Source organism: Cajanus cajan, chromosome 3, assembly GCF_000230855.2.
Source record: "Cajanus cajan strain Asha chromosome 3, NIPB_CcT2T_4, whole genome shotgun sequence".
NCBI classification, from domain to species: Eukaryota; Viridiplantae; Streptophyta; class Magnoliopsida; order Fabales; family Fabaceae; genus Cajanus; species Cajanus cajan.
Window position 1 is genome coordinate 25,780,447 of NC_138519.1, and position 144,179 is coordinate 25,924,625.

Genomic DNA, 144,179 nt, shown 5'->3' on the forward strand with positions numbered 1-144,179 from the left:
TTATTTGATAAGATAATAATGTGTTTTATGAACATATTTGTGATTGGTCTATTTTATAATTATTCTTTATAAAAGTGTGATTATTACAAGTTAATTTGTACGTGTTTACATTAAATTTTAATACTTTTTTATAATCAAAACAATTATGGAGTTAAACACTTCACATGTCATCCATTTTGTTCTTACCATAAGTTCGCTGTCATCGTTAGGGTCACCACATCTGAGGTATTGTCCGCTTTGGCGCTTGTTGGGCCGTCATGGTTTTGTCCTTGAAAAGGCGTCTCGGTGGGTTAAGGAGGAAGGGTGTTTATAAACTACCCTTAGCATCGACTCCTAAGCGATGTGGGATTTTTAAGTATACCGGAACAAGCCCCCCAGTTGATGCTAAGGGGCAAGAGTGGCCTGGGCCCTCCTTCTAGCGCCAATGTTCCTACCGTAAGTCCGTTATCATCGTTAGGGTCACTACATCCGAGGTATTGTCCGCTTTGGTGCTCGTTGGGTCGTCACGGTTTTGTCCTTAAAAAGACACCTCGGTGGATTAAGGAGGAAGGATGTTTATAAACTACCCTTAGCATCGACTCCTAAGCGATGTGGGATTTTTAGGTATGAATCCTTTCTATTATTCCCTCCCCTTTTACGTACATTCGCCTCTGTTCCCTTAAGCTTTTCCCCTTTCACCTTTTTCATCTGTCTCACTCCTTTTTACCCCGATCACAAAATAAAAAGAAAATTCGAAAGTGGAATGGAATACCTGTTGATTTCTCGCTCTTGCTCTGTGATAAACCTTTCCGGTTTTGACCAACGCTGCTCGCTAACAAAATTGTAGTAAAAGCTCTTCTCACAACCCACTTGCTTGCATATATATAGGAAATGACACCCTTTCGTTTCTTGCCCAAGCGCCGCGGCTCATTAGTGTAACCCTTGCTATGACTATAGCTAGGGCATATTAATTGTTCCAAGCGCAGAACCCAATCGTAATGATTGAGCGCCGCACCCATTCACGTTTCCCAGTTCCCAAAACTGAGGCTCTTAGTTCATAACGTTATCTGTGAGGCCCCAGATTTTTATTTTTTTTCTCTTTCTTTCTTCCCCTGGACCCTCACCACTCTCACTTGTTTTCTCTTTTGGGCACATAGTGGTTGATCTTTCTTTTCTCTCAATTCTTAACCTTATTCAAATCTCTTTTTCTAGCTAAATCCGTGAGTGATTTTGAAGACCCTTCTTTGCAAGCTGGAAGCTAAGGGTAGCATACCGTGTGCGGAGTTCTCTTCCTCTTCTTCCCTTCCATACTCGTCTTCCTGGAGCTTGGAGTTTTTGAGCCAAGGTAAGGGAAGTTAGTTGTTTATGCTGATTGTTTAGAAGTGAGTTAGAAACTCACTTGATGGCTGATTTTTGTGGATTGATGGTGGTGCTTGATGAAAATTTGGGGTTTTTGATGATTGATGCATGTATATTGTAATTGTTGATGTTTTTGGATTGTATGTGGTTGGTAGATCATGTTTTGAGGGTAAACATTGATGGATTTTAGCTGAAAAATAAAAAGGGAAGCCATGGAAGTGTAGAATTTCTGCACTTGGTGCTGAAACGAAAAAGGAAGCCCAGGAGAAAATGAGCTGGCAGAGAGTTACAGCTAAAGCGCTGGATTGAGCGCTGCAGCGGTGGGCCTAGATGACCGAATTTGGTCTTGAGGTCTTCATGAAAGTTGTAGCCCTGGATGTTAGCTTTCCAATAGCGTTGGAATCACCCAAAAAGGAGGTCTAGAACTCTAGATATGGCAGTTTTAGTGAAGAGAGGTCAGGCTGCCAGCATTGGTTATAACTGTTTCGGTTTTTATAATTTTTCACAAGGTAGATGAAATAATTTGGACTCGGTGTCTTCATGAGAGTTGTAGAACATCTTCTTATCTTTCATATGAGATAAGGATGAGTATGATAGGAGTGCTATAACGCCATATATGTCTGTTTTAGTGAAGAGGGGTCAAGCTGCCAGTATTCCTTATAGCTGTTGCGGTTTTTATCATTTTTTTTAACATGGTAGATGAAGGAATTAGGATTTGGTGTCTTCATAAGAGTTATAGGAAATCTTCTTATCTTTAATATGAGATAAGGATGAGCCTGATAGGAGCATTATAACTCCAGATATTCTATGATTAGTAATGGTTGTCACTTCACAATGAGTGATTAAGATATGTTGAAGGTTGTTTTGGATGTGTTATTTCATGAATATGTTGACTAATATTGATTAACGTTGTTGAGACGAGTTGAGTTGTATCAGTTGTACATTATTGTAAGTTGCTATGTTGAGCGGTACGGTTGTGTTGTGTTGTGTGTTGATATTGGTTGTTGTAGGCCGCAAGGCTGAGTTGTTGTAGGCCGAAAGGCTGAGTTGTTGTACGCCGCAAGGCTGAGTTGTTGTAGGTCGAAAGGCTGAGTTGTTGTATGAGATCTCCGAGTTGATATGTATGACGACGCATTACATGAATATTGATGACCAAGTTGAAAAATCAATGGGATGTATGTTGATGAAGTGTTGATAGTTGTGGTTATTTATATTTCTTAAATTTTCTATATGTTATTTCTTTTATACTAGCTTACCCTTTTGTTGTTTCCATGTGGTTGGACTGCAATGATCATACTATGTATGGGAGCAGAGCAGGGATAGGTGGTGTATCTATAGCTGGAAGGTGGAGCTGAATCCTTTAGGATGCTTTGTTTGTTTTTCAGTCACTTGGCATAGTGACTTTTGATGAAATGTTTGTATTGTACGCCCTAACTCTAGTTGGATTGGAACATTCGTATATATTTATATTCTAGATCCTATATTTATATACTCGTTCTATTCTACCTAGTGTTTCCGGTGTGCTGTGGTTGTGAGTGTAGTGGCCTGTCGGGTCGTTACATTATCACTTTTAATGCTTCACACGTGGAGTCGTCAGACCCGTAACGTCACTACCCCTCACAATGTCTTTTCATATTTGAAGTTAGCCGAGATGTTCTTTGCGTTTCTCAGTTCTTTCACTCTTCCATCATCATTCAGAGCTTGGGGGGCTTATGTACCAACTTGACTCAAAGTCGAGTTTAACCGAGCTCATAGCACGGCTTGACCGAGATCACAGCTTGGGCAAGTTGATGATAATACATGCCGAGCTGAGTTGACATAAAAGATTATACGTGTTACACTAGGCATAAAGAAGGGCAATACATCTCAATATGTTGACGACATTGAATACATCATTTATGATAATTGGCTCAACTGTCAAGAAGGAAATAACTGCGTAAGCAGTTATGCAGTTACTTGAGGAATAACCACAGAGAATAGGTAAGGATATAATGAAAAACATGAGGGATATTCATATAACTAACTTGATTGTCGGAGTCCTTTTTGCGGGTACATCCAAGGTGCATGAGGAGAAGATCAACCGAGAAGACTAATCTTAGAGACCAACTTTATTCAATCCCTTACAAGAGCAAGACCGAGATGAAGAAGAAGGATGTAATTCTACCGAGCTAAGAACTAACCTAAGTCTTGTAAGAACACATTTCAACATTGTTTATTTGATAAGACAATAATGTGTGTTATGAACATATTTGTGATTTGTTTTCCTTAAAAACACTTCAATCCTTTTATTGTGTTTCCTTACATTCTATAGTCACTTCCTCGTCTCCTTAATTAAAAAATTTTAACTTTCCCTCTCATTTATCCTTAAAAAGTGTATTTTACAAAAAAGTGTATTTTACAAATATTTTTCGCAACTAACAACAAAGTATCTCATTCAATAATCACAAACTAGTATTCCTTTTATTTTCAATTGTATACTTGTTTTTAAACCACATATTGATTTAAACTTTTTAAAAAAAATCTTATATCACAATTTAAACCATTCTTTCTCTCCCCCATCTCTAAATAAATTCAAACATATATTGAGTGAAAGCTTATTATTATTATTATTATTATTATTATTATTATTATTATTATTATTATTATTATTATTATTATTATTATTATTATTATTATTATTTTAGTTTTCTTCAATACAAGCACTTTCTATGAACTTTTTCTTTAGCAAGAACATCTTAATTTTTTTTTTAAATTATTTAACATTTTATATCTTTCAATTTATTATTTTTCATCTTTATTTCCAAATTGAACTTCAAGATTGTTTTAAGAAAAAAATTATCAATAGTTAAAATAACCTTGAATCATAAAATAAACTACTTGCAATAAATTTAAAATATAACTTATATTTTAAAAATACTTAATTGCAATGAATTTTAAAGTTATATCAAATAAACATTTATCTTAGGTGTTACATATAGACTAAAATACTAGTTTGTCATAAAACTAAAATATAACATATTTTTAAATATTTATTTATTATGAATTATAATTTTATTAAAAAAAAGTATTCTTATATGTAATACTCAAATTAAAATGGTAATTTATCATAATCAAACATATAACTTATATATTTAAAAATATTATTTATTATGACCTATAATTATATTAGAAACCTATTAATTATTCTATTAAAAATATTGACTAAGATACTGGTAATTTTTATTTATTTTAAGAAAAACAAGTGATTGTTTAATCCCCACAAACAAAAATACCAATTTTCTAACATGTGCTGATTTAAACCTATCAATTTATTTGAAAAACTCCTTGTAATAAAAAAAAGTAATTTTTATTTTTTTCAGAAATTTCGCACAGGTGCGTGCTATTTATCTCTTCAAACTTTGTCTAGTTCCTGACCCAGTATTTCCGAAACAAGTAGCCACCGTTACACTCGTTCAGTCAGTCTCATAGAGCTAGTAAGATGAGTCTCCTTCCACTTCAACCTCAATCCTCTCTTCACAACCAAAACCTCTCTCTCTCCTCTTCCCTCTGCTATTCCCCCTCGCTCCCCTTCCACCACTCTCTCGCCGCGGCTCGCACGTGCTGCTTCCCTCGTCTCTCGGTCACGTGCTCGATCTCCAAGATCCACAGCTACGGCACGGTGGACTACGAGCGCAGGCCCATCGTGCGCTGGAACGACGTGTACCGCAGGGTGTCGCTCAACAACGACCCCGATGTGGGCTCCGCCACCGTGCTCAATCAGTGGGAGAACCAAGGCAGGCACCTCACCAAGTGGGAGCTTTCTAGAGTTGTCAAGGAGTTGAGGAAGTACAGGAAGTATCATAGAGCCCTTGAGGTCAATACTCATTCTTCTAAATTGGCTGCTTTTGTCTCTATCGATGTGTGCTTTTACTTTTTAGTGAAGAAATCGTCAATTTCATTGCTTTCTTCTAATTAGACTGATGTGTAAGTAATTGGTCTGAGTTCTGGTAGAATTGAGCTTAAGGGAATGTTTGGATGAGTTTCTACGAAGCACTTTAAGCAGAGGAAATTAGGAAGGGAAGTCAAAATAAACTTTTTCATTGTTAGAGTCGGTTTAGACTTTAGACACAAGTTTAGGAGCCCTTTTGAGAGTTTTGAGAGTTTCTATGCCAAAAAATACTCTTATTTTATAGTAGATAAATTCTCAAAAACCCTTTTAAGCTTGTATCTAAACAGAGTTTAAAGCTAACTTTTGAAGCTTATTTATTGGAAATGAAGAGCTTTTTCTAGTATATAAGCTCTCCTAAACTCTTTTAAGCTTGTGTCCAAATAGGCTTCTAGTAATTATGAATTGTTGTTGGGGTTATCAAGCTACTTTCAATTGGGTTCTGTTGGATTACGGGCAGGTGTTTAGTCATGCAAACTTTACACCTGGGATATCTGGTCTTTGGTGTGAGGGATTGGAGATCCCACATTGACTATAGGTAAGGTCATAATAGTAAGTGTGAAACAATTCTTATTTTACAAGTGGGTTTTGTAAGGTTGAGGTAGATTCTGATTAATAGTTTCATAAATGTTATTTCTTTACTATTTATTTAGGGTACTTGGTTTTATGGGATAAATAAACATATACGATAACATAATTTGTGACTGTAACATCATTGTTAATTGTAAATTCCAAATATGCAAACACTGCTAGTAAAAGAAACTAATGGCATGCTTCCTTTGGAATGTACTGAATTATGAAATCACTTACTGTTTCTGATTATGCTTACTAATTTGCTTCGGATGCCGTAATATGAGCCATGTACAATTTTTTGAAATCAATGAGCAATTGTTGCAGGTATATGATTGGATGAACAATAGACCAGAGCGGTTTAGAGTTTCTGCGAGTGATGCAGCAATTCAGTTAGATCTAATTGCCAAAGTTCGTGGAGTTTCTAGTGCAGAAGTATTCTTTCTGAGTCTGGAAGAGAAGTTAAAAGAGAAGAGGACTTATGGTGCCCTTTTGAATGTATACGTGCATTCTAGATCGAAGGAAAAGGCAGAATCTTTACTTGACACAATGAGGAGTAAAGGGTATGTAATACATCCACTGCCATTTAATGTAATGATGACTCTGTACATGAACCTTGAGGAATATGATAAAGTTGATATGTTGGTTTCTGAAATGATGGAAAAAAACATAGAGCTAGATATCTATACATATAATATCTGGTTATCTTCTTGTGGATCTCAAGGATCAATAGAAAAGATGGAACAAGTGTTTGAACAGATGGAAAAGGATCCTACCATTGTCCCCAACTGGTCAACATTCAGCACAATGGCTTCAATGTACATTAGGATGGATCAGAATGAAAAAGCAGTAGAGTGCTTAAGAAAGGTTGAGGGTATAATTAAAGGTCGAGATAGAATACCTTTTCATTATCTCCTGAGTTTATATGGACTTGTTGGAGAGAAAGATGAACTGTATCGTGTGTGGAATACTTACAAATCAATTTTTCCAAGTATACCAAACTTGGGATACCATGCTATTATTTCTTCTCTTGTAAAATTGGATGAAATTGAAGGTGCAGAAAAACTTTATGAGGAATGGGTTTCAGTAAAGGCAACATATGATCCTAGAATCGGAAACCTTCTTCTTGGCTGGTATGTTAAGAAAGGCAATACAGATAAGGCTTTGAGTTTCTTTGAGCAGATGAAGAAGGATGGTGGCATTCCAAATTCAAATACATGGGAGGTTCTTTATGAGGGCCACATTGCAGAAAAGAGGATTTCTGATGCCCTGTTTTGCTTGAAAGAAGCTTTTATGGCTGCTGGGGGTTCAAAGAGTTGGAAACCAAAACTCTTAAACTTATCTGCATTCCTTGAGCTTTGTCAAGAGCAAGATGACATGGAAAGTGCTGAGGTTTTAATTGGATTGTTGAGGAAGTCAAAATTTAGTAAAATTAAAGTTTATGCTTCACTCATTGGCTCATCTGATGGTACCATTGACAAAGGTGAATTGTCAAGCAAGATTGATACAGAAGATAGAAGTGATGATATCGTTGACAGTGAAAACATGGATGATGGTGACTCTCAAATGTTGCTCAACCAACTAGAGTAACTTTTGATTCTTTTTATCGTATTTTTTTGAGTAGTGGAAAATGGGTTGCTAGAACATACAGGGAAATTTTTTGTCAAGTATGATCTCATTCAAGTTTCATGGCTTTTATGCCTCGTCATAATAGTTAGATAGTGTAACTGCTTTCAGAATCTTTATGCTACAATGTTATGTAATGTTTTGCATTTCATACGAATTAATGTTGATATATGTGATCTGAGGTCATCCTTGTGTAAGATTTTGTGAGTTTTGCCCTTTTAAATCTGATTTTATGTTTGAACTATAGTAGTTTAGGTTCAATATCTTTTGGACCATTGACTCTATTTGAAAGGAAAATGAGTAAATCCCTTTAGATTGTAAGATGGTCATTTAAATTCCTGACTTTAAAGTCTGCTTTCGCACCAAACGTTGCAAAAAAAGTCATTCATTTTAGTATTTTTTCACTTCATTTTCTACTTTCATTTTGTACCACAAAAGAGTAATCTAAATGTCATTTTATAAAGCTATGATCTAATATATATATATATATATATATATATATATATATATATATATATATATATATATATATATATAAAGTTAGGGATTAAAGTGATGGATGGTTATAATTTTGGTGATGTCTCTGATAGGGAAGTTTCACAAGTGGTGCATAGGTGGTGATCAATAATGACCATAGATATAATATAAAAAATAATGAATGGTTGAGATTAGTGATAGTATATTATACACCTTCACACACAGGATCAAAAATTTCGAATTTTTTACTGAAATATGTTTTTTTTTTCAACTACCCAAAAACAAACACGTGTTATGACGTACAGACGTAGCTGATTTTCAGTTCCGGAACGGGCCGTTCTGAAATCAGAACGGGTCGTTCCATATGAAAAATATACACATGAATATTGGATCAGAATGGGACGTTTCGGATGAAAAACAAACACATGACCAAAAGGACCGGAACGGCCCGTTCCGAAATCAGAACAGCCCGTTCCAAATTCAAAAATAACACAAATAATTAAACCAGAACGGACCGTTCTAAGCTCGGAACGGGCCGTTCTAACTACAAATTTGTCATACGAATTTTTTTAAGCAAAATAATATTTTTTTTTCATTCTACTAAATTACATCTAAACCCTAAACCCTAAATCCAAAAAGTCTTATACTAAGGCCCATAATATAAGACCAAACAATATAAACTCCTATACTACCAAAAATATGAGAAAGGTGCTCATCCATATAAAACTCAAGTAAAGAGAATCCTAGGCCCACCAAACCCATTGGGCTCACTGAGCTCAGAAGTAATCACAAGCCTAAAGGCCCATAAATTTCAAAACTAGGCCCAATAAACTTAAAACCCAAAAAGTCTTATATTAAGGCCCATAATAAAAGACCAAACAATATAAATTCCTATACTACCAAATATATGAAAAAGATGGCCATCCATGTAAAGCCCAAGTAAAGAGAACCCTAGGCCCACCAAACCCATTAAGCTCACTAAGCTTTGAAGCATTCAAAAGCCTAAAGGCCCATGATGCCCAAAACTAGGCCCAATAAACTTAAAAACCAAAAAGTCTTATACTAAGACCCATAATACAAGACCAAACAATATAAATTACTATACTACCAAAAATATGAGAAAGATGGTCATCCATGTAAAGCCCAAGTTAAGAGAACCCTAAGCCCACCAAACTCATTGGGCTCACTGAGCTCAGAAGTAATCAAAAGCCTAAAGGCCTATGAAGCCCAAAACTAGGCCCAATAAGCTTAAAACCCAAAAAGTCTTATACTAAGGCCCATAATACAAGACCAAACAATATACACTCCTATACTACCAAATATATGAGAAAGGTGGTCATCCATGTAAAGCCCAAGTAAAGAGAACCCTAGGCCCACCAAACCCATTAGGCTCACTAAGCTTTGAAGCAATCAAAAGCCTAAAGGCCCATGAAGCCCAAAACTAGGCCCAATAAGCTTAAAACTCAAAAAGTCTTATACTAAGGCCCATAATATGAGACCAAACAATATAAACTCCTATACTACCAAATATATGAGAAAGGTGGTCATCTATGTAAAGCTCAAATAAAGAGAACCTTAGGCCCATCAAATCCATTGGGCTCACTAAGCTTAGAAGTAATCAAAAGCCCAAAGGCCTATGAAGCCCAAAACTAGGCCCAATAAGCTTAAAACCCAAAAAGTCTTATACTAAGGCCCATAATACAAGACCAAACAATATAAACTCCTATACTACCAAATATATGAGAAAGGTGGTCATCCATGTAAAGCCCAAGTAAAGAGAACCCTAGGCCCACCAAACCCATTAGGCTCACTAAGCTTTGAAGCAATCAAAAGCCTAAAGGCCCATGAAGCCCAAAACTAGGCCCAATAAGCTTAAAACCCAAAAAGTCTTATACTAAGGCCCATAATACAAGACCAAACAATATAAAGTCCTATACTACCAAATATATGAGAAAGGTGGTCATCTATGTAAAGCTCAAGTAAAGAGAACCTTAGGCCCATCAAACCCATTAGGTTCACTAAGCTCAGAAGTAAACAAAAGCCCAAAGGCCCATGAAGCCCAAAACTAGGCCCAATAAGCTTAAAACCCAAAAAGTCATATACTAAGGCCCATAATACAAGACCAAACAATATAAACTCCTATACTACCAAATATATGAGAAAGGTGGTCATCTATATAAAACCCAAGTAAAGAGAACCTTAGGCCCATCAAACCCATTGGGCTCACTAAGCTCAGAAGCAATCAAAAGCCCAAAGGCCCATGAAGCCCAAAACTAGGCCCAATAAGCTTAAAACCCAAAATGTCTTATACTAAGGCCCATAATACAAGACCAAACAATATAAACTCCTATACTACCAAATATATGAGAAAGGTGGTCATCTATATAACACATCCATGTCAGTCTTCAAGGAAGCAATCTCCTCCTCCCTGCTAGTGAGAAGTACCTCATCACACAAATGCTTCTCGGCAGCCTCCCCCAACTCGGCCTTCAATGCCAAATTCTCTTCCTCCAGCGAGCAAGCTTGGCCCCGAGCACCTTCGGCCACCCCCTACAAGACTTGGAAACCTCTTGCAGGTCACCAACTTGGGCGGCATACGCCTCATTGGCCTTCAAGGAAACTTCCAAAGACTTCTTAGTCTTTGAAAAATCCCTTCTTAAGGCTTCAAGCTCGGCCTCACCCTTCTTCGCTTTCTCAAGCTCGCCCTAAAGTTTTGACCACTTATGCTTCCAGTGGTCCACTATGGCAATGGACCTCTGCATGAATACCTCCGCAGAATCCAAGCCCTCAACCAGACTAACCTTTTCGATCATCGCCTTGTCAGCAATAAAGGCCAGATCCTCCTTGTAAAACCCCCAACGATCATGCTCGAACTCCACAATGATGTTACGTCCGGCGACACGCTCACATGGTCCAATCTCGCCAAGGGACGACTTACATCAAAGCGCTGCACGATACACTTCCCCCTCGGAACACATGGAGGAGGAGGAGGAGGAGGTGCAGCGGCAGGACGAACCGAGGTCGGCACCTCAAAACTCAGACCTTCCCCGCGAGCTTCGGCGGAGGAAGGCATCGAAGCCGCCTACAAAGTATTCAAAGTAAACTTCTAAGTCACAAAATAGAAATAGCACACGACACGAGGAGAACATCACAAGGCAAAGTAAAAACCTGTTTCTCCGGAGCAACCTCCACCACGGGCCTCCTCGGCGACCCCTCAGGTTGAGGACTGCTGGTCAAGTAGATAGGGTCGACATCGGCGGCCCTTGATGTCACTTCCTCAAAAACGGGAGGGGCCGAGGTCCCACCGACCTCCTTTGTCGCCCTCTTTCTCTTACGACGAGTCTCCAGAGGAGTAACCTCCTCCTCGCCGGGCTCGGGCACTTCGAGCTCCTCTGTATTAAAACGCGCCTTAAGTTCACGCCACTTGCTTTTCCCATCAGACCTGCAAACATAAAATAGCATAGCACATAAAGAACATCGCAAAAAAAAACAACAGGAAATGCAAACGGAAAATAGTGAAGTACTCACTCTCCAAACCCCTCTCCTTATTCATCAAATTGGCAAGGGACAAGACGAGTTTGTTGTCCAATGGGCATGGGAGCTCGACCAAGTTAGCGATGGCGTCCCTGTCAGAATCCGGTAACTGAAGACATCTCGACCCATTAAATTTGACTAGGCTTCACTGCCAAAAGAAAGGGAACCTCAGCTCCCCCTCACTGTGGAAAACCACCTCTTCCCTTGGGTCGGCAACCATAGGTCGGATCAAGAAAAATTCCTTTTTGAAATTTTTATATGATTAGGAGTAAAGCTGGAACAACCCTCCAGCCTCACTCCCACTGAGAGACACCCAACCTAGGGGAGGCTCGCCCAACTTAAGTTCGTAGAAATGCAAGAAGACAGACAAAGACACACCCATTCCTAGGGCTGAACACAAAACCTGAAACGCCCTTAAGAAACCCTAACTATTGGGGTGAAACTGGTAGGGGGCCACATTGACAAACCGAAGAAAGGCGCACTCGAACTCGGTGAATGGCAAGCAAACACCGAGATCCCTGAAAAAACACTCGTACATATAAAAAAAATGGGGTATTTGGAGTAACCGCCATATAAACACGCTCACCGGGCTAGCAAGGCTCAACCCGGATGAGCTTGGAAATTTTTGAACTACAAATCTTCAATTTTTTCCACATGGCATTGACATCCAAAAAAGCCCTAAATCGACTTTCAAACTCCCCAACATCGCCCCTGACCCATTCATACCCCGGGACGGAAATGGTGGGGTGAGAATCCTTCGGATTGTTCCCACCCCTTTTCTTTTCAGCAGTGACCATTTCCCCGGCCGTCGCCTTCCCACGCGCCTTAGCCTTGCCCTTAGAAGGTGCAGGGGGAACAAAACCTTGCTGCCCCTCACCGGCAATTGTTCGAAAAACAAACGCGAAAAGGAGAAATGGGAAGAAGGGAGAATGAGAACGAGTACCTGACACTCCTAGGACCCAAACTCGCGAACGTCAAACGACGAGTGAAGTAAGCACTACCACAGGGAACAATTGAGGCAACAGGGAGCGCAAGCAAAGAAACGGAGAGACAAAGGTAACGAAGAAGCAGTAATGGAGAAGTAAGGAGGGAAGCAAATGTTTAAAGTAAAAAATGACACAATAGCAAAGGCATTAAATACGCCTCATAATAATGGGGCACGCCCCATCATTACAAGCCGTCACCCTTTATGACAGGCCGCCTCAGTTCGCGAAACAAGGTGACACCTAGAGGACACGTGGCACTTGACCCAGAAGATCAAAATGAAAAGTCATGACCCTTCATATGAACTCGGCACTAACTCCTCGGCTTAAAGCGCTCGGAGCTCGGGAGGCTAGTGTACCGCCCAAATCAATCTTAACTCCTCAGCTAATAGCCCTCAGAGCTCAGGGGGCTAATGTACTACCCACATCGGTACCAGGGCCCACCTCAGCACCTTGGAGGTTGGGGCCACATCGGATTGTCAAATCAGACCGCTCCCTAACTAATAAGATAAACTGATAAGATCATAATCTTATCAAATCCTAACCAACTCAATTATCAACAGGGTAAAACCCTAAATTATATCAAGGTACGTGCATTATATATATGAGACCCATACACCCACAAAAACTAACTTAAGCATTGGAGTCTCTTTTGCAGGTACGAACCCCATCTCGGAGCAGCAGACGTACCAAGCAGAGGAGGCTCACCGATCTTACTCAGAGATCGTCTCACCCACCAATCTCAGGTAAGAACAAATTTTATTGTTTTGAGACTGTTTTGTGGAATTTTGTGATGTGCTTTCAATATAAATATTTTATTTTCTCACTATACGTTTGTGATTGTTTTTAGGTGAGGAAGATGTGAATATGAGTAGCATTCAAGGTGTCAATAATTGAGTCATGGGAGTACTCTAATAGTGTGATATCGGGGCAAAGGTCTTTTAGGACTTTAATTTTTATTGTAATTAGAGTTTTTACATTTCTTTTGAAATTATTTATGAACTTATTTTCTTTCCAAACTTTATTTTAATTTGATCGAATATTGGAAATGTATTTTCTTTTGGATATGTGAACCATTTTACTTATGTTAAATTCTTATTTTTTGAATCTTACTTTATTGTGTATATTGGGATAGAATGGGTGTCACACTATAACTTATCACTCATGTTATAAGAATTTCTTATTAAAATTTTAAAAAAATTAATCTTATTTTTTAAAATTCACATTCACATTTATATATTATAAAGAAAAAAGTTAAAAACTTTTATTTTTTTATTTGGGTTATTTATGTCTGTTAGAGCATATCAAAGTGTTATCCAAGAGTTATCAAACTGTATTAATGTATTACCTCTCTGTCGGTCCTTGGTTTTGCTAGATTTTCGTTTGTACCATTAAAGATTAGTTTTCCGTGATTCAGTATCACTAGTCACTATAAATAATTATTTAATGATACAAGTTTTTTTTAACTATTGTTAATTTTTTCTTAAAAAAAATATTGAAGTTCAATTTGAAAATAAAGATCAAAAAGATAAATTGAAAGGTATAAGATGTTGTAGAATATTTTCTTAAAATTTTATTTTTAAAAAAATTTGTAAAAGTGTTTGCATTGAAGAAAACTATTAAAAAAAATCATTTAATATAGTGTTTTAATCTATTTAGAGAGAGATAATGATTTAAATTGTGATATAAGGTTCATTTTCTTCTTGGGCTGAGTCCCCTTCTGTATGCCTTAATTTTTATTAAGTGATTTTGTTGGTGATTATTGCTATCTGGGTGTGTGATTCCGACTTAGTTGCGGTAATGCTTTTGACAATGCTGATTGGTTTCACTTTGTAGTTGATAGTCTTTTTTTGGATTGCTAGTTTGGTTGTTCCACCTATTAGTGCAAGGTCTTTTATTGTATGATGTTTGCAAATTGATTTTAGGAGGTATGTAGTTATTGTGTTGTTTTCATTAAACACCTCCTAATGTTAGATGTGCACTACTTACTTTGGTTATGTTGTGTATATGGGTTGGAGTACCCCTTGTATTCCTCTTATTTAATTTAATTTTGCTTAGAAAAAAAAAATGTGATATAAGGTTATTTTTACATTTAAACCAATATGCAATTTAAAAAATAAGTATGCAGAAAAAAAAAAAAAAAAGGAATTGCTTGTTTGTGATTATTGAAATGGATACATTTTTGTTTGTTGCAAAGAATGTATGTGAAATGCACTTCTCAAGAAAAAAATTAGAGGGGTTAAAAAATTTTAACCAAGGAGCTTAGGAAGTGACCGTTGTAACATCCTAATATGTAATTTGTTTACTAATAATCTGTTATCTTTATTTCTTTTCTATTGAAGTGAGTTACTTCACTTATAACTTATATGAGACAAATTGAAATTTCATAAGTTATTTATATTCAGTAGTTGGTATCTCTCTTAGGGGTATTAGGGGTAGACGGATGTTACAACCATAAAATATAAAAAACACAATAAAAGAATTGATTAGTATTTTTAAGAGAAAAAAAATCACAAATATGCTCATAAAACACTTATCAAATAGACAATATTAAAATTTAATATAAGTAAAAATCAATTTGTAACAATTACACTTTAATAAAGGAATGATTATAGGGTGGACCACTATCACATCTGATCTATATACATCATTATATATGACCTTCACGACACAACCTTAGCATGTGTCTTCCTTTTTTTGAGTCCAATTTTGTCACCTAAAATTTGAAGACTTGTATTATATCGATAACAATAATAGCACCATGAAGTTGGATGAAAAATGATAAGATGGAGTAACAAAGTGCGATACAATGGAGTGACAAAGCATAGAGTAATAGTGAAGTGTAATGCGACAAAACATGACATAACAATGAAGTGGTAGAGTGAAGTAGCAGTAGAGTAAGACACGATAGAGTAAAATGCATCGACAAAGAGAAGTAGTAGTGCTATTTCCTAAATATAATGACAAATGGACAAAATAATAAATAACATAATGATAATATCTGACAACTTTTATTCTCCTAATATAGAAGATATGATACTCTCCTAATATAAAAGATATGATATCTCCTAAATATAATGACTAAAGAATAAAATAATAAATAGCCAAAATGTAATAACGGACAAAATGTAATTTGTGTACCCTCAAATATATTGTTTGGGCATTTTACATTGTGTTACGCATCGTCTTTAAACGATGAAATGCCTAGTGTTGAGGTGGGCTTAATTGAAATATCAGTCTTTTTGATTGTGAGTGGAGGAGTCATTGTCATTTTGTTGTTTATTGGTTTCCTAGTCATAGGAATTTTCATAGTCATGGGAAATAAATTGATTATGAAAATTTCTATTTTATTACAGAATGTCTATAAATTATATTATTTATAGTAAAATTTTTGAGCCAGCACCGGTTGAAAATATTTGGAAAAAAAAAACTTATTTATGAAGAATTTTGTTCGTTATCATGAACAACATTTTAAATGTCATGGTCGTTCAGCCATTACATTTTTGTGTACCTTCAAATATATTTTTTGGGCTTTTTACATTGTATTACATATCGTCTTTAAATGATAAAATGCCTAGACTTAATGTTGATGTGTGTTCAATAGAAACATCAGTCTTTTTGATTGTGGGTGGAGGAGTCATTGTCATTTTGTTGTTTATTGGTTTCATAGTCATAGGAATTTTCATAGTCATGGGAATTAAGTTAATTATGAAAATTTCTATTTTATAACATAATGTCCGTAAATTATATTATTTATTTTAACTTTTTTGGGCCAGCACCTGTTTAAAATTTACGGAAAAAAAAAACTTATTTTTGAAAAATTTTGTTCGTTATCATGAATAACGTTTTAAATATCATAGTTGTTTAGCCATTAAGTTTTTGTTTACCCTCAAATATATTGTTTATGCTTTTTACATTGTGTTACATATCGTCTTTAAATAATGAAATGCCTAGACTAAGTGTTGAGGTGGGTTCAATTGAAATATAAGTCTTTTTATTATGGGTGGAGGAGTCATTCTCATTTTGTTGTTTATTGGTTTCATAGTCATAGGAATTTCTATAATCATGAGAATTAAGTTGATTAAGAAAATTTTTATTTTATTACAGAATGTCCGTAAATTATAATATTTATTTTAAACTTTTAGGGCTAGCACCTGTTGAAAATTTTTGGAAAAAAAAACTTATTTTTGAAGAATTTTGTTCGTTATCAGGAATAACATTTTAAATGTCATAGTCGTTCAACCATTGCATTTTTGTGTATCCTCTAATATATTGTTTTGGTTTTTCACATTGTGTTACATATCGTCTTTAAATGATGAAATTCCTAGACTTAGTGTTGAGGTGGGTTCAATTGAAATATCAGTCTTTTTGATTGTGGATGGAGGAGTTATTGTCATTTTGTTGTTTATTGGTTTCATAATCATAAGAATTTTCATAGTCATGGGAATTAAGTTGATTATAAAAATTTCTATTTTATTACAGAATGTCCATAAATTATATTATTTATTGTAAAATTTTTGACCTAGCACCGGTTGAAAATTTTTGGAAAAAAAAAATTTATTTATGAAGAATTTTGTTCGCTATCATGAACAACATTTTAAATGTCATGGTCGTTCAGCCATTACAATTTTGTGTACCTTCAAATATATTTTTTGGGCTTTTTACATTGTATTACATATCGTCTTTAAATGATAAAATGCCTAGACTTAACGTTGATGTGGGTTCAATTGAAATATCAGTCTTTTTGATTGTGGGTGGAGGAGTCATTGTCATTTTATTGTTTATTGGTTTCATAGTCATAGGAATTTTCATAGTCATGGTAATTATGTTGATTATGAAAATTTCTATTTTATTACAGAATGTCCATAAATTATATTATTTATTTTAAACTTTTTGAGCCAGCACCTGTTGAAAATTTTTGAAAAAAAAAACTTATTTTTGAAAAATTTTGTTCGTTATCATGAAAAACATTTTAAATGTCATAGTCGTTCAGCCATTGCGTTTTTGTGTACCCTCAAATATATTGTTTGGGCTTTTTACATTGTGTTACATATCGTCTTTAAATGATGAAATGCCTAGACTTAGTATTGAGGTGGGTTCAATTGAAATATCAGTCTTTTTAATTGTAAGTGGAGGAGTCATTATCATTTTGTTGTTTATTGGTTTCATACTCATAGGAATTTTCATAGTCATGGGAATTAAGTTGATTATGAAAATTTCTATTTTATTATAGAATGTCCGTAAATTATATTATTTATTTGGCTAAAAACCTAATTTGGTCCCTTATAATAATTTTTTGTTTCAATTTAGTCCCATTTTTATTTTTGGTTTCAATTTGGTCCCAAACTAATTAATTGGTTTCAATTTAGTCCCTAATAAATTAACTGGTTTCAATGTGGTCCTTCTGTCAAAATTTCTTAAACGGAATTAACTTTTTTCCACGTGGATGCCACGTAGATGCATACGTGGATGCCGCGTGTGGATGACAATTTTTTTTAAAGCACCTGGAACTAGAACGGCCCGTTCGGAAACCGGAACGGGCCGTTCCAGACTCAAAAATTAACACACCACCAGTGCAGCCGAACGGGCCGTTCTTCAGAACCGGCCGTTCTGAATCCAGAACGGGCTGTTCTAAAACTAGAACGGACCGTTCTGAAACCAGAACTGTCCGTTCTGGATTCAGAACAGTCCGTTCCAAAACTGAAAATAGAATATTCTTACTTAATTGTATTTTTGATCGCTCAAGTATTATAATTATGAAATTTTGATCCCTAAGATTTTAATTGAGTAATTTCAGTCCTTAAAAGATTACAGTTGTGTAATTTTAGTCTCAGAATTTTTAATTGAACAATTTTAATCTCTCAAATATCATAATTGTACAATTTTAGTCTTTCTCATTAAAAATTTAATAATTTTAAAATTTTAATATATATATATATATAATGTTTTAAATGATATATATATTTATTATTACTAAATAACGTATATTTATTATTTACTTATTTAAATTAACGTATATTATAATTTTTTTAATGTATCAAATGATATATATATTTATTATTACTAAATAAATAAAATTTATCTATTATTAGTATTTTAATATTATTGATAAATTAATATCAATAATATTTTTACTATATTTATAAAACAACTAATAATTTGATAAATATAACTTAATATATATTAATATACTTTTACAAAAAATATAAATATATAAGATTAGATATATATTTCTAATTAATATACTTATATTTTTGTAAAAGTATATTAATATATAACAAGTTATATTTATCAAATTATTACTTTATCTATAAATATATTAATAATATTATTGATATAATATCAAAAATTATAATATACGTTAATTTGAATAGATAAATAGTTGTTTAATTTTAACACATTATATATATATATATATATATATATATATATTAAAATTATTAATTTTTAATGGGAGAAACTAAAATCGTACTATTATGATATTCAAGGAATTAAAATTGTTCAATTAAAAATTGAAGGACCAAAATCGCGCAATTACAAATCTTTAAGAACTAAAATTACCCAATTAAAATCTTGGGGATCAAAACTGCACAATTGTAATACTTAAGGGATAAAAAATGCAATTAAACAAATATTCTTTATTTATTTTATTAAAAAATATAATAATTTTGAAAAATATTTTTTTATGGTAAAAATGTTAAAATTACTTATTTTTATAAAATACAATTATCTTATAAATAGAGTAATAATTTTTTTCTTTTTCTCTTTCTGTTTGAAGAAATATTTAAATATCACTTTATAATTTTTTGCAACTTATTTAAAATTAGAGGAATAAAATAATAAAAATTAATAAGATAAACATTGTGTTACATATTGTCTTTAAATGATGAAATGTCTGGACTTAGTGTTGAGGTGGGTTCAATTGAAATATCAGTCTTTTTGATTGTGGATGGAGGAGTTATTGTCATTTTGTTGTTTATTGGTTTCATAATCATAAGAATTTTCATAGTCATGGGAATTAAGTTGATTATGAAAATTTCTATTTTATTACAGAATGTCCATAAATTATATTATTTATTGTAAAATTTTTGAGCCAACACCGGTTGAAAATTTTTGGAAAAAAAACTTATTTATGAAGAATTTTGTTCGTTATCATGAACAACATTTTAAATGTCATGGTCGTTCAGCCATTACGTTTTTGTGTACCTTCAAATATATTTTTTGGGCTTTTTACATTGTATTACATATCGTCTTTAAATGATAAAATGCCTAGACTTAATGTTGATGTGGGTTCAATTGAAATATCAGTCTTTTTGATTGTGGGTGGAGGAGTCATTGTCATTTTGTTGTTTATTGGTTTCATAGTCATAGGAATCTTCATAGTCATGGGAATTAATTTGATTATGAAAATTTCTATTTTATTACATAATGTCCATAAATTATATTATTTATTTTAAACTTTTTGAGCCAGCACCTGTTGAAAATTTTTAAAAAAACTTATTTTTAAAAAATTTTGTTCATTATCATGAAAAACATTTTAAATGTCATAGTCGTTCAGCCATTGCGTTTTTGTGTACCCTCAAATATATTGTTTGGGCTTTTTACATTGTGTTACATATCGTCTTTAAATGATGAAATGCCTAGACTTAGGGGGGTGTATTGGTTTAGGATTTCGTAGGATTTTAAAAGACTTTTTTTGAGTAAAAAAATCCATTGGTATTCAATTAGGATTTTATGTCACTTAAAAACAATCCAGTGGTATTCAATCTGGATTTTCAAGATTTTTTAAAGAGTCCATTAAAATCCACTGGTATTCATTTGAGATTTTTTACAACTTAAAAACAATCCATTGGTATTCAAAAATATAAGGATTTTAAAGGATTGTTGTGTGAGAGGGATTTTGAAGGACTTTCTAGTGTTATCTATAAATACCAGATTCATAAAACAATCCCATCCAAACCCAACGGATTTTGAAGGATTGTTTGAAGTGATTTTTCTATTGTTCATTGCTCATACATAATATTGTAGTACTGTTCTCATCCCATTCTCCTATTTTGTGAAACTCTGATATGTAAATGATAGTGTCATTGACTTGCTCTATTTTTCTGTTCGTTCTCTTTAATTGACTTGCTTTATTTTATTCTATGTAGTTGAATTTGTTTCTTTATATAACAAAAAAAAATGCTTGAAATTTCAAGTTTTAAGTGGTAATTTTTTTTATAAAACACGTCAAGAAAAGAAAAAGGTGAAAGATGAAATTGATATCATATTCTCTAAATATATATATATATATATATATATATATATATAAGATGAATTTGTTAGGATTTCTGTGAGTATAATGAGATGAAAATAGATCTTAGTTGGGGGAAGAACCCTCTCAGCATAAAAACTGCGAACTCTCTCATTCCCTTGAATTTGTTACACTTATCCCTCCTTTTATGACTCAAAAATTATTTTATTTTTTTTACTATGAATTTTTCTTTTTATTTTTAAATTGTGAAATTAATATTTTTTTTATATTTTTAAAAAAGAAAATTAACATAAGACATTGCAGTATCTAATTTTTTAGGGTTTAGGATTTATGCCTTCATTAGCTTATTTTTTAAAAAATGAAATATTGTTAAAATATTTGTTAGAATAATTTACATTTATAAATATCGTTAAAAATTATCATATAATATATAACTAAAATTAAAAAAAAAAAAATATATATATATATATATATATATATATATTCTCTATATCTAAATACTTCCGTTTATATAAAAAGATTATAATCTAAATATTTTCTCAGTATCGAATATATTAATTTTTTTATATAAAAAATTATCTTTTGTTTCTATATTTTCGTTTTTACATTTTTTTTATAATGATTGAGATATTTGATCCATTTGGATAGCCAAGATATATTCGATCTTGTATAATTGGTGTGCTTCTAAAAATAATAATATAATTTTATTGATTTTGTCTCTTATCCATAATTATTTATATAACTAGTTTTCAACATATATTGTTTTAGTAATTCAAATGGGAGATTCACATAGAAATAATAAAGAAAAAGGAAAAGAGAAAGAAAACTATGAAGCTTGGACCAAGGAGGATTCCAATGAATTGTTACAATTGATAGTGGATGCTATAAAAAGTTGATAGAATATTATGGAGAATTATTATTATTATTTATCTAGACATTATTGTTTTTTTAATTATTTTTATCTTTGACTCTTTTTAAATTTGAATGTATGAATTTTTTTTAAATCTTATCAAATTTCAAAACTCCATAAAATCTCACAAAATCCATTAAAATCTTGATTTAAAAGTCTTATAGAATCCATTAAAATCCTGATTTTAAATCTTGTAGAATCTTGCAAAATCTTAAAAGTCTTGAAAATCCTGCAAAGTCTTTTAAAATCTACAGGATTTTTTTTTACTAAAAAATTCCTTTAAAATCCTAATCCAATACACCCCCCTTAGTGTTGAGGTGGGTTCAATTGAAATATCAGTCTTTTTCATTGTGGGTGGAGGAGTCATTGTCATTTTGTTGTTTATTGGTTTCATAGTCATAGGAATTTTCATAATCATGGGAATTAAGTTGATTATGAAAATTTCTATTTTATTAGAGAATGTCCGTAAATTATATTATTTATTTTAAACTTTTTGGGCCAGCACCTATTAAAAATTTTTGAAAAAAAACTTATTTTTGAAAAACTTTGTTCGTTATCATGAATAACGTTTTAAATATCATAGTTGTTTAGCCATTGCGCTTTTGTTTACCCTCAAATATATTGTTTAGGCTTTTTACATTGTGTTACATATTGTCTTTAAATGATGAGATGCCTAGACTTAGTGTTGAGGTGGACTTAATTGAAATATCAGTCTTTTTGATTGTGGGTGGATCAGTTATTATGAAAAAGCTTTTCAAGCGTTATTTTTATTATCACAGAGAATGATTTTGTATACAGTAATAGCAGAGAGGATATATCTCTGAAACACAATCAAATCCCTATAATTAAGCTAATTCATATAATTAAGACAATCCCTGAAAACTAGCTAATGCAACAAATCAATCTATATTTGATTACTATATAGTGAATCAATAAGAAATCTCAATACTTCCCCTCAAGTTGGTGCGTAAATGTCTGTCAAGCCCAACTTGCTAAAAAACTGGAGAACACTGGTTTTGAGACTGCTTTCATGAGGATATCTGCCAACTGATCTTCTGTTATGATTTTAGGCAACTCTAAAATCCTTTTATCCAACTTTTCCTTGATGAAAAATCTGTCCACTTCAATATGCTTTGTACGATCATGTTGTACCGGATTATGAGCAATATCACATGCAGCTTTGTTGTCGCAATACAACTAGATTGGTTGCTTAGTCGAGTATCCCAAATCTTCCAGTAGTAGCTTCAACCATAATGCTTCACAAAGGCCAAGTGCCATAGCTCTAAATTCAGCTTCTGCACTCGAGCAGGCAACCACACTTTGTTTTTTACTTCTCCAAGTTACAAGATTTCCACCTACAAATGTGAAATAACCTGAGGTAGACCTCTTGTCATCTATGGATCCAGCCCAATCTGCATCTGTATATACATTTATGCCTTGATCATTAGTGTGTTTAGTGAATAGAATACCCCTTCCAGGTGCAGATTTCAAATATCTTAAGATGTTCATGACAGAATTCATATGTTTTTCTCCTGGGTTATGCATGTATTGGCTAACAACACTTAATGCATAAGTAAGATCTTGTCTGGTATGAGCCAAATACATTAATCTTCCTACAAGCCTTTGATACCTCCCTTTGTCAACCAGTACCTGATTTGGCTCGAGACACAATTTCAATCCTTCTTCAATAGGAGTAGTAGCAGGATAACAACCTTCCATGCTTGTTTCTCGTAAAAGATCTAGAATATATTTTCTTTGGGAAAGAAATAGTCCTGTTTTTGATCTAGAAACTTCTATCCCAAGAAAATATTTCTAAGGGCCAAGATCTTTCATTTCAAATTTTCTAGATAAATAGTTTTATAGGGTTTTCCTCTCCTCATGGCCATTTCCAGTAACCATCATATCATCTACATATATAATAAGAGCAGTGATTTTACCATGTTGTTTTTTAAAAAAAACGTGTGATCTGAATTGCTTTGATGATAGCCAAAAGCAATCTTTGCCTCTGTAAATCTTCCAAACCATGCCCTTGGGGATTGCTTCAAGCCATATAATGATTTCTTTAATATGCACACCTTTTGGCTATGCCTTTTTGGAACCATACATCCTAGTGGAAGTTGCATATAGACTTCTTCAGATAATTCTCCATGGAGGAAGGAGTTCTTTACATCAAATTGTTGTAATGGCCAATCAAAGTTCACCGCTAAAGATAACAACACTCTAACAGTATTAAGTTTAGCCACAAGAGCAAATGTCTCTGTATAGTCTACCCCATAAGTTTGAGTGTATCCCTTTGCCACTAGCCTTGCTTTAAACCTTTCAATTGTGCCATCTGCTTTGTGCTTCACAGTATAAATCCATCGACATCCAACTAGTTTTTCCCTAGTGGGCAGTCAACAAGTTCCCATGTTTCATTTTGTTGCAAGGCCTTCATTTCCTCATTCATCGCATTTTTCCATCGTGGATCAACCAAGGCTTCCTGTACATTGTTAGGAATAGCTATAGTAGATAATTGATTTGCAAATGACTTATTTGATTCAGACAAACGATGGTAGGAAACAAAATTATTCATGGGATATCTAACCTTACTAGAAAGAGTAGGTTCATAAGTGGTTTTAGGAATACCTCTAGTGTGACATTCAGGTAGTTGTTTTTTTGTTGGCTCAGACACAAGATTAGGAGCATTTATGATAGCAGACGATTGGTTTGGTGTGTCATCAAGAAGCTCATTCAAAGATATAGGGGAGGTCATACCAAGTTCGGTCACCACTTCATCATTTGAAGTCCTATTTATTTCATTTTCCTCTTCATCAATACAACTTGATTGCAAGTTATCTCCATAAGAATTATCACTGCTGCAATTTGCTTCTAAGTGGTCTCTAACCTGGGAATCAATTGTTGTAGAAGTATTTTTTTCAAAGCAATCAGAATCTTTAATGGACTCACCTTTCTCAAGATATGCATATTCTTTGTCATCATAGTCTAAAATCTGCAGTTCTTGATAGTTTTCCCCCTGAAGTGCAGATTCTGAAAAGAAATACATTATTTTTTCATGAAAAACAACATCCATGCTGATAAAAATTTGTTTAGTTGGAGGATGGTAACATCTATACCCCTTTTAGTGCATAGCATATCCAAGAAACACACATCGTAAAGCTCGAGGTGCCAATTTATTTTGGTTCTTTTGTATATGGACAAATTCTACACAACCAAAAACACGAAAAGGCAAATCTGCACTACCAATGCTAACCACTTTGTTAGTGAGACTCTGTAGTGGCGTTTGACATTCATTAGAGCTAGAAGGAATTCGGTTTAATATATATGCTGCCATAGTAAGAGCTTCTCCCCAATAAGACAAAGGCATATGGGCTTCTAATAATAAAGAACGTACTACCTCCAATAAGTGTCAATTTTTCTACTCAGCAACGCCATTCTACTGCGGAGTATTAGGGCAAGTCGTTTGATGAATAATCCCATGTGCTTCCAAGTACCTCTTGAGGTCTAGACTTTGGTATTCACCACCATTGTCACTACGAAGAACTTGAACCTTTGTATTATATTGGGTTTTAATCATTTTGTGAAATTTTTTGAAATATCAAATTCACTTCTCCTTTGGATTTCATTAACCATAACCAAGTCATCCTTGTACAATCATATATGAAAGTAACAAACCAACGTGATCCCCTTAAAGTGGAAATTTTAGAAGGACCCCAAACATCCGAGTGTATAAGCACAAAAGGAACAAGACTTTTATTCAAACTGAGTGGGAAAGGTACACGATGACTTTTTGCTTGTTCACATACATCACAATGAAAAACAGAGACATCAAACTTTGCAAATAATAAAGGAAACATTTTTTTTAAATAACCAAATGAAGCATGTCCCAGGCGACGATGCCATAGCCACATTTCAGCTTCCTCCTTTTGATTGGCAGCACTATTCACCATCAAAGCACTTTCTAACTTCCTAAAATCTTTTGACCCCAAGTCCAAGTAGTATAATGTTCCTCGTTTAACACCATAACCAATCGCCTGTTTGGTTTGAATGTCCTTAAACATACAAAAATTAGGCCAAAATATAACAATACAATTTAAGGCTGTAGTGATTTGAGAAACAGACAAAAGGTTATATTCAAGGGATGGAACAACTAAAATAGAATCCAAAGTCAAATTATTAGTAAGAGTTAAGGATCCTTTTCCAATAATAGAGGTTGTGTTACCATTAGCAGTGGAAATCAATTCTTTTGAGGATGGTTTCATGGATGAAATTTGTCTAGAATCAAAATTTATATGATCGGTGGCACCTGAATCAATTATCCATGTGCTATTAGTAATAGGTATAGAAAACTGATCACCATTATTACCTCTAGCCGCCATCAATGCACTGGACTCCTTAGAGGCGTCATATATGATCTTTGCCTCAACAACAACTGTGGTTGGATTCTTTCTTCGTTGATCCCGACTGTGATCCCACCACTCTGGATAACCATTAAGTTCAAAACAACGACTCTTAGTGTGTCCTTGTTGATTGCAGTGTGTGCATTTAAACTTTGAGTTGGCTTTAGAGTGATTTCCTTTTGTTTGACCTTGCCAATTTTGGTTACGAGCTATCATGGCTGTGCTATCAGAACTTTCAGATTCGCCTTTCCAACTTGTTTGACGCATTGCCTCTCAACGAATCAATGCATAAGAGTTCTCTAACTCTGGGACAGGTTCTTTACGTAAGATCTCTTCACGAATTTGTTCAAACTCACTATCTAATCCAGCAAGGAATATATGCACCCTTAGCCGTCCAATTGATTTCTTGTAAGTTGTGACATCTTCAGGATCTTTCATGACAACCTTATCACGATGATCCAATTCCTGGAAAATTTCTACCAGTTCTCCATAATACTCCGAGAGAGGCCTACCACTTTGTTTGGCAGTAAAGGCTTTTTGATTTAAATTATAAACTTGTAACTCATCACTTCCATCATAGAATGCATTAGATAATGCCTTCCAAATTTCACGCGTAGTGGCTAAGCGTAAATAACGCTTCATGATTTCTGGGCTCATGGATAATAACAACCACCTCTTCACCTTTTGATTCTCTGCATACCATTTTTCATAATCAGGATCTTGCACTGCAAGTTCTTTCTCCTTGTCTCGAATATATGAGAGTTTCTCCCTCTCTACAATATGCATTTCCATGATTTGCGACCATATGTCGTTATTTGTTTCGGTAAGAATGATGCCAGCATTGAAGGCACTTTCAGATTGAATAATGACGGGAGTCGATGTAGACCCAGATGATTTGGGTGTAGACATCTTATAGGTGTACAGGGTATTAAAAAAAGGTTAAGAAAATGATGGATCAAGCCCGAAAAAAAAAAACAAAAAAAGAGGCTTGTGATACCATATTATGAAAAAGGTTTTCAAGCTTTATTTTTATTATCACAGAGAATGATGTTATATACAGTAATAGCAGAGAGGATATATCTCTGAAACACAATCAAATCCCTATAATTAAGCTAATTCATATGACTAAGACAATCCCTAAAAACTAGCTAATGCAGCAAATCAATCTATATTTGATTATGATACAGTGAATCAATAAGAAATCTCAACAAGAGGCATTGTCATTTTGTTGTTTATTAGTTTCATAGTCATAGGATCAAAGAGTTGTGTTTGCAATAAAGAATAATATCTAAACCCAATATCCACAATTTATATTTGTCACCCCTTTTATAGACAGGATACTTAAAAGATTGTGTTCAAGATTTATATTTCGTGTCTACAATAAAGTGGATTTTTTTTATATCTTGTTATTTTATCCGTTTAATTTATGTAATTATAATTAAGAACCTTTAAAAAAAGACTTCAAACATTTTGTCTTTTACAATTGAAATATATGTGAACCAAGGAAGTCCCAACAATATGTTCAATTTTATTTTAAGTAAAGAATCATTTTTTTAAAAAACTTAAACAACTTATCTCATGGTTATGAAGCCAATAAGGAGCTATAAGTGAATGGCTCCTTCACACAATTAAAAGGGATGATATTTTCACTTAGTCAATTTTATTATAAAAGAGGATATTTAAGATAACGTAGAAATTTCAAGAATTATGTTCAGAGGCACACAAATACACAATGATCGGACAATCATAACATTTTCAATAATTATCTTAATTGTTTAATAATACTAACTGCAAACATTTTGTATTTATTGTTTAGTTACTTTTATTAGTGACAAAATTATCTTAATTTTTTATGAGGAAAAAATTCATTTAACTAAAAGTCTTGATAAATTTATTCTATTCAATAATTAATGTTTCACATCAAATTTTTAAATTAAAAATTTTTAATGTATAGATTAATTTTAAAAAATAATTTTAAAAAAATTGAAAATTATATGATATTTCGTTAGATAGATTCAAAATAACATATAATATATTTTTTTATAATTATTCATCAATTTAAATTAATCAAATAAAGTATCAAATAATTTTAAATTTTTTAAAATTTTATAAATTTTATTTATACATTAAAGACTTTTAATTGAATTGTTTAATTAGAACATGAATTATTGAGTCACAAAAAACTATAAAGTAACACTTATATATAATCTCAAACAAAAAAAGAAAAAGAAAAAATTATCATTCTATTTATTAGACAATTGTAATTTATAAAAATAAGATATTTTAATTTTTTTATCATAAAAATATATTTTTCAAAAAATTATTTTAGTAAAAATGATTTAAAATATTTTATTATCCTCACTTAACAATTTTTCTAAATCCGTCACTACCTACAATAAAAAGGATTTTTCTTGTGTCTCATTATTTTGTCCGTTCAATTTATGTGATTGTAGTTAAGAACCCTTCAATAAAAAAATTCAGACATTCTGTCTTTTAAGATTAATATGTAAGCGAGTGTAGTTAAGTCCCAACAATGTGTTCAATTTTATTTCGAGCAAAGAATCATTTTTTGAAAAAATTTAAACAACTTTTTGCAATGATGGTTTTAACAATCTTTCAACGAAGCTAATCATGAAGTAAAGGAAGTTAAAAGGTAGGAAAATTTGTTGAAATATGTATTTGGTTTTCTTAAGTGATTTGGTGTTAGGATTTATTTTATTTGTTGAAAAGCAAAAGACTAACAGAAAGTGAAAGTCTGGAAAAGTTAAAAAGTGTTGTATTTTGGTTCAAGTGTTTTTTTAATAATTGTGTAAATGTGTAATCTTCATGATGTGTCCCAATATTTGATGAAGATGAAGTATATTTGATTTTTCTTCTTAGTGTGCTTTACATAATATTTGTTTATACACAACATTAATTTATGTACCAAAATCAGAAGTAGTGGAGTGGTTTGAAATTTTTAAATTGAGAAAATTGTTAGTTATTACATAAATAACAATGGTTCATTTTTTTAAAAATCAAGAAAATAGTAGCAAGATAGTTTAGAATTTTAAAATTAAATGCTTTGACTTAATTGAACAACTAGATTAATCCTAATTTGTTTTTCAAATCGAAACAATACTCTTAGATTCTTTTATATATATATATAATGCTATGAAATTAAGGACCTCTACATTGTTCTTTTATGGATTTATCTAACCTTTTAATTTTGAAAGATTTGTAGCTCATTTGGTACTTTTCTTAAAGAGATTAATAGTGAAAATATAACTCTAGTTTGATTTTTTTATTAAATTACGTTCATTCAATTTTGGTCGGCTTTGATCTCTAATTGTTAGTAATGCTTATCAGATTGTTGCATAAATAGAAGATAAATAAATAAAGACAAAATTAAAGAAAGATTAAATTAATTTTTAAGTCTCTATAGTTTTATACAAATTCATATAGTTAAAACTACTTCAAGAAAGTCCATACAATTTAAAAATTTTGGTATGCTAATGCAGCGTATAGGTATTCGAAAATGAAAAGAGAAGTGAAATTAAACCTTGGCCCTCGAGTCTATCAACAATACTAATTAAAACTACTAGGCTAAAAATTTTATTTGATATAAAAATGAAAGTTATACTATATATATATATATAACTTGAATGGAAAACTAAAATTACGCATATATTTATTATTATTAAATTAAACCATATGAACTTTATATAAACTAATAATGATAAAATTGATATTGATAAATATAAGTTAATTTAGTAGTAGGAGATTTAAGTAAATATTGTAGCAAATCTAAATTTTTATCTTCATTGTTACCATTATACACTTAAAGAAAAAGAAAAGAAAAAAAAAGTTGTTCTTCTTGAATCTTATAATCTTGGCCTAGAGTTGCAATGACGTTAATTATGTTTTCGGCTCCTTATTTTTGTTAATATTTGATTTTAGTTTTTCAAAAGAATTTGAGCGATCATATTCATAGTCTTCCATTATGTCTTTAGACTTTGCCATTAATTTGGACAGTTGAATAATAAATATAATGTGGCATCCAGTTTTAATTTTGGTTCTTAAGCATTTACATTTACATTGTATCTTCCTTCTTATTGTTAATGAATTGAGCTAAGGCTCAATTCTTCAAAAGAAAGTTTTAATTTTGGTTTTTTATAAATTTTTTTTTATTCTTATAAAATTTTTAAACTTGTTCTTTATACTTATAAATTATTTTTAGTTGTTGTAAAATAAGTAAATTGTGTTTTATCTTATTAAAAATATTTTTTATTTTATTTTTCTAAAATTTTAAATTTTTATTTTTATTATTAACGATGAATTTAAGATATATAAATAACATTTATTTTAAGAATTTATGAAAAATTTTAAAAATATCATCCATTAATATAATATCACTAACCGTTGTAGGTAATATATAAGATTGTCACTTAACTTTTTTAATAAACAATCAAGTAGTTAAAAATCATAATATAATAATGGAAATTAAAAATAATAGTTTTAAATTTTAAAAAATTACGATAATCAAAATTAAAATTTATTTATTTTGTAAGGATTAAAATCATATTTAAATATATTATTTTATAATTTGACAAGTTTTTTCCTTATAATTTATATTAGCTAACTTATAGTTTATCAATTAATTATAACTAAAAAGCTTATCATTGTAATTATAATACCTTTTCATCCTTATGCTACAATAATTCAAGATATTTAGGATCTCTTATATATCAAAAGGTTAGCAATCTAATTATATCATAATTAATAACAACTAAATCATTTTTCTTAATAAGTACTATAAGTAATTAACATTATTAATTCTCAAATTAAATATTTATCCTACTTACTTTAATGGTTCAAGGAAATTTTAATTAAGGTGTAAAAAAAATGAAATTTCAATTAACTTACCAATAATCAAAGAATTAAATAAGATTAGTAATATTTACTTTTTTTTTCTTCCAAATTATTGGTTGCAAGTAATATTCACTTTGATTCTAATTGGCATATAAACATATAGTAGTACACATTATCACACAACATTTTCACTATAGATACAATAATTATTGGTAAAATTCCAAGTCTCACACCTATTAGAAATAAAACAATTAAACAGTATATAAGTGGAGGATAACCTTCACCTTATAAACAAGTTTTATTAGATTGAGTTAGATCTAAATAGCTAAACACACTTTTTAAAATGATATCATATATATGTATATAGATTCATTCTAAAAAAATCACACACCAAGCTCAATAACACTAAGTATGAAGGAATTTATAAGTTAAAACTCAAATCTCACATCAACTAGAGATAAAATAATTATAAAATATATAATGAAAAATAATTATCATCTTATAAATTAATTTTATAGGGTTGAATACACTTTATTAAAACACGTGTCATAAATTATTCACACACGCTATATCTCAATTGAAGTCATCTGGGCTTGCCCAGTCCATGTTTGATATGACCCATACTACGTTCGCTCGGACTAAAAGAATGTCTACATTTATTCGGAATCAAATTTTAGGGTCCAACTCTTACATTTTATAGGGTTGTTTGGGCTAGTTAGTTAGTCAAATCTTACACATTTTATCATCTTTATATCTTATACTAATTGCTTGACTTGGTTATTGCCTATTTTTAAGGTTTTTGTCTGGTTAAAATAAAATTGAAGAAAAAAAATACTTGTTTGATTGATTAAATGTAAAATAATAATAGAAATAATTATTAAGTATAATATTATAAGTTATCATGAGAGACTATAAATGGAAAATAAATTTAAGGACAAAAGCTGGACAAACTTTTTGTTTTGAAGGTCTAAGAATATATCACGATTAAATTAGAGATCATTTTCATAAATTACTTTTTCTGACTATTGTAAACTGCCATAAAAATTATATCAATTCAACAAAAAAAAATTCTCACCACTATTAGTAGTACATGTGCAAGTCATATAGTGTCAATGTGTATATTAGTATGAGTTGAAAAGGTAAAGGGCGTCACACATATTACATAATCACTTAATATTTTAAGTTAGCGTTATTAACAACTAAATACATGGACAAAAAATTTATAAAAAAGTATGATTTGTCAATTTTTTTAAAATACTAGAGATAAAAATCCACATAATTCAACCAAAACTAAGATGAAAAAGAAAAAAATAAAGTGATATGAACTTTCAATTTAACAGTTAAATTTACAAAATTCACATTTAATATAAAGTTATTGAGCAGTGTAATACTTAGTAAAAGTTATATCGGTATTATTATAACCCTCCTCGTGTGTGTATATATATATATATATATATATTTCATTACTTTGCTAGAGGTTGTTGAATCTTGTTCACCCTCATCCCGGGAATCTGTTATTGGTTCTATATGATATAAAATAATGTTGGTTGGTTCATGTGTGCACATCCAATACCAAGATAACCATGATTCACCTGCTGTTGAAATTAATCACGTACTCAACTAAATAGCTAGCTTAAATATACTATTATATATAAGATCTCATGATGATATAATTTTACAAAACATTAAATTTTAATAGCTTTTACCCGAAGACATGCTTTCTCCCAAGTTTGAACTAGGGCTACACTTACTTTCTTCATTAGCAAGCATCGAATTCCATGCAATAGTTTCTTCGCAGGTTAATCAAGTGTCGTTGCTAAGATAGTTATACCTAATTAGACATTAATGTGCGTGACACTGGGTCAGAAATCTTGCACTGCTTTGCTTTCATGGCACGTTTAGATTGGATCCAAATATAAAGGTGTCACGTTACAAAAGGTTCGTGTCTCTATTTTCTATTTGCAATATTACAGCCAATAGTCACAACTGGGTTTTGTTTCTAACTACTTAGGGCAAAAACACATCTCATTCTAGCTGTTGTTGTTTCTTTGTGCAAAGATATAAAAGCTTGTGTTATTAACTAATCTAAAATTAATATAAATTGTTATTGTTATGGCTTTTAATATAGCTACTACATAGATTAATAAACTTAACATACGGTAATGTGTTTTGGATGTAAAAAAAAAAAAAATCACATTGTTTAAAAGTTGAGAACGGGTAGTTTATAAATATCTTTCTAGAGTTAAATATTTTTTAAAAAATAAAATTTTAATAACTCAATAAACACGAATATTTATATATTTATATATATATGCATGCGTGTGCGTTGATAATGATTATGTTGAAATAATATGTATCGGATAATAAAACAGTTGATATATAATTGGATAATAGAATAAACAATTTTTAAATTGATAATTTATATTGGATTTAGGACAAAATCATTGGTGCTCCTTTTGCATGTTATCTCAAAAGCAGGGATGGATGCCATGTAACGATCAACATATTAATATAACAAGAATACGTTTTTATTTATTATTATATGTTTCATGTGCTCTATTTAATTTAAAAAGAAAAAAAAACCCAACTTCCTTGAATTTTAAACACATTAATGAACCATTTAATTCATTGACAAATGCAAGATCTTAGGTTGATGGGTTCAAAAATAATAAAAATTAATAATTATCATCATATATAACAAAAAAAAAAGCATAAATGTAAAAAAAAAAAAACAATGGGTTCAATATATAAAATTAAAAAATATAAAAATAATACTTTTAGACATACACTAATAATTCAATTAAAGTGAAAGAGTGCATGTATCTCCTCTTACTATAATATAAGTCCTTAACCAATTTAATTTAATCTTTTAGAGACAAAATCTATAAATTTAATCAAAGTTGAAGCCTCCCAAAATCTTAAATAACATTATAGTAAAAAAGAACGCCATTATTCAAACTTTAGAATTCATTTGGGTCACATGAAGCAATCTTGAACAAAAAGCAGCACATCTATGGTGTGTGTTTTTTTATGTGTATGCAAGGAAGTATATATGAACAAAAGCAGAGTATAGTAATGCTGTGGACCAACATAGCAAATCCATGTTATGTCACCCACTTGTACAAGAATCAAAACACATGCTAGGGTCTCCAAATAGTGGGGCCCTTACACTAGAGTCTCAAATTCCCCCACATGTAACCACATGAAGGGAATGGAATGCCATCTCCACGGTCACAAATAAATCACAACTAAAAAAATAAACACTAATTAATTTGGAGAAAGGGACATTAATCCACGATAAACGCACCACTCCTTCCCTCTTTTACAAGTCAAGTTTTGAAATTAAAGAGGAAATCAAAATGATTACCCAACTCAAACCCCAAAACTTTTATAGCCCAAAAAGGACACTCACCACCACTTATGTGCCAACTTGCATGTCATTATTTAAATTACTTGGGCCATTTTGCATCAACAAAAGTACCCACCCTTAACGACCTCTCTCTTTCTCATTCTCTCTCACTTTCCACATTTATAATATTTGGTAACAAACTTGATAAATTTCTATTTTTAATAACTTTTATAGATGATTAATTTTATTAGTCAAACAGTCAAATTTGAAAATTAAAAAAAAACAATTATTAGAAGTGTCATTTAAATATTTAATATTAAATTTGACCCCTATTTCAATTGATCTTGTTTTTATACGTGTATGTGTGGGGATTTTTCCCTCATATGCACAAAATACATTGGTTAAGAGGATAAAAAAATATACATATTACAAAATGATTCATATACCCTATGAGTTTAATTTACATACTTTAACAGCGTAAAAACTATTAATCAATCAAAAATTTAGGTATATCTATAAAATTGTTATAGTAAAAATTAATAAGCTTACTCTATATCACTATTTGTGATAAGATGTAAGTAAAAAAATTGTTAACATTTTATGAATAATCATTTTATTAGTATAAAATATTTATTAATTTTATTTATTACTAATTTTTGCTTCTAAATTTGGTTAGATGTCTTTAGTAGAATTTTTTTTTAACTATATTTTTTTTTGCTAACAATACTTGAATCTAACACTTTATTTAAAAAAAATCAAGTCTAATTTCACTCAAATTAATGATTTGTTGATAAATTCTTTTACAAACATTGTTATTGCATACAATGTTTGTTGACTTTGTTCTATGATATGAAATTTTTTTTATAAAAACTACTTGATAATTAGTTGTTAAAATAATTTAAAACATTTAATATAATATATATAATCTCCAACCTATGTTGTTGGTGCATAGGGTAGAAAAGTGGCATATATAAACATAAATCCCTCATCATGATAACTTGAAACATTGTTGTTGCATCAAACTTTGGTGAGTGTCGATGGCAGAGGGGGAGAGTCCAAGTGTGATGCCAAAAGTGATCACTTTCCTCTCCTCTCTACTTGAGAGAGTAGCTGAGTCAAATGATCACAACCAAGAACAGCATCAGCAGAAGATCTCAGTGTTCCATGGCTTGACACGACCCAACATCTCAATTCATAGCTACCTTGAGAGAATCTTCAAGTACGCTAATTGCAGCCCCTCATGCTTCATTGTTGCCTATGTCTACCTCGACCGTTTCACTCACAAACAACCCTCCTTTCCCATCAACTCATTCAATGTGCATCGCTTGTTGATCACAAGCGTCATGGTTGCTGCCAAATTCATGGACGACATGTAAGTGTTAATTAGTATACACAAAATCTTAAATTCGAACTTTGTTGATGTTGTTGTAATTTCTACTGATTAAAAAAAAGGAAGAAAGAAAAAGTTAGTAGCTTTGACAAACTATCAAGTTCTGTGTTTTCTTAATTGTAGAAGAGTGGAAGCTTGATATGTAGTAATTAAGTTAACCTATGATGATGAATCATGACAAACTTTCAAATTCTGGGTTTTCTTAATTATGGAAGACTTAAAGTTTGATATATATATATATAGTAAAGTTAACCTATGATGATGAATCATGGGTGGTTTAGAGGCTTGGAAAGTTAGAATTGATATCATGTTTTCATTTTTATATTTGAGATGACAATATTCAGGGTCTCTTGATTTCCTTTGTATTGTTTTATTTTAGAAAACATTTTCTAGAATAATTTCATCATGTTCGATAATAATTTTTCATCCAAAATCTATTAAATTTTGAAAATTGCTTCCAAACTAGAGTGTGGATCATCTGCATTTGGAATAGTGTTGCGTGTTGTGAGGCATGAGTTTAGTGTAGGTACGTGTCTATTTTTTTTTTCTTCTTACTTTTAAATTAAAATTTGTTTCTGGAAATAGAAATCAAACTCACTATAACTCTCTTGGAATCCTTAACAAACTTTCAAATTCTGCCTTTTCTAAATTCTGAAACTTTGATATAAAGTATATTTGAATACAAGTCAATAAGTGCTTTTTAAAGTTTTTTTTTTATTGAGAATTAAGAGTTATTTTCAGTAAAAAAAAATTATAAAAGTATTTCTAATTTGTATATAAACAGGTTAACCAGTGATTAACTATTAATCTTTTGTTTGAACTCTTTTCTTTAGTAATTAAAATGATGATTCAGTTGCTCTGCATTTCCTCTGTTTGGGATCTATGATTGTTCCCATGAATTTTTCTTGTTCTGGATTTTGAAGTATTCCAGTACTAGGATGTAATTCAAATGTCTTTAATTTTTTTTTTTCCTTTAGGGGTGTTTTCTTTTCTTCTATAATAATTCTCTGACGTCACATTTTGTGTTTATAATATAACAATATTTCTTTAAAGAATATAATCTTGCTTGTGAAAATACCATGTCCAGGCTGGCTTTCCAACGAGAAGAGACAATCTACCCATGTGATCCCATGAGTTTACTGCACATATCCAGCAAATATCTTTTAATTAATTATATGGATATAGATTGATAGATAAATATAATTGTCAATGAAAATTTAAAGAGAAAATTTATTTTTTGATTGTGTAATTATAAAGTATCTAATGATCATCATTCATTTAGTATTAGAACTTCGTGGTTAAGATTAACCTTCTGAAGATAGTATACACTTACAGAAGAGAATAATTAATTTTTGATTGTATAATATTATATAAATAGTCCACATTTGTTTTACTTAAATCTAGTTATCACCATGCATTTAGTATTATAATTACGCGTTTAAGATTAAACCCTTTGAAGATAATATACACTTACTGTATAGAAAAATGAAAGTGACATACTTTCTTGTTAATACTTCTATTGTTAATTGAAAATTGGTAGGTCCTACTATCAAATTAGTATTAAAAAAAAAAACTCAATTAGGTACAAGATTTATAAAATTTATGATTTTTATTATATTTTAGTCAATAAAAAAAAAGAGTGTTAAAAAAATATTAAAAATAGTGTTACTAACATTTCTCTACTTTTATCTATCTATAATTTGGAACATTGAATTACAAAGGTAAAACAAATGCCAAGTACCGTTGACGTTTGACTTGCTAATTTTCCATCAAAACATGTTACATGATATTCACCTAATGTTCTCTTCTTGCTGCATGTGATTTGATATTTTCAGGTACTACAACAATGCTTACTATGCAAAAGTTGGAGGAATCACCAAAATAGAGATGAATTTTCTTGAGTTGGATTTCTTGTTTGGTCTGGGATTCCATTTAAATGTAACCCCAGGAACCTTCCAAGCCTACTATGTCCATCTCCAAAGAGAAATGCTGCTGATGCAACCTATAAATTTTGCAGATTCAACCCTAACTTTAGGAAAATCACTAAAGGCCCACTTGTGCTTCAATGAGGATGAATCTTCTCATCAAAAGCAACAACAACAACTAGCTGTTTGATTCCTTTGCATTTTCTCAATGCATGTAGTGTGTATGGTTGACTAGTTGTAATTAAATCTAGTGAATCTTTTACAGTCTGGCAAGTAAACTACTTTTCCTTGTGCTATTCTAATTCTTTCTACTTTTTTTTTATACTTTTTTTCTCCTATTTTCAGTTTCTTAATTTTGGTTATATTATTTGGTAGTGTAGACAATATTGTCTCAATTCGGTCTAACAAGTAAAGTATGGTATTTTCTTTTTTCAATTTTAATTTAATTTGTTATAAGGAAAGCCTATGATCTAGTGGAGAAGATGGAAAAGATAGAATAAATTGAAGGAAACCCATCTTCCTTGTCATTGGATCAAGCAATCATAAAAGCAACATTTGAAATTTGAAATTTGTTTCTTAAATTATTTTTGTCATTAATCAAATATCACATAATAGGAAAGGATCTATGCTTTCACAAACTTTTTATTCTTTTTAATATAATATATGTATAATTATAAATTGTCTCCATAATTTAAAATATAATAAAAAAAAGTCAAACCATAATATACGAGTATTGCCTTCACAAATTTATATATATGTACAATCTTTACAATTTAAATTTTTTATTTGTCCTTGTCACCGAAGGCATTGCTCCAAGAGTCTAAGACTGACCCTCAGGTTGGGATGGTAGTTAAGTAAAATGTTTCTCAGATTCTCGACTCAAAAAATCGAGTTAATTAATTTTTTATATTTCTTTTTTTTTATATATATAAATTGACATTCTCATTCTTATCCACATTTAGATGCTAGCAACATATTCTATTGTCATTTTTTTTATATGTATTCTCTTTTAAAAACAGTTATGTTTAAGATTGATTCGATATTAGGATTTAAGTATATCAAGAAAGTTCAATTTAAAAGATTAGTGCATTAAATGGAAGAACTTCAAAGCTTAAATATCATATTCAATTTGATATTCTATTCGATATGAGGCGGTATTAAATGTGATTAGTCAATTTCATTGTATTCAAACCAATAGTTTTTCTATTGTGATTTATGAGAAAGAAAAATAGGAGAGAGAAGTTATTTAACTAAAAGAAGAAGAAAAAATATTACAAATGCAAATGAAAGTTGTGAGATTATGGACTACAGCTAACAGCCTTCTACAGCTTGTTATAGAACTCTAAAGGATCTTGATCCGTAATGAATTGTGACAATAGAGCCAGTTTGGCATTGGGGTATAGGAGAAAAGAATGAACTATTGTGAGGTGGTTGATAATTTGCAAGAGAGACAGTATTTGCTAGTTGTGCTAATTCTTAAAATGTGAACAAGGAACATGTGCAATAATTAATTGGACAACAATAGCAAGTTGGTTGAAGAAGAGAGAGAACTGGTTATGTATCATGTATGAGTGTGCTATAGAAGTTCAATAGTAAATTTGTATTAGCACCACCTCAAAAATATAAGGGACACTAGTTTGTTTAATGTAGGACATAGGGTTTACAAGGATTGTGGATCACAAATTTCTAATCGGTTAAGCCACCTTTGGTCAACATAGACATCCATGTCTCACTCATGTGCCCCATATTTTTAAGTGACAAGTGAGTAGCATCTAAATCAAAAGAACATGGCAGAATACTGATCTAGCCCTACTAATCGTGCTAAACACCACAAAGTATAATGAGGAATTTAGAATTTTAAATTGTAATTAAGGGTAATATTTTATGCATATAAATTTTTAAGATAATATTTATATCATAAAATGATTTTTCTTGTTATATTTTAAATTATAGAGGTAATTTGTAATTATACATATTAAAAAATAATATATATGTATATATATATATATATATATATATATATATATATATATATATATATATATATAAACTTGTAGAGACTATAACCTTCACAAAACTTAATGTAGTTTCATTACTATTCTAGTAAATAAAAAAAACATGTTTAAAACCACGCAACTTGTATATTCATGTTAACACAAAAGTAAGATAAAATAGCATTAGGTGGATCTACAGTTTTTCATGAATAGATATTAGACTAAACAAATTATATTTAGAGTAAACAAATTATTATTGTAATAATAATAATAATAATAATAATAATAATAATAATAATAATAATAATAGGTGATAACAAGGATAGAACTTGGGTCTTAATTAATGCAATCTATTCACCTCCGTAAATGTTTTAGTATAAAATATATTGTTAAAATTATTTGAATATGTATTTCAATCACGTTTAACAACGTAAAACTAATTCCATCAAAATCAATCTTATTAAATTCTAAAAATAAAAAAAAAATTGGAACACCAACTCATTAACGTTTTACTAAACACACTATCCATTCTATCTTCGATCGAATTTAGTGTACTTTTGGAGAGTTTTATATCTACACCTTTAATAAAATACAAAGAGGTATGACAATTTTTATGTCTAGTATGTGAAAATAAGACAAATTTCTGACCATTCCGTTGTGCATCTCGATCTTTTGAATTGTTCCAATACGACAGTGGAGGAAGTACTATTTCTCATAAGAAGTTAAGAATACCACCGACATTAATGGACAATAAATTTGAAAACCAATCCCAACTTGACACGTGGTTGGAGTTGCCTGAATTTCATAATCCAACTATCACATATAATTAATTGATTGTCTGCAAAAGATGAATATAATGGAAGCCGTGAACTAAGTTTATATTGATGCAAGAGAATATTTAATACAGTTACTAACTCTTCTCAAGTGCGGAATTCTTGTTTAGTATGTTATTTTTTAACAAAAATTGACAAAAGATAATTACAGTAAAATTTAAATTTTATAACTGTCATAGTAATTCTGATAAATAAAAAAAATAATGCAATTATTATCCACTCTTTTATATGGTTTATGCGAGAACCAATTGTTCAATCTCTAATTCATCAGCGTGACTAAGATTAGTACTAAATAACATTTCTATCAAGAAATCTTGTACAAAAATCTGTGGGAAGTCAATTACAATGCCAATTACCTTTATCTATCCTTCCTCATGCATCGTAATGCAACAAATTTTGTTGGTCGGTTTTGAATTCGTCAAATTCTATACCAAACAATTCATACTTAATAGTTGATAGAATTTTTCTTCTCCATAAGAAAATCTTGTTTAATGTGAAACTTTTTATAGCAAAATTTGACCAAGTTACGAGACGATTTTTTCTCTTTTCTTTCACTCGAATGCTTATGAGAAAACTTCATTTCATGTTCAAATTTCATAACATGCATCACTTAGACCCGTGATTAAGTGAACAAATAAAAACTATATATAAAACAACTGCATCCAGCATTAGAATACACAATAGTCTCAGATGGGATATCCTGACTGAAGTTATAATTAATCACAGAAATTAAAAACAATTACATCTAAAAAAGTAAATATGTAAGCTATACAAAATCGAATCTAACATGTTTATACTCTGATTTGACAAACTCCCCTTGAAATACTTTTTGAAGAAAAATAATACGAATAAAATTCAAATAAACTTTTTCATTAGCTAAAACTAACTTTTACATCTTTTAAAAACAAGATTTAAAAAAATTAAATATAAGAACTACAAATTAATTTATACATAAATTAAATTTAACTTGTAAATATTTATTTCAATTTTTCTTGTTTTTTTCTTAAAATACCGAAACAGGCCCTATATATGAAGATACTTTTAAGTCTTATATACTCGTGATAACTTAAACATTTTATAATACGAAAATCCGCAACGGTGAACTTTCCCAGTTCTTGATAGGAATTAGTACTTAATCAGTTAGTATCATTGCGATAGTTTCTATACAAAAATCGAGTCATGTAGAAGTATCGGTGCTTAAGTTTTCATTGTGGGCCCATGCCCTTCAAATGTCACTGTAGAATTATTTTAATTACTTCGGGAAGGAAACACAACTCCAACCCAATTATGTTTCATTGGGTTGAATCCTAAATTAAATCAAATCCAACCCATTTACATTCCTAAAGCCGATGTTGCTAAACAAATTAAATTCCCAAAACCTTATTTTATGTAGTTATACAATATGTTGTCAGCATACATGCACAATATAAGCGAAAAATAAAATTTGTGCAACACGTTATTTTGCCCAGTGTTTACAATGTCATGCATGAAACAACCTACAAAACATTGATTTACTAAAACAACAACTAAATTGACAGCTGCCAACTAAATAAAAGCAAGATGTAAAAAATAAGTAAATTCCCATATAAAGGGAAGTTACCAAACAAGGCCTGTGGAGAGCTTATACCCTGCATCGAAAAAAAACAAGAGAGGAAACTGGAAACTAGAACTTAAGTTAGTATCAGTATAACCCTCACCGATGTGAGAACAATGAAACTCAACTTGGCACCTAACTACAGTAAGCTTAACAATTTGAAAAGCCTAAGAAACGTGTGAATATTCATGCATCAATAATCTGAAATCCGTGTATATGCATGAGCAAAATTATATGAAAAAATATCTAAGAAGCTTTGTAGTCTTAAAGGAGCCCATCAATAAGCCATACTTAGTAAATACCCCATTCCATGGGCAATAGCCTCCAGTGCCTTGAGAAACTAACAAAAATAGTAATGAATTTGAAACTTAGTACCCACTTAAACATAAAATCAAAACCAAATCCACACGAGCATAAACTTAGGCAACCTTTGCCTTCGGGATAGGGTTGGTTTTGCTATATTAAGCAGGAAGGGTGGGGTAGGTGCATAAAGAACCAACTTAAATAATTAGTTCCAATTCAGAAACTCAATAACAAATGATACTCAATCCTTTTCTGCTACTTTATAATGACTTGATTGTTGCATTTCCCAAAAGATGTTGCAAAGGCAAATGATCTTCTAAGGTCCATGCCAGTGGTGGTGTGTACAAATGATTGAATGGCAAAAAGGAAATCTATGCAGTTAGCTAGCTAAGGAAAGATATCAATGCATCTATAGCATTGTCTTGTAGTCCCCCTCAGCAGAAAAATCTCAAAAGTATCACAAATCATTCCAGCAACAAACATTACCAGTGCATTATGCTTTTTACTTCTTAGGATCACACCAAGTCAAATAAATCCCAAAAAACTAATCATTTGACTTTATTACTTGCTCAACAAAGTGCTAATTAGTTCACTTCTGTTCTGGTCATATCACTGTAAAAAAAAAGTAATCCAAAGTAACTAAACACCTCTTTAGAGATTCAAAACAAAGAACCAACTTATTGATAAATTCAGCAGGTAAAAATCCATGAAGCCTTAACCAAACAAGTAGCATCTATAGCCTGGTCTTTGTCCAAATGAAAAGGAAGATGGAGCAGTGGGGAAATCTTTCACATTATCTGTCCAAGTAATGTATCATAAATCAGGGTTTAATTACACATCACTGCTCACTACTTTTTCCATCTCTAATAAACTTGAGCCCATACAGCACAAATTTACTGATAATACATCCCATCCAGAGAAGATCCAAGATAGCTTGAATTGACATGACCTAGTTTGTGACAAATTCCGAAAAAAGGCTATACATAGCAATGTTCCTTTGTCTCCAAATTGTAGGCATCATAACATGCATAAGCTTCAATGGTCATCCTACAGCAGCCACTTTATTATATCAGATCTGTTCATAGACAAATTCACTGGTGACAACAGTGTGCAACCTTCACCAGCCCTTGCGAAAAAATTAGAGTTGCTATTTCGAGGATAGACAAATCTCTAAGAAAAATATATTCACTTATATTGGATGCATGCTAACGTATTCCAAAATGCAATCACAAGAAGACGACTTACCTCAATAATAAGATCCTGATCCACCACCACCCATATAACTGCTACCACCACCCACACCCCTACCAGAATACACAGATGAATATGAGCTGCCACCAACCTACAGCACAGGAACAACAATAAATAAGAACATAACTAAAATATATATCACACTACTTCCAATAAAGATCAAGCCAAAGATCATTACATCACTTCCACGAGAAATGTAATCACCACCATAACTTGATGAGTACATGCCACCAACATCACTGCCACTAAAAGAACCTGACATGCAACACATCAAAAAATTGTAAGAAGCAAAGATTCTGAAGTTGGCAATAATAAATCAGACATTTTATAATAAAATCTACCTCCTCCATAACTTGGGCCTTGTCGACTACTATACATCCCATGTGAATCTTGGCTAGAAATAGAACTTCTACTGCCCCCACCATATCCCAGACTAGATCTTCCAAGTCTACAAATCAAAAGTATGAAATCAATCACATGATAATAATTTAGGGAGAAGTAATTCACAAAGCCTTAAATTTTAGACAAAACTAACCTATCACCATAAGCATCACCATACTGTGAAGCACCGCCACTATACTCATAGTCTAATCGAGCTCTTGATTGGCGAGCATTGGTATCCGTATATCGTGGAGGAACATCATCCTGATTAAAAATAAAGTGAATAATTTCATTTACCGTGTTCTTGGAGAGAAAAAAATTGGGTTTCAAAAACAAAGCAATTATAACAAATGTGCAGAAATAATACTAACAATAGCAGCATAAGAACGTTTTGAGCCAGACACAGCATCATAATCTCGGGGACGTCCTTCACGGTAACTTAGATGAGGAGGAGGAGGAGGAGGAGGAGGCCTCTCAAATCTTTGGCTATATCCATCATCCACATAGCCTCTCCTTGGTGCAGCACGAGATGTACTTCTTGGGAGCTCAGCATAGCCAGGACCACGGGCAGGATAATCCCTGTAAGACGGTCGTCTTTCAGAAGCCACCCTTGAGCCATAATCTGTAGCAACTCTACTTCTTGGAGGTGGTATATCCTCACGCCGGCCATAATCTCTCTTCATGCTACTTTTTGGATATGCAGATGCTGAAAAGATAATACAAAATGATAGTTTAAAATGTTATAAATAAAGAATGGTGGGAAATAGTAACAACTAACAATCAATAAGTCTGTTGGTAAGAAAATTGTATACTACATACCAACTGGTCTCCTATCATAAGATCTAGATGGAGGAGGCACTGGCCTACTTCTTGCTGATACAGATATGATAGGGCGTCTATCTCTCACACTAACTGGTCTGACTGGTGGAGCACGACTTCCAATTCCTCTTACACCACGCGGAGGAAAACTACGAGGTGGAGGTCGACTCCATGATGGCCTCGACATCATTCCAGAACCGCGACCAGAACGGTAGTCCCCACGACTAATGTGTTTTCCACGGCCTCTCTGAAGTGGTCTTGACAACCTTGCTCTAACTTTTGCCTGAAAGAAGCAAAAGCATTATAAAATATTAAAATGCACCAATTAACTGTTGAACACAAGTATTTTTAATATCCAAGACCAACCTTCTTGTCACCTTCACCCAACTCTGTGCCTGTAATGCATTCAGCACATTTTACAGCAGCATCATGGGTGCCGAATGTAACAAACCCATAGTCCTTCCTACGGGCAGCTGGCATGTTCCTGGCAAGCTCAACCTTTTCAATCTCTCCATATTTCTTGAGAAGATCCCGGACATAATCTTCATCCCATGAAGGAGGCAATGCATCAATAAACACAGTTTTAACCTGCAACTTAAAACACACTTTATCAGCAAATTTGAGGTATGCAAACATGTCCACTCATGATAAACTACTGAAGTGTCATTCCGATTATCCTTAAAAAGTAAATTCAATAAAATTTGCAGAATTTAGTAATTTAATGATTAACTGTAAAGGTAACCCAGGTGGTTTCTTTTTAGAAATAATAATGTTTAGTTTTAAATTGAGGTTGCTATATAGCAAACACATTGTAATGACCATAAATGCAGAAAATTATGGGAAAACCCTTGCAGATGTAACCACAATTTATAACCAAATCAAGTAAAATAACAATACAATATCCAAATATAGACAACCAAAAAATTATCCACTATTGGTGTTGGAATCCAGCAATAATGTTTACCCAAATGCTTCAACAAGGGCAGAGAACCATACTACGCTAGTTTCATTCAAAAGCCCCTGGTTAAGCCAAGGAAATGGATTTAGGAAATACCTGGGACATAATTTCATCACCGGGGTCAATAAAAGAATCTGCAAAAGAAATTTTTGCAGGCTTATCAACTCCAAATACAACATCCCTCTTCTGCAGTCGCTTAAATGCATCCATAGCATCTGAACGAGAGGAAAATTCCAAAAATGCAAATCCACGGTTCTTTCCTTCATCATTAGTATCTTCTACCAAAGTCAAATCCTCAACATTTGTAACTCCATAATGTTTCAACTTCTCTTTTAACTGGCACCAGAAGTTTATTTTTTTTAGTCAGAAACTCAGTTGACTTGAAAAAAGAGAAACTAATTAAAACACAACTCAGCTGTTGGAGGTCAGAAGGTGCTAAAATACGACCCAGAAAAAAAATTTAAACTTACAGCTTCCTTTGTCCATGTCTTGCATATGTTTCCCAAATAAAGGGTATCACTGTCCTGACTAGGAGTAACACCACATTGTTTGCCATTGATCTGAAATTGTGGTGATGAAAAACGTGATTTAATACAGCAGCAATTTTAAGTATACTCTAACATTGAGAAGATCAAAAAATTACCACTGGATTTTTTAGCTCTGCCACAGCTCGCTTTGCTTGTTCCACAGTTTCAAAACGCAAGAATGCAAATCCCTTGTTCTTTTTAGTCTGAGGATTCATCATCAACCTAACTTCTGTAACCACCCCAACTTCACCAAAAACCTTCCTCAGATCACTCTCGTTAGCATCCTTGTCCAGGCCCCCTACAAAAACTTCAAATTCTTTCCTCTTTCGCCTCTCCTTCACAACTTCTCGGTGTTCCTCTTCCTCCACATCAGCAAAGTCTGGATGCTCATGCTCCTCACCAGCACGCTTATGCTCCTCTTCAGCCTCAATTTCATCATGAATATCTTCAACTTCTTCCTCACCTGTATCACCCTCTTCACCTACATTATCTTCAGCCTCTTCTTCCTCTAATTCATTTCCCACCTCATGACCCTCATCTTGTTCAATTTCCTTCTCATCATAATCAACTCCACCATACTCCTCAGCTTCATACTCAGGATCATTATCCTCCAAATCCAACCGTTCATCTTTCTCATATTCATCTATGGACTCCTTAACCTCGTCTTCATCATCTGTCAAAAAGTAAAAATTTCACATGATCCCGGTCAGTTTTGACCGAACTTTTCCAACATACACCGTTCATTAAATTAGGGTAGTCCATAATACTCCATAATAAATGTCATCTTCCCTAGTTGAAACTATTCCCACTACAGTACACTAACAGACAGATAAACTCAAAAAGAACTTGAACCAAAACAAATAAAAACAAACACCTTCACAGCACAGGCGACCCATTCAATAGCTCAACTCAATTTCCAACAGCTACATCAAAGTAAAGAATGAATACTACCACTTAACACACCCTAAAAGAAACACTTCCTGCAATAGCTTTCTTCCAATTAGCTAGTACAATTCCTTCGTACAAACAAACATAATCACAAGGCTTAGATACACAGCAAACACACATAGGACAGACACATCTATCAAACATCGTACCTTCACTAACATTTTCCAGAAAAAAAAAAAATCAGATCAGTATATCCTCAAGATAATTAATCAGTGTAAAATTTCACTAGAACCCCAAAACATAATTATGATCTAGGTTGTTTTAAGACCGCGGTTTCAGTTGCAACATCAAGGGTTTTCAGCTGTTCAACAGCATTGGCCGCATTTGTCCCAATTTCCCGCAACATCAAGGATCACGAGGAAACTGCAACCGCGAGTGACCCCACCACCCACATTCAAATATCAAGGATTGTAACAAAATTGCAACTGTGAGCAACCCCAATCACCACATTTGTCCCAATTTCCCCCGCAATAGCAACATCGAGAACCGCAACAAAAAAATTGCAACAGCCACCACAACTTAAAACCTTGATTACTCCCGAATTTAAACTCAGCTCAATAACCCAACAAAAAAAATCCAAACTAAAGCAAACCCTTAAAATCTTAATCACTAAAAACAAGCAAAAAAAAAAAAACTTACTTTTCGCCATAGGCAACCCATTAGCCGCTTCCTCCACAGCCTCAGGAGCCATTTGGTTCACATCAATAGACTTATCCTCAACCACTACGACAGACTCCTTCTCCTCAACCACAAGCTGTTTCACCTCAACAGCAGGGCTCTCTTCTTCCACCACCATCTTGTGCTCCTCCTCCTCAGCAACAACACCAACAACAACGGGCTCTTTCTCTTCGACCTTAAGCGTCTCCTCCGGCTCGTGATGATGCTGGTTCTGCGCACCCTTCGCGGCTCCCCTGCCTCCTCTGCCGCCCCTCCTCGAGGCGGAAGACGCCGACCCTCGCTTCGCCGTTCTTGGAGGCATTCTCGAAGGAAACCCTAGATTGAAGGGAACGGTGAATTGAACCTTTGGTTTGGGGGATCCGAGAAATGCAGAACGAGGATGTCGAAATAGGAGATGAAAGGGAAGCAGCGAGTGTTGGAATCAAAGGGGGAATTGGGGATCGATTGGGATGAGAAAACCCTAGAGAGGGAGAATGAAAGCAAAACCCTAGGATAGAGGGAAAGGGAAATTTGTAAGAGCGAGAAGATAGAATTCCCACACGAACGAAATTTATTGATGTGATATATATGGTGAAATTGTGAAAGGTTAAAGGTATATATATATGGCATGGCATTGCGCAATTGAATATTGATAGCGTTTTACTGAGGTTTTTTTTTTTTTTTTTTTTTTTTATTTCAATTGTCGGTTTTCATTTAAATTTTTTTTTTTTTTTTTGCAAAGTGTATTTTGTGGCGATTAGTCAATTACTAGTATGTAAAACCAGTGAATATCATCCTACATTTCTTGTCTCGCCATTAAAAATAAAATTAAATTAAAAAATGTGCAGTTAATTTTAAAATAATTAAATAAATTAATTAAGAGATATAAAGATAATTAATCAAATAAGTTAAGAAGTAAAAAGATAAAAATAAATAAATAAATAATGTAGATATTAAAATACTTTATCCTTTTTATTAATTAAAAATATTATCCATAAACATAATTCACGCGTTATCTCAAAGAAATTATCTAATGAATTATTATTTAAATAAATATATTTAAAATATATAATTAATGTAATTAACAATTAAAATATGATCTTATAATGAGACAAACAAAAACAATGAAAAGAGATCTTATATAAGGAAGGAGATAAACAAAAACAATGAAAAGATCTTATATAAGGAAGGAGATGATATATATTATAATTTTAAATATTATTTTTATGCCTTATTTTTATATTTAATTTAATATTTTTTTTTCTAATTCTTTTAAATATCTTATTTTTATTTTTTAATATTTTTAAACTAAATTATATTTTTTATTTTTTTCATATTTGTTAGATTTATTTAGATTGTTTATATGTTAAAATGTTTATTTTGCTTATTTATCTTTTATATGTGAATCAATTTGTTTCTTTTAAAATAATGATCATTTTTAATTTTATAATATGATTTTGAATTATTTTTTTTATTAATTTAATATATGAAATTTGTAATATTTGATTCACATATATAAAAATAATGAAATATATTGACATTCAAAACTAAAAAAGTTATAAAAATAATGAAAATTATGTGAAAATTTATCTTGTGAACAACTAAAAAAAATAACTACTTTTTTAGCTTGTATTTCAAAAACTAATTATTTATTATATATAACTAAATTTTATAAATAAAAATAGTATATGTACAAATAAATACTATAATAAATATATAAATTATATTTTAAATTTGTATATAAAGATATTTTTAAATATTGATATTATATTTATATTTCATATAAATAATTTATATTGTGATATAAGATTATTTTTAATAATTGATAATTTATTTTAAAAAAATAAAAATTTAAATAATAAATAAAAAAATGAATAAAGGAGAAGTTTATATTGAAGTGAAACACTGGCTAGCATTCAGGTGAAAATTTCTCTACATGGCATATGCAGAGAACCACCTCCTAAACCACCAGATGGGCCAAGAGTAGGTTTTGAACACACGACAATGTTTAAGGGCAAAGTGATGGGTAAAATAACACAAAAAGAAAAGTGTTTGAAACCTCTTAAAGGAAAGGAGATGAGCACCAAATGGAAAGAAGGTATAGACTACTCCTGAAGTTTACGATCAAAGATGTCACTTTAAAATAGTTGTGTCAATAAGAGTGTTAAGTGGTGAAACTTCTAAGCAACCACCTGGGGTTTTTTATGTTACGTGAAAAATTAAAAGGCTTATGGAAACTTGTTGGCGGGTTTGAAATCATGGACATGAACAATGGCTATTTTCTGGTGAGCTTTAACCTAGAAGAAGATAAATATAAGGCGATCAATAGGGATCATGGATAATTTTTTTTATCATTATCTTAAGGTTGGGCCCTGATCACCGGATTTTTCGTAACGGAGGATACTATTGATAAAATGCTTGTATGGATCAATTTTCCAAACTTGAATATGATGTATTATGATGAAAGTGTATTGTTGACCATAATATCAACAATAGGGAAGCCATTAAAAGTGGACCTTAATACAGTTAATATGATTAGAGGTTGCTTCACAAAGGTATGTGTTTCTGCGTAGAAACACTCTTCTTGTTCCTCTTGTCGCTCTTTCTCTTTCTTGGTCTTCTAAGTCTTCGGTGCCGACCGAATACCGTCTCCGAGGGGTGGGGAGGGTACCTGCAAAGGCACTCCAACGATCAAGTAAGTATTCGGTATAGAGCAATAAGTGCTTTTTTATTGGATAATAGCGTACCTCATTTATGTCCCATCACCTGTGTATTTATAGTGACATGTTTGGGCCTGGTGGGCCTTCTGTGTTGGGAGATGGGTAATGATCTTAATTAACGTTAATCTCTGTTGATTAGAACTAACAAACGTTGCTTATTGGGTACCTTAATCTACCTTGCTAATAACATGAACTGTCCTTCTGAAGTGTCCTCGACCAGGTTCAAGGCCTAAGGGGTATTCGGCCAAAACCAAAGCCGAAAGGGTATTCGGCCAAAACCGAGGCCGAAGAGGTATTCGGCCAAAACCAAAGTCGAAGAGGTCTTCGGCTGGGCCTACGACCGAGGTACTTGGTTGTTCCTTCCTTCGGTCAAGCTTGAAGTCGAAGGGTTATTCGGTCGAGCTCGAAGCCGATGGGTATTTTGGAAGTCTTATTCAATCTTCCTGTAGCTAGTTCCTCTTTGGGGTTGGGTGGATATTGGGTCATGATTGTAGCTGAAAAGATATTCGGCCTAGCCTAGAGCCGAATGGGTGCTCGGCCCAGCCTAGAGCCGAATGGGTGCTCGGCCCAGCCTAGAGCCGAATGGGTGTTCGTCCTTGCCCAAAGCTGAGTGGGTGTTTATTCATCTTCACTTGTCGAGGTGAGCCTTGGGCTACTCCTTTGGTGTATTCGGCCAAGTCCCAAACCGAAGGGGTGTCATGATGTGTGCTTTGTCGGTTCGAGCGGCCTATTCGGCCTATATTCTGACCGAGAGGGTGTATACTAGTACACTACCCCCCAAGCCCGACGATGAAGGACGAAGGGGTTTGTAGGTGTTGAGACGGTTCGGGGTTTTTTAGGGTTTTTTAGTTGGAGACGCACTTTTTGGGAAATGTGTTGTGTTGATAGTGACCGTTGCATGCTGTGGCCGCCTTTGGGTTTCGCGCCCTGGGGTTACATCTTTTCGCATTCGAGGGCATTAATTACGAGACTCTTGGATTGCCTTGGGTTGCCTATATAAAGTGTGGGGGTGTGGCACCGTTCTTCACACCTTTTCTGTAGTTAAATCTGCCCCGAAATTCTTTCTTATGAGCCGAATACCCCTAAAGGTGAGTTTTTGTGTTTTCGGTGAAAAATTTTGTTTTTATTGCGATAATGGCCACCGAAGGTGTGACATTGTCCTCGGGGTCGTCGACTAGTGGTAATGTATCGGCGCGAGATGCCGAGGCCGAGATGCTGGCTTTTAATGCCGAAGTGGAAGTGCTCGGGGGTCCTAGTGGGTCGGAGCCCAACCGGAGTGGGGAGTCGGGAAGTTCTTCATCCGGGTCGGAATTGCCTGACGTCGAGATGAGCCCTGGGGATTATAGGCAGAAGTATCCTCCATGTGAGATCCCCAGGTACGATTGGGTTGACGGCGAGGTGGCGGCGTACTTTTCTCGTTTTCATGAGAGGGCGACCGTGATACGGCTCCTCGGTCTTTGTACGTTAGGCCGATGGGAGGGTTGGGATCCGTATCCCATCATGCTGCGTCGGTGTCGGGCCGAAGGGCCGGGGGGGCTTGACCTGGTTTTTCTTGCAAAGTAGGAGGGTTAGGGAGACTATTTCTACATGTATGAGTGCTTCTTCAGAGAGCTCGGCATGTCGCTCCCATTCGACGACTTTCAAATGGGGGTCCTTTGTGTCCTGAATGTAGCCCCGACGCAGTTGCACCCGAACACGTGGGCTTACATGCAAGCGTTTAGAGTGCTTTGTAAATATCATTACATAGATCCGACCGTAGGTCTATTTTTACATTTTTTCTGTACCCATCCGTCTAATAAGACCGTCAAGTGGCTTTCGTTGATTCGGCACGCGGACCGACCGTTGCTAAAGCCCTTTACGTCATCCTTTAAGGGTTTTAAGTCGAGGTTTGTGAAGGTAATCATAGACCCCGTTGCCAGCCGAAATTATTTTTATGATGCCGAGCAAAAACCCCTTTTTCCTTTTTACTGGACCCGGCAGCCTCGGAAATACGACGATTTTCCGGAGGACATGATGACCGATAGTGAGTTGTCGGCTTTAAGTGTCCTGAAAGGACTGCCGAGGTGTATACCGACCCGGTTTCTAGTGCTGCTTCCCAAGTCATCTCGGCCTCGTTTTGATTTAGAGGGTATGTTTTAATATTTTCGATTGGTCGTTCTTGTTAAGTTGATGTGTGATTGTTTCAATTTTGCAGGCTGGATGGTGCAACAGGGTCAAGGACTCTCTTATCGGCAACTCATGAGGGGTCGGGCTCCGGTTGGGACTTCTGCCGAGGACCATTGCAGTGTCGCGATTGATCGTCAATCGAGTGCCATGGATGCTCCTCGGCCGACACCTCCGGTCATCACCATTCCGGATCCTTCAACGAGAAAAAAGAAGGATAAAGGGAAGAGGAAAGTCGATGCCGCTGCTGCTGAAACCACTCGGCCGAAGCAACGCCGGGTTAAGGGTTCTTCGACTGATTTGGCTGTTCCTTTGGCCATTGTGGCCAAATATTTTCTCTCGAAGGAGATTCGGCCGGCTCGGATGATGTCGTCCGACTTATTGTCGTCTCAAGGGCATCGTATGCTGGATTCTGCTACTCCCTCGGCCCAGTGGGCTATGGCCTGTGAACTTCATATGAGGGCCACAACAATATTCCGAAAGATGGCTTTAGAGCCTATGGCCGATGTACATAACCTGAAGCAGAGTCTGGACGAGACGAAGTTGGCCCTTCAGCAGGCCGTCGAGGCGCATGAAGTCACTTCAAGTGAGAAGTTGACGTTGGAGGCCGAAGTGGCTCGACTGAAGGAGGCTTATGGAGAAATGGAGGGCCGAGCCCTCGCGGCGGAAGACGCGGAACGGATGAGGGTCCAGGAAGTACAAGAGCTGACGGCCCGGGAGAAGAAGGCTAAAGATGAAGCTGATGCCGCTATGGCGTCCTTCCGCGCCGAAGTGGAGAGCAAGATCGTGAAGGAGCATGAGGAAGGGTTTTGGCATGCCGTTCGGCAGGCCACTCATTTCGGCACCTTTCCCCCCGACTTCTCCTTTGAGCTGAGCAAGGACTTTTTTCAAGGGGCGTATATGGACTTTGTTGATGCCCCCTTGGACGTTGAGCCGGATGCGGCAACTCCACCCAAATCGGCTCCCCCGGAAGACCCAGGAGCAACTGTGAATGAAGATGAGGAGACCGAGGACACTCATGCCGATTGATGGATGTTGGTGTTTCACTTTTTGCTTGTACATCTGTTTTGACCAAGATGTATAGATATAGGGTATACTTTTTGCTTCTGCATTTTTGTTTAGTTGTCGGCCATTCGTGCCATATCGCCATTGTACCCTTCGGCCAATAGCGCCGTTTTCGGCCTTAGAGCCTATTAATGAATTGTTTCTTATGCATTCCATCGTGATTTTGTGATGCCTCTGTATATTCGGCATTGTTTCAATTTTGAGTAATCCATGTCGTACGAACCGGCTCGAATTTGTTTTGAGGGTTGGGATATTTGCTAAGTGCTTTATTGGCCGAGGGTTGGGGCCTCTTTGTTGGTGGGTTCTAAGCCGCGGTCCCCCTTGGACGAGTGGTTTTACTCGGGAGGGGATCGATTTTAACCTTGGTCGAACGAATGTGCTCGGTGGGGAATTGTTTTAACCTCGGCCAAACGATTGTGTTCGGTGGGGAATTCTTTTAACTTTAGCCGAGTGAGGTACTCGGGAAGTGATATTTTCAACCTTGGCCGAGTGAAGGACTCGGGAGGGATTTAAATACTCATCCTTGGCCGAGCAAGTGTGCTCGGGAGGGAATCCTTTCAACCTTGGCCGAGCGTGGTACTTGGGAGGGATTTAAATACTCATCCTTGGCCGGGCGAGAATGCTCGGGAGGGATTTAAATATTCATCCTTGGCCGAGCGAGTGTACTCGGGAGGGAATTCTTTCAACCTCGGCCGAGTGAGGTACTCGGGAGGGATTCAAATACTCATCCTTGGCCGAGCGAGTGTGCTCAGGAGGGAATTCTTTCAACCTCGACCGAGTGAGGAACTCGGGAGGGATTCAAATACTCATCCTTGGCCGAGCGAGTGTGCTTGGGAGGGATTTAAGTACTCATCCTTGGCCGAGCGAGTGTGCCCGGGAGGGAATTCTTTCAACCTCGGCCGAGTGAGGTACTCGGGAGGGATTCAAATACTCATCCTTGGCCGAGCGAGTGTGCTCGGGAGGGATTTAAGTACTCATCCTTGGCCGAACGAGTGTGCTCGGGAGGGAATCCTTTCAACCTTGGCCGAGCGAGGTTGCTCGGGAGGGAAGTGTATTTCATCTTTGGCCGAGTAGTAGGCACTCGGGAGGGATTAAGTGATTCGATATGATTAAATTGTTGCCAAGTAATTTCTGAAAAAGGAGTTGGTTTCATTGATATGGAGCCTCATTAAAAACCTTTGTCAGTAAAACCTTTTTCACATTCTTATAGGAGGAAAAAACCTGACAAAGGAAAAGAGTGCTCCGAAACAATTTACATAAGAGTTTACTAGCTATAGTAATGCTTTAAGTGAGTTGCATTCCATGTCCGAGGGATGTGGCTTTCCTTGTGAGTTCTTCTAACTTGTATGCTCCATTTTGCAAGTTGTGCATTATACGATAGGGGCCATCCCAGTTGGGTGCCAACTTTCCTTAGGTCTTGTCCTTACGTGCTTCGCCTGTAACCCGCCAAACTAAGTCCCCGGGCTGAAATCCTCTTGGCTTGACCTTCGTCCGATACTTCCTGCTTATCCTGGTTCGACAAGCCTCCATATTGATGAGTGCTAGATCACGAGCTTCGTCGACTAAGTCCAGCTCTATGTTGAGTGCTTGGCCATTGGCTTCTTCGTCAAACTGTGTCCGTCTCAAGGAGGGTTCTCCGACTTCCACTAGGATCATGGCATCTGTGCCATAAGTCAACCGGAAAGGGGTCTCTCTAGTTGAGGTTTGCGGGGTGCAACGGTATGCCCACAAGATTTCTGGTAGGAAATCGGGCCATGTCCCCTTGGCCTGGCCGAGTCGTCGCTTTAGCTCTTTAAGTACGACCTTATTTGCCGCTTCTGCCTGCCCATTCGATTGGGGGTGCTCTACTGAAGTCATCTTATGCTTAATCCCCAACCCAGAAAGAAAGTCATTAAAGCGGCGATCGGTAAATTGTAGGCCATTATCTGTGATCAGAGCGTATGGGATTCCGAAGCGAGTTATAACATTTTTCCAGAAAAACTTCTGCATATTATTGGCCGTGATGGTTGCCACTGCCTCCGCCTCGATCCATTTAGTGAAATGATCAATGGCCACAATGAGAAACTTCACTTGGCCCTTCGCGGGTGGGAATGGTCCTAAGATATCCATGCCCCAGGTAGAGAATGGCCAAGGGGTGATAATGGAGTGCAACTCTTCTGGTGGTTGATGTGTCAAAGGCCCATGCTGCTGACAGGGTTTACACTGCTGTACAAACTTGGCGTAGTCTGCTACCAGTGTTGGCCAATAGTATCCGGCTCGGATGACCTTTGTTGCAAGAGTGCGGCTTCCCGAGTGAGTTCCACATATGCCTTCGTGGATTTCTCAAATCACGTAGTGCGCTTGTTCGGGTGGCAAGCATTTCAACAAAGGTGACGAGATTCCTCTCTTATATAAATCTCCAGCGATGAGGGTGTATCGGGCCGTCGCGATTCTCATCCTCTTTGCCTCCAAGGGGTCCGTCGGCAATGACCCAGTTTCAAGGTATTCGACAATTCCGGTCATCCAAGTGTCTTCCCCCTGCTGGAGCTGTAAACACTCAGCCTCCCCTATACTAGGTGCCTGTAGTTCTTGCTGTATGATGCTGCGCAAGTGGCTTGTCTTTTTGCTGCTTGCCAATCTGGCCAGTTGGTCCGCTCTCACATTCAGTTCTCGAGGCATGTGTTCAACTTGGACTTCTTGGAAGTTGTCTTTCAACTTTTTGGAACTTATGGAAGTATAAAAGCAAAGTTGGCTCTTTGATTTGGAAAGTGTCGTTGACTTGTCCCGTTACAACTTGTGAGTCACTCCAACATTTGATCCTACCGACACCTAAGTCGCTTGCCAATCGCAGGCCGGCTAGGAGGGCTTCATACTCGGCTTGGTTATTGGAGGTCTTAAAGCTAAACCGTAATGACTGTTCAATTACTACTTTACCAGGGCCCTCGAGTATGATTCCAGCCCCACTACCCTGCAGATTCGATGACCCATCCACATGCAATGTCCAGACGTGCGGTTCAGGCAGTGCCTCAGGGGCGAATTCGTTTATGAAGTCGGCCATACTTTGTGCCTTGATGGGACCTCTTGGTTCAAAACGAATGTCGAATTGCGACAATTCTACCGACCAAGAAACCATTCGCCCTGCTAGTTCGGGCTTTCGCAAGACCTTGACGATGGGGCAGTCCGTCCTGACAACTACTTTGTGGCTTTGGAAGTAGTGCCGAAGACGACGGGCCGTGTGTACGAGAGCTAGGACTGTCTTCTCAAGATGCTGATATCGGGTCTCTGCTTCTTGTAGAACTCGGCTGATGAAATATATCGGTATTTGTTCCGTTTGCTCTTGTACTAGGACCGTGCTGATAGCTTTGTCCGACACGGAGATATAGACGATCATCTCTAGAAGGGGGTTTGGTTTGGCTAGTAGGGGCGGGGCCGCCAACCTTTTCTTGAAGTCTTGGAACGAAGACTCACACTCCTCCGTCCATTGGAATTTTCTTGCCTTTTTTAACAAAGACATTATCGGCCTCGACCTTTCCGCCATGCACGGCAAGAAACGAGCCAGGGAGGCGATACGGCCAGCCAGCCGTTGGACTTCCTTTACGTTGCGGGGGCTTCTCATGCTGATGATTGCCTGACACTTGTCGGGATTCGCCTCTATGCCTCTCTTGGATAGCATGAAACCTAAGAACTTTCCCCCGGCGACTCCAAAGGTGCATTTGGCCGGGTTCAATCGCATACGATGTCGCCTTACTTCGTCAAAAATGTCGGTAAGGTCTCTCAAGTGGTCATCTGGAGATGCCGACTTAATCACCATATCATCAACATATACTTCCATACAAGTTCCGATCTTTCGACGGAAGATCTTGTCCATGAGACGCTGGTAGGTTGCTCCAACGTTTCGCAAGCCGAATGGCCTAGAGCCGAATGGGTGCTCGGCCCAGCCTAGAGCCGAATGGGTGTTCGTCCTTGCCCAAAGTTGAGTGGGTGTTTATTCATCTTCACTTGTCGAGGTGAGCCTTGGGCTACTCCTTTGGTGTATTCGGCCAAGTCCCAAACCGAAGGGGTGTCATGATGTGTGCTTTGTCGGTTCGGGCGGCCTATTCGGCCTATATTCTGACCGAGAGGGTGTATACTAGTACAATATGTATTAAAATTGATTTGCATACTCCAATAATGGGTAAGTTCAGTTTGAATGAGAAATGGTACAATGTTGAGTATAAGGGCCTTCACATGCTATGTGGTAATTGTGGTTGTTATGGCCACATAACACAAAATCCCCACATGTTGAGCATAAGACATTTCTCTAATGAAAATGTGTAAGTTTGTTAGCATTAATAAAACTAATACCATTAGGGATCCAAAATTGTCTTTTGATCTAACATTCACAATACGTATCTCATACTCAATTGTTACACACATATACCATATAAATTCCCAATCAATCATGTCATTCCATTACACATGTCATTACATCAATCCATTCACATTCCTCACCATACTCTACTATATACACCGCACTAAATTAAACAATTATAAAACAAAGACTCCCATCATGCATGCTCCATATACAAGACTCTATACAAAACTTTATCTCATGGATTTAACTCATATTCATCTCATTTGCTTAACACATTTTAACTTGAATACGATGCATACACATTATCATCTTGTAAATATCATGCATACACATTATCATCGTGTAAATCTCATGCATACATATCTTCATTGTTTCATTCTCATGTCACATCATCATTACACATCATCTTTATCATCAACACGTGATAGAGCTGTCAAAATGGGCTCGGCCTAGTGAGCCAACCCGGCCCACCAAGGGTTTGAGCTAGGTTGGGTTGAAAAAAATTAAAAATTTCAGTACGGGTCAATTTTGAACCCGGCTCACCCCGAGTTGAACCCGTGGTGAGCCGGGCTGTCCCACCAACCCGTGAATAAAAAAAATAAAATAAAATACAATAATTATTGGGCCATGGTGCAGCCCAACATGAGACAATAATGATTTAATGTTGGATTGTGATTTTTAATTTTTATGATTTTGGATTGTATTTAAAGTTTAAGATGATTTTGGATTATATTTGAAGTTTAAGATGATTTTAGATTATATTTATCTTTTTAAGATTATTTAGATATGATTTGATTGTATTTAAAATTATCATTTAATGTTCGGGATGAATGATTCATTTATGGATGTCTTAATTAAGAATATCATATTTTTAAAATAGGTTTGAATTTTTTGGGCTTTAGTTGTATATTAAGAAAAAAAGATGAAAAAAATTTAATTTTTTTAAGGTGAGCCAACCCGTTTAACCCACCAACACGTGGTAGGCTGGGCCGGGCTTTATTTTTTTTAGCTCACTTATAAATGAGTCGGGTTGGGTTGGCCCACCAAATGGTCAACTCGTGGTGGGTTGGGCCAAGCCGGGCTGGGCCGGGTGGCCCGTTTTGACAACTCTAACACTTGAGAACATTGCACACAACATTTTCAAGTCAAACATCAACATATCATCACATTACACATAACCATCTCATATCACATCATGTATAATCATCTACTATCAAATATAAATTTCTCATGCTATACATAAATATTTCATATCATGCACATCATAGAGAAACATCTCAAATTGCATATAGACACAAAGCCTCAAGCATTAGGTAACATGAACATAATCTTGTATCTTCATCATAACTCATTCACAATTATTCTCTCTCATTCTTTCTCTTTATTAATCATTGATATAAGTTTCTCAAACCATCTCTAAGAATAAACATTTAAAGGGTAAAACAAGTCAAACATTAACATATCACATTATGCATAACCATCTCATATCACATCACCTATAATAGTCTACTATAAAATATAAATGTCTCATGCTACACATAAACATTTGATATCATGTACATTACATAAAAAACATCTCATATTACATACAAGCATAAAGCTTCAAGCATTAGGTAACACAAACATAATATTGTATCTTCATCATAACTCATTCACAATTACCCTCTTTCATTCTCTTTCTTTATTAATCATTGATATAAGTTTTTAAAACCATCTCCAAGATTAAACACTTAAAGGATAAAGCAAGTCAAACATCAACATATCATCACATTAAGCATAACCATTTCATATCACATCATGTATAATCATTTGTTATCAAATATAAATTTCTCATGCTACGCATAAGCATTTCATATCATGTACATCACATTGAAACATCTCATATTGCATACAAACACAAAGTCTCAAGCATTAGGTAATACAAACATAATGTTGTACTTTCATCATAACTTATTCACAATTATCCTCTCTCATTCTTTCTTTTTATTAATCAATGATATGAGTTTCTCAAATCATCTCCAAGATTAAACACTTAAAAGATAAAACAAGTCAAACATCAACATATTATCATATTATGTATAACCATTTCATATCATATCGTGTATAATCATCTACTATCAAATATAAATTTCTCATGCTACGCTTTAACATTTCATACCATGCACATCACGTTGAAACATCTCATATTGCATACAAGCACAAAACCTCAAGCATTAGGTAACACAAACATAATCTTATATCTTCATCATAACTCATTCATAATTATCCTTTCTCATTTTTTCTCTTTATTAATTATTGATATAAGTTTCTCAAACTATCTCCAAGATTAAACACTTTAAGGGTAAAACAGCTAACCATTACAACTCTTAAATTATCTCTCTTTATCTTAAGCTCCTATGACATTGTGGGTCTAAATGTGATATATTAGGTTATACTTATGATATATAGTTGATCTTTTTTTTAAAGATAATACAAATATCTACAACTTATATGTTGACCTCAAGAGCTTATTTTACCACATATCATGCTTAAAAATTACAAAACCACAAATTTTCAATTCAAAATTAATAGCTTGACCTTCAATCCTTCATTCATTAATTTGATTATAACTTGAGTTCTAAAATTCCTTTTTGAGTGATTCCAATGTCATTGGAAAGCTAACATTCAAGCTACAACATTCTTACGAAGACATTAAAAGTTAATTCGATCATTTAGAATGTTTACATAAGCATGCAAGTGGGTGCACTATCGTGCCATTTGTTGTCTTGGGGAAAACATCACTTTGTAGACACTTGATGAAGGATGAAGATCTTTGAGGTATGCTCTTACATTCTTCTCTTCCCATTTTTTAGTTCAAAGCAATGATAAGCATAAGCATAAAAATCAAAACATAATCACTAACTCTTTTAAAACAATAACCCTTAATCCCAAGTAACTTCTTTGATTAACATTTTAAACTCTAGTTACAAAAATTTACCTTCGCATCTTCATTAAAATCATTTACAAATAAAATACTTATATATTAAAACACTTTTATTTTTAACCTAATTTCCTTTTTCTTAATAAAATACCATAATAAATAAAACACACACTTTTCTAATACTCATATACAAATAATTTTACAACCTTTATTTAATTAAAAACAATTGTAATTATATAAAAACCTTTAATTATTTACAAAATCCCAATTAATTAATTTAAATGTTTTTATTAATTTTATAAAACTTAGGGTATTACATTGATATAGGCTGATAAGTCAAACTTGTAACACCATTTTTTTTAGAAAATAATATTTTTATTAATATTATATTATTTCTTATATTTTGAAGTTAGAAATATTTGATTATTATTATTAAAGGAAAAAAATTTTGTATTATTATTTATATTTATTTTATTAAATTATTTTGAGAAAAAGGAGAAGCAGGTTGGGAAGGGTAATGAGATGGGTTGACCTGGTCCGAGGGAATGTAAAGAAGGGGTTAGCACATTAACCCTTATTAGTCTCATTTGGCATTTTTTGAAGGAGTAAGAAAAAGAAAAGGGAAAAACAAGAGCTTTGAGGAGGAATGCCCAGAAAAAAGATCAGGAGCAACTTCTACTACATCAAGTGTATTTTGATTAACACAACCAGGTACGGGAGAAAAAAGGATTTTTATATGCGAAGTCACATAAGGGAATGGGTAGAGGGAAAGTTCCATAGGATTTTTGGTAATTTTATATTCGTTTCTATTTGGATGCTTAATGATTCTGATAATTTCTATGTGGAATTGTGAGTGTATTTCTGGCATTATATGTTGAAATCGATGCTTTGAGAGAGAGATTGAGTTGTTCAAAATGTTCCTATGAGTTAGGGTTCATGAGGGATTAAGGTTTTGGTAATTGGTAGGTTATTTTGTGAAATTGATGATTCAATTGGGTTTCATATTAATTTATTAATGTAGTTGTCATATTATTGGGTAAAATTGATGATCTAGAAGATGATTGAATTTAGTAGGATGTGCTCTATAAGTTAGGAATTTTGTAGATTGATGAGCACCCTTAATTATATGAATTGATGAGTAATTCAGAGATTTTACTTATGGATGTACCTTAGTATTTTTGTAATATCTTTCTATGTGATTAACCAAATAAATTTTCGTTTGTTGGGTTAGAAAGCATACACTTGGGGCTTAATTTAGACTCTAGAATCGTGTAAAAATGTTATGAATTGATTGAGTTATGTGAGTTATAAGTTCAATCTCCATTCTAGTGCTCAAGATATTAAGTTTTGTGTTATTAGCCATGCGAGGTGATCTTAACGACATTTTTAGGCTTTGTGTTCTTCACAAACGTTATAGCTTTAGGTGTTATATTTCTAATGGATTTGGAACCACTAAAAAATGATATCTAAAACTCTAGATATGGTTGTTTTAGTGAACAGGGGTCAAGTTGTCAGCGTGGATTATATTTGTTTCGGATTTTTCAATTTTTAGCTAAGTAGATGATATTTTTAGAATTTTATGTATTCATAAGAGTTGTAGATTATTATCTTATATTTCTTTTGAGATAGGTTTGAGCTTATTTGGATGAGTATAACTCTCTACGTGTTATTTTCTTTGACGATTGTCGAAGGAAGATGCATATTGTTTTGATGTTCTAAGGTGTTATCATATGTATTGAAAAGTGGTTTAAAGTTGTATGATATTATGTTGTAGATTTAGTTCATATATGTATCATGATGTGATGTGAATTCATGGTGAATTGCGTGAGCAGTATGTGAACCATTATTTTGTGTGGATTTATCTATATTGTGCAAGTGATGTGGAATTGAAATGTGAACTGTGATGTGATGATTGGGCACAATCGTATGCGTGACACTTGGCCGTAAAATCGTGCACATGATACAATGCTATTTATATGTTTTTGGGAGCATGGTTGTATGCGTGATATGGTACTAGACGTGTGATGCGTCAATAGGGGCATGTACGTGATCTGGTGTTGGATGTGTGACATGGTGTATATGTGCAATTTGTGTTAGAAATTCATAGTAATAACTCAGATAATGAACAATGTATGATACAATATTATAAAAATAATTGCGTACCCATAATCAACAAGGGATCCATTCTTATCGGTCTTGAACAACGTGAGAAAAAAATTGCTCTCTTCCTGGTAAGAGGTGAAAGGCAGAAGATAGAAAATGTTTTTCTTCCTATAAACTGACTAACGGGGTATCAATTTTATATCTTTACTAGTAGAGATCAGGGATCTCTCAACGGGCTATTAAATAGTTCAACCCATCACATACCATTCATCAAAAGGTCAATATGTATTGCCCATATATTAATAATAATGCACAATATAATTTATATTAACGTATAAATCTAATTTATTAATTAATATTAATTCATAATAATAATAATAATAAAATAGAGAATAATTATATAAATAAATATATAAATATAACAATTTGTTTATATGTACATATGTGAATTGTGATGAAATGATGAAATATGTGGATTGTGATGAGATGATGAAATCTGCGTGTTTATGGATTATATTGCTTTGAGATTGTTTGTGGAATGTCATGATGTCTTTTCTATATAAATATATTTTTTCTCACCGTGCATTTGTAGCTGTTTTTAGGTGAGTAAGATGTGGACATGGGTGACATTCAAGGTGCCAATAGTTGAGTTATGAGATTGCTCTAATAGTGTGACATCGAGAAAAAAGATTTTAGATTATTCATTTTATTGTATTTAGATTTTATATTTCCTTGTTAGTTAAATTTATGAACTTATATTTTATAAATATTTGTTTTAAATTATTTGGATATTGGAAGTATTTTAATTGTGAACCATTTTACTTGAGTTGGGGAACTATTTCTTTACATTTTAATATTAAATGTGTTGGGGTAGAATGAGTGTCACAAAACTTGCATTGTATGACTTAGAGAAGAAATGTTTTTTTTTTTAATGTTGTTGGTTAGATAAGATTTTTTTTTTGAAGTAGGTTAGATAAGATTAAGTCACTTAAACTTCTCACTTGTTATTGAAGATCTTTTAAGTTAAAATGCATAACGACACATAAGGATATTGTCTTGCTTATTGTATTGATAAGATGTTTTTTGTGATGATGAGATGTATGATTGTGTTGTTGAGATGGTTATTGTGTTGTTTATCTTATATTAAATTGTTATTGAGTTGAATAGCTATGTTGTGCGTTGACATGTTTCTATAAGGTTTAGCAAAGAGTGATGTTACGTTTATATAATTAGTTTTTTTACTTTCTATTTATATGATATTTCTTTGTTATGGGAGCAGAAGATAGAGTTCGTGATGAATTTGTTCTAATACAACTTGTGTTCATAGTGCTTCACAAGTACCTAGACTTGTTTTTAGTTTCTTTGATTTTAGATATTTACCACCTGTATATGTATATTTAAGATGACTATATCTCCTTAAGGGGCTTTATGTTTTCAATATATGGGTAGATTTTGTTTTATGTTTTCTTGCACTAAAATATATAAAATTGTTGCATGAATATTTAGGAATTTTTTCATGATAACCTTATGTTAGTTGATGTTTATGTTTTTTGTTGCATATTAACATAGTTATATCAAGTGTAATGATTTGTTAAGTTGTTACAAGTTAGACCCATGCCTATAAAAAATTGACTTAAACATATGTGATAATTAATTAACTATAATATTTATCATTGAGTAATCAAATAAAATAATTTTTATTTAAGTAAATATTTGGCTTAATTGCATTTTTTGGTTCTTTTATTTTTGTCAATATGTAATTTTAGTCCTTTAGCCAATTTAATATCCATTGATGGTTAAATATTAATGTTGACTAGTGACTTGCCACTATTTTAAGTGACCAAGAAAACATTTTTAAAACTAAATAAATAAATAATTAAAATAAAACAACAATTGACCTAATTTTTTTATGCATTTCTAAAGCGGTAAAGAAAAGAACAATTTCTTATTGACTGAATATATACTCTGTTTGTGAAAAAAACATTATACCTGAGGTTGGGCTGGATATGAATATATATAAGGGCAGCCAGCAAAATTGAAAGGAGAAAAATACAACACAAACAGATTAATTAACTTAATTAATTTTTCTAATTGTAGAATTGTGCTCTAATACCCCCCTGCAAGTTGGAGAGTATATGTTGATGACTCCCATCTTGGAAAACAAATATTGAAAAGGTGAAGGATCAAGCGGTTTGGTAAGTATGTCAGCTAATTGGTGAGAAGAAGCAATAGGTAGTAAGTGAAATAAGCCAGCTTGAAGCTTCTCACGAACAAGGTGGCAATCAATCTCAATGTGTTTGGTTCGTTCATGGAAAACAACATTAAATGCTATGTGTCTAGCAGACTGGTTATCACAATAAAGGAGGGCTGGAGTAGTAAAGGGAACTGAGAAGTCTTGAAGCAAGTAAGTTAACCATTGAATTTCACAAGCTGTGGCAGCAAGAGCACGATATTCTGCTTTGGAAGAAGATCTTGAAATGGTGGACTATTTTTTGCACTTCCAAGAGATGAGGGAATTTCCTAGGAAAACAGAATAGCCTGAGAGAGACCTTTTAGTATCTGAACAAGAGGCCCAGTCTGAATCACTAAAAGCTTTGAGTTGAAGAAGGGAATCTGCTGGATAAAACAAGCCTTGTCCAGGATTTCCCTTGAGGTATATAAGTACCCTGATGGCAGCTTGATAATGAGACCGTTGAGGGCAGGATAAAAACTGACTTAGTTGCTGGACAAAATAGCTGATATCGGGTCTAGTTGTGGTGAGATACAAAAGTTTGCCAATGAGCCTTCTATTCCCAGCTGGATCTTCATAAGGGGAATCAGTGGTGTGGCTGAGTCTTGTGGATTTAATTATGGGAGTAAGAACTGGTTTACCTGCAAGAAAACCAGTTTCATCAAGTAAGTCTAATGTGTATTTTCGTTGAGAAAGGGAAATGCCAAGATGAGACCTAGCAATTTCCAAACCAAGAAAATATCTTAAAGGACCAAGATCTTTAATTTTGAATTTGACATCTAAAGATTGTTTAATGTGATTGATTTCTTCAGAATCTGTTCCAGCAATGATAAGATCATCTACATAGATTAAAATCACAGTAAAACGAGTGCCATGACGTTTAGTGAAGAGAGATGGTCATGCTGAGATTGATTGTAATGTAAGGATAGTAAAAATGAAGAAAGTTTAGCAAACCATTGTCTACTAGCTTGCTTCAAACCATAAAGGAATTTGTTGAGTTTACAAACATGATTAGGTTTATCAATGTTGAGACCTTGGGGTATCTCCATGTAAACTTCCTCAAGCAAATCCCCATGAAGAAAAGCATTATTAATATCAAGTTGATGAAGTTCCCAATGTTGACAGGAAGCAATAGCAAGTAACATTCTAACAATGCTTAACTTTTGCAACCGGGGTAAAAGTATCAAAATAGTCTAAACCTTGGATCTGAGTGTACCCTTTTACAACCAACCGAGCCTTATACCTTTCAATTGAGCCATCAGATTTGTACTTAATTTTATATACCCATTTGGAACCAATGAGTGTCTTTCTAGGAGGTAAAGGCATAATAGTCCAAGTTTTATTGTGTTCAAGTGCATCAAGTTCAGCTTGCATGGCTTTAACCCACATCTTATTTTTAACAGCTTGATTAAAAGTATGAGGTTCAACATGGGTAGTGATTGAGAAAGCATACCTGGAATATGAAACTGAAAGGGAATCATATGACAGAACAGAATTAAGAGGGTACCTGATGTGTTTATCTTCTGGTGGTGGCACACCAATCAGCAAGTTACAATGATAGTCCTTGAGATAAGCAGGGGGACATTTATGTCTAGTAGATTTCCTTAGTTGTGAAGGAGATGATGTTTTAGAGGGGTGAGCAGATTCATCAATGTCATTGAGATCATTTTCATAATGAACAGAATCAATATTAAGGAGAGAAGAATTATCAACAGTAGTGACCGGATGAGATGATGAATCAGGGTATAGGAAATCAAAGCAAGCATCATTTTGTTGTTGTGAATTAGTGGTAACAGTAGAACCTTTTTCAAAAAAGGGAAATATATGTTCATAAAAGACAACATTTCTAGAAACAAAAATGCTTCTAGTTAAGAGATCAAGGACCAAAAAACCCTTAGTGCCATGTTTGGCACCAAGATAGACTCCTTTAGTGGCTTTAGGATCCAATTTGGATCTGCCTTGAATCAAAGTGCTAGCATAACATAAGCTACCAAACACCCTTAAGTCTAATAATGTAGGTGGTTTATCATACAAAATTTGATAAGGTGAAGAATCATTTAAAACGGGTGAGGGAAGTCTATTTATCAAGTGAATAGCATGACTAACAGCATAGCACCAAAAAGATTTAGGAACATTAGAATGGAAAAGAAGAGTTCTAGTTATGTTTAGAATGTGTCTATGTTTTCTTTCCACAACAAAATTTTGTTGTGGAGTTTCAACACAAGAGGTTTGATGAATAATCTCATAGGTAGCATGTAACACCCCAGTTTTTATTTCACTTTTTATTTATTTTAATTGAGGGTATTTTGGTAATTTTATAAAGGTATAGGGGTGATTTAGTAGCTTGGAACGGGCTGTTCCAGAATTGAAACGGGTCGTTCCAAACTACCAAAATGTATGTGATTTAGTAGCTTGGAACGAGCTGTTCCAAACTACCAAATTGTATGGGAGTTAATAGCCCAGAACGGGCCGTTCTCAAGTTGGAACGGGCCGTTCTGGACTATTAAAAGCTACCTTAAACTTTAAGTGGGAACGAGCTTGGAACGAGCTATGGTAGTTGAGTAATAAATACACACCAGAACGGGCCGTTCTGGTTTGGGAACGGGCCGTTCTTTTTACCCATGATTTTGGGGTCCAGAACGGGCCGTTCTGAAATTGGAACGGGCCGTTCTGGCGAAGTCTGAGGCCTATAAATTGAGCTTTCTGCCACTCTGAAAAAGCACACCTCTCATTTTCTGATTTCTTTTCTTTTGCTCTCTCTTCTTTTCTCTCTCTACTTTTTGCTTTAGACCGAGGGGAACCTAGCGAGGGAGACCAACCAAATCTTGTGTAGGTTCAGCTTCTACATATCCAGGTACGAGAGAAAATGGAATTATTTATATGTAGAGTTACATGAGGGAATTGGGTAGAGGAAGAATCCCTTAGGATTCTGAGCAATTTTATAATTATTTCTGTTTGGAGAATTATTGGTCTTATTTGATTCTGTATGAATTTAGGATTATGAATATATGATTTATTTGTAAAAATGATGCTCTGGGAGAGAGAACGAAATTATAGAAAAGTGCCTGTAGGCTAGGTTTTGGAAAAATTGAAATATTTCTGTTTGAGAAATTGATGATCCCATTAGATTCTGTATGTGTTGAGGATTAGAAATACATATTTAATTTGTAAGAATAATGATCTGAGAGGGAGAACGAAACTGTAGAAAAGTGCCTGTGAGTTAGGTTTTGGAATAATTGGGGGTTTTACTGTTTATGTTAAAATTATATTAAATTGATAATTCTATTGATTATTATATTAATTTATGAATGTTATTACTATATTACTTGATAAAATTGATGACTTAGATATGAATTGCTTGAGATGTATGAAACCCATTATTTTGGACTTATCTGATGCGTGTATGGAATTGAACTATGAGATGTTGTGTGGAATGTGAATGAGATGTGATTGTGGTTCTTCATACCTATGACCAGGGGTGAGCACGGCCCGAGATTGTGATGTGGGTATCGTGACCTTGGTTAACATGTCAGGGGTGAGCACGACCCTAGGTTAGGGGTAACGTGACCTTGACACAGTGTTATATCAGGGGTGAGCACGACCTTAGATTGTTATGTGGGTATCGTGACCTTGAATAACATGTCAGGGGTGAGCACGACCTTGGGCTAGATATGCTACAGGGGAATCGTGACCTTGGCACAATGTTATATCAGGGGTGAGCACGGCCTTGAATTGTTAAATGGGTAGCGTGACCTTGGCATAGTGTGAAGTGCAAATTGGTGTGATTGAGAATTATGACGCGATGACGATGCATGGTTGATTGAATTACGTTATGTTAAAATATTTATGAATATTAAGTTAATATGTTGTGTTTTCTCATGTGCTATATATATAAATGTTTTCTTTTCTCACCGTACGATTTGTGGATGTTTTAGGTGAGGAAGATCCGGCTTGAGTGGCATCTAGGATGCCAACAGTTGAATTGTGGGTGTGCTATGATATTGTGACATTGGGGCAGAGAATTCTAGGATATAGATTTTATATGTATTTTGAGTTATACCTTGTCTTTTGAAAACAATTTGTTATTTTGGATATTGAAGAAAGAACAGTTATGAAGTTTTTTTTGTGAACCCTTTTACCAACGTTGATAATTTTATTCTTTAGTTTATTTACATGATTAATATTTATATATGAGTTGGGGTAGTAAGGGTGTCACATAGCATAAAGTTGATCCATTGCAAATTCAACACCATTATCGGATCTTATTACCTTAATGTGTTTAGTAAATTGAGTTTGCACATAAGAAATGAAGTTTTGAATCAGATTTCTGGTTTCACCTTTTGATTTCATGAAATAAATCCAAGTATGCCTAGAATAGTCATCTACTGTTGAAGATTGAAGAATCTACATCTGGAAGATGTTCCCTAGAAGTTTTAGTTTTGATGTTTTGCTCATGTTGCTTTTTATTTTAAGCCTATGTCAAAAGGATAATGTATTGATTGTTTAAAAGATTAGGCTTGTATGTGTTTGTTTGTTATGTGTTAAAAATTAGTAATTAACATGAAGGTGAAAATATCATAATACTCATTTTTCTTATTTCATTCATTGTTGAGAACATGAAGTATTAATTTACTGAGTGTTTGAGACTTTAAATGAAAACTTGAAAACATCAGAAATTTTCTGAGTTAAGGAATAGATTACCTGAACTGGTAATAGATTACCTGACTCATGTTGAAAAACTGATTGATACTGGAATAATCGATTACCATGTGTGGTAATAGATTACCAAACTGATTCTGATGATTTCAAGAGGAAAAAGGATCGTGTTAATCGATTACCTCTTTAAAGTAATCGATTACCTCTGTTCCAAATGTGAGTTTTGTGTTATTTTGGCATCGTGTTAATCGATTACCATGTTAGGTAATAGATTAAAACAGGAGCTGAAACAATTAGTTCAGTTATTCTAACTCGTGGTAATAGATTACCATCACAGGTAATAGATTATCTCCGTTATGAATATAACTGAAATAACTGTTTCCTTGCACATGAAAATTATCTTTAAATAAGATTAAAACTGAAGCTTTTAAAAGAGAATTTTCACACACGGAAAGAAGAGAAATACTTACACGAACAAGAGAGACTTTTTTTTAGAATACACATTACTGCAAAAGAGAAAAAGATTTTCTGAAAAAGAAAGAAAGAACATATCTGCTGAAAATCAACTTTTGGAAAAAGAAGTGTGCAAGATCAATTCAAGAAGATGAAGTTCATATAGAAAATTCATTCTAAACTGGTTTACATTGTTGAAGATCATATCTACACGAACAGGTGTACTCGTTTCTGATCTTTTGTTATTGTTTGAATGGTTTTAACTCTTGAGATTAGAGAATCTCTGGAAGAGTTGTGTAAAGAGAAATCTTGAGATAGGTTTTTCTCAAGTAGGATATTGTGGGATCAATATTCTTGGGTTATATGTTTCTTGTGGAGTCAAGAAATGGTTTGTTAATCTTGTAGGTGTCAAGATTTGCTTGTTAAATTCATTGATTGGATATTGCTTGTGCAGGGTGCATGTAAAGAATATCAATAGTGGATTTGACTGGATTTAGAGGTGTATCTAAATCTGAAACTGGATGTAGGCCTTTGGATGGCTGAACCAGTATATATCTTGGTGCATGATTTTCTTAACTCTTACACTCTTTACATTCTGTATAAGTTTCATGATTAATGTTGTATGAAGAAAAACATTATCTGCAGAAACTGAACTTTAAAGATTCTTGGTAATTGATAAATTCAATCTTTACATATCTTGTTATTCAAATCTTGTTGGATAAGCTGTGCATTTATAACTCTGAATTACCTTTTTTGTTTAAAGGTTTGTTTTAAATCAAGATTTGTTTGGTAAAGATTTAGAAAGCAAAGAAGAAAAGGAAAAATAACATAGAATCTATTCAACCCCCCCTTCTAGATTCTAACCGTAGGGACCAACAATCTACAATAGTAAGAAAATACTTATGACCATGTATAGTGGGAATAGCAAGGGGGCCCCAAATATCCATGTGAACAAGATCAAAGCAAGATAGACTTTTACTAGTACTAGTAGGAAAAGGTAATCTAGCTTGCTTGCCAAAATGACAGTAATCACAAGTAATATTTTTATTGTAAGTCACATAAGGAAAATTTCTTTTCACAGTTTGTAAAACAACATGAGAAGGGTGACCAAGCCTATAATGCCAAAGATCAAAGGAAGAAGTAGTGGCCTTTGGTTGAGCATTCAAAACAGAATTAGATTTACAAGCTGAGATAGAATTATCCTTGGAAGGACGTTGCAGAATGTTAAGGTGATTTTTGACCTCAGCAAGCCCAATCGTCTTCTTGGAAGTGAGGTCCTGTATGGTGCAAGAATTCTTGTTAAATATGAGTTCATAATCTAAAGATGCAGCAATCCTTTGCACAGATATGATGTTGAGATGAAAGTTGGGTATGTAAAGAACATCATTAAGGAAAAACTTTTCAGAGAAAATAATGGTTCCAGAAAACTGAGCAGTGGAGGTATTTCCATTAGGCAATTTAACATGAACAGGATCTATAGGATGATATTTAGTAAAAAAAATATAACGAATTACAGACATGGTCAGTAGCTCTAGTGTCAAGAATCCAATCAGTGTGTTCCAAAGGGTTACCTGGTTGATTTTGCTGCGAGTTGGAGGAACTTACTAATTCAGCAGTGGTTTGATGGACAAGTTGATTAATGATATGTTCTGGTGATTGCAATTTAGCTCGTTTTAGCATGTCAATGAGGTGATCATAATCTTCATGGGTAAAATTTGAGGTGGACTCTTTGTTTTGCTTTCCTGAAGTCTCACTAGCTTGGGTACTGGGAGCCTTACTGCTGATAGTGTTTATGGAAGTAGAGTTCCCTTTGTTCTTGAATTTAAAATTGGGAGGGAATCCATGTTTGAAGTAGCAAGAGTCTATGGTATGATTTTCCTTACCACAGAAGGTGCAAACCTTCCCCTGCATTGGTGAAAGATCCTCGACCACCTGTTCTTCCTCTTCCTCTTGAGCTTCCTCCTCTACCATTGGAAGGAGATCTCCAATTCCCCCCAGATTGTGTGTTGAGGCTAAAGATTCTTGAATCTGCAAGATTGGGTGTGTTTTGCTTTCTTTCTTGCTGCAATACTAAAGAAAAAACTTTGTTGATCACAGGCAAAGGATCCATAATAAGAATTTGACTCTTGACAGTGTTGTATTGATCATTAAGACCCTTGAGGAAGCATATGACATATTCGGTGTCGTTGTAGTCTTTTACTTTGGTGGAAAGGTCACATGAGCATCTAACATCACATGTACAAGTTGGTGTTGGCCTTAATGACTCTAATTCTACCCATAGGATTTTTAGCTCAGTAAAATAGCTTGATATAGTGCGGTTTGCTTGCTTGATGGAATGAATTTCTTGCAGTAAGTCTGAAAACCTAAAGTAATCCCCTTTTGAAAATCTTTCCTTCAAATCCTCCCAAAGCCTTTGAGCATTGTTGATGTAGATGACACTCTGTGCTATTTGTTCAGAAACAAATTTTGTTATCCAAGAAAGAATCATGGTATTGCATCTTACCCAAGCATCATGAAGTTGATCGGATTTTTGTGGTTCTTGAATGGACCCGTCAAAAAATTTGAATTTGTTTTTTGATAGCAGAGCCCTCATCATGCTTCTGCTCCAAGAATGGTAATTTGACTCATCAAGAATTGGGCTAGCAAGAACAACGCCTGGGTTTTCTCCTGGGTGGAGGTAATAGGGGCTTGCAGGGTTTTGGGGATCTTCATCTTTTCCTTTGCTGGTGATGGTTTCTTTTTCAGCCATAGTCGCGGACAGCAGGATCGGCGGATCGGCGTATGGAAGCAGTGGCGGAGCTCTCACATTGAGAGGTTCATGATACCATAAAGCGGTAAAGAAAGGAATAATTTCTTATTGACTGAATGTATACTCTGTTTGTGAAAAAAACATTACACCTGAGGCTGGGCTGGATATGAATATATATAAGGGCAGCCAGCAAAACTGATAGGAGAAAAATACAACACAAACAGATTAATTAACTTAATTAATTTTACTAATTGTAGAATTGTGGTCTAACAATTACATTTCATCTCCCCTAATTAGAAAGCATATGAATATTTTTTCATATCTTTATAAACTTGTCACTTTTGTAATTTGTCTCTCCTTGTAAATGCGTGAGGGTTACTCATTTTTTCTTTGAACAACATGTGAAGTTGGTAGTGTTATAAAATACCAAACAATTGAGGCATTGGGTCGTAGAATCATTGAATCTATTGGATGGAAGTGTTCCAAAGGCAAAGTTCACCTATCTTTTTACAAAAGCAAATACTGTGAGCCAAAATATTGGTCCAAGTAAAATTTTATTTTGTCTTGGTGGAATATTTTGGTAGTTTTAGACTAAAGGTTAAAATTCTTTTTTAGTCTATATAATTTTTACTTATTTTAACTTTTAGTCCCTATAGTATAAAATAGACTTTTTTAGTCTCTATATTTATTTTGTTTTTCAATCTTTTTTGATTTTTATAGTTTAAGATAATTTATTTTAGTTTCGAGACCTACAATTTTTCAATTCGTTTAGTCATTATCGTTAATTTTTTGTATTAATTTTTTATATTATTTTCTTTTTTACATTGATGTGATAAAGATATTAATTCAACTTTGTGTTTAATGTCAGTTTTCTTTTGTAGTTACTCTAAATTAGGTGTCGAATTTATTTTGTATCTTTTGTACTGTCACAAAATTGAATACCTCAACTACATTAGTACAAAATAGATAATGTTATAAAAAAAATTAATGATATTGACTAAAAGGATAAAAAAAAACTTCAAATATATGAACTAAAAAGATCTATCTTAACTTATAGGAACTAAAAATGATTAAAAAAATAAGTACAAAAACTAAAAAAGTTTATTTTAAACTATAAAGATTAAAAGGCAAAATAAATGAAATTATGAAGTTTAAAAAAGTATTTTGACCTAGACTAAACAAAACATTTTAGTTTTAGAAGCCTTCATGATATAGCTAGGCCTTAGCAATAGTCAGTTTCGAACGAGTTTAGACCCAAAATTCTAAAATCAATGAAATGTGAGTTGTTTCTTCTTTCAATCTGTAGCTGACCGGTTATTACATTGGGGTAGTCAGGTGGTGGTTCTTGGATTAATTGAGTTTAGCAGACAGGTATTTTTGGTTAGTGTAGAAGGTTTATTAGTTTGTGAGAATGAAATTTAAGACACACTTAGATAGGATAGAGCGGAGTAGCAGAGGCACGAAACAAAATAGCAGAAAGGGTGGACGAAGTGGATAAGGAGGGGTAAAACATAATAGAGCGAGAATGAATGGATTAGAGCAGAGATGAACGGAGGGAGGCTCTTTCGTAGAATCTTTGAGACGTGGAAAATCTATTGTATAGTAATCCAAATATGGACTTTGATGAGGTGATAATAGAAAAATACAATTACAACATTTCATATAAATAATTGTATTCTTGTATCTTTTAATATCATCTAAATGTGAAAGCCTCTACTCTCACTTTCTTGCATTCTCTACATCTATTTAGTGAGTGTATATGTTCTTCATATGTTTAATTAGTCCTAATAGTTTGGTATCTAGAGCTTGTGTGTGAATGACCTATGAGAGTGAGAGAACACCATTGATAGTGAGTTGAAGCATTGTTGCGGGTGTGCTTCCATGGTTATTACGAGTGTTATACCCAGGAACCTTCCTATATTTGATGGGAAAGGCTATGACAATTGGTGCGTGAAGATGAATGCCATTCTTGGGCTTCAAGAAATTAATGAACTTGTGAAAATTGGGATTCAAGAACCTCTCGAGAATGCCTCAAAAGAACAAAAGGAAGTGTATAAGGAGAACAAGAGATTGGATTGCAAGCCTTGAGTTTTATTGCATTAGTGTTTTTTCATGATCGTTTTCTAGAAAATTTCCAAAGCCACAACATCAAAACAAGCATGGGATATTCTAAAACAAGCGTATGGAAATTATGGGAAAATGAAGAAAGTGAAAATACAATCTCTTCGAAGGTAGTCTGAATTGCTATCCATGACTTAGCAAGAGACCATCATGAAGTATTTAAACAAAATTCAAAGTGTGGCTAATTCGATGAAAGCTTGCAATGAGATGTTGGTTGATTCCAAGATTGTTGAAAAGGTACTTAGAACCTTAACTTCTTGATTTGACCATATAATTCTATAGAGGAGTTGAAAGATCTTGAGACTATGACTATTGAAGAGTTACAAAACTCTTTAGAGGAACATGAGCAAAGAGTGATTAAGAGAAGAAGTAATGAAATTGTTGTAGAACAAGATTTGTAGGCCAAAACCAGTTAAAAGAATAGAGGTCATGGTGATTGGAATAAAAGAGGTAGAGGCAGATATAAAGGATGTAGAAGTGGAGGTTTAAATGGCTTTATCTCTTAAGATCACCCTTATGGTAGTAGTAGCAATGATTAGAGAGAGAATCCAAACTCTAAAGGATGCAATCAATAAAGGGTGAGAGGTGGTAGAAAGAATCTTGATAAAAGAATGGTGCAATGTTATAATTATGATAAATTTGGTCACTATTTTTATGATTGCTGGCAGGGAAGTAACGAAAATACCAACAACAAAGGCAAGAAAAATGATGAGGCTCCTTTGGCATAAGATGATGATGGATCTAATTTAGATCAAGTGCTACTAATGGAGACCACAAATAGTGATGAAGATTGCTTCTTATGGTACCTTGATATTAGGTGCTTGAATCATATGATAGGGAACCCAGATTGGTTAATACATCTTAATCCAAATGTTAAAAATAGTGTGAGGTTTGCTGACAACAACACCATTTCTGTAGAAGGAATAGGGAAAGTGATGATCACAAGCAAGGATAGGAAGACAACATATATAAATGATGTGTGTATGTGCCAACAATGAAGAACAATTTACTTGTAACGCCTAGTCGTATTAATATTAATCTCAATAATATACGTGTATATATATATATTAATATTTATAGATAGAAAACACATGTATAGTAATAATATTATATATAATAATATAAAAAATATTTACCATTATGAGCGTGGTTACTTACTTTTACATATATATTACATATTATTAAAAATATTTACAATACGCGCCTATTTACATACCATAGTTTATTTTTCTACTTCTATTATAATATTTACATGGGTGGTTGAAACACATTTACAATTGGATTCACATGGTTAGCGGGCGGTAAAAAGAAAGTGATTATTATTGGGCCGTCGATCACTGTAGGGACTTCTTGGTTTAGAGAGAAGTTAAAAGTCGACACCGCCACTCCATTAAATGTGATTGCGTTTGCTACCGCATCTACACTCCATGTAGTTATAGAAAATACTGCAGATATCACGGAGGGAAAAGGTCTTGGAATGTTGGGCGCATCCATCTATATATATATATTTGCTTTTTTTTATATATAAATTAATACAAAGTTTAAACAAGAAATATAAGGAGTGAGAACAATTTTCAAAGAAATATTTATAATCACTTAACATGCGTAGCAATAGTTAATACTAGAAAATATACATATAAAAATTTGAATTACACTTGTAGTGACTAGTCAGGATAAATGAGCATTATAATATCAACCAGCAAAAAGATTTTTAATCTTAACTCCTTACTCATTTAAATCCCCAAGGTCAAACCTCCAGCTACAAATAATTCAAATTTTATCTCCTATGGCCATAGAATAATATTTATCTTTAAAACAAGTCAAAGATATTTTAACAAAATTATATTATAGTCAATCATGAAAACAATCACGCTAAATAAATTAGAGTATTTATCATTATTTAAGCTTTAAATAAATAACATATACGTAAATGAAATATATTAAGAGCATCAATCAAGTAAATGACAATGATAATCATTATAAAATAATTAAATAATATAAAATATGAAAATATTAATAATTATTATGGATAAAAATAATCATAGATTAAGCAAATAAATGAGGTTAGGGACACCTCACTAGATAAATACACATAGAAAATAACATAAATAAAAAAACATAGTAGTAGATAAAATTTTAAAGAGATAAAGTTCTCCTCTCCCTTACCTTAAAATAAGTAAATTTGCTACGTTTTCACTATTTCTCTCTTTACGTTTCTGTTTGCACTCTTTCTCTCCGTTCAATTTGTGCTATTTTTTTTTTGTGTAAGTAAATGTGAAGGTGAATGTGCTATTTATAGGTAGATGGCACCAGATGACACTACACATTACGTAATATGTGTACGTAATCTACACTTAGATTTCTACCACACCATACACGTAGGTTTCTACCGTACCACACACGTAATCCACTGTGCTCTTTATCTACTGACATTACATTATTACTATGAGTAATTATCTATATTTCACATTATCCTATTCCTACCACGTAATTTTGTATCACGTAATCAGAATCTTGCGCCTTGCATCACATGACCTTATCCATTTATTTAGTAATTTCTTTCATACAATATCTACTGCTACACACTCCTCCACTTATTATATATTGTGTACGTGTAATGAGTTGCAGTATGAGAAGTTTTACATAAAAATTTTATTTAATTACTTATTAAAATATAGATGTTATTATATACGTTATAATAGATGGTTTTATATAATTATAATATTATAAATATTTATAATATTATTGGATATCATATATATATATATATGTGTGTGTATTTAAATATGATTACTTACATTAAAATTTATATTTATTTTAAATAAGGTAACTAAAATTTAAAAGAAATATTATTTTAAGAATATATATATATATATATATATATATATATATATATATATATATATATATATATATATATATATATATGATACAATATTGAGAATGTTGTATCACAAATTTAGAATATTACATTACTTAGTTTGGGGTAGTTGTTAGAAAAGGGTTTCAACATGGCAATGAAATAGAATCATATTGAAATATATGATTCTAAGCAAAGGCTACTACTCAAGGCTCCTTTATCCAAGAATATAACCTTAAAAATCGACTTAAATATTGTTGCAATTCAATGCATATCCACTACTAACACTAAGGAAGAAAGTTGACTATAACATTAGAGATATGGTCATTTAAACTTTAAAAGTTTAAATTAACTCAATAGTAAACAAATGGTGCTTGGTTTGCCACTAGTTAACCCCCCACATAAAACATATGAAGGATTCTTGATAAACAAGCAATGAAGGAAAGCTTTCAAGACCACTACACCTTAGAGAACTAAGAAACCTTTTGGTATTGTTCACTTAGATGTATTTGGCCCTCTTGATACTTTATCTCTTGGTGGCAATAGGTATTTCCTAACCTTTGTAGATGAATTGACTAGAAAGATTTGGATATACTTGTTGAGAGAGAAAAATGAAGTTTTCTCCCTATTTGTGAAATTTTATACCTTGGTTGAAAGACAAATTGGTTTTAAGTTGAAGATACTCAGGACATATGGTGGTAGTATAATTCTAGAGAATTCAATGAATTTTGTGCTGCAAAGGGTATTGAACATGAAGTACATACCTTAACACAATGGCCTAACTAAGAGGAGGAATATGACTTTGCTAGATATCCCACAAAGAGACTTAAGTAAATTGTAGATGCAACACTATTTAAGCAAATTGTAGGGTCACTCAAGTTCCTATGTAATAGTAGGCCTGATATTAGATATGGAGTTGGGTTGATCAATAGATTTATAAGTGATCCTAAAATGCCTTATATGGTTGCAACTAAACATATATTGAGATATCTAACAAGTACACATGATTATGGCCTACTATTCCCAAAAAGAAATGATTAGATTGAAGCAAATATAGAAGCTTTTTTTTTTTACTCTAATTGGTGTGGTGATAAAGTGGAGAGAAAAAACAAATTAGACTATTTGTTCCAGTTTCTGAATACACCAATTTGCTAGTGCTCAAAGAAACAAGGTGTTGTAACACTTTCTTCATGTGAACCAGAATACATAGCATCTACCAAAGTTGCATGTTAGAGCCTATGGTTAGAGGCATTGCTGGAAGAATTGAAAATGGAGTATAAGAAACTAGTGCAACTATTTGTTGACAACAAATTAGCTATAAGCTTGTTTAGAAATCCGGTATCTCATGGCAGAAGCAAATATATAGAAACAAAGTTTCACTTTCTCAAGGATTAGGTAAGCAAAGGCAGATTGGAGCTTGTACATTGTTTCACTGAAGATCAAGTGGCAAATGTCTTTACTAAATCACTTACCAATGTTTTTGCTCAACTCGACTATTTTGCTGAGATGTGTAAGGACATGAGCACAGGACCACATTACCTTGTTGACTAAGAAATTGAAGCAAAGAGGAATCATGATATTCCATCGCATTATTGGTGCAAAGAGTTTTGATTGCACAAGAGAATTGAGCCTTAATCATATGTGCAAATGAGATGTAAATTTAGGTTAACTCATATCTATTTTTTAAGAAATATATCCATGTAAAATGAGAGAAATCATCAACAAATAAGAAAAAATAGCAAAAATCATTAATTGAATGAACTGGGGAGGGACCCAAATATCTAAGTGAATTAAACAAAAAGGTCTTTTTGAAATGGTATCACCGCTCTTAAAGGGTAATGTGGATTGTTTTGCAAGTTTACAATTTAAACAATCAAAAGACTCAAATTTTGTAGATCCTAACAACCCACGAGAGATTAAAGGCTAAATTTTGTTGGTTGAGGCATGACCAAGTCGAAGGTGCCACTAATGAATGGGGGAGATGATAGTAGCTATAGACACATGTTTCTTTGGAAGATAGAAAGATTTGAGCTCAAATAGCCGACCCACCCTATGACCTTTCCCAAGAATCTGTCTCATTTGTGGATCATGTACCCCAAAAGGAGAAAAAAGAAATTTAGTCCTTGTTCACATAACTAACTAACAGAGATAAGATTAAGTGTCAAGTTAGGTATATAGTAAGTGTTTGTGAGAGTGAGATTAATTGGGGGTAGATACTTGACCAATATGAGTGATGTTCATTTTATTTCCACTAGTTGTGTGCATTGGTGGTAGAGAGGAAACAAGTGATGTGAAGGGCATTAATTTAATATCAGTGGTCATATGATTATAATAGACAGAGTCAAAAAACCAATGAGAATTACCCAAAGTAGTAAACATGGTAGTAAAGGTATTGCTAGAGATAACTATTTGAGTAATTCCTCAATATCACTCATAGTAATACTAGTGAAACCCTCAATCACAATAGTAGAGATAATGATGGAATAACACTAAGGCCAAGAAGTCCAAGAGGTGATGTATTGAAGGAAGCAAAAGGAATGGGTTAGTGTTGAAAAAAAACCATAGGAGGAGTGAGGCCACTTTTGGACCTTAGCTCCTAAGTTCTTATTAGCATAGCATTTATTTTTATTCCTATTTTTTCCCTTATCTTTGATTCCAAAATTACCCTTGTACTTTGGGGTATTTTAGTCATAGAATTTATTTTACTTGTATTTCCAATTTTACCCTTGTATTTTGGGGTGTTTAGGACTTAGAATTTATTTTCCCTTGTATTTCCCATTTTACCCTTGTATTATGGGGTGCTCTAGATGATTAGGGTTTTTAATTTTGGGCTAGGGTGTTAATTAGAGGGTGACACATATTTTTGGTGCCTATTGGGTCTATTTTTGGTGTTAGAAAGGCTTAAGCCCAAGTGGAGGGCAAAGGTTGCATGGTCTTATCATGCACCTAGATATAGCCAATCTAAACCCAAAGATTCCATCCTTGGCCACCAAGTTGCATCTAGGGTTCATTTGCATTTCATTTGGAATGCATTTGCCTACTCCAAATGCAACCCTAGATGCCTCCCCTCCTATAAATACCCAATGCACCACACCTTGTAAATACTTTGGAATATATAGATTTTGAGTGAGCATTTTATGCCTTAACATCTCTTCCTTAGTCACTAGGTTGGATTCGTCTAACCCCCTCCTATCTCCACCCTTGGAGAGTAGGAAACCTAGAGTGGCCTCCACCTTCACTTGGAGTGAGCCAACCTTGTGAGCACCCAAACACCTTTCACCATATGCTTCCGCCCAACACCTCCTTTCACGCCCATCTCCCTTTTGTCCCACAAAAACCTTCCTTTGTCTACCCCTTGGTGAACCTAGATCAAGGGCAAGGAGTCTCCTTTCAACCACTATCATCATCCATGGAAGGAACTACTCCATCATGTGGTATCTAGAGCCTTGGTTCTTCAAGGGTAACTTTTCCATCTTTGGTATTTTCGGTCATGTCATTTGTGTCTCCTTGAATGTCTAAATTGTTGTGCATGATTGAGTCATCATCTTGTCATATGTCATGATTCTTATTCCTCCTTTTCATGTATTGATTCATGCCTCATCATTCTTGTGAATCATCTTGGTGCTTTAGGCTTCCTTGCTAGGGTTCCTACCATTTTTTCTTTAAAATTGAGTTGCTGGAAATTTTTGGGCTGCATGATATAATGATGTTTTTCATTTTATAATCCATATGGTTTTGTCATAAGCTTGTTTCCTTTGAACTACCTTGAAATAAATTCCAAGTTTATATGTTTAGCCTTTGAAATGAACAAAAAATGACATGCATGCCACTTGTTTGATAAAATGGCCGTGAGTCCTTGATGTGCTTTAGAGAGTCAATCATGCATGCTAATTAGTTCTAGCATGTTCTACATTCCTAAAATATCATGTGTGATTAATTTCTTTGCACATACTTGCTTTAAAATTTTCGGCCACTTTGTGTATTCCTTGGTGCACTTAACATGCCTATGTATTGTTTGATGTTTTGAGTATGAAAATTCCTTTTATGTGCAAGTTCTTGTTGCTGGACATTGCACATTAAAAACCTTAAGAAGACACTCAAAACTTGTCTCTTTAAGCCATTGTAAGTTGCTAAAAGGATACTCCAAGGACTTACTCATCAAACTAACAAACACAAGTGTAAAACCCAAGCAAAGGAGAACTATAAAATTCAAAAAAAAAAGAGAGTATTGGCTGGACTTTTGGACCTCAAAACCGTGACCTAGTTAAGTGTCAAAAGAAACAAAATCAAAAGAAAAAAAATCAAAAGAATCAAAGACAAAAGAAAAAGGGAACCTTTGCTAGACTTGTGGAGTTTTGGACCAAATTTTCATACCTTGGCACTTGGAGTTATTCTTGGAATTTTGGACAATGCTTATTGACTTTATGAGACATTTAATCAAACACATTAAGTGCATTACTTTCTTTTAAGCCTATTTGATAAATTCTATTCTAGTGCCATTCTAGGACTTACTCTTTTGTGTGCTTGCCTTTTGTTAATGTGCCTGAATTTTAGTTTTTGAGTCTTTCTTTCTACTCTTAAGTTTGTCTCAACAAATCCACTTGAGTTTAGCATTTTTAATTGTGCTTTTTTAGTTTTCTTCCTTGACCTCTTGTACTCTTGGGTTGTGTTTTCTTCTTGACCTAGGTGAGGAAAGCTTTTAAACACCACACACTTTCTTGGTGGATTGAGTGGAGGGGCTGTCCGATTTAAGTTCAAGGAACTTTGGAGGATCACACCAAATCAAAGAGTGCAAACACCATTGAAAGGCTAACCTTGGGTGTTCATTGTGAAGGGGTGGAGATTTGAAGACTTGGAGATTCAACAATTTCTTTTTCTTACTTGTTTCGTTCTTGTTTTATTTTTGGCCTTCTTGTATTTGGCCTTTGCTTTCTTCCATTTTGGGTTGTAATTGGCCATTTTAAACCTCTTCATTTTTTTGGGTAGTAATTTCGTGTAGTTTGAAGGTGATTTGAAAACCTTCACCTAGGAAACCGACTAGCATATGCTTTAAGTCTTTCCTTTGCATGCTTTAAAGCTTTGGTAGTATATTTGCCTAGGAATTTACTTTGTTTATTTGTTTCGTTTAGAAGGCTTCATTTGCCTACTAGGGGGGCGTGCACAACACACACACTTAACTTTTGTGCAAAAAAAAAAATTGTTTTGTGAGAAAAGTGTGAAAAGGCTTAGTAATTTTTACTTGAAAAGGCTTGGTTTTTAAGTGATTCTTAGTAGTCCACCTCCCTTGATAGTTCAATTTGTATACTTAGGCCTTTTCATACCAATCTTGCATCTTGAAAACCTTTTGTGAAAACCCTTTTATCACTCATTCTTTGTGAAAACCTTTTTCAAACCTTTTTGAAAACAACTTTGTGAAAACCTTTTTGATCAAAGATGAGTGATCATTCTAGTGTGCATAGTCATAACTCTTGTAGTACTAGGTCTAGTGTTAGGGATGAGCTTAGGCAACTCAAAGAGTACCTAAGAAAAAAAGAAGAGGAAAATATAAAAAGAGAGGAAGAATTGAGAAGAAAAGAAAAAGAGTTTGAAAGAAATAATGAGGAAATAAAACAACTACTTGCAAAATTAGTTGAGAGGAGAGAAACTAGTGGATCCCAACCTAGGATTGTTCCAACTAGATCTCAAAAAGGCAAAGAAGTTAGAGTTCCTAGGAGTATGCATGAGCAAGAAAATACAACAAGAGAGGAGGAACTTAGAAGGAAAGAAAAAGAAAAGAACATAGAAAAGAAAGAAAAAATTAAGAAAAGTATAGAGAAGGTTAAAGAGTGGTTAGAAAAAGAAAAACAACCAACACTCTTAGAGAAGAGTAAGGAGGATAATATTTCTTCCAAAGGGATTATGCTTAAAGAAAGTCATTTTACTATTGAAAATGATTTAAAAAAGACTTTCTTTATTCATCAAGACCTTAACTTTTTCTCTCACGTTGCCACTAGTCATGAAGTGGAGATTCAAAAACAAGTCCTTTTTAAAGAAAAAGAATCTCAACTTCAAGATTTAGTGAAGAAGAAGTGGACTTCACTTAGTACCACCTCTTGTACTACTTCCTTGGTGGTGCCCAAGGTAGATGAGCCTTCTTTCTTTAAGACTCTTTCTACTTTAGTTTTCTTCATAATGTGACACCCTCTACCCCATTATTAATATACAACAAATGTAACAATAAAATATTCCTTTTCTTCTTTTTGGGTAAATAAAATCTTTCATAGTTGACAAATATTTCAAATATAACAAGGTAGAAGATTCACATTCGTAACTCATAAATCATAACTCCAGTGTAAAAATTATAAAAGAAAAGAAGTTAAGATTTTCAATACAATTTAGTGTAAAACAAGAAATCATATATATACAAATAATAATAAAGGAAATATAAATTAACTCCAGTAAAGGTGGCAGTGCCTCCTAGTTAGGAATCAATTTATATTTTCCAAATCATGTAATAAAATATAACAAGGATATTCATTCTGGTCTTTTATCAAGAACGTTCAAATTACAATTCTTAACATACATTTTCCTTGAATTATAAACTTTATCTACGTTATCTCTTCGTTAGAAATTACAAAGAAGAGAAACTAAAGTTATTAAAACAATAACATATTAAACTAAAAATAACTATGCCCCGATGTCACATCCTATCAGAGCATGCCCAATTGAAGCCTTTAAGCCTCATCACCAACATCCTCATGATGCTGATTATCTGCAACATAATTTAAAACATATACAAAAATAACAAGGGAGTGAGAAACATCTCACTCAGTTTCAGGTGCAGAAATAAAGGTTAGATAGCACACACACACACACAACAAATACAAGTCATATGTAAATAATACACATAAATAATCAATATCACATATATACTCATTTATCATGCTAGTATGTCATGAACTCAACTCATAAATACATGCATGTGGCGCCATAAGGAAGTTTCACATATCATCACTGGTGACCCTAAGGCACACCTGCACAACTGTCGGTGACCCTAAGGTACACCTGGTTAGCATATCATCAACTGTCGGTGACCCTAAAGTACACCTGGTTAGCATATCATCAACTGTCGGTGACCCTAAGGTACACCTGGTTAGCATATCATCAACTGTCGGTGACCCTAAGGTACACCTTGTTAGCATCAACTGTCGGTGACCCTAAGGTACACCTTGTTAGCATCGTTGGTATGCGGCCTCAGCGGCACACCTGGAGTAATGTATGCATATGATGCATGTCATACATTCATTATTTCATGAACTCAACATTTAACTTATTACAAGATTTCATCAAGTATATCATGTCATTATTTGTCATAGTCTCATAATCATATCATGTCTCAATAGTCCATTCATATATCTCATGTCATTTGTCCATATTTCACAAGGTCATGTCATAAATACTCCTCTTAAGGTCCGCATAGGTATTCACAGAGATTCAGAGAGCATTCTTATTCATATTAAAACTCATGTATTATTAACATTAATTTCATATTCATTTATTACTTCAACAAAGAAAAAGGTAGAGTAAATAGAAAATCAGACAGAACAACGGCACTTTCAACAAAAACAAAGTAGAATAAATAGAAAATCGGACAGAACAACGACACCTTCAACAAAAAGTAAAGTAGAGTAAATAGAAATTTAGACAGAACAACGACACCTTCAACAAAAAGCAAAGTAGAGTAAATAGAAATTAAACAGAATAACGACAAAGGATTGGGGGCCAATCCGACAAACAACTATCCAACAATTATCCCCACACCCTTGAGCGAGGTTCTCACTCCCCCCCTTACCTGGATAAGCAGGAGCTGGAACTTGGGCAGGGCCTCCTCCTCTGGATCCCTTTTTTTTCTTTCCCTCTCTCTCTTTCTTTCTTTCTCTCTCTCTCTCTTCTCTCTCTCTCTTTTTCTCTTTTCTTTCTCTCTCTAAAATTTTCACTTCTTCTCCTCTGTAGCAAATTTTCACCCCCTTGCCCCTATTTATAGGCCTCCTGGCGCAACCGGAACGGCCGTACTGATTTCGGAAACGGCCCGTTCCGGATCCTTCAAACGTGGGCAAATTTCTCAACTGGAACGGCCCGTTCCAAAACCGGAACGGCCCGTTCCGAGACTCAGCAGAACGGCTCGTTCTGTTTCTAGAACGGCCCGTTCTCCATACCAGAACGGCCCGTTCCAGGCCCGTTCTGGAACTCGAAAAAAACAGCATATTTGCTCTTTTGGAACGGCCCGTTCTACATTTGGAACGGCCCGTTCCGATACCCAGAAATACCCTTGTCCCTTTATTAAAATTACGAAAATGCCATCTATAATTACGAAAATGCCATTACTAATAAAAATATCGTTTTAAGGAAATTGGGGTGTTACAATTCTCCCCTCCTTTTAGAAATTTCGTCCCCGAAATTTACCTGAAAACAAAAATAGATAAGTTTCTCGCATCTTGCTTTCTAACTCCCATGTAGCACTTTCTTCAAAATTTCCTTATTGATGTACAACTCTATCAATCTCTCCAAGAAATGTCTAATGTTAATAAGTTCAAGGTGAGCAGACCTGGTAAGCCTATCCATTAATCCAAATAAGATCAAATTTCTTAAGAATATCATACATAACTACAACTAAATCCATAGATACAGAATCTTATTTTCAAATTAGAACGTCTAAAGGTTGTATTAAATCTGAAAGTTTTTGGTGTTCTACCTTAGCTTTCTAACATACTAAGCAAGCATACACAAATTCCTCCACTTCCTCCGTCATCTTAGGCCACCAAAACATCTTCTTAAGATATTGATACATCTTAGTAACTCCTAGATGAATACTAAGACTGCTCTTATGACCTTCTTCCAAGATTGCTCTCTTAAGTTCTAGCACATTTGGAATATACAACCCATCCTTAAATCTCAACACTCCATCCACTCCAAATTTAAACTTACTTTCTACACCTTGATTCAACTTCTCTACTTCTCTTTAGACCATCATGTTTCCGCTGCGCCACTCTGATACATTTCAGTAACTCTTAAATAAATGCTAAAAATATTCTTATGTCCTTTCTCTAAGATCATCTTCCTTAATTTGGGTTTACTAGGCACATAGATTATATCCTTGTATCCCGAAACACCATCAACTTCCACTTGTAAAAGGCTATTTATATTCCTACCAATCTTTTTCACTTGGGACACTAAGAAAGAATCTAACTCCTGAGTCTTCTAATCTCATTATTAATCCTTTCAACATATTCAATTCAATGTTCCTAAGGGTGAGCTCACACATCATGCTTAAGTTTCTAATCTACTCAATCAAACTCAACCCTTATATCATCAAAATGATAGATAAATGTTCATCCTACTCAGGACATTTGTCACCATATTAGTTTAACTTGTATAATCTTCTCCAATGATTAGGCACCTAATTGTAAGTTCACTATGTACTCATACTCGGTCTTCAAGTTTTACCACTTTATTTATACTCCAAGAAAACTCTTATTCACTACCTTGTCCTATAATCTCATACCTGGCCACCAAAATGAATCGACTAATATACTTATTCAATATCCTTTGAATAATCCATTCGTTAATCGAGTCATACATAGTCCCTTACTACTAGGAGTAATTTCACAAATCAAACTTAAATTCCTAACTTGAGCCAAAAGATATATCTCTTTGACCATAAAGAAAGATAAATATAGATATTTCCTATTCAAAGCATCGACTGCTATAGGTTTACCCAGATAACAACTAAGATTAAAATCTTAATCCTTACAATTTCCAACTATCTCTTCTATCTCATATTCAATTCCTTCGGATCAAACAGATATTTAAGATCCTTATAATCACTAAATATCTCAATAATGTTTCTAAAATCTCAAGCGTAACTATTACAACTTCTAATTCAAGGTAATTTCTCTCATGAATTTTCCATTTCCTAGATGCTTAAAAACATAAGTTACTACCTTTGCATCAATAATCCACCCAAACCTGTCTTCAAAGTTATCACTATATCCCACATAAGACTTACTAGAGTCAGGTAATATTATCACTAGTCAATCTTGCCATAAGAGTTAGAACTACTCTTATACTTACTATCTCACATAAAGACAATACCCCTCATAGTGAATGTAGTCAAGGGCAATGCTATCCTAGAAATTCTTTCAATAAATCTCCAATAGTAAGCCTCATAAAAATTTTATTCTCGCTAACTTGCTTAGATATCTCTCTGCTTAAACATAACTTCTACCTAAGACAGATTCATGTTCACCTTAACTGAAATTTACAGGGACTAGAAAACTTAACATACAACCGTCTTGGATATATCTTCACCTTCAACTACAATATGATCATATCACATCCTAAGATCAATATCACTAACCATACAACATTCACCATTTGATCCCTAAGGTCTTCTATTCACATATCGACATACATGCACATCAAGTCATATTAGAATGCCTACTTAAACCTTCATATATATCATCCATAAGCATGTACATGAACAACCTTTACCACATAGCATCATATAACCTTAAACAACCTCTCAATCTACACGAAAACACCTCAAAACATGTCAATTCTTATCCTTGCATTGCCTACTAACCCGAAAACATTATTATACAGACTAACTTCTATTTTTAACAACTATCAAAGAAAACAACACATAAAGAGTTCTACTCATCCACGTGATATCAACCTATCACTAAGTGAATAGGCTACAACTCTTAGTGAGACATGAGATTTTAAAAAAAATCATTTTCTTAGCTAAAAAATTCAAAAATCACCATAGATATATTCAATGCTTACCACTAGACCTTTGATCACCAAAGTTGCTGTAACGGGATTGCAAACATTCTCTACACACTAACGCATCAGCATCTATGCCACAAAATACCTTAATCCTTCCAAACTTACTCCTTTCCACCTGAAATTCATATCAAAGTTTCCCACTACAAATCTAAACCAAATAACTCACCTATTCAGTACAAAAGGCTTAGAAAATAAAATTTTCATGCAACCATCAAACTCTAAAAATCATCAACACTTCAATCTCTCCTTAAGAATACCAAAACTCCAATTCTGAACATACCTCATCTTTGGATTCAATTGCTACAGCTATAGCTTTCAAAAATTTCACCAATCATAAATTCTTAATACACTTTAAAATAAATCAATGTCTTACCCAAATCTAAGGCCTCAATAGTTCCCACAATATTAACAACATATTTCGTCTACCACTACTCGCACATATGCTTGCAACACAAGCGATATTACTCAACCACCACTTCTTACGTAAGTATCAAACAATTAAGCAATCATAAGAATGAAGAAGAAAGGTCATAATGGTATTAGCTGACACTATCATGACTATCATTCCTCTAATTAAAAAAAAATAACTTAACAATATCAAACTTTACAATATCAACACAAGGAGAACATCATCATCATCATTATCAAAGCAAAACATCATCAAAGCAAAGCATCACCAAAGTATACAACAAACAAAACAATGTCAGAGTACACAACAGAATCTCGATAAGTCACGGCTGATTAGATCGACCTGCTCTGATACCACTAAATGTGACACCCTCTACCCCATTATTAATATACAACAAATGTAACAATAAAATATTCCTTTTCTTCTTTTTGGGTAAATAAAATCTTTCATAGTTGACAAATATTTCAAATATAACAAGGTAGAAGATTCACATTCGTAACTCATAAATCATAACTCCAGTGTAAAAATTATAAAAGAAAAGAAGTTAAGATTTTCAATACAATTTAGTGTAAAACAAGAAATCATATATATACAAATAATAATAAAGGAAATATAAATTAACTCCAGTAAAGGTGGCAGTGCCTCCTAGTTAGGAATCAATTTATATTTTCCAAATCATGTAATAAAATATAACAAGGATATTCATTCTGGTCTTTTATCAAGAACGTTCAAATTACAATTCTTAACATACATTTTCCTTGAATTATAAACTTTATCTACGTTATCTCTTCGTTAGAATTACAAAGAAGAGAAACTAAAGTTATTAAAACAATAACATATTAAACTAAAAATAACTATGCCCCGATGTCACATCCTATCAGAGCATGCCCAATTGAAGCCTTTAAGCCTCATCACCAACTGTCGCCACCGGCCCGAAACGGGCTTTCGGCATTCGCGAAGATGGTTGGATTCTTTTATTTGTTTAAAAATATGGATTGCTAGAATGACTTATTCTCAAACTGAGACCTCGTCAAACGAGCAATTTTATTAAAAGGCTCACCAATCCATGTTAATCCCAAGCGGGACCCTCTATGGATTAGTGGTTTTCGCAAAAGGTAGGGTTCTTGGAGTCGCCACCAATGTTTTACTCAAAACATTGGAAAAAGATTTAAGGCAATTGATTTTATAAATCAACCTTGGCCATTACAACCAGAGTTGGGTAAGGGAGTCGGTTACGTGCGGGGAAGGTGTTAGCACCCCACAACGCCCCTTTCGGGTTCCCTATGACGGATTATTTATTAAATAATAGCGTAAAATTACTAAATTACCCCTATTTATTATAAGCGATTGTAATTTAAATATCTACATGATGATAAATTTAAATATGCAACAATCAGAAAGCAGTAAAAGAAGGGATTTTTAGAAAAGAAACCTCTTGAAGCGTGCTTTTTATATATCAATGAAGTCTAGGAGGCTTTTTGGCACTCCCTCCCTCTACAAGCTCGCTCGCTCCTTCCTAAAAATAATTTTTGGCTATGGAAATCCAAAAGATTTCCCTTCGACTAAGTTCGAATCTCCAAGCTAAATGCTCGGAATTCCAGAACTTCGTCGGATCGACTCCCAGAGAGATTTCTAGGGCAGAACACTGCTCAAAAACCCCAGAATACTCAAGGAGGGAGTCAAAACTGTGTGGAAAAGTGTGGATGGACGTCCAAATGACGTCCTATATATAGGAATGAGGCGCAGTACGGCCTCTGACATCAATACGGCCCGTACCGAAATTTTGAACTACGGTACGACCGTATTGAATTTGGTACGGCCGTACTGAAATTCAAAGACTTCAATACGGCCGTATTGAGTTCAGTACGGCCGTATTGTAGTTCAAAATGTTCAGTACGGCCGTACTGAACCTCTAGGGGGCCGTATTGAGCTTCAATCCTCCCACATTCTTATTTTAAGCTACTCTAAGACCTCTAAACCTACAGACAATCATCCTAAAGTCTTCCAGAGTCTTCTAAGAGTCCTTCTGGCTGACTTTCCTTCGGTCTTCGAGAGTCTTCGAGTTTTATTTCCGACCCGGACAATTTTAGGGGTCTACAGCTGCCCCCCCTTTACTTAGTCGGACGACCTTTTGGTGTACCGGCTGACAAGTAAAGGAGTTGACCCAATTGTCCGGGTGATGTGCCAACCTTCTGACTTGTAGCGTCTTCCGGTGGAAAATTGTTGAGTAGCCTCTCCAGGTTGAGTTTGCCCTCTCCAGGGTGAGTATTAGTCGTCGCCTCTCCAGGCTCATTGCATACCTCGGTGCTCTGGACATCTGGGTAGCTGAGTATTGCCTCTCCAGGCTTGTGCATACCTCGGTGCTCTGGACATCTGGGTAGCTGAGTATTGCCTCTCCAGGCTTGTGCATACCTCGGTGCTCTGGACATCTGGGTAGCTGAGTATTGCCTCTCCAGGCTTGTGCATACCTCGGTGCTCTCGACAACTAGGTAGCTGAGTACCGCCTCTCCAGGCTTGTGCATACCTCGGTGCTCTGGACATCTGGGTAGCTGAGTATTGCCTCTCCAGGCTTGTGCATACCTCGGTGCTCTGGACATCTGGGTAGCTAAGTATTGCCTCTCCAGGCTTGTGCATACCTCGGTGTTCTGGACATCTGGGTAGCGTGAGTTTGCCCTCTCCAGGGATTTGTAATAGTTTTGTCTCCACAGTCCACGATGCTGCTTCGACGACTGTTTTTGATTTTTGGTGCCGCTGAGGGCTGGATAACGCAGGGATCCATCTAGGGGATGTGCAGTTACTCATAGGTTCTTGTGTCCCAATTTTGCATTGCGTAATTGGTGCCCATTGAGGAATTTCTGTTTCCTTGGGGTGTAGACACAAAGATGCTCTTTCTGAGATGAGCGGTGCCTTATGGTTGGCTGACGTCCTTTTGACGGTGGTGGAGTATCCCGGTTATCCTTATTCGGGCGACTCTTTTTGTTTTTCTGGTTTTGTTGCCTCTGTGTAGGCTATTATCCGCTGGGGATTTTGTCATTGATTTTGTCTCCACAGTCCACGATGCTGCTTCGACGGTTGTTTTTTATTTTGATGCCGCTGAGGGCTAGATAACGCAGGGATCCGTCTAGGGGATGTGCAGTTACTCATAGGTTCCTGTGTCCCAACTTTCCATTGCGTAGTTGGTACCCATTGGGGAATTTCTGATTCCTTAGGGTGCAAACACAAAGATGCTCTTTCTGATGTGAGCGATGCCTTATGATTGGCTGACGTCCTTTCGACGTTGGTGGAGTATCCCGGTTATCCTTATTCGGGTATCTCTTTTGGATTTTCTGATTTTTGCTGCCTCTGTGTAGGCTATTATCCGCTGGGGATTCTGGATGTTGATTTTGATTAGCCTCTTCTGTTAGGCATATCATCTTGATGTTCAATGATTGGCTGAAAAGCCAAATTCCGCTTGGGGAATTGTTATTGATCTTTTGGATTTTTTTCTTTTTTGAAAGAGTGCCTCTGAGTAGGCGAATTATCTTGATGTTTGGTGTTCGGCTGAGTGCCGGATTCCGCTTGGGGAATGATTATTTGTCTTTTGTGATTTTTCTTGAGGGGGTGCCTCTGAGTAGGCGAGTGGGGATTTAAAGTTTATTTATCCCAGAGTATTATTTAGAAAGCCTCTTCAGGCTTAGCTTCACTCATCGCTTGAGTTGGAAAGCTACCTTCCACTGAGGAAGTTTAAGTCCTTTCGACTTGGATATTCTGTTTAGATGATCAAGCCTCCCTTGGGGAATTTTGCTGATCTTGGTTTGATAGCTTTCACTGGGGAATTTGGCCCGTGAGTGGAAGCTGAGATATCTCTGGGGAGTATTATTTCGGCGAGCCTCTCCAGGCTCAGTTATTCTGAGAGAGTATTATTTCGGCAAGCCTCTCCAGGCTCAGTTATTCTGTAGGAGTATTGTTTCGGCAAGCCTCTCCAGGCTCAGTTATTCTGCATGAGTTTTGTTTTTTGTTCAGCCCGAGAATGCGAGCTGAGACGTCTTTTGGAGAGTATTATTTCGGCAAGCCTCTCCAGGCTTAATTATTTTGTGGGAGGCGATTGATTTTCTAAATCTTTTGCCTTTTTTGTCGTTTTTGGCTTTTTCTGTATTTTTTTGCCTTTTTTGTTGATTTTGGCTTTTTCTGTGTTTTTGCCTTTTTTGTTGATTTTGGCTTTTTCTGTGTTTTTGCCTTTTTTGTTGATTTCGGCTTTTTCTGTATTTTTTGTTGATTTTGGCTTTTTCTGTATTTTTGCCTCTTTTGTTGGTTTTGGCTTTTTCTGTACAGAAATGTCTCTGAGGAGTATTATTTTGGCAAGCCTCTTCAGGCTCAGTTATTCTGAGAGAGTATTATTTCGGCGAGCCTCTCCAAGCTCAATTATTCTGTGAGAGTATTATTTCGGCGAGCCTCTCCAGGCTCAGTTATTTCTGAGAGAGTATTATTTCGGCAAGCCTCTCCAGGCTCAATTATTCTGTGAGAGTATTATTTCGGCGAGCCTCTCCAGGCTCAGTTATTTCTGAGAGAGTATTATTTCGGCAAGCCTCTCCAGGCTCGGTTATTCTGTATGGTGAGAGAGTATTGTTTCTGCAAGCCTCTCTAGGCTTAATTATTCTGAGGAAGTATTTTTTCAGCAAGCCTCTCCAGGCTCAATTATTCTGTACAAACTGAGGAGTATTGTTTGTATCCTTGCCTTTTTTCGTTTTCGGCTTTTGTTGACTGCTGTCATACACAAGCAATTTTCTATTTTTCTATTTTATGCAATTGCCTCATGATAAGGTCTTTGAATGTGCAATTAATGTGCGTGATGCACAAAATGCAAGTTTAATTATTTTATTTTGGAAAAAATGAATGGCTCCCCCTATCCTCTTCTTCTTGGAGGAATTTTGTCATTGACGTGAGGGAGGATTTCTGTTATTGCCAATACGGCCGTTATTCATTTCAGTATGCCCGTATTGAATTGAAAAATTTGTTCATAACCCTAATTTTGGTACGGGCATACTGAGCATGATACGGGCGTATTGTTTTTCTGAAGTTTATATTTTTTTTTTGTTTTTTTCAATAAACAGAGAATAAGTGATTTTCCATTACACCTATCATCTGTATGCATGTATGCAGTATGATGCACCTAATTCTATTTGATTCACTTTTTCAAAAGAATTAACCGATGCGTTTCTCTGTTTGGATTTTTGCCATTCCTCCAGACGGACTGTGCGCTGCCGACTTTCTGTAACCGAGGAATGATGCATGTTATATTGAGATTTTGGTGTCATCAACCAAATGATTTTCCTTTCCTTTAGAAGATGTGTCAACCCTCCTATTGACTACTATATCTCTATGTTTCCACTAGATTATTCAAAAATCGTTTGGGACAAGAGAGAAAAGAAGGAAAGGATATATTTTTTTTCGAAAGTTTGTGTTTTAGAGGGGATTATTTATTTTTTGAAAAATGGATTTTGTAAGAATGGCTTGGCCAATGGTAGGCTTAAGTGTTTAGGCTTGTTTGATTAAACACTTATGAAGTTAAGCACGTCTTGGTTATTAACGTTTGTGATTTGACAACTTGGATAGCTTTTCTTGAGCCCCTTTTGTTGAATTCAGTTGGTGGTACCATCATGGATTTATTCTGTTTTTCGATTGCCCTAACTTTTGCCTAAAACACCCATTTGTGGAGTTTTAGTGGGCTTTTGTTTTTGTTCATTATTTTGTAACCCTAATTTTTGCCCAGGTCACCCTTTTGTGGGATTCCTAGCGGGTCTTTTGCTCTTATTTTTGCGCAGTCCCCTTTTTTGGGTTTCCTGCCGAGCTTCTTTTATTTTTAGGATTTTTGTCCTGAATGGATTTCTTTTTATCCATGACGGCACTTATTGAGGCCAAGGAAAGGTGCTCCAAGTTGTCGTGCACACTTCCACACAAAATGATGTGGGTTTATTGATTATTAAGACGATTTTAACCTCACTTATGTTCATTCAAACAGGGTTAAATAATGCGGTCTAGAATTTTATTGCAAGCAAGAAAAGAAGCAATAAAGAATTAATAAAGAATGATTTTATTATAATCATAATGGAAACATGTGCCCTATCGAGGCTCGGGGGTCGGGCTGTCCCCGAGGAGTAATCTCTAATAGTCATCAGGTCTATACATCCCTATCGGAAGGAGAAAAACACTTGACGACGACGACCGGCCTTAACGCTTGTGAACTGGCCTTCCTAAAGATCTGGCTTAAAGAACGTCGAGAAGGATCTTGGTTTCTCTTCGTCCTTTGATCTTTATAAGGGTTGTATCCTAACCCTTGTTTCCCCGGATTATCCTTGATAATGGGTAGCTCCGGGATTCCTTGGGAGTCCTTGCCTAATCCTTGTCCTGGCAAGTATCCGTTCTTGGTGAGCATGGAGGCTACCTTCTTCATTTCTCGGGGAAACGTTTCGACATTGGCGATTTCCAATGCTTGGAAGGCGGTTTCTAAAGCTTCCTCCGCTGCATCCACGTAAGGTATGGTGGATGGTTTGCTGATGAGTATGTCATCTTCAGCTTGTACAGTCACCAGTTTGTCACCCACTATGAACTTGACTTTCTGGTGGAGCGTAGAGGGTACAGCTTTCGCATCATGAATCCAAGGTCGGCTGAGGAGACAGCTGTATGCGGGAGTAATGTCCATCACTTGGAATTCGACATTAAAGATAGTGGGTCCAATTTGGATTGGAAGATTGATCTCTCCCACCACTTCTCTTTTAGAACCATCGAAGGCTCGAACGATCATGTTGCTCGGGCGCATTTGGACTCCCTTGATTGCCAATTGCTTGAGCGTTCTTTTTGGCATCACATTCAAGGAAGATCCATTATCTACCAAGACTTTAGCGATGTGATACTCCTTGCACTTTACAGAGATGTGCAAGGGCTTGTTATGATTCGGTCCCCCAGCAGGGATTTCTTCATCGGTGAAAGTGAGGTGATCATTAGCCGTGATGTGACTAACAATCCCCTCAAACTTGTCTTGGGAGATAGTGTGCGACACGTATGCCTCGTTCAAGACTTTCAACAGAGCTTGTCGATGCGGTTCGGAGCATAGGATCAACGACAACAGCGTAATCTTTGCTGGCGTCCTATGAAGTTGATACACGATGGAGTACTCGCTCTGTCGGATAAACTTTAACAGCTCGTCTGTCTCCTCCTCGGATTCTTTTTCCTCGGTTTTCTTTTCTTCTTTTCCTTTATTTTTGGGAGCTTTGTCGTGCAGATCATCGGGAGTGTAGATCCTGCCACTCCTAGTCATGCCCCTAAGTCCAGCGATGTTAGAGATATCGCTGTAGGCAGAAGAATGGATGTCGTATATCCACGGCACAGCCTTATTTGATTCGTAGGGGAAAGGTCTTGGAGCAGTGATCCTTAATGGTGTTGGACCTTCCCCTTTATTCGTCTTGATTACCAACAACGGAGTTGATGTGCGCTCGCTTGGCGCGGTTGTTGGCTTACACTTAATAACAAATGGCGTGCGATCCATCTTGAACATACGCATCGATTATTTCTTTCTTTTTATTAATGTTTATTAATGATTTATTGGGAGGGATGTATGAAATGCAAACCTAGATCCCTCCATGATCTTTGATAAGAATGCATGATATGAGATGATGGCGATGAATATGCATGCATTGTGTTTATTCAACTAAGCATTATCATGTTTTTAGGATGTCCCTAAGATGATGCATGATATTGCTTGGTTTGGATAAATAACCCTTTTTTCCTTTTTTTGGGTATTTTGTTTTTTTGTATTTTTTTTTGGGTGAAAAGGGAAACTACCTACATGAATGTGATGAAGGTAGATGTTAACACCATGCAATGGAAGATCCTTATTCCTATTTATTTTTATTTTAAAAGAATAGGAATGTTGCATGTTTAAAGAAATGCAATGTATGCTCAAACAATTTCACATAAACAATGCACAAACAATTCACTCATCCACGAACAGTCACGAGCGAATCACGAGGTAGGGGTATCCTGCAGAAAAGTGCATATTCAAGGTGGTTCTAACTGTTCTCACCGGTCTGAGGCCCCCAAGGTGCCCCCATTATAGGGACCCAATTCCTCTCGTCGTAAGCCGATGGAAAGCTCCAACGCACTGTCGGACTCGAGTTCATGGTTATCACCTTGAGTGATGCTTTCCGACAACGGTCTACGGGCACCTATAGACCCATTCGACAACCGGCCGTACTAACATCCACTCCCTATGGCTTACCACTCATGCCCCCGGGTATAGAGGGAACTGTTGTGTGCAAAGGTTTGTGTGCAATTTATATTTCAAACAATTGCGGAAATTTAAACAAACAACAGTTATTAAAGCCATATAAATAAAGCATGTTATCATACAATCAAGGGGTAATGAAGTAATTTTAACTACTATTTGTTAAAAATAATCTGTCACTAAATGGGACTGACTCTCGAGGCTTCCCCAGTGGAGTCGCCATCTGTCGCCACCGGCCCGAAACGGGCTTTCGGCATTCGCGACGATGGTTGGATTCTTTTACTTATTTAAAAATATGGATTGCTAGAATGACTTATTCTCAAACTGAGACCTCGTCAAACGAGCAATTTTATTAAAAGGCTCATCAATCCATATTAATCCCAAGCGGGACCCTCTATGGATTAGTGGTTTTCGCAAAAGGTAGGGTTCTTGGAGTCGCCACCAATGTTTTACTCAAAACATTGGAAAAAGATTTAAGGCAATTGATTTTATAAATCAACCTTGGCCATTACAACCAGAGTTGGGTAAGGGAGTCGGTTACGTGCGGGGAAGGTGTTAGCACCCCACAACGCCCCTTTCGGGTTCCCTATGACGGATTATTTATTAAATAATAGCGTAAAATTACTAAATTACCCCTATTTATTATAAGCGATTGTAATTTAAATATCTACATGATGATAAATTTAAATATGCAACAATCAGAAAGCAGTAAAAGAAGGGATTTTTAGAAAAGAAACCTCTTGAAGCGTGCTTTTTATATATCAATGAAGTCTAGGAGGCTTTTTGGCACTCCCTCCCTCTACAAGCTCGCTCGCTCCTTCCTAAAAATAATTTTTGGCTATGGAAATCCAAAAGATTTCCCTTCGACTAAGTTCGAATCTCCAAGCTAAATGCTCGGAATTCCAGAACTTCGTCGGATCGACTCCCAGAGAGATTTCTAGGGCAGACACTGCTCAAAAACCCCAGAATACTCAAGGAGGGAGTCAAAACTGTGTGGAAAAGTGTGGATGGACGTCCAAATGACGTCCTATATATAGGAATGAGGCGCAGTACGGCCTCTGACATCAATACGGCCCGTACCGAAATTTTGAACTACGGTACGGCCGTATTGAATTTGGTACGGCCGTACTGAAATTCAAAGACTTCAATACGGCCGTATTGAGTTCAGTACGGCCGTATTGTAGTTCAAAATGTTCAGTACGGCCGTACTGAACCTCTAGGGGGCCGTATTGAGCTTCAATCCTCCCACATTCTTATTTTAAGCTACTCTAAGACCTCTAAACCTACAGACAATCATCCTAAAGTCTTCCAGAGTCTTCTAAAAGTCCTTCTGGCTGACTTTCCTTCGGTCTTCGAGAGTCTTCGAGTTTTATTTCCGACCCGGACAATTTTAGGGGTCTACACCAACATCCTCATGATGCTGATTATCTGCAACATAATTTAAAACATATACAAAAATAACAAGGGAGTGAGAAACATCTCACTCAGTTTCAGGTGCAGAAATAAAGGTTAGATAGCACACACACACACACAACAAATACAAGTCATATGTAAATAATACACATAAATAATCAATATCACATATATACTCATTTATCATGCTAGTATGTCATGAACTCAACTCATAAATACATGCATGTGGCGCCATAAGGAAGTTTCACATATCATCACTGGTGACCCTAAGGCACACCTGCACAACTGTCGGTGACCCTAAGGTACACCTGGTTAGCATATCATCAACTGTCGGTGACCCTAAAGTACACCTGGTTAGCATATCATCAACTGTCGGTGACCCTAAGGTACACCTGGTTAGCATATCATCAACTGTCGGTGACCCTAAGGTACACCTTGTTAGCATCAACTGTCGGTGACCCTAAGGTACACCTTGTTAGCATCGTTGGTATGCGGCCTCAGCGGCACACCTGGAGTAATGTATGCATATGATGCATGTCATACATTCATTATTTCATGAACTCAACATTTAACTTATTACAAGATTTCATCAAGTATATCATGTCATTATTTGTCATAGTCTCATAATCATATCATGTCTCAATAGTCCATTCATATGTCTCATGTCATTTGTCCATATTTCACAAGGTCATGTCATAAATACTCCTCTTAAGGTCCGCATAGGTATTCACAAAGATTCAGAGAGCATTCTTATTCATATTAAAACTCATGTATTATTAACATTAATTTCATATTCATTTATTACTTCAACAAAGAAAAAGGTAGAGTAAATAGAAAATCAGACAGAACAACGGCACTTTCAACAAAAACAAAGTAGAATAAATAGAAAATCGGACAGAACAACGGCACCTTCAACAAAAAGCAAAGTAGAGTAAATAGAAATTTAGACAGAACAACGGCACCTTCAACAAAAAGCAAAGTAGAGTAAATATTAAACAGAATAACGACAAAGGATTGGGGGCCAATCCGACAAACAACTATCCAACAATTATCCCCACACCCTTGAGCGAGGTTCTCACTCCCCCCCTTACCTGGATAAGCAGGAGCTGGAACTTGGGCAGGGCCTCCTCCTCTGGATCCCCTTTTTTTCTTTCCCTCTCTCTCTTTCTTTCTTTCTCTCTCTCTCTCTTTCTCTTTTCTTTCTCTCTCTAAAATTTTCACTTCTTCTCCTCTGTAGCAAATTTTCACCCCCTTGCCCCTATTTATAGGCCTCCTGGCGCAACCGGAACGGCCGTACTGATTTCGGAACGGCCCGTTCCGGATCCTTCAAACGTGGGCAAATTTCTCAACTGGAACGGCCCGTTCCGAGACTCAGCAGAACGGCCCGTTCTGTTTCTAGAACGGCCCGTTCTCCATACAGAACGGCCCGTTCCAGGCCCGTTCTGGAACTCGAAAAAAACAACATATTCGCTCTTTTGGAACGGCCCGTTCTGCATTTGGAACGGCCCGTTCCGATACCCAGAAATACCCTTGTCCCTTTATTAAAATTACGAAAATGCCATCAATAATTATGAAAATGCCATTACTAATAAAAATATCCTTTTAAGGAAATTGGGGTGTTACACATAAAGCACCCAACTTTTGGCTTGTATGGTTTGTTGGATACATCTCATGGTGTTGTATCTTCTATTTTTGATCTTGAAGGAAGTTCAAACTTATTTGAACTTAACTTGGATACTTCCTTACAAGACAAACTTAGATTATATGAGTTTCCTAGACTCCTCTTAACATATTTTTCTCATATGTATCTAACAAATAATGCAATACAAAGTTGTTTAGGTAATTTTTTAGTTAAGTTTTCTTTATTTTCTAATACATACCTAGGTCACTACATTGGGTACCTTCAACAAGATATTTTAGTTCTTAGGACTAGTGCTTTAATGTGCTATAGTTTTAGTCTTTTTAAATTTTTAGGTTTTAGTTATACACCTAGACTTCACCATGGGGAGGATCCTATCCTTAACATTAGAGAGTCTAGTCCTTTTAATTTAGACAATCTTTTTAGCATTTTTAGTAGAACTCCTCTTAGGATACACTTTCCATTTCTATCATATACTATTACCTCTAATGCTTATTTTTATGTTTTTTTTGGTCATGATGCCCACCATGAGGAACCTCTTGATTTGAGGTCAAATCCTTTTCAAGAGGGAGGGAATGATGGAATAACACTAAGGCCAAGAAGTCCAAGAGGTGATGTATTGAAGGAAGCAAAAGGAATGGGTTAGTGTTGAAAAAAAACCATAGGAGGAGTGAGGCCACTTTTGGACCTTAGCTCCTAAGTTCTTATTAGCATAGCATTTATTTTTATTCCTATTTTTTCCCTTATCTTTGATTCCAAAATTACCCTTGTACTTTGGGGTATTTTAGTCATAGAATTTATTTTACTTGTATTTCCAATTTTACCCTTGTATTTTGGGGTGTTTAGGACTTAGAATTTATTTTCCCTTGTATTTCCCATTTTACCCTTGTATTATGGGGTGCTCTAGATGATTAGGATTTTTAATTTTGGGCTAGGGTGTTAATTAGAGGGTGACACATATTTTTGGTGCCTATTGGGTCTATTTTTGGTGTTAGAAAGGCTTAGGCCCAAGTGGAGGGCAAAGGTTGCATGATCTTATCATGCACCTAGATATAGCCAATCTAAACCCAAAGATTCCATCCTTGGCCACCAAGTTGCATCTAGGGTTCATTTGCATTTCATTTGGAATGCATTTGCCTACTCCAAATGCAACCCTAGATGCCTCCCCTCCTATAAATACCCAATGCACCACACCTTGTAAATACTTTGGAATATATAGATTTTGAGTGAGCATTTTATGCCTCAACATCTCTTCCTTAGTCACTAGGTTGGATTCGTCTAACCCCCTCCTATCTCCACCCTTGGAGAGTAGGAAACCAAGAGTGGCCTCCACCTTCACTTGGAGTGAGCCAACCTTGTGAGCACCCAAACACCTTTCACCATATGCTTCCGCCCAACACCTCCTTTCACGCCCATCTCCCTTTTGTCCCACAAAAACCTTCCTTTGTCTACCCCTTGGTGAACCTAGATCAAGGGCAAGGAGTCTCCTTTCAACCACTATCATCATCCATGGAAGGAACTACTCCATCAGATAAGGGGCTCATTCTTTTTGACAACCTTAGGTTTGAAGGTGTCACTGTTTGGTTTTGGAGGCCATGTGGGATAATTCTCAAGAATGTGGCCAATACTATGACAATATCTGCATTTCATAGTGGGACAATTAGCAAACACATGGCCAGTTCGATTACAATTTTTATAGGGATGGTAGCTCGATTTTTGTTGTGAGAATAAAGCAATTGCCGAAGCAGCATCAAGATGATGTGGTTTGTCCAGATTCAGACATGTTTCTTCATAAATAATCTCTTGCATAGTATATCTAATGATGGAAGTGGGTGTCGATGCAATAGTGAGGCTCGGATAGCTTCATATTTTGGTCATAGAGCCATAAGAACTTGAATTAGATGAATGTGATCTTCACTGATTCTAACCTAAGATAGTAGATGCCAAATTGGTTGTACTTGGGCAAGGAAATCATTCACAGATTGGTCAAATTCTTGCTTGATGTTGTGAAGTGTTGTCTACAACTAGTAATAGTGAGCAAGGTCGGTGGTCTCATAACGGCTAGACAAGAAATCCCATATTTCTTTTGCAAAATCGTTAGTAGCAAACTGAATATGAATAGATGAAGCAGAGATGTTGTAGAACCATGTGATTACCTGATGGTTTTTGCTATCCCAATCCTCAAGACGATCAACAAAATTTTGCATCAGTTTCACTTGCTTCCTTGGTTGGCTATTTGATATCGTCAATGATGACATGCCAAAGCTTGCGGCCAATCAAGAAACTTTTCATTACTTGAGCCCAAAGATTGTAATTTGATCCCGTCAAGACAATTGTGATGGGTTTTGAAAATTCAGATTTTTCTATGATGAATGTGGCAGAGAGATAAATAGAGTCATAACACATTATTAGGATGCACAACGAGACAGAACACACTGTTAGACAAAAAATGATGAGACAAAATTCGTCAAGTTGCAAAACACCAAAACGGTTTGGTGGCGAGATAGTATGGTGGCATGGCTAGGAAAAAAAATGGGGGAGACTAGGGTTTGTAACTCATGCTCTTGATACCATATTAGCTGATATTAGAAATATTGGATTTTAGACTGTGTATATTCCAATCCGTGTCAATATACAAGGATATCATCTAAATATGTATAAGTGAAGCTAAGCTAAAAAGGGAAGTAAGACTATAATCAAGGTATTCCTATAATAACATAATCAAATCATTTCTAACATAATCAAAATATTTCTCCTAATATTCCGCTAATAACTTAGGCAAGAGAGATTTGAAAATTTGAGAGATTTATTAGGAATAAAGTCTGTTGAATATTTTGGATTGAAAGGCAATGTTGTACAATAATCCAAATATAGAGTTAATTACTCTATTGAGATGATAATAAAAATATACAATTACAACAGTTCATATAAATAGTTGTATCTTTTAATATTACCCGAATGTGAAAGCCTCTATTCTTACTCTTTTGTATTCTCTACATCTAATCCGTAAATGTGTATGCTCTTATGTTTAGTTAGTCCCAACAAAACTTATCCAATAATGAACTTATTAACCTTTGTGACAACAAGAATGAGGGCATGACTCTACAAGACAAAAACAAGCAACAAAGGAGAAGTGGTAGAGCGGCAAAGAGAAAAGGAAAAAGAAAATTGAGAAGAAGAGTAAGATTGAAGAGGTACCATTGGTTTCGAGTACGAACAATTTATTTTTTCTAATCCAAAACCACATTTAGCCATATTCATAATTTTTTTAAATCGCTAGAACTCATAACCCTAGCTGTGGACATTTGAGTCTTCATTATATATTTTCGGATTTCAGGACGTCTTCGTGTTTGCGAGGCAAAGGAAAACCATGTTGCACTGATTTTTCCATCCCACAACGTCAAGGTTTGGATTTATGACGGTTAAAAAAATTGGATACGTTGTAGGATTTGAAAAAAACAAAACGAGGTTTTGAAGGAGTGGAAGCACACGATATCCTTTTGATAAGCCTCTTTTTTTTTTTTTTTTAATGTATAAATGCCACATCACAGTATGCCATGTTATCAAAATAATGACATGCCACTTGTCACTAGTAAATATTAATATTTAACGATACAAATTGACACGGAACGTAATTTAAAAAGTGTTAATTATTTTATGGGAGTTGCTATGGTACCCTCAAAAATAGAGGGGTTTTAATACATTTTTTTTATATAAATTCATAAAATATTTTAAAAAAATTAATTTAATTATAAAATGATTAATCTAAATTATACTTATAAAATAAAAAGTAAGATAAAATTATAGAAATTAAAATTATAAGATTTTAATAATATTATAAAATATTAAAAACGAAAAAAATTAATAAATAGTAAAAATAAAAAATTATTAAAATTAAAATATAAAAATTCTAAAATTTAAGACAAAAAGACAAAAAAAAAATATACTTAAAAAATTATTAAAATTAAAATATAGAAATTCAAAATTTTTAAATAAAAAGATAAAAATATACTTAAAAATTATTAAAATTAAACTATTTAAATATAAAATAATATTATTACAAATAAACTGGAATATATAAAATAAAAATAAAATAACTAAATAATTTAAAAATTAAAAGAATAAAATATTATAAATATTATTTAAATAAATTATTAAAAATATAAAATATAAAAAAACTGTACCGGTACCCTCTCAAATAAGATGAGTACCGTAGAATTTCTCTAAAACACTGTCAGTGTAAAATTTTTTTTTTTTACACTGACAATCAATTATATCTTTTGATTGTGCCATGTCACTGTAAACACATTTATTTTTAACAGTGACATGACACAATTAAAAGATATAATTGGTTGTCAGTGTAAAAAAAACTTTACACTGATAGTATATAAGTGATTAACTCATTTAAAAATTAGAAAAAATAATTATTTTTATTTTAAAATATAAAAACTAAAATTATAAATTTAATAAATGAATAAAAATGCAATTAATATCTTCTGAGCTAATAGCATTTTTTTTATTTTATAATATATAGATCATATTTTTTAGGAAAATTTTTAATATAAAAATTACATTAAGAAAAAACTTAATCAATATTATTACAATGCATAATGTTTTACATCAAATAATAATTTTATGACTCGAATTTCTTTCTTTATAAGTTCATATATTTTTTTTACATGTATTATAGTATGACTTAGATATTTTCTAGTTGTGTTGATATATGTTCAATCATAATTATTTTTTTTAAATTCAATAAATATGTCTTTTACACCTCAATATTTTTTTTCCTATAAAATGAGTTTTTTTTTAATATACTTTGGTTCCTTTAAAAAATTTGACTAAATTACACTTTTTTCCCTCTATTTTTGTCAATCCACAATTTTATAGTTCATTTAATCCTTCTAATTTTTTAAATACAAAATTTTAATTCTCTTATCAAATTGACATATATTAATCATTAAATTAATGTTTATTCATACTTTAGTGACATGATATTTAATAATATAAAATCAAGAGATAAAAAACTAAAAAAATATATGTAAATAAGATTTATTAATAAAATAAATATAAGTCACTCGTTAAAATATACACAAATAAAGAATTTTTTTAATGCTATTTTTTATTTTTTTTATCTCTATATGTCACGTCACTAAATATCATATCACTTAAGTTATGACAAATTACTAAAAAATTTCAAAATTTAACAATTAACAAACATCAAATTAAGCATAAAAATAAAGGGGCTAAATATCTCTATTTTAAAATAAAGGGATCAAAATTATGAATTTACAAAAATAGAGAAACCAAAAATGTAATTTAGTCAAAACAATTTCTTTCTTTTTCATCCTCTAAAATTGAAATTGTTATTTTTAGTCTATAATATTATAGGATCATTATTAACTATTTTTGTGTTAATCATATTGTCAAGTGATAATATCTAGTGTCACCTCAAACACCTATAATTTTTTTATATATAAATCTTTGAAACAAATATTATTTATCTACCTTAAAATAAAAATTAGGGACAAAAAAGGTGGTGCCTAACAAATTTTAGACCTAAGAAAAAAATAATTATTTAAGTTTTCTTCTCAAATAATTAATAATTTTTTATTTTAATTTTTTACAATAAATTTGTTAATTAAATCTAATAGTTAAAAATTTTAATATCTTACTTAATGATATTTTGAAACATAATCTCATATTAATCTAAAAAGTTAATTTAAAAAATAATTATAACAATAATTAAAATATTATTTATAATATTCTATAAATTAACATATATTTCCCGTATTTAAATAATAATTTCTATTAATACAATTTTTTAAGAAAACATTATTTATTAAATTCAAATAAAAAATTTCAAATGCGATTTCATATTTTAAAATATTTTAAAATATGCTGTGAATAGAATAAAATAATTTGACATTTATAAAAAAATAAACATATTAGAAAATATTTTGTTGAAAAAAAAATCTTTAATCAAATATTCTTATCATTATTATTTTTGTTATATTCACTGTCATTTTGTTATTTTTTTTAACATAGATCATAATATTTTTATGAAATTTAGTTTTTACATTCATTTCAGTACCATTTTTTTTATTGAATTTAAAAAACATAATATAAGTTTTTAATTAGAATATTATTTTTTAAACTAATAATTTTACAATAATATCTATGTATTGACACATGTTTTTAAAATAATTTTATAATTTTATATATTAATAAATTAAATATAAATGACATAATTTAATATATTCTTTAATTATTTTAATTATATATATATATATATATATATATATTAAATCAATCTAATTAGGAGGCTTAAGAAAATGATCTTATTGGTCTTACTTTAATCACTACCCTATGATCAAAAATAATAAATTTAAATTTTAGAGAGATAATTTTTTTAAAAAATATTTTATTGAGACTAAAAATAAAATTTGTTCATGTTTTAGAAATCAAAAACAATGATTCTAAACTTATAAATAAAAAATTAAAAAATCAAAATCAAAACATTTATTTTACGATGAATAAAATATATTTAAACCTAAAATTTATATGTAGGCACTAATTTTTTTTTTTTTTTTTTAAAGATTGATTGATTGATTTTTTATTCAATCGTATACATATAAATTTCTTCGGTTATGACATTTTTATTTATTTTGTTGCGACCTTTCATTTTTCTACTTCCTCATTTTTCGTTTTCTAGATGGCCATACGTAGAATCCTCACCAGAATCTCCTTCAAATCTACTATTGCAATATTGCAATATCTACTGCTGCAATTAAATAAACATTTCTCTTATATTCTGAAACCAAAAATATGTATATCAATGTTCTCTGTTCTCAATAGAGACACAAGAGGACTTTTTTTTTTTTAATATACCGTTTTATTTTAATATTTTCATAAATATTTCAAATTATATTTTATTTACGTAAATATATCGTTTTCCTTATATATTGAAAAGTCGATATGATTTCTCAGTTAAGTTTTTATTAAAACATTGAACACCCCCTTTGAGAAATTGGTGGTTGCCAAACCGATTTCTCATCTGGTCATTTTTTTTTAATTTGTCTTTTAGTTTTTTTTAAATATTTTAATAATTACTTTAGTTATAATTAAAATTTTAAATTTATAAATTAATATATATTTTATAATTTAATTATTTCAATATCATTTAATAAATATTGGTAATTTAATATTTTGAATTATTTAATAATTTAATTATTTCAAATTTGTTATTTTTTTTTCCAGTTTTTAATATTCATATTTAAAAAAAATTATAATGAATTTTTAAAAAATTTATTTAGTTTTTGTTTTTATTTTAGATTATAAAAATCTATTTAAAATAAATTTTAAAGAATAAATTGAATAAAATTAATTTTAAATAGAAATTTAAATAAATGAAAAAATTATGATAAATCACAACTTTAAATAAAAATAACTTTAATTGAGATGAAAAACTTTAAATAAAAACAAAATAACAACAACAAAATAGGAGATCAAATAAAAAAGAACAACAACAGAATTACAATCCACGAAATTACAATCCAACTTTAATGATGTCTATGCCCACCAGTTCCACACCTTGGAGGTTGTTGGTTCCTTGTTGGGTTTCGACGACCAATGCGTGGTTGTTGTAGTTCAACTTGTTCCACATCATGTTCTATATTAACAGTATCGGTGGATGGATTTGACGAACCACTTGCACCGACCTCAAAGTGATAAGAAGAAAATGAAGGAAAATTCATGCTTTGCATGTAATTATATGCACTTTGTGGTGTGTGTACGTCGACACCGAAAAGATTGCTCATGAAGTCCCCTGTTGGAGTTGTTGTTGATGGTGGGGTGTACATAAATTGTTCATGGTGCGTATGAAATGGTGGATTAGACTGGGGATGTTGTTCCACACTATAAGGTGGGTGGTTATCTCCAGCCATTAGGAATGTTGTTCTAGTTGTTGTTGGGAGTTGTGTACTAGAAGTGGATGCATGAGATGAAGAATACTGGTTACAAAGAAATAATTTAGAATTAGCACGAAACCATTGCAAATACTCATGAGTGGGTTGGAGATGCCCCTGAAGTGGTTCCCCAAAAATAACATGTTTGCGTCTGTCTTTCCAAATGGAAATCCAGTCTGCATGTTGTTCAGCCCAGTTGGTGTCGCTATGTCCTCTCATGTCTATTTCGTGCATTTTATCAAGATTATAAGCTTCATTGGGGATTGGTTGCCATAAGCCAAATTACAATTGGACTCTGTCAGTTTGATGCCAGACTACAACTGCAAATGAAGTTAAAGCAGTACAAGAAGTTCATATTCTAGAATCCTTAAAAGCACGTGTTGGCAGTGAGAAATGAAATTCGCTATATGGCATCCATAGAAATTGAAAAAGAAAAAGGTTTATGGTGTGTTTGGATGAGGAATTTTACAAATTCAAGGAATTTTAAATTCTTGGTATTTGAATTACTTTGATTTCAATTTCTATCATTGTTAAAATATTTTGTTTGGATAAGTCAATTCAAAATTCTCAAATTTAAAATTGTTAGGTTGGATATGATAATTTGATTCCACCATGATAAAATTGATTTTAAAAATATATTTTTATGTTGAGATTTTTAAATTAAATTTTAAAAAATAAATATTAGCTAATTTTTAAATATTTAATAATTTTAAAAATTAATAGTAGATAATATTTAATAATTTTAAATATATTTTTGAATATTCAATAATTAAAAACATGAAGAGATAAGAGATAAGATAAAATATATAAGTGAAATAAGAAGATAAAAGTATGAGGAATTTCAAATTCTTACTCTTTTGGGAGAATTTGAAATTCTACTATTTCAAGGAATAGCACAAATGCTTGAATTTCAAATTCCTTATAAATTCTTCATCCAAACAAGGTATTTTACCTCAAAGAAATTGAAATTCTTCAAATAAATGAATTACCTCATGTAAATTCTCCATCCAAACACACTATTAGGGTATGAATCAATTGAGTATAAGAGAGTATGTTTGAGAGAATTTTACACTTTACCTCGTTATGGTTCATGTTGTCATATCTTAATTTGTAGCCAAGTAAGTCTCCATGGGGCGTGCCTGAAAATCTTAGCCCTCTTCCTGACCACCTAAAAAATTTGTACATTGATAAAATTTTAGGTAAAAATTTTAGTTGTTCGATATATTAAAGTGGTATAAAAATTAATTCATACCTCGATGCTAGTGGAAATGTAATATCCCGTTGGACTTTTGGTTGGATAGAGGACATGCGATACCAAACCCAAGACTATAGAAGCAAAGAACATCCACCCATTTTCTTTGACGATGGATAGATTGCCCTACACATTTTTCTGTACAAATGTGCCAAACAAACAAAACCCCAACTATATCGTCCTGCACTTTCCAAGTCAGCCAATAGTGGTAAATACATTAAGTGAATTCTGTTACCTGACTTGTTTGGCATAATGACACCACCGATCAACCCTAAGATATATGCCCTACAATGTTGGAGCAATTGTTGTTCAGTGGGTTCATCTGGTAGTGTAATTGTATGGTCTCTTAACCATTTTAATTTTATGCTTGAGCCAACTAGAGCTTCCCCTTTCGGAGGTACGAAGCAAAACAACTCGTAACACAATTCATCCCAGTCAAAGAAAGTTGGTCCTGTGACTGGTTTGCTGTAGATCCTTAAACCCAACTAGGCTCAACAACATGCAGACTGGATTTCCATTTGGAAAAATAGATGCAAACATGTTATTTTTGGGCAACCACTTCAAGGGTCTTTTCAACACACTCCTGAATATTTGCAATGGTTTCATGCAAATTCAAAAATATTTCTTTGTAGCCAATATTCTTCATCTGGTGCATCCACTTCTAGTACACAACATCCAACAACAACAAAATTTCAACAATATTATCCAACACCAACACATACCCCAATAGCTAGAGATAACTAACCACCTTATAGTGTGGAACAATATCCCCAGTCTCTTTTAATGAATCCACCATATCATACGCAACATGAAGAATTCATGAACACTCCAACAACAACAACAACTCCCACAGAGGACTTCATGAGCAATATTTTTGGCATCAATGTACACACGCCACAAAGTGCATATGATTACATGCAAAGCATGAATTTTCCTTCATTTTCTTCTTATCACTCTAAGGTTAGTGGAAGTCCTTCATTGAATCCTCCTACAAATACTGCTTATATAGAACATCATGAGGAGCAAGTTGAACCACAATAACCACACATTGGTCGTTGAAACCCAACAAGGAACCGACAACCTCCAAGGTGTGGAACTGGTGGGCATAAACTTCATTAAACTATGTTCCTATTATGTAATTTAGTGGATTGTGATTTTGTTGTTATTTTTATTTATTTCATCTCCTATTGTGTTGGGATAAATATTTCTAAATTGTTCATCTTAATGAAACTATTATTTTTCCTGTTTCAAATTAAAGACAAATAAAATAAAAAATAAAATTATAAATTTTTATAATTTTAACAAATAATTTTAAATTATCTATGTTTTTAAATAAAAATAAAAATTTTAAATACCCTAAAAATATTATCATTGTTTAGTCAATAGATATTTAAAAAATATTAAAATATCTATATTTATTACAACAATAAATAAATAAATATATATTTTAAAAATATTAAAATATCTATATTTGTTGAAAAAATTAAATTATTAAATAATTCAAAATATTATGTTACCAATATTTATTAAATAACATTGAAATAATTAAATCATAAAATATATTAATTTATAAATTTAAAATTTTAATTATAACTAAAATAATTTTTAAAATATTTAAAAAAACTAAAAAACAAATTAAAAAAAAATGACCCGATCAGAAATCGGTTTGGCAACCACCGATTTGTCAAAGGGAGTGTTCAATGTTTTAATAAAAACTTAATTGAGAAATTGTTTCCACGTTGATTGACTTTTCAATGTATAAGGAAAACGGTATATTTACGTAAATAAAATATAATCTGAAATATTTACGAAAATATTAAAATAAAACGGTATATTAAAAAAAAAAAGTCGACACAAGAGAGGTGCAATGCAAGTGTGAACAATAGAGTAAGAAAACGTTCAAGAAGCTGAGACGAAGCATTGAGGACAAGGTATGTTAGTGTGTTATTCATTGATCCATGTTTTCTTTCATCGTAACATATAAGACCATAACAAAATCAGTCACTTAATCTTTCAAATCAATTAATCTTTTTAGGCGTGTTAATTTCTTTCTGAATGGATTATTTTTTATTTGCATACTATACTTTTTTTTCCCTCTAATTGTCTACATGGTTGTCATGCAAGTTAGTATTTTCGTCGGTTCAACTTAATCACAAGAACTTAATGAACTATATAGTTAATATAATAAAATTTGGTGCTCCAAGATTTATTTAGCAAGAAAATAAATCTAAAGTCTTCCCTCTACTATGCGGAGACTTTGAAGGGTGTAGTTCATATGACACTCTCTACCTCACATACATATTACACAATAAATATAAAGTATATTTCTTGAGTAAATAAAACTTTCTTAATCGAAACAAGGTTCCAAAACACATAGATAAAGAATTCCCATTCATATTTCACAAATCATAGTCCAATGCGGAAATGATGACAAAATAAAACATTAATCTTTCCAAAACACAATAACAGTAATGAAACTCCTATGCTAATCCTAACTAAGCTCCAATGTCACATGTCCTATCAGAGCAGTCCCCACAATGAGACTTAAACATCATCATCAACATCCTCATGTTGATGATTTTTGGAAAAACAATTAAAATTTTTAAATTCAAAACTTTGAGATATTATTTAGATTTTAAAAGATATTGATTCTTTTAGGATATTGTTTAGAATTGAAATATATTGTATTTATTTTAGAGATTTGTTTCTTCTTTTAAGATTGTGATCTAAGTTCAATAAATAGAGACTCTTGAGATGACAAGAATCACCCGGCCTATAGAGGGGGTCACCGCTTTAAATGAGAGAGGATGTCATATGAAGGAAAGTTTCCAATTTTTGCTAGAAAACTTGTGAATGAGGGTTTTCAAGTTTCGCCAGAAAACTTGTGAGGAAGGGGTTTGCAAGTTTCACCCATAAAACTTGTGAGAATGGGGTTTTCAAGTTTAAATCATAAAACTTGAAGGGAGGATTTTCAAATATATGTAATACATTTTGAGATAAATAATGAACATCCTTGTAGACCTAGGCATGAGGGGCTAAACCACGTTAAATAAATTTGTGTAATCTTTTCTATTTCTATTATGGTGTTATTTTAATATGTTTCTCATCATCATTATTGTGCGTAAAAGAAAATAAGATTTTTTGTTCCCAATAGTGGTATCAGAGCTCATGGTTCGTGGAGCCTGGTAACCTGACACTTGAGTATTGAATATTGACATACAACGATTCCAATACCCAAGAAATGGAGACAAGAAATATTGCAGAGAAAAAGTATGATTGAAGATGATTGTGACAAGCATCCATGGCAACAAGGTTAAATTTGAAAATTTTAATTGAGGGAGGAATTGTTGGGAAAATAATTCAAATTTTCAAATTCAAATCTCTGAGATATTATTTAGATTTTAAAAGATATTGATTCTTTTAGGACATTGTTTAGAATTGAAATATATTGCATTTATTTTAGAGATTTGTTTCCTCTTTTAAGATTGTGATGTAAGTTCAATAAATATAGACTCTTGAGATGACAAGAATCACCCAACCTGTAGAGAGGGTGATGGAAGGTGGCTTCGTTCCATGCACGCCCTTGATCTTGGTTCAACAAGGAGACTCCAAAGAAGATGGAAAGATGGTGGTGATGTTGGCGGAAGCACAAAGTGAGGATGGTTTGCTCAAGGTTGTTTCATCCAAGTGTAGGATGAAACCTATTTAGGGTTTTGCTCTCTTAGGGTGGAGATGGGAGGAGGTTAGCCAAAGGCAACCTAGAAACTAAGGGAGAGTTGGTGTTTAGGGTGGTGGTGGTCACGCTCAAAGGGGAGGAAGGTGTTTGGTGGGGTGTTGCTCCTTTTGGCTAGCTCACTTCACTAAGGTAGGTGAAGGCCAACCAAGGAAGGCCAAGCTCAACTCACTCATGGTGGTTTAGGGAGGAGGAGAAGGGAGGGGCCGTGGAGTACCTAGAGACTATGGAAGAGAAGTTGAGGCAAAAAAATGCACACTCAAATTCAATATATCCAAAGTATGTACAAGGTGATAGGCTAGGGTATAAATAGGAGTGCTAGCATCTAGGGTTTCATTTGGTGTTGCATTGGCCGAAATTCATCAAGCCAAATGCATACTAAATGAGATGCAAATTAACCCTAGATGCTACTTGGTGGCCAAGTTTGGCATCTAAGGGTTTAGGTTGGCTACAACAAGGTGCATGATAAGTCTATGCACCTTGGCCCTCCAATTGGGCCTAAGCCTACCTAACACCAAAAATGTCCAAACAATTCCACTAAGTGTGCGTCACCCTCCTAATGGACACGCCTAGCCCATTTTGAAATTAACCTAAGCATCTAAACACCCCAAAATACAAGGGCAAAATGGGAAATACAAAGAAATAAACCCTAGGACTAAAATACCCCAAAATACAAGGGTAAAATTGGAATAAACCAAATAAATCCTACACTACTCAAAATTAGTCATAGCATTGGACCATGTGATGGGTTTCACATGAAGTACCATGGATGGTCCTCCATCCTACCCTCCTTCTTGAGAAGGATTTGACCACAAATCTTCAAGTTCTTCCATTCCATTGATCCTTCAAAAGAAGTGAAACCACAATTAGGGGAGTAAAATATTAAAACTTAACTATGCAATCCTTAAGTACATAATTTTGTTGAATGAAGGTGCTTAGGGCAAAAGGAAAGAGCCAAAGAGGCATCACCATTTAAAATTTATTGACCCATGCAATTCATTCACCAAATCATCTAACTTAGGATTGGGTGCCTTTTATTCAATGATGGCTTTTAAAAGGTGCTCATCCTCCATTGCCACCTTTCTTTGGCACCAAAGAAAAGAGGATGGCACAAGGGTTAAGGTTCACTTGAACCTAGCCCTTTTTCTTCAAAGGAAAAATTCTTTTTATCTTTTCTTTTCTTTTTGTTTTTGTTTTTGCTTTTCTCTTCATCATCTTTCTTAGCCTTTAGTTTGAGTTGGTCCTCATTCACTTGAGAGGGTGATAGAGGACACCACACAAACTTCTTACCTAAGTGTTGGAAACTTATTTTATTGGTGAGGCCATCATGGATTATGTGCTTGTCAAATTGCCATGGCCTCCCAAGCAAGACATGACTAACCTCTAATGGCACTATGTCACACAAAACATTTTCTTTATAGTTGCCAATAGAGATTGGTATGCTTGCTTGTTGGTTAACTACAACACCTCTATCCTCATTGATCCATTGCATTTTGTAAGGTTTAGGATGAGGTTTTGTAGTCAAGGCTAACTTATCAACCAATCTAGTACTACAACAATTTGAAGTAGACCCACTATCGACAATGAGAGAACAAGTACTTTCTAAGACATTGCATTTTGTTTGAAACAAGTTCTCTCTTTGTGATTGGTCAATTTCACTAGATTGATTGTTAAGGAGCCTTCTAACCAACAATAGGTCTCCTTCACAAGGTAAGATTTCTTCCTCGGAATCTATGGCTTCTCCTTCACTACTAGAGGAAGAAGAAATAGCTTCATCAAGGCTACTATAGTGGTCTTGGGCTTTTAAAACCATAGTTTTCTTTGTAGGACATTGGGAAGCAATATGTCCTCTTCCAAGACACTTGAAGCACTTGATTTCACTTGACTTAGACTCTTTGGAAGGTGCTTTAAAAGATGATTTTTCTTTTTCTTTTTCTTCCTTGGGATAAGGTAGGGAAGAGTGGCCCTCCTTCTTAAAACTCTTGGAATAAGAGGGAGTGGAGTCTTTTCGAAAAGGTTTTCTTGTAAGTTGATGCTCCACTCTTGAGCAAAGTTGAACAAGTTCATTCAAATCCCTATAAGGTAGAAGTTCAACTTTGTCTCTTATCTCAAGATTAAGACCACTTTGAAATCTAGAGATTGTGGTCCTCTCTTCCTCCCTAATCCCAGCCCTCATCATGAGTAACTCCATAGATTGCCTATATTCTTCCACACTAGAGGACCCTTGTTTTAATCTTTGAAGCTTATCCATAAGCTCTCGGTCATAGTATGGAGGAATATGCCTCCTTCTTAAGGCACTACGGAGCTCATTCCAATATTGAATTGGAGGCTCATGGTTTATTCTTCTTTCCTTTTCTAGGGAAGTCCACCAATACATGGCATGCCCTTGGAAGCTAAGGGTAGCCAAAGAAACTTTTCTCTCTTCTTTCACTCCATGGCAAGAGAATAATTGTTCTACTTTCATTTCCCAATCAAGATAACTTTCAACATTATCTTTGCCATGAAATAGAGGAAGAGTGATGTTAGTTTCTTTGGTGGAAGACTCCCTATGTCTATGGTGCCTAGGTGGTCTTTGATAATAACCATCATTGTGATGACTACTATAAAAGACATCACTTGGAGGGGAGGTATGGTGCCCCTCCTCTTCGTGAATAGTTGAAGGGACAGAAACCCCTTTGCCCTTTGAAGACTTAGGAGAAGTGCCTCTTGGTTTAGAACCACTAGCCTCTCCTCCCACAACTAACCTAGTTAGCAACCTTCTTATTTCTTCATTATTTCTTTCTTGCTCTTTTTCTTTTCTTCTAATTTCTTCCTCTCTTTTTATATTTTCTTCCTCTTTTCTTCTTAGGTAATCTTTCAATTGCCTAAGCTCATCCCTAACACTAGACCTAGAACTATGCGAATTATGACCATGTACACTAGAATGCTCACTCATCTTTGATCAAAAGGTTTTCACAAAATTTTCACAAAGAGTTAAAAAGGTTTTCACAAAGATTGAGTGATAAAAAGGTTTTCACAAAAAGTTTTAAAGGTGCAAGATAAGTAGAAAAGGCCTAAGTATACAAATTGAACCTTCAAGGGGAGGTGGACTACAAAGAATCACTTAATAACCAAGCCCTTTTCAAGTAAAAATCACTAAGCCCTTTTTACCTTTCTTACAAAAAAAAACAATTTTGACACTACCAAGTGTGTGTGTGCACGCACCCCTAGTAGGCAAAAAAAAAGTTAAGCCTTCTAAACGTTTTGGAAGCAAAAGTAAAAAAAACCTAGACAATTATACTAGTAAAGCTATAAAGCATGCAATGGAAAGCAATTTAAAACATACACTAGTCGGGGTCCTAGTGAAGGTTTTCAAATCACCTTCTCTACACGCTCTAAAACCCCAGTTGAAGAGGTTTAAAATGGCCAAAATTACAAACCAAATGGAAGAGATGAATGGCCTAAAACAAAGGGGCCGAAAGCAAGTAAAACAATGTAAACAAGAAAATAAGTCTTCAAACTCCTCCTCTTGTGGTTCCTTCACAATGAGCAAACGTGTTAGCACCTCTCCAAAGTGTTTACTCTCCTTTTGGTTTAGTGAAAACCCTTCCAAAGGCTAGGTTGGGTTTTGGTTCACTCCTCCACTCAATCCACCAAAGGATTGCTACTTTGCTAGATAGGTGCTTCACCTTCAATTAATGAAAACCAACCAAGAGCAAGAGTTCCAAAAAAATAAAAACTGAAAAGGATAAATTATGAAAGGCTAAACTCAGATAGAATAAGTTGAGACAAAACAAAAGAGGCCAAAAGAAAGACAAGCAAAAAATTAAGACTCAATCAATAAAAGATAGCACTCAAAAGAATAAACCTAGAATGGCACTAGAATGGGTTTGTGTTTAAGTTTCACTTGCTTAAGTCTTTTAGTGTTTTCGGTCCAGCCAAGGTATAAGTCCCAAAAAAATATGTCCAAATTGTCAAATGTCCAACTCCAAATGCAAAGGTAATGGTCCAAGTCCACAAGTCTAGCAACAAGTCCTTTTTGTCCAATAAATTTTTTTTTGTCCAAGATTTTTGTTCTTGTTCTTTTTGGTCACGGCAATTGGCTTTTTAATTGTCCTTGGGTCCAATTTTTTTTTTAAATTTTCAGCCCAATTTGTTGCTTAGGTTTTGCACTTGTGGTGGCACAAAAATTAGGTCAAATTCTTAGGAGAAGGAGACAAAGACAAGTGGCGTTTTCTTAGAGGTTTATAGGGAATATTTTTGAGTGGAAATGGTTTTGTACTATTAGGTCAAGTTGTTTAGCACAAAATGTCCAGCACACCTCTTAGATTCTTTTAGGGTTCTTGGCAAACAAGAAATCAACTTAAACAAGTGAAAATGCAAGGGTAAGGTGGGCGGTTTTTAGCATGTGCAAGAAGTTCACACATGGAAAATCATGGCAACATATAGAACATGCTAGAAGCTAATAGCATGCATGAATGACCTAGATAGTATTCTATATGGCACGCCCACTTAAGATGTATGCATCATGGTATTTTTCATGTTTTCATGCAAGGTGTTTGGGCACATACAAGGATATAATGGAAGACAAAATATAGGAGGTAAAAATGACAAAACTATAGGTAGATTCCAAAAAACAAAATGCATGAACATGTGATACTCAACCTATCATGGAATATGACAACCCTAAAAAAAACAAGGAAACCTAAAGCATCAAGCAAGGTTCAAGGAAGCAAAATATGAACCAAAAACACAAAGAAAATATTCGGTCACAAGGAGAAGGAGAAGAAATGACCGAATCAAAAGAGAGAACCAAGAAGACTCAAAGAAAGACAAAGAAAGAAAACGTTTACCCTTGAAGAACCATGGCTCTAGATACCACTTGATGGAAGGTGGCTTCGTTCCATGCACGCCCTTGATCTTGGTTCAACAAGGAGACTCCAAAGAAGATGGAAAGATGGTGGTGATGTTGGCGGAAGCACAAAGTGAGGATGGTTTGCTCAAGGTTGTTTCATCCAAGTGTAGGATGAAACCTATTTAGGGTTTTGCTCTCTTAGGGTGGAGATGGGAGGAGGTTAGCCAAAGGAAACCTAGAAACTAAGGGAGAGTTGGTGTTTAGGGTGGTGGTGGTCACGCTCAAAGGGGAGGAAGGTGTTTGGTGGGGTGTTGCTCCTTTTGGCTAGCTCACTTCACTAAGGTAGGTGAAGGCCAACCAAGGAAGGCCAAGCTCAACTCACTCATGGTGGTTTAGGGAGGAGGAGAAGGGAGGGGCCGTGGAGTACCTAGAGAATATGGAAGAGAAGTTGAGGCAAAAAAATGCACACTCAAATTCAATATATCCAAAGTATGTACAAGGTGATAGGCTAGGGTATAAATAGGAGTGATAGCATCTAGGGTTTCATTTGGTGTTGCATTGGCCGAAATTCATCAAGCCAAATGCATACTAAATGAGATGCAAATTAACCCTAGATGCTACTTGGTGGCCAAGTTTGGCATCTAAGGGTTTAGGTTGGCTACAACAAGGTGCATGATAAGTCTATGCACCTTGGCCCTCCAATTGGGCCTAAGCCTACCTAACACCAAAAATGTCCAAACAATTCCACTAAGTGTGCGTCACCCTCCTAATGGACACGCCTAGCCCATTTTGAAATTAACCTAAGCATCTAAACACCCCAAAATACAAGGGAAAAATGGGAAATACAAAGAAATAAACCCTAGAACTAAAATACCCCAAAATACAAGGGTAAAATTGGAATAAACCAAATAAATCCTACACTACTCAAAATTAGTCATAGCATTGGACCATGTGATGGGTTTCACATGAAGTACCATGGATGGTCCTCCATCAGAGGGTCATCGCCTTAAATGAGAGAAGAGGTTATATGAAGGAGGGTTTCCAAGTTTCGTTATAAAACTTGTGAGAAAGGGGTTTTCAAGTTTAACCCATTAAACTTGAAGGGAGGACTTTCATATATATGTAATACATTTTGAGATAAATAATGAACATCCTTGTCGACACGTAGGCATGAGATGCTGAACCACGTTAAATAAATTTGTGTGATCTTTTTTGTTTCTTTTATGGTGTTATTATAATATGATTCTCATCAACATTATTGTGTGTAAAAGAAAAGAAGATTTTTTGTTCCCAACAGTGGTATTGGATCTCATGGTTCGATCAGTTGACTTGCTCGACGAGTATGATAGTTGGCAGGTGGATCCATTTGGGATCTCTTGTGTCAAAAGTCTTCCTAATGGTGGAGGGTTAGGAGGCGTGTCCCGCTGTCGTTAGGTTTTAATGGAGCGGTGGTGCAAGCACTTAGAGCTTAAGTGAGCTCTATGGGCCACCATCGGATAATACTCGTAGATCAATAGTTTCCGTTACAGGGTTAAATCGTGGTCCTTTGTTTGAGGGGAGGATTGTTGGGATGTTAGCATAGTCCTACATCATTCAAAGAAGAGGATGGACATGAGTTTATATAGACACAATTGTCTGCATTTGGGTGGTATCCAAAAGCAAAATCGTGAGGGTTAGGCCCAAAGTGGACAATATCTTACCAATGTAGAAACATGTGCATGTGAGTGGTAACCCCCGATACTTAACAAGTGGTATCAAAGCCGATGGTCTGATCAGGTGACTGACTCAACGAGTATGATGGTTGACAGGTGGATCCATTTGGGATCTCTTGTGTCGAAAGTCTTCCTAACAGTAGAGGGTTAGGAGGCACGTCCCACTATTATGAGGTTATGATGGGGCAATGGTGCAAGCACTTAAAGTGTGAGTGCTATGGGCCACCATTGGATAATACTCGTGGATCAATAGTTTCTGCTGTAGGGGTTAAATTGTGGTCCTTTGTTTGAGGGGAAGATTGTTGGGATGTAAGCATAGTCCCACATCTTTCAAACATGAAGACGGACTTGGGATGTAAGCATAGTCCTACATCATTCAAACAAGAGGATGGACATGGGTTTATATACACACAATTGTCTTCATTGGTAGAGAGACCTTTTGGGTGGTATCCAAAAGCAAAACCGTGAGGGCTAGGCCCAAAACGGACAATATCTTACCAATGTAGAAACATGTGCATGTGTGTGGTAATCCCCGGTACTTAACAATGATCACCTGCAACACAATAAAAATACACATAGAGCAACAAGGGAGTAAGAAACATCTCACTCTAGTTCAGATGTAGAAATAAATGTTAGGCAACACACACTGTCATAACAAATACCACACAAGTTACACATAACCAAGCACAACACTCAAGATATAGATATATTAGAATACATGCACATTCACTTATCATGCAATGATGTCATGGGTTTGACTCATAAATGCATGCATGTGGCACCATACGGAAGTTGCACATTTCTCATCACTAGCATGTTGCTACAACAAAATACCTGGGGGCATGTTCATTCATAAATACACCCAATGTACACCTATAATAGCTCAATACATCTCTGGCATGCGGCCTAAGCGGCACAGACTCGAATAACTCAATACTTCATTGATGATCCAAGGTACACTTGGAATAGTTCAATATATCACTGACATGCGACCTAAGCAGCACACCTAGAGTCATATATGCACATGATGCATATCACACATTCACTATTTCATAGACTCAACATTTCATTTATCATGTCTCATCATATCTCATATCACTTGTCACATTTCACATCTTCATAATCATCCCATAAGGTCACGCACATAAAGGTTCTCATCAAAAGATCACGTCCCTAATTGTTCCTCACAGGATTTTCCATAGAGCACTCTAATTCATACCAAAACTTATCCATTTTTGAAATTAAATTCATATTCATGAATAGCATCCAACAAGGAACACATTAGAAACATCAAACACCCAAACATAAAACTTTCACATTTTGCTTGTTCCTAAAAGTATGTATTAAGCAAGGGATTGAGGCTAATTCTACTATCAAACATATCCAATATCAAAATTAAACACATATTCATGCTCAGAATCATAAAAGGAATGCAACAGAACAGTCAAAAAGTAAAATAAAAAACATTCATAAAGTGTCTGTTTTCATAGGCATACATCAGGCAAATGATTAAGGGTCAATCTGACTATGAAACATATCCAATTTCAAAAATAAACACATATTCATACTCAGAATCATATGAGGAACGTAATAGAATAGTCAAAAAGAAAAACAAAATATTCATAAAGTGCTTAGGCAAAAGATTGTGGCCAATCCCGCTACCAAACATATCCATTATTGAAGTTGAACACATATCCACACTCAAAATCACACAAGGAATGTAACAGAACAATCAGAAAGCAAAACAGAAAACTTTCATAAAGTGTCTATTCTTATAGTCATTCATCAGGCAAGGGATTGAGAGTCAATCCTGTTACCTAGCATATATTCCCACACCCCAAGTCTCTCACTCCCCCTTTACCTTGATGAGTAGAAGACAAAGTGCGTACGGTTCTCCAGTGACCTCCTCCCCATGCTTCTCTTGTACGGAGCACACGCGTAGAAAAGAAGGAAAAAGTGAGAAGCGTGAAAATAACTCCTGACAATCTCCTTTCTTAAAAATAATACAAATAAATAATAATAATACTATTTAGCAAAATACCACTACACCCCTCCTTCCCTTCTCATAAAATAATTAAACATATTTCCTCCTTTTAATAAATAACATAAATATACTTCTTGATAAAAATATATTTTCATAAAAATAGTCTTATCTATACATATTATAAAGGGGATATATTTTTGTAACCACCCCTTTGGTCTCCACTTTTTAGTGGACGATTATACCCCTAAAACATAAAAAAATATTTTTATATTTTTTCTATCTATACATATTATAAAGGGGATATATTTTGGTAATCATCCCTTTGGTCTCCACTTTTTAGTGGACGATTATACCCCTAGAATATAAAAAAATATTCTTATATTTTTCTAAATAACTATCAATAATTTATAATATTTGTCTGTGTATAACTATTAAAGGCACGAAGTGCCTCGGTCTTTCTAATAGCAAATAATCCAAATATTAATTAAAAATTATGTTTTATATTAAAATAGAGCTCACATAAAATTGATAAATAATATAAAATATACTTATCCCTTTTAGTAAAAATAACATACGTTTTATATAAAAATAGAAATCATATCTACTAGCTAAATAATATTAAAAATCCTTGTAATAAACATATTAAAATATTAAAACAAATACAAACATATTATTAATAAAATACTGTAACGACCCACCGTGACCGTCACACTACAAAACAACACTACACACTACTGAAAAATATATACTAGAATAGTATAATAAAATATTTACAACACAAGTTGCTAATCAAGCAACCAACAACAACTAGTTATATATAACCAAAATATGCTACTATAAGGTAGCCTACCAAAAAATATCCATCTCCAGGCACCTCCTGTGGCCTCTAGCAGCTATCTCCTAGCCTATCCCTACCCTGCTCCCATACAACGTATGATCATCGCAGTCCAAACCACATGGAAACATGCAAGGGTAAGCTAGAGACAATAAACAACTCATAAATATCAAATATGAAACACAACTATAGAATCATCTTCACATCCGACACAAAAGATAAACAACACATATATTATACATCTTAACATCATTTCAACTTGATTCCACATATCAACGTTGTATCAACACTTCAACGCAACTACTGTACAAACCATTGGAATAGTTATCATATTCATCATAACAACAACCAACACATTGTTAGAAAAGAATGGCCCAATCCAAGAGGGGGGGTGAATTGGATTCAATGACCCTTTAAAAATTTATCAGAGTTTTTGGATCTTAAATTCAATCAAAACTTTTCTATGACAGAATTTTCAAATGAAGCACTCTTAAAGACTTGTTACAATGATATGAATGCAATGTGCAACTTGATTACAAGACAATGAGGTTCAAATATAATATCCAATTATAGATTTAACCCATCAAAATTCACATACACATGTTAATCAAGTTTTATCTTCTTTAAAGCACAACCAAGAAATTACAAAATAAGAGATAAGGTTGAAGAAGATTGCACAAGTCTTTTATACTGGTTCAGCCACTCCACATGTGACCTACATCCAGTCCTTAATCACCACCTGATTAAGATTTGATCCACTATCTTTTAGCAAGAAGGTTTACAAGCACACACACATGCATATACTTCACTACAAAAAGATAACCACTTTCTTTACCCCAAGAAAGTAACCCTTGTAGAACCCACTACAAGAAACTTCACCACTTGAGAAACCCTTCTCAAGATTTTTCACAAAGATTCACAAAGAATAAAATGAAACGAATTCACCTGGAATTCTTGAACAAATCTTTGTCTCCCTCTTTCAAGAGTATGATGATGATGATGATTTCCTCACAAGCTTTTCACAAACGTTTTTCTCTTGGATTTCACAAAGAAAACTCTCCAAGATGTCACACAGACTCTCTAAAACGTTTTTACTAGTTGATTATCAGTTTTTACTCAATGTTATGAAGTTTCAAAAGAGTTCAAACTATTTATAAAAATTCAAACCCAGATAATCGATCATTTTAAAGAATAATCGATTATTTTGTTCTTCAGATTTCTGGAAATCAATCAAGAACAATTTAATCGATTATTTAGCTGGATAATCGATTATTCCAGAGAGTTGTTCCTGAAATAATCGATTATTTTGGCAAATAATCGATTATTACAGCAAGGCATTCCACTTAGCCCACTTGCTGAAATAATCGATTATATTTAACAATAATCGATTATTTTGAGTCAGTTCTTAAAACTTCATTTTAAGTCTCAAAATAATTTTCCAATGTTTAACTCATCATCATCTACTCCCTACTTGATTCTAGACAAGATTTGCTCAATGCACAAAGCACACACAGACACAAATATAACAATTCGTTTATAACAATTTGCTTCCTAAGCTCTATTACATAGCTATACTTCAAGGTATTTTTCTTGACTCTTCCTTGACTTTGTTTTTGTGTTCAATGTTGTTGTTGTACACTTGTTGTCTCCAAGTTGTTGTTATCATCAAAACTCTTAAAGTCTTCAGCTCCCCTAAGCTCAACAATCTCCCCCTTTTTGATGATGACAACCCATGAACTAATCCATGAACCAATATTCACTTAACTTCTTATTGTGCCATATTGTGCGACGAACCACCTGCACAACACACACACACAAGCACAATACCTGCAAACAACAACTAAACACACAATACACAATACCATTTCTCCCCCTTTGGCATTATCAAAAACAAAGTAAGCCAAGGTTAACAAAGAATTTCCATGTACAGATTCTCTCCAGCAATATTATCTTAAATGAACCAATTTTGGTTCTGCAACTCAAACCAAATTTTAACCAATTTGTGATGCCAATTGTGCACCATATCACAAACCAAACCAAATCAAATAATCACATTCCAACATATATGCTCACCAAAAATAGAGCATTTTGCATCAGCAATCCAAACCAAGCTTTGGAATCAAAATTGAACCAACACATTAACAAACAAGCTTAAAATTCATCAAATTTAAATTGTTCAACATCAAAAGCAATAAAAGTGTTCAGGAATTAAAATCATTACAACCCAAATGAACTTAAAAATTGTTCCAAACTTGAATTTAAAAACTAAACAAAATAACAAAAACAGAAATCACTCCTCATCGTCCGGAATACCAAGCTGCGTCTTGATGATTCTGACTTCATGATCTAGGTCGTCAAACCTATCAAGAATTCCAGAGAACATGGATTCATGTCTCCGTGACATCTCCATCACAACATCCATTTTGTTGATCATGATCTGTTCAAACGGTGAGAACGGCTTCAGCTCCGGCTCAGCTTCTCTAGGCTCAACTTCCACCTGTGGTGGCTGATCCTCATCATGAGAAGGAACACCGTCCTCATCTGTAGCTGGTTCCGGGGTAGGAGGAACATCTCCTTTAAAAACCCACTTATCTTCTTGCTTCAGCATACCCATGTGGTGCAAAGAAGATTTCTCAATTTTATTTGACGCGTGTAGAACAATCTTTCTTTCACCTGTCAAATCTACTCCAGTATTTTAAAAAATTTTAGACAAGAGTAAAGCATAAGGAATCGAACCGTCTTCCTTTCTCCTTGCCTTCTAGATACAATCGTTCACAACTGACACCCAATCAATCTTAATTTTCTTCTTAATCACATGCATTAATAAAATGTCATCCCGAGACATTTGTGCATGGTTGTGCAACCTTGGTTTTAACATCCAGGCAATAATGAAAGAAATTAAACGAGAGTTTTTCTTCATACCTCCCGCCAAAAATTTCTCGTAGTTGGTGTTAGATGGAACCCTTTGACAGTCCCGGAACGTTGTCAGTTCTTCAAAATCCCCGAAATTGAATGGTTGGGGTTTCTCCTTTCCGGTTTCGCTCTGCCTAGCAGCCGCTTTCAATGTAGGTCCATCCAGCCTGATTAACTTCCCCTTAATCACAGATTGCATAACCCCATCATTAGTGGAGGCAAAACAGATGAATAATCTGATTAGCTCCGGATAATAGGGTCCTTCCATTTCCAAGAACGCCTTCAACTCCTGATGCTCCAAAAGGGTTGGAAAGCTAAACCCCTCGTTCTTGAACCAATCAAGCTTCAAGGTCTTCGGAGGAATGATTCTCCGACCGGCGTACCACTCAAAATAGTATTCATGAGCTTTCTCATCCGCAAACCACTTCGTGATTAGCTGCCCAGAGGGAAGAGGACGCTTGCTCCCCCTCACTTCGAGCTTCTTGGGCTTTTTGGAAGAAGATGCCATGGTTGGGTCTTGGAGAAAGATGAAGAAGATGAAGAATTGTGTGGGTTAGGGTTTTGAGGGTTTGGGGAAAAAATGAGAGAATGAGAGAAGATCAGTTGAGAGAAGTGTTTTATGCCCTAACACATTCTGGGTATAAGGGTAATGGGTAGTTTTAAGGGTTGGCGCGTAGATAACCGTTTCAGGAAATTTCAAAAAACCGCCCAGATAATCGATTATTTATGCAAATAATCGATTATTTGCATCAGAAAAATCTTTTAAAAATGAAATCTGATATGGATAATCGATTATTTTAAGGATAATCGATTATTACAGAGGGTAGTTTCTCCTAACACAGCCCAGATAATCGATTATTTACAGAATAATCGATTATTCCAGTGGCCTTTCAGATTCTACTACTCAGATAATCGATTATTTCCCAAGATAATCGATTGTTACAGTGACTCTTGAGTTCCTTCTTACCAGATAATCGATTATTACTCAAATAATCGATTATTTCAGAAACTCTTGGAATTCTTCATGTTCCAGATAATCGATTATTTCCCAAGATAATCGATTGTTTCCATAAATCACTTAAGATAATCGATTATATCTTAAGATAATCGATTATTCCAGTGAAGATTTGCTTCTCTGAAAAATTTTAACTTCTCAAATTTTACCAAGACTTGTTTGCCACTTTCAAATATAATCTTTCACACATCTCTTACTTTCATTCTCACAACACAATCAATTCAAACTTGATTCATTAATTATTCCCAACTCAATTCTCAATTGATTGAACCTTTCTCTAGGTAGAGGTTTTGTAAAAATATCAGCAAGTTGTTTACTTGTCTCTACAAACTCCACAGCACAATCATTTCTTTGAACATGATCTCTCAAAAAGTGGTGTCTTATCTCAATATGCTTAGTCCTAGAGTGCAAAATTGGATTCTTGGTCAGATTTATTGCACTAGTGTTATCACACCTCAAAGGAATTTTGTTCAACTCAACTCCATAGTCTCTTAATTGTTGCTTCATCCAAAGAATTTGAGCACAACAACTTCCAGCTGCAATATACTCAGCCTCAGCTGTACTTAAAGCAACACAAGCTTGTTTTTTGCTATGCCATGAAACAAGTGCACTACCTAACAAGTGACAAGTTCCACTTGTGCTCTTTCTATCTAGTCTACACCCAGCATAGTCTGAATCTGAGTAGCCTATCAGACTTAGTGAGACTCCCTTTGGATACCACAAACCAACATTAGTTGTGCCTTTCAAATACTTAAGGATTCTCTTTACACTTTTCATATGAGATTCTTTAGGATTAGCTTGGAATCTTGCACATAGGCACACAACAAACATTATATCAGGCCTACTTGCTGTCAAGTACAAGAGTGATCCTATGATACCTCTATATTTTGAATTATCAACAGCAATTCCATTCTCATCTAAGTCAAGATTGCAATTGTTTGATATTGGTGTGGCAGCCTCCTTACACACTTCCATACCAAACTTTTTCAAAAGTTCATTGCAATACTTACTTTGACTTATGAAAGTTCCATCATGCATTTGTTTGACTTGTAATCCCAAAAAGAAGGTAAGTTCTCCCATCATTGACATCTCAAATTCTCCTTGCATGGTTTTAGCAAATTCTTTACAGAGAGATATTTGTAGATCCAAATACAATATCATCCACATATATTTGCACATACATTGTATCATTTTTAAACTTCTTGACAAACAATGTATTATCCACCTTTCCTCTTTCATAATCATTCTCAATTAGAAATTTTCTTAACCTGTCATACCAAGATCTAGGAGCTTGCTTCAAGCCATAGAGTGCCTTTTTGAGCTTGTACACATGATTAGGATTTTTGAAATCCACAAATCCAGGTGGCTGTTCCACATACACTTCCTCTTGTATCAGCCCATTGAGGAAAGCACTTTTTACGTCCATTTGATAAAGCTTGAAATTATTTATGGTAGAATAAGCAAGAAGTAGTCTAATCGCTTCAATCCTTGCTACAGGGGCAAAAGTCTCATCATAGTCAATTCCTTCTTCTTGATTATACCCCTTAGCCACTAGTCTTGCCTTATTTCTAAGAATTATTCCAGATTCATCAAGCTTATTTCTGAAAACCCACTTTGTTCCAATGATTGGATAATCTTTTGGTAATGGCACTAAATCCCACACTTCATTTCTTTCAAACTGATTTAGTTCCTCTTGCATAGCCATTAACCAATGTTCATCTTTAAGTGCTTCATCAATGTTCTTAGGTTCAACTTGTGACACAAATGCCATAGTGTTGCAAATATTTTTAATTGCACTTCTAGTTGAAACACCCTTACCAATGCTTCCAATTATATTGTCCATTGATAACTCTCTTGTGGTTTTCCATTCCTTTGGCAATTGTTCACATGTTTCATTTTGTTTCACATGTGACTCACTCTCCTTAGACACATCATTAGGTTCATTCTCCAATAGGGATTGATCAAGCAACTCAGTTAAATCCTCAACTTCAGTTTGTCTAGTCTCTTGCTTATTTGACTCATCAAATACCACATGGACAGATTCTTCTACAACTAGAGTTCTCTTATTATAAATTCTATAAGCCTTACTATTTGTAGAGTATCCTAGAAAGATTGCCTCATCAGCCTTTGCATCAAACTTTCCAAGTTGTTCTTTCTCATTGTTAAGCACATAACACTTACACCCAAACACTCTAAAATATGAAATGTTAGGTTTCTTTCCTTTGTAAATTTCATAGGGTGTTTTCTTTAATATAGGCTGAATCAGAACTTTGTTTAACACATGACAAGCAGTGTTAATAGCATCAACCCAAAAATATTTTGGCAAGTTTGTTTCATTCAACATTGTTCTAGCAAGTTCTTCTAAGGACCTATTTTTCCTCTCAACAACCCCATTTTGTTGAGGTGTCCTAGGTGCTGAGAAATTATGGTTTATATCATGTTCCTCACAGAATTTTTGAAACATTATGTTTTGAAACTCACCTCCATGATCACTTCTTATAGAGGTGATGTTTGAACACTTCTCATTTTGAACAAGTTTTGCAAATTTTCTAAAGGCATTAAAAGCATCATTTTTGTTTGCAAGAAACATAACCCATGTATATCTAGAATAGTCATCAACAATTACTAAGCCATAGTAGTTTCCGCCTAAGCTCATTGTTCTTGATGGACCAAACAAATCCATGTGAATTAATTGCAAAGGTCTAGATGTTGAAATCTGATTTTTACTTTTAAAGCTAGTCTTCACTTGCTTGCCCTTTTGACAAGCATCACATAGTTTGTCTTTTCCAAACTTGAGTTTAGGTAGACCAACCACTAATTCTTTCCTACACAATTTATTTAGGTGATCCATATGAATGTGTGCAGCTCTCCTATGCCAAAGCCATATGTTTTCTTCTTGAGTTATTAGACACTTAGTGTTTGACATTGTTATAGAGTGTTCTAAGTCAAGCATGTATATATTGTCAATTCTTTTACCAATGAATCTGATTTCTTTACTCTTTTTATCACATATCAAGCAACATGTATTATCAAATTCAATTTTAAAGCCTTTATCACTCAATTGACTAATACTCAGCAAATTATGTTTCAAGCCATCAACAAGCAAAACATTTTCAATCAATGTTTGAGAGGAGGAATTACCAACATTGCCATGGCCAAGAATTTTGCCTTTATTGTTGTCACCATAGGTAACATACCCTTCATTCTTCAATTTCAGACTTGAGAATTTGGAGGGATCCCCGGTCATGTGCCTTGAGCAGCCACTATCAAGATACCACAGTAAATTTTTGGCCCTCAAGCATTCCTACAACACAAATTTAGAGAAAAAATTTAGGTACCCATGTGGAGGGTCCTTGTTGGTTAGTTCTCAGCCTTTGACTCTTCTCAACCCAAATCATTTTTCCACTTGGAACTCCATATTTTCTTGAATAGCAGTTCCTAATTGTATGACCTTTTTTACAACAATAAAAACAAGTTGCTTGTCTAGAAAAGTTGCTTTTGAGTTTTCTAAAATTTTGACTTTTCACAAAAGCTACTTTCTTTGACACAATTGGTATGCTTGTACTTGGATTAAAGCCAAGTCCACTCCTATCAAAAGTGTTTCTTTGTTTTCCCAAAAGAATATTCAAATTTGCATTTCCCTTTGTGAACCTTGCAAGTGTGGATTTTAAGTCAGCATTTTCTTTTTCAAAAACTTTGCAATGTTCAAAAACATCTTTTGAGGAATGAGCTTCACTAAAGTTAAACATAGTTTGAAGATTTTCATGCTCATGCTTCAAATCTTCAAGCTCTTGTTCAGCTTCAATTAAAGCATTTTCATAGCATTTCATCTTGTTTTTCAACTTTGAATTTAAGGCACCTAATTTGACAGCTTCCTCATGAATTTGTATAAAAGCTTCTTGAAGCTGATCATAATCCGGATTGGATTCAAGGTCAGAGTCACTTACAATTGTGTCATGGTCAGTTCCAGCCATCAAGCACAGGTTGTTCTCCTCACATTCAGATTCATCACTTGATGTGCTTGAGTCATTATCTTCCCAAGCAATGTAGGCTCTCTTTCCTTTTGCATTTTTCTTAATTTTCTTCTCCTCTTGTTGCTTCTTCAAGAGATTTGGACACTCAGCCTTCATGTGTCCCGGTTTACCACATTCAAAGCAATTAAAGGAGGATGTGCTTGCTTCCTCTTTCTTGTTTGACTTCTTATTGAATTTGTAGGGGGAATTCTTCTTTCTTCTCATGAACTTTCTGAACTTCTTTACCAGTAGATTGAAGTTCTCGGTTTTGGAATCATCGGAGCTTGTTTCTTCACACACCTCTTTACCTTTGGCAGATTTCAAGGCTTTCAACGACACTCCTTTGCCTTTCTTATCTTGCTGCTCATGTTCATCAAATATGTGCAGCTTTTGCTCATGCTCCCTTAATTTCCCAAAGAGAGTAGCTAATGTCAAGGAGGTCAAATCCTTTGATTCTTCAATGGCCGTCACTTTTGCTTGCCATGATCTATCCAAGCATTGCAGCACTTTTAGATTCAGCTCTTCCTTTTCAAATTTCCTGCTAAGGTCAACAAGGTGATTTATCAAGTGTGTAAATCTTTTTTGGAAATCAGAAATAGATTCACCATTTTGCATTCTAAACAACTCATATTCTCTAATGAGAGTATGCTTTCTTGATCTCTTTACATCGCTTGTTCCTTCACGAGTGACTTGCAAAGTGTCCCACATATCTTTAGTAGATAAGCATTGTGAAATTCTGAAAAATTCATCAATAGACAATGCAGATGTTATGATGTTTTTGGCTCTTTTGTCATGTTGGGCTCTTCTCTTTTCCTCATCACTCCACTCACTCCAATGTTTTTCCTTAAGCTCACCATCATCATTCTTTTTCATAGGGATATAGGGTCCATTTTCTATAGCATCCCATACAGCAATATCAATAGCTTCAATGAAAATTCTCATCCTAATCTTCCAATAGACATAATTTTCACCATTGAAAACAGGAGGTCTATGTATAGAGACGCCCTCACCATAGGGTAGGTTGTTGTTGGCCATTTTTAAATCTTGAATAACTCTCAAGAACCTTGCTCTAGATACCAATTGTTAGAAAAGAATGGCCCAATCCAAGAGGGGGGGGGGTGAATTGGATTCAATGACCCTTTAAAAATTTATCAGAGTTTTTGGATCTTAAATTCAATCAAAACTTTTCTATGACAGAATTTTCAAATGAAGCACTCTTAAAGACTTGTTACAATGATATGAATGCAATGTGCAACTTGATTACAAGACAATGAGGTTCAAATATAATATCCAATTATAGATTTAACCCATCAAAATTCACATACACATGTTAATCAAGTTTTATCTTCTTTAAAGCACAACCAAGAAATTACAAAATAAGAGATAAGGTTGAAGAAGATTGCACAAGTCTTTTATACTGGTTCAGCCACTCCACATGTGACCTACATCCAGTCCTTAATCACCACCTGATTAAGATTTGATCCACTATCTTTTAGCAAGAAGGTTTACAAGCACACACACATGCATATACTTCACTACAAAAAGATAACCACTTTCTTTACCCCAAGAAAGTAACCCTTGTAGAACCCACTACAAGAAACTTCACCACTTGAGAAACCCTTCTCAAGATTTTTCACAAAGATTCACAAAGAATAAAATGAAACGAATTCACCTGGAATTCTTGAACAAATCTTTGTCTTCCTCTTTCAAGAGTATGATGATGATGATGATTTCCTCACAAGCTTTTCACAAACGTTTTTCTCTTGGATTTCACAAAGAAAACTCTCCAAGATGTCACACAGACTCTCTAAAACGTTTTTACCAGTTGATTATCAGTTTTTACTCAATGTTATGAAGTTTCAAAAGAGTTCAAACTATTTATAAAAATTCAAACCCAGATAATCGATCATTTTAAAGAATAATCGATTATTTTGTTCTTCAGATTTCTGGAAATCAATCAAGAACAATTTAATCGATTATTTAGCTGGATAATCGATTATTCCAGAGAGTTGTTCCTGAAATAATCGATTATTTTGGCAAATAACCGATTATTACAGCAAGGCATTCCACTTAGCCCACTTGCTGAAATAATCGATTATATTTAACAATAATCGATTATTTTGAGTCAGTTCTTAAAACTTCATTTTAAGTCTCAAAATAATTTTCCAATGTTTAACTCATCATCATCTACTCCCTACTTGATTCTACACAAGATTTGCTCAATGCACAAAGCACACACAGACATAAATATAACAATTCATTTATAACAATTTGCTTCCTAAGCTCTATTACATAGCTATACTTCAAGGTATTTTTCTTGACTCTTCCTTGACTTTGTTTTTGTGTTCAATGTTGTTGTTGTACACTTGTTGTCTCCAAGTTGTTGTGATCATCAAAACTGTTAAAGTCTTCAGCTCCCTTAAGCTCAACACACATGTGTTACACACCTCTCAACAACACATGTTTAAAACAACTTACAACACAGGTAATCTAACGACACTAGCATCATCCTCAACAGGATCAACATACAACACAATCACAGCTTAGCAACACAACAAAATATATACAACTCTTATCAACAACAAATCAACTCATCAACAACTTATGCGTCGTCACGCATTTCAATTCGGAGATCTCCTACAACGTGATAAGTAGTCTAAGTGGCTAGGTCCTACCAAACCGACAACACAGAACCTTTTTGGGCTTGCTAGGTAAACAACAAATTTGGATAGAAATCCACAACACGATAACGATTTCTCAGACTTTGCCACTTAAACCAGGAAGTATAGTACTCGGTTAGGAACTAAGTTCTCAACTTCATACAATACTCAAATTGGCCGCTTGTAATCGGTATAGCTTGGCCTTGCCCCTATACCGTGGTCGCTTTATAATCGGTATAACTCGACCTTGCCCATATACCATGGTCGCTTTGTAATCGGTATAGCTCGACCTTGCCTCTATACCGTGGTCGCTTTGTAATCAGTATAGCTCGACCTTGCCCCTATACCATGGTCGCTTTGTAATCGGTATAGCTCGACCTTGCCCCTATACCGTGGTCGCTTTGTAATCGGTATAGCTCGACCTTGCCCTTATACCGTGGTCGATTTGTAATTGGTATAACTCGACCTTCCCCCTATACCGTGGTCGCTTTGTACATGTGTGCCTTAATCTTGCCCACACACGGGACCAACTAAGTCCTAGAGGAGAACAACACAACGTCCACTCCAAGGGACAACTTCCCAAGGAGGGATTTCAACAAATTGGGCTCTCAAAGCACCACAACTATCTCAATCTACACAATGGGATGAGCAACTTCAAAAATATCTCCTCTAGTCCTAGTGATCAACAACTTATCATCACAACTGAATCAACTTACGACTCAACAACACAACTCAACTTAACAACTTAAACAACACAACTTTCAACTCATCATCTCAATCAACTTTCAACTTAAACAACACACAACTTTCAACTCATCATCTCAATCAACTTTCAACTTAAACAACACACAACTTTCAACTCATCATCTTAATCAACTTTCAACTTAGACAACATGGTATATCAGCACAACAACTCATCAACATTTTTTAACAACACATTTTAACAACACAACATCTCATTTCAACTTTAAACAACACAATCAACTCAATAGCTTATTAGCTCAACTCATAATTTACAACTCAATCATCATAAAATAATATCTTTTCAACACATGGCACAACATACAACTTTATAGCAACATACAACTCTTCTCTAACAACTTAACAACATGGTCTACTAATAAATTTTGTATAAATCTCAACATATCTACACATTTCACATCATGCTTCTCACAACTCACAACATTATCATTTCATCATATTTTACAACATATAAATAATCCACACATAAATAGAGAAACTTTAGCAACATACCATGTATTCAACACATTTTTTATTTGGCACAACTACTCATTTAGTTTACAACACTATACTCAACATGCATCTCTTCATTTCATTTTCTACTCATCATACATCTCAATGTAATTATACAACTCCATATGAGTTCCTAAACTCACATACAACCAAACAACGTATAATCTAGCTTCCCTTACCTGAAGATTAACTTAGAATAGCCAAGAACTGAGAAGAAGTGGAATTTCCTTTCCGAAGCTTAACCTGTGACACCCTCTACCCCAACATTAATACACAATAAATGTAAACAATTTTTTTTCTTTTTCTTTTAGAGTAAATAAAATCTTTCATAGTTGACAACCTCTTTCATGGATAAAATAATTGTCTCAAATATCATAAGGTAGAAGATTCACATTCGTAACTCATAAATCATAAAAAGTCAACATGTAAGTTTCAAAACTAAAGAAATCATATAAAGAAAAATATAGATTAATATTCCAGCAAAGGTGGCAGTGCCTCCTAGTTAGGAATTAATTTATAACTTTCAAATCATGTAATAAAAATAATATGACAAAGATGCACATTTTGGTCTTTTATCAAGAACGTTCAAAATTACAAAAGAAAAGGAAATTAAGGCTTTTAAAATAATAACATCCTAACTAAGCCTAGCTATGCCCGATGTCACATCCTATCAGAGCATGCCCAACTGAAGCCTTAAGCCTCATCACCAACATCCTCATGATGATGATCACCTGCAACGTAATTTAAACATATACAAGAACAACAAGGGAGTGAGAAACATCTCACTCAGTTTCAGGTGTAGAAATAAATGTTAGATAGCACACACACACAACATATACAATACACATACATAATCAATATCACATATACACTCATTTATCATGTAATGATGTCATAGACTCGACTCATAAATGCATGCATGTGGCACCGTACAGAAGTTTCACATTTCTCATAACTTGTTACATCACTGGTGACCCTAAGGTACACCTCGTTAGCATGTTACGTCGTGGGTGACCCAAGGTACACCTTGTTAGCAAGTTACATCGTGGGTGACCCTAAGGTACACCTTGTTAGCATGTTACGTCGTGCGTGACCCTAAGGTACACCTTGTTAGCATCACTGGTGACCCTAAGGTACACCTGGTTACATCACTGGTGACCCTAAGGTACACCTAGTTACATCACTGGTGACCCTAAGGTACACCTAGTTACATCACTGGTATGCAGCCTCAACGACACACCTGGAGTTATATGTGCATATGATGCATGTTGTGACACCCTCTACCCCAACATACATATATAGTAATTATATAAAATAAATAAAATAAAATACAATTCTTCAACATAAGACAATCAAATCTCCAAAAACATAAGGGTAAAGAGTTCACATTTATAAACTTAATCCAAATAACATGTAGAGAAATTACAAGGAAATGAAACTGAGTTTTTTTCAAAATAATTTAATAAAAACAACATCCCAATCTAATCCTATTTATGCCCCGATGTCACATGTCCTATCAGAGCAAATCCCAACGTAGAAGCCTAAGCTTCATCACCAACATCCTCAGTGAGAATCATCTCACTCTGGCTCACAGTGTAGAAATACACACCGGATAGCCAAATGTAACAGCCCAAATTTTTACTGGGCCGTGGGCCCAATTCGTTGCCTGGAACGGGCCGTTTCGAAAGTGAAACAGGCCGTTCCAGAATAAAGAATTTGCCTAAAAAACGTAGTTGAGAACGGGCCGTTCCGGTTGGAGAACGGGCCGTTCTAGTTTGGAGAACGGGCCGTTCTGCTGGGTTTTGGAACGGGCCGTTCCGGTTTTGGAACAGGCCGTTCTAGTTGAGATTTTGCGTGGTTCTGGAGGGTCGAGAACAACCATTCCACTTTTGGAACGGGCCATTCCGGATTAGCTGAGGCAGATTCCTATAAATAGGAGGCCTTACCTCTCATTTTCTCACATCTCTCATTCTCTCTTCTATTCTTTTTTCTTCCCCTCTTCTTCTCTCTGAAGACCATGGGGCACTTAGAGGAGGAGACCAAGAGATCCCTGTTGTACTTTCAACTGCTGTTTATCCAGGTACGGGGGAAAAAGGGATTATTTATATGTGGAGTTACATGAGGGAATTGGGTAGAATAAGAGCCCTTAGGATTATGAGTAATTTTATAATTATTTCTGTTTGAAAAATTATTGGCATTATTTGATTCTGTATGAATTTTGGATTATGAATATATGATTTATTTGTAAAAATGATGCTCTGGGAGAGAGAACGAAATTATAGAAAAGTGCCTGTAGGCTAGGTTTTGGAAAAATTGAAATATTTCTGTTTGAGGAATTAATGATACCATTAGATTCTGTATGTGTTGAGGATTAGAAATATATATTTAATTTGTAAGAATGATGATCTGAGAGGGAGAACGAAACTGTAGAAAAGTGCCTGTGAGTTAGGTTTTGAAAGAATTGGGGGTTTTATTGTTTATGTTAAAGTTATATGAAATTGATAATTCCATTGTTTATAATATTAATTTATGAATGTTATTATTGTATTGATTGATAAGAATGAATGATCTTGATGTGAATTACTTGAGGGGTGTGTAAACCCTTATTTTGTTGGGCTTATCTGTTGTGTATGTGAGGTGGAATTGTGTACGTGATGTGAATTTGAATTATGAGATGAGATGTTGTATGAATGTGATTATGATTGTGATTGTGGTGTCTCACATCAGTGACTAGGGATGGCACGACCCCTGGATAAGTCGTGCTACAGGGAGGGCGTGACCCTAACATGGTATGGGATGAGTAAGACAGTTAACACACACCACTTATGTCGATTATGGCAGCCCTGACATATGGTTAATTGCAAGAGACTGTATGGATTGTAATTTGATTAAGGTTCCTCACACTAAAGGATCAAGGATGATACGAACCCTGGTAGTTGATGTTTCAAGGACGAGCGTACTCCCGGATGATCAGGGATGATACGAACCCTGGGTAGGTGATGCTTCAGGGACGAGCGTACTCCTTAATGACTAGGGATGGCACGACCCCTAGGTAAGTGATGCTACAGGGAGGGCGTGACCCTGGTTTGGTGTGGGAGGCAATTAACCTGTATCACTTGTGTCAGATGTGGCGAGGTCTTGACATAGTGTTAATTGTAAGATTGGTGTGAATTATGGATGTGGAAATGATATTGTTAATTGTAAGATTGACATGAATTATGAATATGGAAATGATGTTGTAAATTGTATAATTAGTGTGGATTATGATGGATTGAGATATGTAAGTGAAATGAGATGTGAAGATGATGAATGATTGATATATATATATATATATATATATATATATATATTTATTTATTTATATTTTATTAAATAATGAATTATGATGAGATTATATTGTGATGTGTTTGTTTGTACTTTGCATATAGATATTTTCTTTTCTCACCGTATAAACTGTGGATATTTTAGGTGAAGAAGATCCGGCTACGAGTGGCATCTAGAATGTCAACAGTTAAATTATGGGAATGCTCTGATAATGTGACATCGGGGCAGAGGATTTCTAGGACAGAATATTTATATGGATTTGGTATTGTAATAAATGATTTTAAAATTGTAAACTCTTAAATTTTACCTTTCAAGTTTTATTTTTCAGTCATTTTCTTATATTGAAGAAAGAATAATTTTGAAGTTTTATGTGACCCTTTTACGAACCCTTTGAAAGTTTATTCTTCTTAATTAAATTATATTATATATGTGTTAGGGTAGTAAGGGTGTCACATTTAGTGGTATAAGAGCAGGTCGATCCAATCGGCCGTGAGTTATGAGTCTACTATGCTTATTTGGTAGATGAATGATAGAATGAATCGATTGTCAAATTTATTGATATGTTAGTATGATGATGGATTTTGTTTGTTGTTATTTAATTGTGTGTACTCTAACAATGTTTTGCATTATGATGATGATAAAGATGGTGATGTTTCCCTTGTATTGTTAGTGTTGTGCTTACACTTATATTTTTTTTTCATAGTTTGGTTGAAAGACATGATATAGCTTAGTTGATGCTATTCATGATTGTTCATTTGTTTTGATACTTATTACTTATGTAAGAAGTGGTGGTTGAGTGGTATCGCTCGTGTTGTGAGCATATGTGCCAGTAATAGTGGACGAAGCCTTGTGCTAACCAACTAGAACTATTAGAACCTTAGATGTGGGTAAGACATTGATTTATCGAGTGTATTAAGAGTTTACGATTGGTGGAGTTTCTAAAAACTATAGTTGTAGTGATTGAATCCAAAAGGTTATGTGTTGAGCATTAGAGCTTTGAGCATTCTTGATGAAAGGTCAAAGTATTGGTGATTCCCTTAAGTTTTGATACTTGCATATTAACCTAGTTAGGGTTAGGTTGCATGAGGATTTTATTTCAGTTATAAGTCTTTTATGCTGAATGTGTGAGTTGATTTGGTTTAGAATTGTAGTGAAAAGCTTGGATATGAGTTTAAGGTGGAAAGAAGTGATTTTGGAAGGGTTGAGGTATTTTGTGGGATGTTAGTACACTATTGTTGTATGGTGTAGGGAATATTTTCGTTGCAGTTTTGTTGTGCCAATAACAGTACCGTATTAACAGATTTAGATTTTATGGTCTTCACAAAAGTTGTAGCCTTGAATGTTATCTTTCCAATGGAACTGGAATCAGATAAAACGGAGGTCTAGAACTTTATTTATAGCTACTTACGGATCAAAGGTCTAGTTGTAAGCGCCGAATATATCTGCTGAGGTTTTGAAATTTTTAGCTAAGAAGATGATCTTTTTGGAATCTTATGTCTTTATAAGAGTTGTAGCTTATTTTCTTAGCTTTCTTTTGAGATAGGTTTGAGATCATTTGGATGAGTATAACTCTATGTGTGTCAATTTCTTTTATAGTTGTGGAAGGTGGGTATATGTTGTCATGATGTTTTTGAGTTCTTAGGCATAGCAAGGATAAAAATAGATTTGGATATGATATTTTGAGGTTTTGTCATTGAGAGGTTGTTTAAGATGATATGATGCTATGTGGTAAAGTTGGTTCATGTACGTGCTATATGGAGTAAATGGTGATTGATTCGTACATGCTTAGGAATGATATATATGAAGGTTTAAAGTAGGTATTCTAATACGATTTGATATGCATGTATGTTGATATGAGGATAGATGACCTTATGGATCATTTAGTGAGTGTTTATGTGTTTAGTAAGATTGACCTTAGGGTGTGATATCATCATATTGGAGATGAGGATGAAGATGTATCCAAGACAGCTCTACGCTAATTTATCTAAGTATGATTTTTAATTGTGTGAAGTGAGTTTTCTAGGTCCTGTAATTTCTGGCGGAGGTATAACGTAGATCTATCTAAGATAGAAGTTGTGCTTAAGTGAGCGATACTATTAGTGAGGTTAAGAGTTTCTTGGGTTAGCTCATTACTACTAGAGATTTATTGAGTAAATTTCTAAGATAACATTACTTTCAACTAGGTCGTCTAGGAAGAGTGTTGTCCTTGTGGGGGATAGTAAGTATGAGAGTAGTTTTGAAATTCTTAACGAAAGATTGACTAGTGTTAATACTACTAGATTTTAGTAAGTCTTTTGTGGTATATAGTTATGCTTCTAAGATAGGTTTGGACAGAGTGTTGATGCAAGAAGGAACAATAGTAGCTTATGCTTCTAGGAAATTGAGAATTCATGAGAGGAATTACCTTACCCATAACCTTGAGTTAGTGATTTTGTCATTTATACTAAGATTTGGAGACACTACCTATATGATTCTAAGCTTGAGGTATTTAGTGATCATAAGAACCTTAAATATCTTTTGACCAAAGGAGTTAAATATGAGATAAAAGAGATAGTTGGAATTTCTTAAGGAATAAGATTTTGATCTTATTTATTATTTGGCTAAAGCCATTGTGGTGATCGATGTTTTGTGTAGGAAACCTTTATATTTATCTTCCCTTATGATTAGAGAGATGAATCTTTTGGCTCAAATTAGAGACTTAAGTTTGGCTTATAAGGTTACCCTTAGTAGTGTGAGACTAAGTATGACTTGAGTAGTGAATGGATTGTTGAAGGAAATTGGAGAAGCATAATTTTGGTGACAAGATATGAGGCTATAGGATAAGGTGATGGATGAGAGTTTGACTTGGGTATAGATAGAGTGGTGAAATTAGAGATCTGATATGTATACCTAGTGAACTTATGCTTAGGTGCTTAATCTTTAGAGATGATCATAGAAGTAAAACCAATATTGTGGCAGATGCCTTGATTATGATGACCTCTGGTATATCATTTTGATGATTTAAGGGTTGGAATTGATTGAAGAATTTAGAGACTTATGCTTTGTGTGTGAGATTATCCTTAGGAGCATTGAATTGATTATGTTGAAAGTGACTAGTGAATTAATGGATGAGATTAGAGAAGCCTAGGAGTTAGAGCCTTTCTTAGAGAATCAAGTGGAAAAGATTGGTAGGAGTGTAGATAACTTTTCTGAGTAGAATCGATGTTGTTTTGAGGTGCAAGAACAAATTTGGGTGCTTAGTAACCTTCAATTAAGAAAGATGATTTTAGAGGAAGACATTCATTTAGGAGCTATTGAGATGTATCGGGACCTTAGGAGGATGTATCAGAGTGGTGCAACGGAAGCATGGTGGCCTAAGGTAAAGAGAGGAGTAGAGAAATTGTATGCTCGTGTTTAGTATGCAAGAAGTCTTTAGGAATTTGTGTAGCACTTAGATGTCCCATTTTGGAACTGTAATGGTGAGTGGATAGAATTTAATTGTAGGTTTGTCTGAGACGCTTAAGAGATCGATTCTATTTGTGTTTTAGTGGATAGACTCACCAAATTTACTTGTTTTATCCTTAGATATCCTTTGGTGAAAGTGATAGAGTTGTACATCAATAAGGTAGTGAGGTTGGATAAGAATTAGAAAGTAAGAAGCGAGGAGACTACCATTGCAAAAATTTCGGGGATGAAATTTCTTAAAAGAGGGGAGTATCGTAACAGCCCAAACTTTTACTGGGCCGTGGGCCCAATTCGTTGCCTGGAACGGGCCGTTTCGAAAGTGAAACGGGCCGTTCCGGAATAAAGAATTTGCCTAAAAAACGTAGTTGAGTACGGGCCGTTCCGGTTGGAGAACGGGTCGTTCTGGTTTGGAGAACGGGCCGTTCTAAAGGTAGAACGGGCCGTTCTGCTGGGTTTTGGAATGGGCCGTTCCGGTTTTGAAACGGACCGTTCTAGTTGAGATTTTTGCTTGGTTCTGGAGGGTCGAGAACGGCCGTTCCGGATTAGCTGAGGCAGATTCCTATAAATAGGAGACCTTACCTCTCATTTTCTCACATCTCTCATTCTCTCTTCCTATTCACTTCTGCTCTTTTTTCTTCCCCTCTTCTTCTCTCTGAAGACCATGGGGCACTTAGAGGAGGAGACCAAGAGATCCCTGTTGTACTTTCAACTGTTGTTTATCCAGGTACGGGGGAAAAAGGGATTATTTATATGTGGAGTTACATGAGGGAATTGGGTAGAATAAGAGCCCTTAGGATTATGAGTAATTTTATAATTATTTATGTTTGAAAAATTATTGGCATTATTTGATTCTGTATGAATTTAGGATTATGAATATATGATTTATTTGTAAAAATGATGCTCTGGGAGAGAGAACAAAATTATAGAAAAGTGCCTGTAGGCTAGGTTTTGGAAAAATTGAAATATTTCTGTTTGAGGAATTAATGATACCATCAGATTCTGTATGTGTTGAAGAGAAATATATATTTAATTTGTAAGAATGATGATCTGAGAGGGAGAACGAAACTGTAGAAAAGTGCTTGTGAGTTAGGTTTTGAAAGAATTGGGGGTTTTATTGTTTATGTTAAAGTTATATGAAATTGATAATTCCATTGTTTATAATATTAATTTATGAATGTTATTATTGTATTGATTGATAAGAATGAATGATCTTGATGTGAATTACTTGAAGGGTGTGTAAACCCTTATTTTGTTGGGCTTATCTGTTGTGTATGTGAGGTGGAATTGTGTACGTGATGTGAATTTGAATTATGAGATGAGATGTTGTATGAATGTGATTATGATTGTGATTGTGGTGCCTCACATCAGTGACTAGGGATGGCACGGCCCCTGGGTAAGTGGTGCTACAGGGAGGGCGTGACCCTAACATGGTGTGGGATGAGTAAGACAGTCAACATACACCACTTATGTCGATTATGGCAGCCCTAGCATAGGGTTAATTGCAAGAGACTGTATGGATTGTAATTTGATTGTGGTTCCTCACACTAAAGGATCAAGGATGATACGAACCCTGGTAGTTGATGTTTCAGGGACGAGCGTACTCCCGGATGATCAGGGATGATACGAACCCTGGGTAGGTGATGCTTTAGGGACGAGCGTACTCCTTAATGACTAGGGATGGCATGGCCCCTGGGTAAGTGATGCTACAAGGAGGGCGTGACCCTGGTTTAGTGTGGGAGGCAATTAACCTGTAACACTTGTGTCAGATGTGGCGAGGTCTTGGCATAGTGTTAATTGTAAGATTGGTGTGAATTATGGATGTGGAAATGATATTGTTAATTGTAAGATTGACATGAATTATGAATATGGAAATGATGTTGTAAATTGTATAATTGGTGTGGATTATGATGGATTGAGATATGTAAGTGAAATGAGATATATTAAATGTGAATTGAGATGTGAAGATGATGAATGATTGATATATATATATATATATTTATATTTTATTAAATAATGAATTATGATGAGATTATATTGTGATGTGTTTGTATGTACTTTGCATATAGATATTTTCTTTTCTCACCGTATAAACTGTGGATATTTTAGGTGAAGAAGATCCGGCTACGAGTGGCATCTAGAATGTCAACAGTTAAATTATGGGAATGCTCTGATAATGTGACATCGGGGCAGAGGATTTCTAGGACAGAATATTTATATGGATTTGGTATTGTAATAAATGATTTTAAAATTGTAAACTCTTAAATTTTACCTTTCAAGTTTTATTTTTCAGTCATTTTCTTATATTGAAGAAAGAACAGTTTTGAAGTTTTATGTGACCCTTTTACGAACCCTTTGAAAGTTTATTCTTCTTAATTAAATTATATTATATATGTGTTGGGGGTAGTAAGGGTGTCACACCAAACACAAACAAGACAAATATAACATAAATATATTAACAACAACATTACATCTTACTCATCCCAGACATAAAAGTATCAATTTATCATATAACATTAAAAATGCA

The 144,179-nt window shown here is 34.4% G+C and overlaps 5 protein-coding genes and 1 pseudogene across 7 annotated transcripts; 2 read left to right on the plus strand and 4 right to left on the minus strand.

Moving 5' to 3' along the window:
• Positions 1–779: 779 nt before the first annotated feature.
• On the plus strand, positions 780–7,656 carry LOC109790490 (Tetratricopeptide repeat (TPR)-like superfamily protein). The gene is made up of 5 exons (XM_083070736.1): positions 780–1,048; positions 1,192–1,324; positions 2,651–3,527; positions 4,698–5,191; positions 6,161–7,656. Exons 4-5 carry the CDS (start codon positions 4,817–4,819, stop codon positions 7,421–7,423), a joined length of 1,638 nt encoding a protein of 545 aa, XP_082926862.1. The 5' UTR covers positions 780–1,048; positions 1,192–1,324; positions 2,651–3,527; positions 4,698–4,816; the 3' UTR covers positions 7,424–7,656.
• Positions 7,657–22,814: 15,158 nt separating this feature from the next.
• Positions 22,815–23,336, minus strand: LOC145956170 (secreted RxLR effector protein 161 pseudogene; annotated as a pseudogene).
• Positions 23,337–23,988: 652 nt separating this feature from the next.
• On the minus strand, positions 23,989–26,281 carry LOC145956171 (uncharacterized). Its single transcript, XM_083071736.1, has 2 exons — positions 25,486–26,281; positions 23,989–24,644 (listed from the first exon to the last, which is right to left on the minus strand). The coding sequence occupies exons 1-2, from the start codon at positions 26,279–26,281 to the stop codon at positions 23,989–23,991; spliced, it is 1,452 nt and encodes a 483-aa protein (XP_082927862.1).
• A 6-nt stretch (positions 26,282–26,287) lies between these two features.
• Positions 26,288–26,923, minus strand: LOC145956172 (uncharacterized). Its single transcript, XM_083071737.1, has one exon. It carries the CDS (start codon positions 26,921–26,923, stop codon positions 26,288–26,290), a length of 636 nt encoding a protein of 211 aa, XP_082927863.1.
• Positions 26,924–35,175: 8,252 nt separating this feature from the next.
• LOC109788568 (cyclin-U4-1) lies at positions 35,176–37,849 on the plus strand. The gene is made up of 2 exons (XM_020347324.3): positions 35,176–35,586; positions 37,440–37,849. Exons 1-2 carry the CDS (start codon positions 35,252–35,254, stop codon positions 37,717–37,719), a joined length of 615 nt encoding a protein of 204 aa, XP_020202913.1. The 5' UTR covers positions 35,176–35,251; the 3' UTR covers positions 37,720–37,849.
• A 3,934-nt stretch (positions 37,850–41,783) lies between these two features.
• LOC109788563 (uncharacterized) lies at positions 41,784–48,381 on the minus strand. 3 transcript variants are annotated; one of them, XM_020347315.3, is made up of 12 exons: positions 47,777–48,381; positions 46,306–46,862; positions 46,133–46,222; positions 45,759–45,998; positions 45,071–45,292; positions 44,705–44,987; positions 44,257–44,591; positions 44,040–44,149; positions 43,846–43,952; positions 43,683–43,759; positions 43,499–43,595; positions 41,784–43,300 (listed from the first exon to the last, which is right to left on the minus strand). In XM_020347315.3, the coding sequence occupies exons 1-11, from the start codon at positions 48,114–48,116 to the stop codon at positions 43,500–43,502; spliced, it is 2,457 nt and encodes an 818-aa protein (XP_020202904.1). In that variant the 5' UTR covers positions 48,117–48,381; the 3' UTR covers positions 41,784–43,300; position 43,499. The 3 variants fall into 3 exon arrangements, with proteins under 3 accessions (XP_020202904.1, XP_020202903.1, XP_082926863.1); XM_020347314.3 differs by having other exon boundaries at positions 41,784–43,328; XM_083070737.1 differs by lacking the exons at positions 45,759–45,998; positions 46,133–46,222; positions 46,306–46,862 and having other exon boundaries at positions 41,784–43,328; positions 47,777–47,939.
• Positions 48,382–144,179: the final 95,798 nt, after the last annotated feature.

Bases quoted from the DNA above. Each gene is read 5' to 3' on its own strand.
- LOC109790490 (XM_083070736.1), top strand. From the start codon at position 4,817: ATGAGTCTCCTTCCACTTCAACCTCAATCCTCTCTTCACAACCAAAAC. The intron at 5,192-6,160 runs GTCAATACTCAT...CAATTGTTGCAG, and splicing joins AGTATCATAGAGCCCTTGAG to GTATATGATTGGATGAACAA.
- LOC145956171 (XM_083071736.1), bottom strand. From the start codon at position 26,281: ATGCGTCAAACAAGTTGGAAAGGCGAATCTGAAAGTTCTGATAGCACA. The intron at 24,645-25,485 runs GTTATTTAAAAA...ATTTCTTTTCAG, and splicing joins CCTGGGACATGCTTCATTTG to AATCTGCACTTCAGGGGGAA.
- LOC145956172 (XM_083071737.1), bottom strand. From the start codon at position 26,923: ATGTCTACACCCAAATCATCTGGGTCTACATCGACTCCCGTCATTATT.
- LOC109788568 (XM_020347324.3), top strand. From the start codon at position 35,252: ATGGCAGAGGGGGAGAGTCCAAGTGTGATGCCAAAAGTGATCACTTTC. The intron at 35,587-37,439 runs GTAAGTGTTAAT...TGATATTTTCAG, and splicing joins GCCAAATTCATGGACGACAT to GTACTACAACAATGCTTACT.
- LOC109788563 (XM_020347315.3), bottom strand. From the start codon at position 48,116: ATGCCTCCAAGAACGGCGAAGCGAGGGTCGGCGTCTTCCGCCTCGAGG. The intron at 44,150-44,256 runs GTTAGTATTATT...ATTTTTAATCAG, and splicing joins AACGTTCTTATGCTGCTATT to GATGATGTTCCTCCACGATA. The intron at 43,760-43,845 runs GTAGATTTTATT...GTTGCATGTCAG, and splicing joins AGGCCCAAGTTATGGAGGAG to GTTCTTTTAGTGGCAGTGAT.